This window comes from Callionymus lyra, chromosome 16 (assembly GCF_982586985.1).
Source record: "Callionymus lyra chromosome 16, fCalLyr1.hap1.1, whole genome shotgun sequence".
In the NCBI taxonomy this organism is placed as follows: Eukaryota; Metazoa; Chordata; class Actinopteri; order Syngnathiformes; family Callionymidae; genus Callionymus; species Callionymus lyra.
This window is the reverse complement of record NC_141833.1, coordinates 23,742,275-23,865,104: the sequence shown is the minus strand read 5'-3', so window position 1 is coordinate 23,865,104 and position 122,830 is coordinate 23,742,275. Positions and strand designations below refer to the sequence as shown.

At 38.7% G+C, this 122,830-nt stretch overlaps 9 protein-coding genes and 1 long non-coding RNA gene across 17 annotated transcripts; 9 read left to right on the top strand and 1 right to left on the bottom strand.

Annotated features, from left to right (window-relative positions):
- The first annotated feature begins 5,480 nt into the window (after window positions 1-5,480).
- On the top strand, window positions 5,481-14,548 carry LOC148064225 (outer dense fiber protein 2-like). 3 transcript variants are annotated; one of them, XM_087811376.1, is made up of 15 exons: window positions 5,481-5,757; window positions 7,457-7,553; window positions 7,617-7,748; window positions 7,859-7,933; window positions 8,000-8,071; window positions 8,131-8,247; window positions 8,307-8,492; window positions 8,925-9,034; window positions 10,174-10,309; window positions 10,375-10,485; window positions 10,545-10,649; window positions 12,984-13,084; window positions 13,166-13,322; window positions 13,373-13,498; window positions 14,294-14,548. In XM_087811376.1, the coding sequence occupies exons 1-15, from the start codon at window positions 5,663-5,665 to the stop codon at window positions 14,417-14,419; spliced, it is 1,746 nt and encodes a 581-aa protein (XP_087667502.1). In that variant the 5' UTR covers window positions 5,481-5,662; the 3' UTR covers window positions 14,420-14,548. The 3 variants fall into 3 exon arrangements, with proteins under 3 accessions (XP_087667502.1, XP_087667501.1, XP_087667503.1); XM_087811375.1 differs by lacking the exon at window positions 5,481-5,757 and adding an exon at window positions 6,303-6,799; XM_087811377.1 differs by lacking the exon at window positions 5,481-5,757 and adding an exon at window positions 6,657-6,729.
- A 546-nt stretch (window positions 14,549-15,094) lies between these two features.
- On the top strand, window positions 15,095-24,954 carry bcl10 (BCL10 immune signaling adaptor). Its single transcript, XM_087811378.1, has 3 exons — window positions 15,095-16,575; window positions 21,346-21,634; window positions 24,449-24,954. Exons 1-3 carry the CDS (start codon window positions 16,522-16,524, stop codon window positions 24,760-24,762), a joined length of 657 nt encoding a protein of 218 aa, XP_087667504.1. The 5' UTR covers window positions 15,095-16,521; the 3' UTR covers window positions 24,763-24,954.
- A 1,449-nt stretch (window positions 24,955-26,403) lies between these two features.
- Window positions 26,404-35,557, top strand: LOC148064223 (mucolipin-3-like). Of its 2 annotated transcripts, none has more exons than XM_087812016.1 (13): window positions 26,404-26,555; window positions 27,445-27,676; window positions 28,159-28,326; window positions 28,876-29,029; window positions 29,312-29,390; window positions 29,442-29,538; window positions 31,132-31,231; window positions 31,293-31,402; window positions 31,463-31,612; window positions 33,186-33,287; window positions 33,348-33,470; window positions 34,478-34,684; window positions 34,745-35,557. In XM_087812016.1, exons 1-13 carry the CDS (start codon window positions 26,536-26,538, stop codon window positions 34,898-34,900), a joined length of 1,698 nt encoding a protein of 565 aa, XP_087668142.1. In that variant the 5' UTR covers window positions 26,404-26,535; the 3' UTR covers window positions 34,901-35,557. The 2 variants fall into 2 exon arrangements, with proteins under 2 accessions (XP_087668142.1, XP_087668141.1); XM_087812015.1 differs by having other exon boundaries at window positions 31,290-31,402.
- A 99-nt stretch (window positions 35,558-35,656) lies between these two features.
- Window positions 35,657-49,102, top strand: ssx2ipa (synovial sarcoma, X breakpoint 2 interacting protein a). 2 transcript variants are annotated; one of them, XM_087812013.1, is made up of 14 exons: window positions 35,657-36,291; window positions 37,880-37,965; window positions 39,516-39,679; window positions 41,585-41,791; window positions 42,784-42,894; window positions 42,956-43,091; window positions 43,145-43,220; window positions 43,276-43,450; window positions 44,404-44,548; window positions 45,172-45,293; window positions 47,304-47,477; window positions 47,537-47,654; window positions 48,506-48,659; window positions 48,714-49,102. In XM_087812013.1, the coding sequence occupies exons 2-14, from the start codon at window positions 37,932-37,934 to the stop codon at window positions 48,850-48,852; spliced, it is 1,755 nt and encodes a 584-aa protein (XP_087668139.1). In that variant the 5' UTR covers window positions 35,657-36,291; window positions 37,880-37,931; the 3' UTR covers window positions 48,853-49,102. The 2 variants fall into 2 exon arrangements, with proteins under 2 accessions (XP_087668139.1, XP_087668140.1); XM_087812014.1 differs by lacking the exon at window positions 35,657-36,291 and adding an exon at window positions 36,353-36,536.
- A 198-nt stretch (window positions 49,103-49,300) lies between these two features.
- Window positions 49,301-52,630, top strand: LOC148064221 (guanine nucleotide-binding protein G(I)/G(S)/G(O) subunit gamma-5-like). Its single transcript, XM_087811436.1, has 3 exons — window positions 49,301-49,459; window positions 52,064-52,201; window positions 52,321-52,630. The coding sequence occupies exons 1-2, from the start codon at window positions 49,382-49,384 to the stop codon at window positions 52,187-52,189; spliced, it is 204 nt and encodes a 67-aa protein (XP_087667562.1). The 5' UTR covers window positions 49,301-49,381; the 3' UTR covers window positions 52,190-52,201; window positions 52,321-52,630.
- Window positions 52,631-53,353: 723 nt separating this feature from the next.
- fuz (fuzzy planar cell polarity protein) lies at window positions 53,354-55,316 on the top strand. The gene is made up of 2 exons (XM_087811105.1): window positions 53,354-53,495; window positions 53,748-55,316. Exon 2 carries the CDS (start codon window positions 53,751-53,753, stop codon window positions 55,032-55,034), a length of 1,284 nt encoding a protein of 427 aa, XP_087667231.1. The 5' UTR covers window positions 53,354-53,495; window positions 53,748-53,750; the 3' UTR covers window positions 55,035-55,316.
- gpt (glutamic--pyruvic transaminase) lies at window positions 53,407-70,760 on the top strand. Of its 3 annotated transcripts, none has more exons than XM_087811103.1 (12): window positions 53,407-53,495; window positions 57,258-57,435; window positions 64,569-64,658; window positions 64,716-64,824; window positions 65,321-65,454; window positions 65,527-65,770; window positions 66,869-66,948; window positions 67,014-67,150; window positions 67,374-67,548; window positions 68,345-68,500; window positions 69,983-70,095; window positions 70,147-70,757. In XM_087811103.1, the coding sequence occupies exons 2-12, from the start codon at window positions 57,316-57,318 to the stop codon at window positions 70,235-70,237; spliced, it is 1,449 nt and encodes a 482-aa protein (XP_087667229.1). In that variant the 5' UTR covers window positions 53,407-53,495; window positions 57,258-57,315; the 3' UTR covers window positions 70,238-70,757. The 3 variants fall into 3 exon arrangements, with proteins under 3 accessions (XP_087667229.1, XP_087667228.1, XP_087667227.1); XM_087811102.1 differs by lacking the exon at window positions 53,407-53,495 and adding an exon at window positions 56,649-56,987; XM_087811101.1 differs by lacking the exon at window positions 53,407-53,495 and having other exon boundaries at window positions 57,146-57,435; window positions 70,147-70,760.
- A 15,042-nt stretch (window positions 70,761-85,802) lies between these two features.
- Window positions 85,803-88,069, top strand: c1ql3b (complement component 1, q subcomponent-like 3b). The gene is made up of 2 exons (XM_087810719.1): window positions 85,803-86,521; window positions 87,286-88,069. Exons 1-2 carry the CDS (start codon window positions 85,916-85,918, stop codon window positions 87,463-87,465), a joined length of 786 nt encoding a protein of 261 aa, XP_087666845.1. The 5' UTR covers window positions 85,803-85,915; the 3' UTR covers window positions 87,466-88,069.
- A 4,942-nt stretch (window positions 88,070-93,011) lies between these two features.
- On the bottom strand, window positions 93,012-112,851 carry pter (phosphotriesterase related). 2 transcript variants are annotated; one of them, XM_087812017.1, is made up of 5 exons: window positions 112,789-112,851; window positions 96,940-97,377; window positions 95,255-95,520; window positions 95,055-95,195; window positions 93,012-93,602 (listed from the first exon to the last, which is right to left on the bottom strand). In XM_087812017.1, the coding sequence occupies exons 1-5, from the start codon at window positions 112,843-112,845 to the stop codon at window positions 93,392-93,394; spliced, it is 1,113 nt and encodes a 370-aa protein (XP_087668143.1). In that variant the 5' UTR covers window positions 112,846-112,851; the 3' UTR covers window positions 93,012-93,391. The 2 variants fall into 2 exon arrangements, with proteins under 2 accessions (XP_087668143.1, XP_087668144.1); XM_087812018.1 differs by lacking the exon at window positions 112,789-112,851 and adding an exon at window positions 110,661-110,679.
- A 24-nt stretch (window positions 112,852-112,875) lies between these two features.
- Window positions 112,876-115,912, top strand: LOC148064216 (uncharacterized). Its single transcript, XR_015713590.1, has 5 exons — window positions 112,876-112,947; window positions 114,456-114,528; window positions 114,964-115,080; window positions 115,142-115,220; window positions 115,827-115,912. It is a non-coding gene; the product is annotated as an uncharacterized LOC148064216 (long non-coding RNA).
- The last annotated feature ends 6,918 nt before the right edge of the window (window positions 115,913-122,830 follow it).

The following is a 122,830-nucleotide window of genomic DNA, read 5'->3' as shown; positions in this document are numbered from 1 at the left end:
ATGAATGAATAAAACACAGTAGATAATCATTCTAATGTAATAAAGTATGTCTACACGTCAACACTCATCACAGATGAATGAATGAATAAAACACAGTAGATAATCATTCTAATGTAATAAAGTATGTCTACAGGTCAACACTCATCACAGATGAATGAATGAATAAAACACAGTAGATAATCATTCTAATGTAATAAAGTACGTCTACAGGTCAACAATCATCACAGATGAATGAATGAATAAAACACAGTAGATAATCATTCTAATGTAATAAAGTATGTCTACAGGTCAACAATCATCACAGATGAATGAATGAATAAAACACAGTAGATAATCATTCTAATGTAATTAAGTACATCTACAGGTCAACACTCATCACAGATGAATGAATGAATAAAACACAGTAGATAAACATTCAAACGTAATAAAGTATGTCTACACGTCAACACTCATCACAGATGAATGAATGAATAAAACACAGTAGATAATCATTCAAACGTAATAAAGTATGTCTACACGTCAACACTCATCACAGATGAATGAATGAATAAAACACAGTAGATAATCATTCTAATGTAATAAAGTACGTCTACACGTCAACACTCATCACAGATGAATGAATGAATAAAACACAGTAGATAATCATTCTAATGTAATAAAATACGTCTACACGTCAACACTCATCACAGATGAATGAATGAATAAAACACAGTAGATAATCATTCTAATGTAATAAAGTATGTCTACACGTCAACACTCATCACAGATGAATGAATGAATAAAACACAGTAGATAATCATTCTAATGTAATAAAGTATGTCTACAGGTCAACAATCATCACAGATGAATGAATGAATAAAACACAGTAGATAATCATTCTAATGTAATAAAGTATGTCTACACGTCAACAATCATCACAGATGAATGAATGAATAAAACACAGTAGATAATCATTCTAATGTAATAAAGTACATCTACAGGTCAACACTCATCACAGATGAATGAATGAATAAAACACAGTAGATAATCATTCAAACGTAATAAAGTATGTCTACACGTCAACACTCATCACAGATGAATGAATGAATAAAACACAGTAGATAATCATTCAAATGTAATAAAGTATGTCTACACGTCAACACTCATCACAGATGAATGAATGAATAAAACACAGTAGATAATCATTCTAATGTAATAAAGTATGTCTACACGTCAACACTCATCACAGATGAATGAATGAATAAAACACAGTAGATAATCATTCTAATGTAATAAAGTATGTCTACACGTCAACACTCATCACAGATGAATGAATGAATAAAACACAGTAGATAATCATTCAAACGTTATAAAGTATGTCTACACGTCAACACTCATCACAGATGAATGAATGAATAAAACACAGTAGATAATCATTCAAATGTAATAAAGTATGTCTACACGTCAACACTCATCACAGATGAATGAATGAATAAAACACAGTAGATAATCATTCAAACGTAATAAAGTACGTCTACAGGTCAACACTCATCACAGATGAATGAATGAATAAAACACAGTAGATAATCATTCAAATGTAATAAAGTATGTCTACACGTCAACACTCATCACAGATGAATGAATGAATAAAACACAGTAGATAATCATTCAAACGTAATAAAGTACGTCTACAGGTCAACACTCATCACAGATGAATGAATGAATAAAACACAGTAGATAATCATTCTAATGTAATAAAGTACGTCTACACGTCAACACTCATCACAGATGAATGAATGAATAAAACACAGTAGATAATCATTCAAACATAATAAAGTATGTCTACAGGTCAACACTCATCACAGATGAATGAATGAATAAAACACAGTAGATAATCATTCTAATGTAATAAAGTACGTCTACAGGTCAACACTCATCACAGATGAATGAATGAATAAAACACAGTAGATAATCATTCTAATGTAATAAAGTATGTCTACACGTCAACACTCATCACAGATGAATGAATGAATAAAACACAGTAGATAATCATTCTAATGTAATAAAGTATGTCTACACGTCAACAATCATCACAGATGAATGAATGAATAAAACACAGTAGATAATCATTCTAATGTAATAAAGTACGTCTACAGGTCAACACTCATCACAGATGAATGAATGAATAAAACACAGTAGATAATCATTCTAATGTAATAAAGTACGTCTACAGGTCAACACTCAGGTGAATGAAGCGTGAAGAGGACGCTGATGTTCGTGACACATGAGCAGCTGACGACTCTCAGCACCAACAAGTCATCAAAACAAAGCTTAGTGACTCCATTGACGCTTAATTCCCGCCCGACGCCTCGTCAAAGCTTCTATTGAGCAGATCCTGAAATATGTCACATGGTCGCGTTCAACGCTCGTCAACGTTCGGCTGAAGCTGCAGTTTGACTTTTTCCCAGCATGACTCAGTGACTCAGTGATGGTTTGTAAACACGGAAGTTCAGACGACCAGGAAATAGTTTTTTTATTTACTTTTTGTCTTTTATTTGTTCCAACGTTTGGCCAGCATTATGCAAATAAAGGAGGCTGCACAAGCTGTGATTGGTCAAACAAGTGGATTGTTTTATTTAATTTATTTACACATTTTAATATGTTTTCAAATATATTTATACTTTTAGTTATTTATTATAAATGTATTTCTTTATAATCATGTGATTTATCATTCTTTATAAACAATTTTCTTATACTCACACGATACAAGGATACAATATATACAGATATATAGTGATAGTGTAGTAACAAGTATATATGTGTAGTATTGTCCAGTACTTGACTCTGGTGTTGTGATAGTGTAGTAACAAGTATATATGTGTAGTATTGTCCAGTACTTGACTCTGGTGTTGTGATAGTGTAGTAACAAGTATATATGTGTAGTATTGTTCAGTACTTGACTCTGGTGTTGTGATAGTGTAGTAACAAGTATATATGTGTAGTATTGTCCAGTACTTGACTCTGGTGTTGTGATAGTGTAGTAACAAGTATATATGTGTAGTATTGTCCAGTACTTGACTCTGGTGTTGTGATAGTGTAGTAACAAGTATATATGTGTAGTATTGTCCAGTACTTGACTCTGGTGTTGTGATAGTGTAGTAACAAGTATATATGTGTCGTATTGTCAAGTACTTGACTCTGGTGTTGTGATAGTGTAGTAACAAGTATATATGTGTAGTATTGTCCAGTACTTGACTCTGGTGTTGTGATAGCGTAGTAACAAGTATATATGTGTAGTATTGTCCAGTACTTGACTCTGGTGTTGTGATAGTGTAATAAAAAGTATATATGTGTAGTATTGTCCAGTACTTGACTCTGGTGTTGTGATAGTGTAGTAACAAGTATATATGTGTCGTATTGTCAAGTACTTGACTCTGGTGTTGTGATAGTGTAGTAACAAGTATATATGTGTAGTATTGTCCAGTCCTTGACTCTGGTGTGGTGTGGTGATAGTGTAGTAACAAGTATATATGTGTCGTATTGTCAAGTACTTGACTCTGGTGTTGTGATAGTGTAGTAACAAGTATATATGTGTAGTATTGTCCAGTACTTGACTCTGGTGTTGTGATAGCGTAGTAACAAGTATATATGTGTAGTATTGTCCAGTACTTGACTCTGGTGTTGTGATAGTGTAATAAAAAGTATATATGTGTAGTATTGTCCAGTACTTGACTCTGGTGTTGTGATAGTGTAGTAACAAGTATATATATGTAGTATTGTCCAGTACTTAACTCTGGTGTTGTGATGGTGTAGTAACAAGTATATATGTGTAGTATTGTCCAGTACTTGACTCTGGTGTTGTGATAGTGTAGTAACAAGTATACAGTATATGTGTAGTATTGTCCAGTACTTGACTACTTTCATATGTTTTAAAACCAAAATATGTCCAAACATCAGTTTTAAAAGCTGCTGGACTCACTGTATCCTCTCATCCTCAGTCATCATTCTTCCTTTAGCTGTGGAGGACGTAGCGACTGCTGCCATCTAGAGGCCGGAAGTTTAATTAATTTAATTAATAAGTTAATTTTTAATTGCAACACAAAAATTAACAAATGCTGTGAATATTAATTTAAAGTATCGTGAAAATAAAACAATATTCAAGTGTATAAATATTTTAAAGTGACCTAAAGACAACAACAGGTACTAATGACTTAAATGAGAAGATAAAGTTTAACTTTGAAAGTAAATAAAATGAACAAAAGCCACTAAAGTCGTCGAGAGTTTCCGCTGCAGGACAAACATTTGATCCGAGTCACATAATCTGTTTGTTGAGTCTGAGACGATCAGTGACAGATTTAAACTCACTCACTTATTGATGACGCGTGAATAAAACACTGGTCGAGAACACGATCTGATTGGTCGATGGTGTGATGGACAGGATTTGATTGGATGAGAATGAAAGTCATTTAAATGTGTTTTAATAACAACAAAATACACATTCAGGTGATGACGACTCACCTGGTGACGTCTGCAGGGGTCAGTGGATCCAGACCTTCTCTTCATGTGGACCAGATCTACTCCGAGTCTCTCCAGGATGAACCAGCTTGTCTCAAGTATAAACTCTCGCTACTTTTATCTGTGACTCAAGAACAAGATCAAGAGATAACAAGACAATAAAGATAATTTACCACCTTATCGTGTTCCTCCTCACGACCGCATGGGGCGCTGTTTACTATCCATACATTTGATGTATTTGAAGGAACTTGTTAATAAATAAAATCTGTAAGTAGGAAATGAAATCTTTGTTAATTTCCTTCTAAATTCAAGGTTGCATGTTTGTACCTCCTGGTAAGTATTTAACCAGTACTAGATAAATAATAGTCTTAGACAGGTGTTTTTAATATATATATATGTTAATATTTGTATTTTACCAGATATAATGCATGTTTTAATTATTTTCAAATATATAGATTTAATACATAAACAGGTTCCTTCAAAGTATATGAACTGCACGTTAGCTATTGATAAACAGCGCCACCGGGCGGTCGTATGCTGATAATGTGTTAAAATAAACTTTATTCTCTTTTGTTGTTAAAAAAAATATTTGGTCTCGATTTTAACACCTGAAATAAATACCTGTGGCCGCAAAAGTGACGAAAGCAGAAGAGAAAAATAACTATTTCGCCCTTGTTTTTATATTTTACTAAATATGTCCTTATAAATCTTAACTGTGAACAATATCATATATTATATAAATATTTTTTAATCGATTATTGAATCGTATGTAAAATGTTATCGTAAACTTCCTGTTTGTTTCTAGGATTTCCGCTCGTGTTCCATGTAAGCGTGACAGTGATTGGTCGATGTTCCCCGTGAAGCCAATCAAAAACCTCCATGTTGCCATGTGTGGTCACGTGATTCTGCTCCTTGACCAATGGACTGTTTTGTGTACTCAGAGCAGGAAATAGTTTGTAACTTTGAATTAAAACATCAACGTAAGTGTTTTATTTACTTATGTTTGGTTGGTAAATATTTTTATTTTTAAATATATAGCTGTGTCTTTGCAACAATGACGTCAGAGGCTTATTTGAGACGAGCTGTCACTCAGGTGTCACCTTAGCTTCCTTGACAACCACAAGAACCTTGAGATCCAAACATCCGTTGAAGACACAGAGAGACAAACATGTCTGCAGAAGAAAGTCTTGGTTTCACGAGAGAAACATTCGATGATTCAGGACGAGGTCAAAGTTCATTTCTGTACCTGGATCAGAGCTACAGGTGAGAAGGATTTATTCTCTTTATTGTTGGTCAATATTAACACTGTCTGCTGTGTGTCTGTTGTGTTGTGTTGTTAGCATAATAATAATAATAATTTGATTTATTTAGCACTTTTTAAACCGTAGTTACAAAGTGATTTACATAAAAACAAGCAACAGTTAAAAATGACACGATACATTAAAACAACACAGTAATAAAACAAGATAAAAAAAAATACACGTTAGATTCAGGGAAAATATTAGTAAATAAAATTATGAAACACTGAAAATCATGTCTCATAGCACGAAGGTTGCTGGTTCGATTCCAGGCCAAGGCAACCTTTCTGTGTGTAGTTAGTATGTTCTCCAAGTGTCGCGTGGGTTTACTCCTGACACTCCGGTTTTTTATATTCTGTAATGCAACAAATCTCTGTGTTGTTAAAAGTAAAAGATTCTGAAATGACTTTTTAGCTTAAATAACCACATATTTATCACACATGTTTAAACTTGATTTAAAAATACTTTTATTCCCAGAGTTGTAAACAAAACATTGTATATTTTTTGAAGTACAGGATAAAAGAATGAAGTAAGAAAACACGATGAGCGATAGAAAAACAATCAAAGCAACTCTTTTTTTTATTAACTAAATTATTATTTTGATGATCCACGTGAAGAAATATCTCCTCATAAACCAATGTTTATCGTAGCCTTCTGCTCTGTAGCTCCTCAATAACTATTCTAAATAAAAAACATCTTTATGTCTTTGAGTCTTTCATGGTCTTAGAAACATGACGTAACAAAGTCTAGTTAAAGACGCAACAAAGCTTCAGTGTCGCTGCTGTGATCCAGGAAAGCGAGTAGATTGATGGACGATCTGAGGAGAAAATGTCTGACGTGCTCAGAGACCACGAGCACGGAGGTCTCGCCGATCACGTCTCGGAGGTTCTGGACAGAACCAGGAAGACCCTGAGTAGCTACACGTCTCTGCTGCAGCGTAAGAGTTTCAACCTCGTCGTACAAGACGTGTTCGTCCACAGCAGGTTGTTGACGGTGCAGCGAGAACGGTAGTAACAGGATGTTTATTCACCTTTTATTCAAGAGAACTGAGGCGTGAAGGATTTTTTAAATACAACAAACATAACAAAATCCTGTTGAGTCTATTTTTAATATGAGTTGCTTTTTGTTTTTTTGGAACTAATTTAATTGAAACATCTGAATATCTTCAAAATGTCCAAAAAGTTTGTTGTTTTTTTACACAATGAGTTTTGATATAACAAATAAAAAATTAAATGTTCTAAATTCAATATTATATTCAAAATAATTCAATATATATTTTATATTAACATTGATTTAATTTTGTACCACCTTTGAACTTTTATAACTTCTACAAACATTTTTATATTGAATTTAAAAGTACGACAATTAAAAAGTATTAAATTTAGAAATTATATTTTTGGAACTTGAATATCAAAGTCCTCTATGTAAATATATTCATTTTTTAAGCTTTTTTTATATTTATATATATATATATATATAATTTATTAAATTAAAAAAAACTTCCTTATAATATTATGGAATATAAAACTTTATATATAAAAACATTTGCTGCTCATCAGTTGAGACGAGCTGCTTGTTGAGAACATTTAAAGTTGGTCAGATGTTTGTAAACGTTGGTGAAAACATACTAATAAAGTTGTAAAAACGACTGTTTGTCCTTCAAGTCCGATGATGACGGTCCTGACGGACGCCGAGGCGGCGGCGAACTCTGCAGCCGTTCAACTGGTTTCCTTCAAAGACGCGCTGGAGGAGAAACCTTCAGTAAGATTCCGTGGATCTGGTTCGTGACGTCGCTGAGGTTCACCTGGACTCGTGTCCATGCAGGAGAGAAGAGCTTCGGCGGCAGATCGTCAACATCTCAGCAGGCAGAGAGGCCTCCTGCTGGACAGGCTGGAGGACTTCAGGAGGATCAACAAGACCGTGAGGCAGAAGCTGAAGCAGCTGCGACACGCTGAGGTTCAACGAACGTCTTCTTTATGATGCAAACGTCGTGACTTGGATGTTGATGGATCTGAGTCAAGAGTCGAACCAGCTTTGATCTGTTTCTTCTCGTTTCTCGTGGACAGTCGTGTCGGGTGGAGGCCGACAAACACCTGGACGACCTCATGAGGAGGATCTCTCTGGCGGAGAATGAGAACCAGGTGAAGAAAAGCTCCAGCAGTCATCTTTCAACCAGTGAAATGTTCATCGATGCGTTTGTCTTCAAGCTGTTGAAGTCCAACCTGAGTGAGACGGAGAGAAGGATCGAGGAAGTGATGGACGAGCGGCAGGAAGAGAAGGTGACGATAAAGAGCATGTGATGAAGGGATGAGCTTGTGAGTGACTGTGGTGATGGCAGGAGAGCTTGAAGACGGTGGTGGACAGAGCCAGGACGGTGGAGGCGACTCAGTCTCACCTGCAGACTCAGGTGTGGAACAAAGAGGCTGAGAACGATCGTCTGAAGCTGCAGCTGCAGGTGATTCCAGACATCATTCATCGATCCCAGATCACGGTTCAAACTGCTTCTCCGTCCAGACTCTGCAGGGGACGGTGACGGAGCAGGAGACGCAGATCCGTCGCCTGAACGACGCCATCGAGAGCCTGAACGAAAGAGCCGAGCGCGACAAGGAGATCCTCAGGAGAGCCAGTCGAGCCCAGAGACAGCGAGCGGAGAGATTCGAGCTCGCCATTCACAAATGTTCGGCTCAACTCAGGAAAAAGGTTTGAAATGTTGCTTCAAATGTTAGTAAAATGACTGTTTTTCTTCCTGTTTGTTGTCTGATTATCACAATGAAATGAAGAATAAAGGAGGGAAATATCAAAGGAGCAGTTTATTAAGTTTAAAGTAAAAAAAAAGTAACAACAAAATGATTGTGACAAACTTGCCTAGCATGAGGCTAATGTCAATGGATATCCCCATTCATATGCTAGTTGATTAGCTTTTGCAGTTACCATAGTTTTCTTGGTACTTCCTTCTTCTTGTGCAAACATCGACTGATCTTCTCGTCCAGGATCAACCAGAGTTTGATCCATTTCAGCTAATGTAGCCTTTAAAAGATGTCTTTCTCTGAAGATGATTCTAGATCTTCTCTCGCTGGAGCCATGTTTTGATTCTGAACGCTTGAGCAAATGAACGATGTTTCTTCGTCTCAGGACGTCCAGCTGGCGAGTGTGTGTTCTGAGAGAGACGTCAGGAGGAAGATGAAGGAACAAACCTCTGAAGAGAAGCAACAGGTCGTGGCTCAAGTCGCTCGTCTGAAGAGGTGAAGATATTATTGGTGTTTTCTAGCTTCTGTTTATCTATTTCTGTGTAAACTCACCTTTGAAATGAACTTTAAAAATCTTGTTTATCGATTGACTTAATTTTTCTGAATGAAAAGCTTTAAAGTAGATTTATAGAAGCCGTGTAACAAATGACCGTCACTAAAATATTATTTGTTTCACAATACAGTTTTATATTATCTATATATATATATATATAGCACTTTATTAACGTTTAATATTGATGTATTTTAAGCATAGTTATTTTATATTTAATAATTGAATACTCTGTGTATGACATAAAATAATAATATATTTTTATTTACAACTAACGTGTTAATATTAACTGCATTTGTTCATTTGTTGTTGACTGAGGACGAGAGGATACAGTGAGTCCAGCAGCTTTTAAAGCTGATGTTTGGACATATTTTGGTTTGAAAACAAATGAAAGCAGTTACGACTGAGGACGAGAGGATACAGTGAGTCCAGCAGCTTTTAAAGCTGATGTTTGGACATATTTTGGTTTGAAAACAAATGAAAGCAGTTACGACTGAGGACGAGAGGATACAGTGAGTCCAGCAGCTTTTAAAGCTGATGTTTGGACATATTTTGGTTTGAAAACAAATGAAAGTAGTTACGACTGAGGACGAGAGGATACAGTGAGTCCAGCAGCTTTTAAAGCTGATGTTTGAACATATTTTGGTTTGAAAACAAATGAAAGCAGTTACGACTGAGGACGAGAGGATACAGTGAGTCCAGCAGCTTTTAAAGCTGATGTTTGAACATATTTTGGTTTGAAAACAAATGAAAGTAGTTACGACTGAGGACGAGAGGATACAGTGAGTCCAGCAGCTTTTAAAGCTGATGTTTGAACATATTTTGGTTTGAAAACAAATGAAAGTAGTTATGACTTTGTCAAGAGTTATTTGATCTTAAGATAAATGTTTCCATTAAAATTCAATGTCTTCAACTGGTGTTGACTTCATGTCGACCTGGTGTTGACTTATTGGTGACCTAATGGTGACCTAATGGTGACCTAATGGTGACCTGGTGTTGACCTTGTGTTGACCTAATGGTGACGTGGTGTTGACATGATGTTGATCGGTGTTGACCTTGCGTTGACCTCATGACACGTGTGTAGGGAGGTGGCCGAGCTGACCTCCAGGCTGCAGTGGGAGAAGGACGAGGTGACGGCAGCGAACGCTCTGGTGATGCACAGGATGGAGAAACTTGCAGCCGAGAACCGAGAACTTGGCGATGACAACGCGACTCTGAAGGTCGGTCGTGGAGAAGGACAATGACGACCTTGAAGGATCCCTGACGAGGTCACGTGTGTCCGCAGACGGCGGCGTGTGAACTGGAGCAGCAGCTGAGCGACCTTGAAGCTGCTCTGGTCCAGGAGAAGATGGAGTCCCAGGAGAGGAGGCGAGAGTCTGAGGAGCGTCGACGCCAGGTCTTCATCCACGAGGACCTTCTCTGAGCTTCTGTCCCTTGATCGTGGTCTTGTTGCAGGTGACGGAGCTGGAGGCGGAAGTCCACGACCTGAGGGTCAAGTTCTCGCGTCTGCAGGACGACGTTTCTGAAGCTCAGGGCGAGAAGAAGCTGAGAGTCGAGGAGGTGACTTTTATTTCTTTGCTTCTTCAGACCTGACATAACGTTATTATTATTATTATGCTTATTATTATTATTATTATTATTATTATTATTATTATTATTATTATTATTATTATTATTATTATTATTATTATTATTATTATTATTAATAATAATATAATTATTACCTGACCATGTACGGATGTGAATTTTTCTATCGAAATGTTAATTCATTTAAAATATTTAATTAAACTTTTTCTATATTTAAGCTTGAAACTGTTTTTATTGAATAAACAAATATATTTTACACAAATATTAAAAAACTAATTTTCTAAATTCACTATGTTTTAATTGTAGTTTTTTTAATTCAGTGTAAAAATGTTATAATAGTGTCACCAGAAGATACTATAGCATTTTTACAATTAATATGTTATAATTATATGTTAAAAAATACCAATATTGAATGAATTATAATAATAATATATAATAGTTATGAATTACATATATAATAAATAATAAAATACATAATGTTATTTATAAATTAAATATTGTAATCTTTCAATATAGAAATCATTCAATTAAATTTTTTTTAAGTTTTAAATGACGGATCAATAAGTAAATATTGACGATGAATCGACGTGTCTGGTGTCGACACAAACTCCTCAGACGAGGCGAGAGTCTGAGCAGCGAGTGAAGTCTCTGGTTCTGCTGCCGGAGAAGATCCGAGTCGTTGAGCAGGAAGTGTCTGAGACTCAGCAGAAGATCCGAGTCGTTGAGCAGGAAGTGTCTGAGACTCACCAGAAGATCCGAGTCGTTGAGCAGGAAGTGTCTGAGACTCAGCAGAAGATCCGAGTCGTCGAGCAGGAAGTGTCTGAGACTCACCAGAAGATCCGAGTCGTTGAGCAGGAAGTGTCTGAGACTCAGCAGAAGATCCGAGTCGTCGAGCAGGAAGTGTCTGAGACTCACCAGAAGATCCGAGTCGTTGAGCAGGAAGTGTCTGAGACTCACCAGAAGATCCGAGTCGTTGAGCAGGAAGTGTCTGAGACTCAGCAGAAGGTCCGAGTCGTTGAGCAGGAAGTGTCTGAGACTCAGCAGAAGGTCCGAGTCGTTGAGCAGGAAGTGTCTGAGACTCAGCAGAAGATCCGAGTCGTTGAGCAGGAAGTGTCTGAGACTCACCAGAAGATCCGAGTCGTTGAGCAGGAAGTGTCTGAGACTCAGCAGAAGATCCGAGTCGTTGAGCAGGAAGTGTCTGAGACTCACCAGAAGATCCGAGTCGTTGAGCAGGAAGTGTCTGAGACTCACCAGAAGATCCGAGTCGTTGAGCAGGAAGTGTCTGAGACTCAGCAGAAGGTCCGAGTCGTTGAGCAGGAAGTGTCTGAGACTCAGCAGAAGGTCCGAGTCGTTGAGCAGGAAGTGTCTGAGACTCAGCAGAAGATCCGAGTCGTTGAGCAGGAAGTGTCTGAGACTCACCAGAAGATCCGAGTCTCACGGAAGAAAAACTCTCGTTTGTCTCGATCCGTCGAGCAGCAGCGGCTGAAGGTTCGACGCCGGTTTGAAGTGACTTGAGTGAGTTTGAAGTGGAAGGAAGTGGAGCTGAAGACCCACTGCTTCATTATGAAGGGACACCCTGGAAAGATGTCCACGTGCACAAACATGTGGATAAAATTCTCTGCTGAAGAACATGTTTCAGTGGTTGAGTGTGGCTCGGGGGCCACATGTGGCCCTTCAAGTGTATTTGTTGCTTTTTTTTAAATATTTGAAATTTGAAAAACGTTTTTAAAATGAAAGATTTTTTTTACACATAGAGTTTGATTTTATAATTTCAATCATTCAAAAGATAATTTTCTAAATTCTATATTTTTTAATTGGTAGATTTTTTAATTCAATATTTAAAAACCGGAACTTTTGTCCTCACATGTTTTCTATTGAATTTGAGTTAGAAGATATATATATATATATATATATATATATAGTTCTGTGTTTAAAAAAAACTCAACAAATTCAATTTTTTTGAAGTTTTAGTTTTTGAAAATTCAATTCTTAAAAAAATTCAATCTTTAAATATACAAATTATTTTTAAAATATTTTTAATTAGTTATTAACGAAATTTCTCTATATAAATTCAATATTTGTTAATTTATACCTTTAATATGATTCACTAACATATTAATATTAAACATATAAATTATCTTTAAATAAAATGAATATTAACGATTTATTTACTTTTTCTTCACTTTCTTGTTGCCGTGTTTGTCTCTGTGTTGATCTTTAAAGTATTTTAACTGTATTGTTGTTGAAGTTAAACTAATAATAGTTAGTGAGTAACTAGTTGTGATGTCATCGATGATCGTGTCACAGATGGCGAGTCAGGTCAGAGTGATGATGTCATCAGAAGAGATGAAAGATCAAGTTCACGAGGTCAACCTGAAGCTGCAGGAACAAGTGTCCTCTCTGCAAGGGTGAGATGACCTCCGGGTGACCTCTAGGTGACCTCCGGGTGACCTCCGGGTGAGGCTGAAGACGTTCTGGTGTGACCTCAGGAGGATGGAGCTGCTGCAGCAGCAGAACCGCGAGCAGCTGAAGCATCTCTCGGCTCAGGAGGAGGCTCTGAGCTGCAAACATCTGGACCAGAGGTCCCGGGACTGTGTCTCGCTCCGGGCTCAGCTGGAGGCGGCTCTGCTGGACGTGACGCGACAGGTCAGGTCACGAGGTCAAGAGGTCGGCGGAGGTTACGATGTCATCTGCAGGTGGAGAAGGTGAGGGAGGAGGCCACGGCCAGAGAAGACGCTCTGCAGGTCCGAGTCCTGGAGCTGGAGGCGGAGAAGAGTCGACAGGAGGAGCAGCTCAGGACGTTGAGGAGCAGCAGGTCCTCGGTGAGCGACCTTGAACTTCTTTGAACATCTGATCATTCAATTATTTCTGGACTTTATTGAATCATTGAATCAACAAATTACTTCTTTTTTTTATAATAGATGAATATATTTTACACACAGAGTTTAATAATCAAATAAACTCAATATATTTTTATTTTTAATTCAATATATACATTTTCGATACTTTTTTTGAATAATTTAACAAGTTTTATATAAGGTTGAATTATTATTATTTTTTTTCTAAATCTTAGTATTTTAAATTCATTATGTAAATATAACCAGACATTACTAACGGAGCACCGAGCTACTGATCCAACTCTCAGCCAATCGTAAGGCAGGCAGATGATCATGTGACCACATAGAACCACATGATCCAGTAGCTCTGAGCTCTGTTGCTTTTGTCTGGTGAAACTATCACACAAACGTTTTTATATTGAATTGAAAAGGCTAAGAATTTAAAAACTTTAATTTTGAATTTTTGTTAATAGACGATCAAACTCTTTTAAAAGTTTAAAACTGTTAAAAATGTTTTTTATATTTTTTTAATTATTTAAAAAACAAAACAACTTCAACCTTTAAATACAGAAGTGATAGAAAGAATTGAAATAAATGGAAAAAACATTTAAAACTCGCTTTTCTTAAAAAAAACCGAATACTTAAAATGATCTTAAAACTGAATCATTTCAATAAAAACGGTGAAGTTTTTGAATTTAAATGTTAAATAATGAAATCTTTGTATGAACTGAACATGAAACATGAAGAGATTGTGAAACACGAGTGAAACATGTTCTTCAGAGCGACAGGCGTGTGCAGCTGCAGATGCAGGATCTTCAGTTGAGTCTTCAGAGATCGGAGAGCGACAGACGGAGCGTCCAGAACTTTGTGGATCTGCTGAAGAACTCCTTCCACACCATGACGTGAGCGACTGGTGCGACCAGGACCTGTCAGTCAGACCCGGACCTGTCGGTCAGACCAGGACCTGTCAGTCAGACCAGGACCTGTCGGTCAGACCAGGACCTGTCGGTCAGAACAGGACCTGTCAGTCAGACCAGGACCTGTCGGTCAGAACAGGACCTGTCAGTCAGACCAGGACCTGTCAGTCAGACCAGGACCTGTCGGTCAGACCAGGACCTGTCGGTCAGAACAGGACCTGTCAGTCAGACCAGGACCTAACAGTCAGACCAGGACCTGTCAGGCAGACCAGGACCTGTCAGTCAGACCAGGACCTGTCAGGCAGACCAGGACCTGTCAGGCAGACCCGGACCTGTCGGTCAGACCAGGACCTGTCAGTCAGACCAGGACCTGTCAGGCAGACCAGGACCTGTCAGGCAGACCCGGACCTGTCAGTCAGACCAGGACCTGTCGGTCAGACCAGGACCTGTCAGTCAGACCAGGACCTGTCAGTCAGACCAGGACCTGTCGGTCAGACCAGGACCTGGCGGTCAGACCAGGACCTGTCGGTCAGACCCGGACCTGTCGGTCAGACCCGGACCTGTCGGTCAGACCCGGACCTGTCGGTCAGACCCGGACCTGTCGGTCAGACCCGGACCTGTCAGGCAGACCCGGACCTGTCGGTCATGTTTGTTTTTAATTAAATTAAATGAAAGCGACTGTGACTTCACTGACTTGAACACAAACGTTTATATGAAGATTTAACACATTTATTATTTTTCTTTTCAATCTCGTTCCAATCAGTCACATGATCGTCTGCGTGTCTCGTGATTGGCTGAAAGTCTGACTCTATTATAGCAACATTTATATATTGAATTTAAATGATTACTATTTAAAAAATGTTTCATTTAGAAAATTTTAATTATTGGAATTAGAATATAAACTATGATTTTAAAAATAGAAAATAATTCCATGTTTTTAAAGAAATTATAAAACGAATAAAGAAATTATTGAAATGAACTATTGACATAAATAAAATAATGTAATGCTTTAAAAAAACTATCAAAAGTTTCATTATATGTAAAATGTTAAATTCTCTCGTTGACACTGATTTACGTCCAAAGTTCAATGTTTGTCTTTAAGTCTTTTTTTTCTTCTGTTCATCATTTTGTTCATAGAAATGAATCGCAATCATTTTTTTCGAAACTTTTCGAAACATAAAAAATACAAAACAGCTATTTTACAAAAACCGTTCCCTCGTCTCCTCCTGCCTTCATCCTCTTCTTCACCTCCCTCTTTTAAAGACTTGACAACAAAACTAATGGAACGAAATGATTGTATTTAAAAAAGTCTAAAAGACGAGAAGCAGGTTCTTTATCTTCTCAAAGGAATTAACGACGTTACGTATAATTTTCTGACATCAAACCGGGACGAATCCGACGTCACGTAGAAAAGTTGTCATAGTTTTCTTGTCACAGGAATATTCATGGTGTTGAAGTTGATCATATTTACAGAAGCTGCTGTAAAATGAAAGTATCTTAAAGTAAAACAAATATAATTATTATTTTACTACAGTAAAAAATCGAATTGCTGTTATTGACGCAAGAAATAATTTTGTGTTTGATTATTTTTTATTTAATGAGAGCGTTTTGTTTTTGTTTCGTCGTTTTAAGTGTGTTTTTCTCTCGAATAAAGATATTTACGCACAAATGTTACTCGACACGTGTTTCTGTTCTTCCGGTAAAACAGCACCATCTAGCGGTCACTGCTAAAGTTACACGATGAATGTAAATTATAAATGAAATTATTTTATAACGCAGAATATGTTAAATCAGTCAAAATACATGTATGATTAAAGTTCAGCTTCGTAGATTAAAAAAGTTACCAAGATCATTTTATTTAACGTTGAGTTGTGACGTCACAGGCAAGAATCAGGAAGTCCGGGTTTTTTTTTCTTCTTCTCGTAAAAACTGAAACTACGATCGAACTTTTCACCAGATTTAGAAGAAAAATCTAGTTTTTCAACATTTTCAATCGGTTCCTAAATGTAGTTTTTGTGTTTAAACTTCTTGAAAAGTTACTTTTGAGTTTTTTATTTGAGAGAAAGATTGTATCGATTAGTTTCGACGGAGATGATGGACGTGAATCAACTGACGGAGGAAGAGATGGCAGAAATAAAGAAGGACGTGAGTTTCAAAGAGTTTTTAATGTTAAAGTGTTTTTAATATTACAAGTGTTTTTAATCTTTAGAATCATTTGAATCATCTTCAGACCCGTAATATGGATTATAACGAGTGTAAAATACTATAATAATTCTCTAATACTAGCATTAGCAGGTAAATATGATTTGTCTCGTAAACTTTAACAGTGTTTTTATTAAGTATAAACTCAAATGTCTTTTGAACCTACTTTGATTTTAACAGCTAAGTTTATTTATCATCATTATTTAAAACTAAAATCTTAACCTTCAGTGATTCAATTCAATTCAATTCAATTTTATTTCAAGTGTCTCATCATAACAAAGTTATCTCAAGACACTTCAGTTGAAATAAGACTATAGTTGATTAAGGAAAAACAGATCAATTAAACAATGAGTAAATCACTGTACAGTGAGCTATGACGAGGAAAAACGTCCTTTTAGAAGAAACCTGGAGCAGAACCAGACTCATTGTTGACGGCCTCCTGCTGTGACCGGCTGGGAGGAAGGATGGGGGGGTAGACAGATGGATAAGGAGAGGAGTGAGGGAGGATACAGTGAGAGAATAGAGGAGAGTGTAGGAGAGTCCATGGAGGTGCTGGAGAGAACTCAGATCTATTGACGTGGTGAAGATCCTGGATCAGCAGCAGCTCTGGAGGTCCTCGGGCTCCTGAGAGAAATAAAAAGGTGTTTAAACGGGGGATGAATGTAATGCAGAAAAGAAGGATATACAGAGCTGGTGTCTAAAACTCCTGCAGCATTCTCAGCCTATAGCAGCTAAGATAAACAGTTAAGTTAGTTATAGCAGCTAAAGATAAACAGTTAAGTTAGTTATAGCAGCTAAAGATAAACAGTTAAGTTAGTTATAGCAGCTAAGATAAACAGTTAGGTTAGTTATAGCAGCTAAGATAAACAGTTAAGTTAGTTATAGCAGCTTAAGATAAACAGTTAAGTTAGTTATAGCAGCTAAGATAAACAGTTAGGTTAGTTATAGCAGCTAAAGATAAACAGTTAAGTTAGTTATAGCAGCTAAAGATAAACAGTTAAGTTAGTTATAGCAGCTAAAGATAAACAGTTAAGTTAGTTATAGCAGCTAAAGATAAACAGTTAAGTTAGTTATAGCAGCTAAAGATAAACAGTTAAGTTAGTTATAGCAGCTAAAGATAAACAGCTACGTTAGTTATAGCAGCTAAAGATAAACAGTTAAGTTAGTTATAGCAGCTAAAGATAAACAGTTAAGTTAGTTATAGCAGCTAAGATAAACAGTTAAGTTAGTTATAGCAGCTAAGATAAACAGTTAAGTTAGTTATAGCAGCTAAGATAAACAGTTAGGTTAGTTATAGCAGCTAAAGATAAACAGTTAAGTTAGTTATAGCAGCTAAGATAAACAGTTAAGTTAGTTATAGCAGCTAAGATAAACAGTAAAGTTAGTTATAGCAGCTAAGATAAACAGTTAGGTTAGTTATAGCAGCTAAAGATAAACAGTTAAGTTAGTTATAGCAGCTAAGATAAACAGTTAGGTTAGTTATAGCAGCTAAAGATAAACAGTTAAGTTAGTTATAGCAGCTAAGATAAACAGTTAAATTAGTTATAGCAGCTAAGATAAACAGTTAGGTTAGTTATAGCAGCTAATATAAACAGTTAGGTTAGTTATAGCAGCTAAGATAAACAGTTAGGTTAGTTATAGCAGCTAAAGATAAACAGTTAAGTTAGTTATAGCAGCTAAGATAAACAGTTAAGTTAGTTATAGCAGCTAAGATAAACAGTTAGGTTAGTTATAGCAGCTAAGATAAACAGTTAGGTTAGTTATAGCAGCTAAGATAAACAGTTAGGTTAGTTATAGCAGCTAAAGATAAACAGTTAAGTTAGTTATAGCAGCTAAGATAAACAGTTAGGTTAGTTATAGCAGCTAAAGATAAACAGTTAGGTTAGTTATAGCAGCTAAGATAAACAGTTAAGTTAGTTATAGCAGCTAAGATAAACAGTTAGGTTAGTTATAGCAGCTAAGATAAACAGTTAGGTTAGTTATAGCAGCTAAGATAAACAGTTAGGTTAGTTATAGCAGCTAAGATAAACAGTTAGGTTAGTTATAGCAGCTAAAGATAAACAGTTAAGTTAGTTATAGCAGCTAAAGATAAACAGTTAAGTTAGTTATAGCAGCTAAAGATAAACAGTTAAGTTAGTTATAGCAGCTAAGATAAACAGTTAAGTTAGTTATAGCAGCTAAGATAAACAGTTAAGTTAGTTATAGCAGTTAAGATAAACAGTTAGGTTAGTTATAGCAGCTAAGATAAACAGTTAGGTTAGTTATAGCAGCTAATATAAACAGTTAGGTTAGTTATAGCAGCTAAGATAAACAGTTAGGTTAGTTATAGCAGCTAAAGATAAACAGTTAAGTTAGTTATAGCAGCTAAGATAAACAGTTAAGTTAGTTATAGCAGCTAAGATAAACAGTTAGGTTAGTTATAGCAGCTAAGATAAACAGTTAGGTTAGTTATAGCAGCTAAGATAAACAGTTAGGTTAGTTATAGCAGCTAAAGATAAACAGTTAAGTTAGTTATAGCAGCTAAGATAAACAGTTAGGTTAGTTATAGCAGCTAAAGATAAACAGTTAGGTTAGTTATAGCAGCTAAGATAAACAGTTAAGTTAGTTATAGCAGCTAAGATAAACAGTTAGGTTAGTTATAGCAGCTAAGATAAACAGTTAGGTTAGTTATAGCAGCTAAGATAAACAGTTAGGTTAGTTATAGCAGCTAAGATAAACAGTTAGGTTAGTTATAGCAGCTAAAGATAAACAGTTAAGTTAGTTATAGCAGCTAAAGATAAACAGTTAAGTTAGTTATAGCAGCTAAAGATAAACAGTTAAGTTAGTTATAGCAGCTAAGATAAACAGTTAAGTTAGTTATAGCAGCTAAGATAAACAGTTAAGTTAGTTATAGCAGTTAAGATAAACAGTTAGGTTAGTTATAGCAGCTAAGATAAACAGTTAGGTTAGTTATAGCAGCTAATATAAACAGTTAGGTTAGTTATAGCAGCTAAGATAAACAGTTAGGTTAGTTATAGCAGCTAAAGATAAACAGTTAAGTTAGTTATAGCAGCTAAGATAAACAGTTAAGTTAGTTATAGCAGCTAAGATAAACAGTTAGGTTAGTTATAGCAGCTAAGATAAACAGTTAGGTTAGTTATAGCAGCTAAGATAAACAGTTAGGTTAGTTATAGCAGCTAAAGATAAACAGTTAAGTTAGTTATAGCAGCTAAGATAAACAGTTAGGTTAGTTATAGCAGCTAAAGATAAACAGTTAGGTTAGTTATAGCAGCTAAGATAAACAGTTAAGTTAGTTATAGCAGCTAAGATAAACAGTTAGGTTAGTTATAGCAGCTAAGATAAACAGTTAGGTTAGTTATAGCAGCTAAGATAAACAGTTAGGTTAGTTATAGCAGCTAAGATAAACAGTTAGGTTAGTTATAGCAGCTAAAGATAAACAGTTAAGTTAGTTATAGCAGCTAAAGATAAACAGTTAAGTTAGTTATAGCAGCTAAAGATAAACAGTTAAGTTAGTTATAGCAGCTAAGATAAACAGTTAAGTTAGTTATAGCAGCTAAGATAAACAGTTAAGTTAGTTATAGCAGTTAAGATAAACAGTTAGGTTAGTTATAGCAGCTAAGATAAACAGTTAAGTTAGTTATAGCAGCTAAAGATAAACAGTTAAGTTAGTTATAGCAGCTAAAGATAAACAGTTAAGTTAGTTATAGCAGCTAAAGATAAACAGTTAAGTTAGTTATAGCAGCTAAGATAAACAGTTAGGTTAGTTATAGCAGCTAAAGATAAACAGCTACGTTAGTTATAGCAGCTAAAGATAAACAGTTAAGTTAGTTATAGCAGCTAAGATAAACAGTTAAGTTAGTTATAGCAGCTAAAGATAAACAGCTACGTTAGTTATAGCAGCTAAAGATAAACAGTGAAGTTATTTATAGCAGCTAAAGATAAACAGTTAAGTTAGTTATAGCAGTTAAGTTAGTTATAGCAGCTTAAGATAAACAGTTAAGTTAGTTATAGCAGCTTAAGATAAACAGTAGGCAGTGACACTGCAGAAGGGCTTGAAAACCGAAGGCCCTGGCTCCAAATCTACATTTAGAGATTTGTGGTATAACTAATGGATCCGAGTTTAAGGATCGTAAGGTCCTAGAGGGTTGGTAAGTTTGGATTAGATCTTTAATGTATGTTGATGCTAGACCATGTAAGGCTTCATAGGTTAGGAGAAGGATTTTAAATTGTATCAAAATTCTACTGAAGCCAATGTAGTGAAGACAGTACAGGTGTGTTCGTGTCTCTTAGTCTTAGTCAGGACACGAGCTGCAGGTGAATGAGCTGAAGATCCTGAGAGACTTCTTAGAACATCCTGACAGAAGACAGTTACGATAGTCTGGAGGTTACAAAAGCATGGATGAGCTTCTCAGCATCTAAAGGAAGGAAGTGATGTTTGAAATGTTCCGAAGGTGGAAGTAAGCAGTCCGTGAGATTTGTTTTATGTGAGTTAAATGTCCTCTTCAAAGCAGACACTGATTCTTTACAGTGGTGCTCGTAGCAGGAGCAAGTCCATGATGTAAAGATCATGAGTTAATGATGGTCTGAGATGTTGAGGACCAACTAGTTAAACCTCAGTAGGAGGAAGTTTTTGGTCGTCCAGGACTTGATATCTGTGACACTAGACCCTCAGCATCTCCTCTTTCCAAACCTCCATCTTCGATCCACGTCCAGGTTCTGACCAGACTGCGTCCGTATCTCTGCGACAAGATCCGGGCCGACCGGCACCTGGACTTCCTGCGCTCGCGGCGGATCCTGACCCGGGACGACGCCGAGGAGATCAGCTGCAGGACCACGCAGACCAAGAGGACGGCCTGGATGCTGGACCTCCTGGCCGAGAACCCTCTGGGTCTGGACGCTCTGATCGACTCCATCCGAGAGATGCGCTCGCAGAACTTCATCATCGCCAAGATCACGGACGAGGTCCAGAAGGCCAAGAACGAGAAGCTGGAGTCGCTCAGAGGTGAGAAGGATAGTTAGTGACGTCGGGTTTTATTCTTGAAATGTTGTTTTTAAATCTATTATTTGTTGAAGTTTTAATTTGTTTGTTTTTTTAATAATTAAATTAAAATGTTGTTTTATTTTTTACAATGAAGTTTGATATTTTATCTCCAATGATTAAAAAAATAAATGTTCTTAATTCAATATTATTTTAAATTCATAGTACTTTAAATGTAATATAAATGTTATAATAGAGTCTCCAGACTAAAGCAACAGAGCTCAGAGCTACTGGATCGGTCATGTTATTGTCATGGTATTTAATGTTAGTTTTGAACAATTTACTTCAATTGTTTCTATATTGAAAGGTTGAATTTTCTTTTCTTTTATTAATTACATTTTTTAAATTCAAATATTTAAAAAAAATAATTGTTTTATTATGAATACAGTTTGATATTTAAATCCCAATAATTAAAAAATAAATTTTCTAAATTCAACATTTTTTTCATTCAAAGTCTTTTAAATTGAATCTAAATGTTGGTATAATAGTCACCAGACTAAACCAACAGAGCTCAGATCTACTGGATCTTGTGCTTCTTAATTATCACATGATTTTCTGCGCGTCACATGATTGGTTGAAAATCGAATCAAACTCTTTGTAAAAAGATAATAATAAAAAATCGACACAACAGATGATCATGTGACTGTTAAATCAGTAGCTCTGTGCTCTGTTGCTATTGTCTGGAGACTATTATACCAACGTTTGAATTTAAAATACTATGAATTTAAAAAATATTGACTATAGAACATATCATAATTTAAATATTGAAGTAAATTGTTCAAAACTAACATTAAATACAAAAATAAAACTATAATTATATCAAAACTGTTTTGATTAAAAAAACAACACGTCGATGAGATCCAGTAGATCTGAGCTCTGTTGCTTTTGTCTGGTGACTCTATTATACCAACGTTTGAATTTAAAATACAATGAATTTAAAAAATATTGACTCTAGAACATATTTTAATTTAAATATCAAATTATTAAAACAATTTATTTGAATTATTTGAATTTTAAAATTCAATCAATTAATAAAAAACAAATTCAATCTTTCAATATAGAATTTATTGAAGTAAATTGTTCAAAACTAACATTAAATACAAAAATAAAACTAGAATTATATCAAAACTGTTTTGATTAAAATATAGATGAGATCCAGTAGCTCTGAGCTCTGTTGCTTTTGTCTGGTGACTCTATTATACATACATTTATATATTGAATTAAAAATACTTTAAAAGTATTGAAATCAGAAAATGTATTTGAATATTATTTGAACTAAATATAAATAAATAATTAAATAAACACAAATTCAATCTTTCAATAGAAAATGTATTGAAGTAAATTGTTCAAAACTAACATTAAATACAAAAATAAAACTAGAATTATATCAAAACTGTTTCGATTAAAAAAACAACACGTCGATGAGATCCAGTAGCTCTGAGCTCTGTTGCTTTAGTCTGGTGACTCTATTATTCCAACGTTTGAATTTAAAATACAATGAATTTAAAAAATATTGACTCTAGAACATATTTTAATTTAAATATCAAACTATTAAAACAATTTACTTGAATTATTTGAATTTTAAAATTCAATCAATTAATAAAAAACCAATTCAATCTTTCAATATAGAATTTATTGAAGTAATTTTTTGTAAAACTAACATTAAATACAAAAATAAAACTAGAATTATATCAAAACTGTTTTGATTAAAAAATAGATGAGATCCAGTAGCTCTGAGCTCTGTTGCTTTTGTCTGGTGACTCTATTATACCAACATTTATATATTGAATTAAAAATACTTTAAAAGTATTGAAATCAGAAAATGTATTTGAATATTATTTGAACTAAATATAAATAAATAATTAAATAAACACAAATTCAATCTTTCAATAGAAAATGTATTGAAGTAAATTGTTCAAAACTAACATTAAATACAAAAATAAAACTATAATTATATCAAAACTGTTTTGATTAAAAAAACAACACGTCGATGAGATCCAGTAGCTCTGAGCTCTGTTGCTTTTGTCTGGTGACTCTATTATACCAACGTTTGAATTTAAAATACTATGAATTTAAAAAATATTGACTATAGAACATATTATAATTTAAATATCAAACTATTAAAACAATTTATTTGAATTATTTGAATTTTTAAAATTCACTCAATTAATAAAAAACAAATTCAATCTTTCAATATAGAATTTATTGAAGTAATTTTTTCTAAAACTAACATTAAATACAAAAATAAAACTATAATTATATCAAAACTGTTTTGATTAAAAAAACAACACGTCGATGAGATCCAGTAGCTCTGAGCTCTGTTGGTTTTGTCTGGTGACTCTATTATACCAACATTTATATATTGAATTAAAAATACTTTAAAAGTATTGAAATCAGAAAATGTATTTGAATATTATTTGAACTAAATATAAATAAATAATTAAATAAACACAAATTCAATCTTTCAATAGAAAATGTATTGAAGTAAATTGTTCAAAACTAACATTAAATACAAAAATAAAACTAGAATTATATCAAAACTGTTTCGATTAAAAAAACAACACGTCGATGAGATCCAGTAGCTCTGAGCTCTGTTGCTTTAGTCTGATACTATGACTTTAAAAGAATTGAAATCAGAAAATGTATTTGAATATTATTTGAATTAAATATAAATAAATAATTAAACAAAAAGAAATTCATTCTTTCAATATTGAAAGGATTGAATAAATGAAAGGTTTAAAAGGAGGACATTAACTCAAAGCTTCCTGATCTTCTCAGCCTTCAGCTGCTCGTCCAGCGTCCTCACGCCTCCCTCCCTGGACCTGAGCCGGACCTTCTCGCACGAGTCCACGCTGCTGTTCCACCCCGAGGGCGAGCAGAGTCTGTCGGGTCCCGACGCCGCCTCGCTCAAGACGCCGTCGCTCCACAGCCCGCCGTCCGTCACCTGCTCGTCCAGCCTCCCCAGGCCCGGCGACGCCGGCGCCCCGGTTCTGCCCGACGAGGGCGACCTGGACGTGGTGTCTTCGCCGGGAGAGTTCCAGCCTCTGCGCTCGCGCTCGCTCACGCCCACGCCGGCCGCCATCTTGAAGTGACTCGACCTCCGGACTCACAGATGACTTTATGAGAAGATGAGACTCGAGTCTCGGTCCAACACTGGACTCCTGAAGGTGCTTCATCTGGTCCTGGTCACTACAGAAGATCCAGTTCCTTCGACTTTCTTTTGACGTCTTCGTGTCTTTTGGTCTTCGTTGCAGATTCAAATAAAATAAACAACGTTGATGTTTTTTTGTTTATTTTACTGAATCACTTGAAAAGCAACATCGACTGAAGGAACGAAGGTGCTTCAGTGACCCTGGGAGGAGGTCCCGGGTCAGACCAGGATCACCTTGACTTTAGTCAAGCAGGGAAGAAATGAGTAGTTCAGTCTCCAGACCTGCAGGGGGCGTCCTTGGATTTTAAACGTCACTCATTTTCTGCCGCTTGTTCTTTTAAATTAAATAACTGGATAATAATCTTTCATACATAAATATAATACAAATATATACATATTGTTGTTCCTCAATGTAGCGCCACCTGCTGGACAACAAACAGTTATTTTAAATCGCTTTGATCAGAAACTACATTAAACTGATGTCAACGTCAAGATATGATTAAAAAATATATTTTTTTATATTAATTTATATACAAATTAGTACTTTTTTAAATGGCAACAAATCAAGACAATATTGTAAAACATATTTTGTTGTTTTTTTTTCCACTTTATTCATGTAGAACAGAAACAGGCGACCTCTGACCTCATGGTGCTCAATACCAGGAGGATATTTTCATCACATTTATTTTCTACTTTTGTGTTGTTTTCTTACGTTTTGTGCGACTCTTAGTCTAAATTGATTGTTTAACCGTCACTTCCTCGCGTCACAATATCATCAGAACATTGAATTAATTTAACATTTTAAATTAACTCATTTAATTAATTTAAATCATTTAATTCGATCATTTTCTATTTTGAAACGTTTATTTTATTCTTTATTTAATTTTAACATTTTCATAATGAATAAAAAATCACTTGCACACATAGAGTTTGATATTTTAATTGCACTAATTTAAAAAATACTAGATTTTTAGATTTTTAATCTTGTAAACTTTTAAATGTGTTGTTGTTGCTTCATCAGACAGAACCCAACGATCACCGAGCGACTCCATCATGATCTCGTCTATTATACGATTCATTTTTATATTGAATTGAAAAGACTAGAAATAAAAAAATAAAATGTAATTAGTGATAATTGGAATTGAAAAACGTAACTCTATGCCTGGGTTTACTCCGGACACTCCGGTTTCCTCCCACAGTCCAAAAACATACAGAGGTTGATTGAGAACTTGAGGGAAATTGTTTGAGGTATGAGTGTGTGTGTGAATGGTTGTCTGTCTTTGTGTGTCCTGAGACAGACTGGCGTCCTGTCCAGGGTGTCCCCTGCCTCTCGCCCTATGATACTGGGATAGACTCCAGTGACCCCGCGACCCCCACAAGGGATAAAGTGATAGAAAATGAAAGAATAAACTCTAGAAAAACATGTATTTAAAAATAGAAAAATGTTTTTAAAAAATGCAACTTTTCAAGATTGAAATCATTAAATTGAATTTGTGGTGAAATCAAATGAACAATCGTTCAAATAAATAATGTAATTATAATAATAGCAACAGTCATGTGACGCGTCTGGACGTCCTTTGATTTAAAGTTTGTTTCACTTCCTGTTTCCTCGTCAAACTCCAGATCCTCCAGAAAGTGCTGAACAGGTTCCTGTCGTGATGTCGGCGCCTGGAGACGTTTCCTGGAGCGACGGCTGATCGTGATCCGAGCCAGAATGTCTGGGGCGACGCTCAGGTGAGTTCTCAGGTGAGCTCAGGTGTTCAGGTGTTCAGGTGCTCAGGGTGTGACGCGTCAGTCGAGCAGGAGGTCGTCTGTCGACAGGTACACTTTCTATTCTCACCTTTTCTCAGATGAACTGCAGGTGTTTAGAGGAAAATAATGAAAACAACAGGATTTAAAAGGTTTATTTATTCATATATTGTTGTTTTTAATTCAAATATTGTTGTTTTTAATTCAAATATTGTTGTTTTTAATTCAAATGTTGTTGTTTTTAATTGATATATTGTTGTTTTTAAGGCAGATTATAATAAACTGTGGTTTAAAAGATTCTTTTGACTTAAATCTACATTTATTTCCTGTGATTCGTCGTGTTTGTCGTCATCAGAGGTCGAGGGTCTCGATCCTCAGGGTCACCGGAGGTCGTTCTTGTGAATGTTTTTGTTTCACTTTTATTGTTTCATTTTTGTATGAATTTCTGTGGTTTTACCGTGAATTTCTGTCTAGTTTTAGTTACAAATCTATTATTTATTTTAATTTAAATGTTTTTATTGAAGTTATTTTTTAATGAATCATTTGCATCTTTAACTTTATAATGAACGTTAGAGACACGAAGACACGAGGAGAAGATCTTTATTTATTAAACGTCCATAAAAGTCCATAACATTTAAAAGATTTATAAATAAAGGGTCAGACTATAGTTACCTAACATAACCACGGTTCTACGAATGGATGCAACCGTAAGCCCGGCTGAAGGGCCTCGTATCATGAAGGAGAACATCATGTCCCAGACCTTGGATCAATGATTCTGTTGGTTCTGGAAGGTTGTGTGTGCAGCGGTTCCGTGGGTCGAGGCAGCAGAACAGGTTCGATAAACATCAGAATAACTGGAATATTTCTCTGACAGAGTTATGGAGGAACCTGAGCTGCTGCTGCCTGCGAGGTCGGAGGAGGGGCTGGTCCAGGGTCACCTCGGGTGGAGGGTCTGCTCCCGCACCATGGACCCCAAGGTGGTGGAGAACTTCCGCCGGAAGCTCAAGTACTTCTTCATGAACCCGTGTCAGAAGTACAAGGCGCGAGGTCGCAAGCCGTGGAAGCTGATGCTGCAGATCCTGAAGATCGTCATCATCACGGCCCAGGTCCGTCCTTTGATGTTCCTCTGTGTTCCTCTGATGTTCCTCTGGTGTTCGTCTAGTGTTCCTCTGATGTTCGTCTGGTGTTCCTCTGATGTTCCTCTGAAGTTCCTCATGTGTTCCTCTGATGTTCCTCTGATGTTCGTCTAGTGTTCCTCTGATGTTCCTCTGGTGTTCCTCTGATGTTCCTCTGAAGTTCCTCATGTGTTCCTCTGATGTTCCTCTGATGTTCCTCTGGTGTTCCTCTGATGTTCCTCTGATGTTCCTCTGATGTTCGTCTGGTGTTCCTCTGTTGTTCATCTGGTGTTCCTCTGATTTTCCTCTGAAGTTCCTCTGGTGTTCCTCTGGTGTTCCTCTGATGTTCCTCTGATGTTCCTCTGATGTTTCTCTGGTTCTCTCTGATGTTCCTCTGATGTTCCTGTGATGTTCCTCTGATGTTCCTCTGATGTTCCTCTGATGTTCCTCCACTCACGCTCGTGCTCCTGCAGCTCGTGTCCTTCGGCCTGAGCAACGAGATGATGGTGACCTTCAAAGACGAGAGCCTGACGACCTTCAGACACTTGTTCCTCAAGGGATACAACGACCAACATCTGGGACACTATGCACTCTTCACCAAGAAGGACGTTTACGAGCACGTGGACTTTGTCATAAAAAGAGTATGTGTTTTTAAACTAAAGTGTGTGTGTGTGTGTGTGTGTGTGTTAAAGTGTTTTAACTTCCATCTGCAGTCTAAAGTTAGTGAATAGTCAAAATGGCCGACTGTAGACTCAGAACCTTTAGCTCATAAAAACATAAACAAACAAAACATGTCTTCAACCTTCAACAAAGTTCTCAATCTCTGAGCTCTGATTGGTTTTCAAGCCTCAGTTCAGGTTCTCAACTTTTCACCGTTTGATTGACAGATGTCACGAGTAACTTGAAGAGTGTTCATAGTTTTCTCCAGTGAAGATAGAGCTGAGCTAAAGCCCACTCCTGGCCACTGTTGCTAACTCTCATCCAGCATTTTTTAAACATTTATTCAATTATTTTCTACCAACGACACAAGGTCACAGGGGGAGGAGCCTGTCCCAGCTAGCCGGGGCGAGAGGCAGGGACTCCTGGAACCGTTCATGAATTAACGATAAAACATGATTCATTCGTCGGGAGATGTTTCCTGGTTAAGAAGCGTCGAACTCAAGGTCGTGACCTCCTGTCGTTTCTCACAGTTCATCGACCTTCACGGCGTTACCGTGGGCAACCTGGCGTACGAGCGCGTGGACGGCGAGATCACGCCGCTGTCGGTGTGTCAGGACTTCTACAGGAACATCAGTCTGGACCCGGGTCGAGAGACCTTCGCCGTCGACCCTCACGTGGACACAGGTGAGCACACTAGCACATCATTACCCAGCATGCACTGCAGGTCTGAGCCAAGTGTTACGTCATGTTTGGTATTGTTGGTGTTTAGTGTTGAAATACAATCTTTGAACCACTTTTTAAGATTTATTTTTCAACTTTTGAAATTATTTTTGTCAACAACTGTTTGTTTCTGATGTCGAACCTGAAATCCTCTTCTTGGAAACTGACTCATGGAACAAACCTGTCGTTTCTCGCCACTTCCCTGAAAAGCAGGAAGTTCTAAATAAAATGTTCTTCTTCCTACAGAATGTGTTTCTGTTCACCCGATGCAGACGATCGTCAACAGCAGTTTGATGGACCAGGTCTTCTCTCTGGACTTCAGGAGGTGAGAGAAGATCAGGTTTGTTGACGCAGACGTGAACGTTTCTGTTTCCAGGCTGTTGTCGCTGAAGATGAACCTGACGTTGAAAACCATCAACCTTCAAACCGTCCGACATCACGAGCTGCCGGATTGTTACGCCTTCCACGTCCTGGTGAGTCTCAGTTTCTATCACACGTGACCAAGAGTCCAAGATCTCACACGTGAATAACAGTTCATGATCTCACACGTGACCAAGAGTCCAAAATGTCACACACAACCAAGAGTCCAAGATCTCACACGTGAATAAGAGTTCATGATCTCACACGTGACCAAGAGTCCAAAATCTCACACAAGACCAAGAGTCCAAAATCTTACGCAAGACCAAGAGTCCAAAATCTTACGCAAGACAAAGCGTCCAAAATCTTACGCAAGACCAAGAGTCCAAAATCTCACACGTGAATAAGAGTTCATGATCTCACACATGACCAAGAGTCCAAAATCTCACACAAGACCAAGAGTCCAAGATCTCACACGTGAATAAGAGTCCAAGATCTCACACGTGAATAAGAGTCCAAGATCTCACACGTGAATAAGAGTCCAAGATCTCACACGTGAATAAGAGTTCATGATCTCACACATGACCAAGAGTCCAAGATCTCACAAGTGAATAAGAGTCCAAAATCTCACACGTGACCAAGAGTCCAAGATCTCACACGTGAATAAGAGTTCATGATCTCACACATAACCAAGAGTCCAAAATGTCACACAAGACCAAGAGTCCAAAATCTTACGCAAGACAAAGCGTCCAAAATCTTACGCAAGATCAAGAGTCCAAGATCTCACACATGACCAAGAGTCCAAAATCTAACACATGACCAAGAGTCCAAAATCTTACGCAAGACAAAAAGTCCAAAATCTTACGCAAGACCAAGAGTCCAAAATCTTACGCAAGACAAAGAGTCCAAAATCTTACGCAAGACCAAGAGTCCAAGATCTCACACAGGACCAAGAGTCCAAAATCTTACGCAAGACCAAGAGTCCAAGATCTCACACATGACCAAGAGTCCAAAATCTTACGCAAGACAAAGAGTCCAAAATCTGAAGCAAGACCAAGAGTCCAAGATCTCACACATGACCAAGAGTCCAAAATATAACACATGACCAAGAGTCCAAAATCTTATGCAAGACAAAAAGTCAAAAATCTTACGCAAGACCAAGAGTCCAAAATCTTACGCAAGACAAAAAGTCCAAAATATTACGCAAGACCAAGAGTCCAAAATCTTACGCAAGACAAAGAGTCCAAAATCTTACGCAAGACAAAAAGTCCAAAGTATTACGCAAGACCAAGAGTCCAAAATCTTACGCAAGACAAAGAGTCTAAAATCTTACGCAAGACCAAGAGTCCAAGATCTCACACATGACCAAGAGTCCAAAATCTAACACATGACCAAGAGTCCAAAATCTAACACATGACCAAGAGTCCAAAATCTAACACATGACCAAGAGTCCAAAATCTCACACATGAATAAGAGTCCATGATCTCATACAAAATGTTCAAAAAAGCAAAACGTCCATCAACTCTTGGAATACATGTAAGTAAAAGCGAGGGATCAGAAAACAAATGAAGGTCAAATCTCTAAAAACAACTAAAATAATCATCAAAACAATTCAAAGAATCTCAGTGATTATCAAAGATATGAAAGTTTTCGGTTCAATAATTCAATGTATTTCAAAGGATTTCAATAAAGAAGTTTTGTTTCTTCAGATCGTGTTCGACAACCGCGCTCACAGCGGGAAGATCAAGGTCGACGTGGAGAACGACGTGAGGATCTTCGAGTGCAAAGACTGGGACGTTGAGGGAACTTGTAAGTCTGACCTTGACCTGGAAGTCCGATGTCGCTGAAGGACGTTCTCGCCTCCCAGCAGGGAACAACGACTACCTGCTGCTGACCCTGGACTCGCTGGTCATCCTGGCCTGCGTCGCGTCTCTGGTCCTGTGCATGAGGTCCATCGTCGACGGCGTCCAGCTGCAGTTCGTGAGTGACGCCGCCGCCCCGTCCGACCCCGTGACCCCGTGACCCCGCGTGTTCCCGCAGGAGTTCAACATCTTCTTCCACGCCTACTACAACAAGCGCGTCAGCGTCGCCGACCGCCTGGAGTTCGTGAACGGCTGGTACATCCTGATCGTGGTCAGCGACGCGCTCGCCATCGGCGGCTCGGCCCTGAAAGTCGGGATCCAGACCAAGGTTTGGAGGTTCTAACCTTACGCAAGACAAAAAGTCCAAAATATTACGCAAGACAAAAAGTCCAAAATATTATGCAAGACCAAGAGTCCAAAATCTTACGCAAAACAAAGAGTCCAAAATCTTACGCAAGACCAAGAGTCCAAGATCTCACACATGACCAAGAGTCCAAAATATAACACATGACCAAGAGTCCAAAATCTAACACATGACCAAGAGTCCAAAATCTTACGCAAGACAAAGAGTCCAAAATCTTACGCAAGACCAAGAGTCCAAGATCTCACACATGACCAAGAGTCCAAAATCTAACACATGACCAAGAGTCCAAAATCTAACACATGACCAAGAGTCCAAAATCTTACGCAAGACAAAGAGTCCAAAATCTTACGCAAGACCAAGAGTCCAAGATCTCACACATGACCAAGAGTCCAAAATATAACACATGACCAAGAGTCCAAAATCTAACACATGACCAAGAGTCCAAAATCTTACGCAAGACAAAGAGTCCAAAATCTTACGCAAGACCAAGAGTCCAAGATCTCACACATGACCAAGAGTCCAAAATCTAACACATGACCAAGAGTCCAAAATCTAACACATGACCAAGAGTCCAAAATCTTACGCAAGACAAAGAGTCCAAAATCTTACGCAAGACCAAGAGTCCAAGATCTCACACATGACCAAGAGTCCAAAATATAACACATGACCAAGAGTCCAAAATCTAACACATGACCAAGAGTCCAAAATCTTACGCAAAACAAAGAGTCCAAAATCTTACGCAAGACCAAGAGTCCAAGATCTCACACATGACCAAGAGTCCAAAATCTAACACATGACCAAGAGTCCAAAATCTAACACATGACCAAGAGTCCAAAATCTTACGCAAGACAAAGAGTCCAAAATCTTACGCAAGACCAAGAGTCCAAGATCTCACACATGACCAAGAGTCCAAAATATAACACATGACCAAGAGTCCAAAATCTAACACATGACCAAGAGTCCAAAATCTTACGCAAGACAAAGAGTCCAAAATCTTACGCAAGACCAAGAGTCCAAGATCTCACACATGACCAAGAGTCCAAAATATAACACATGACCAAGAGTCCAAAATCTAACACATGACCAAGAGTCCAAAATCTTACGCAAGACAAAGAGTCCAAAATCTTACGCAAGACCAAGAGTCCAAGATCTCACACATGACCAAGAGTCCAAAATATAACACATGACCAAGAGTCCAAAATCTAACACATGACCAAGAGTCCAAAATCTTACGCAAGACAAAGAGTCCAAAATCTTACGCAAGACCAAGAGTCCAAGATCTCACACGGGACCAAGAGTCCAAAATCTTACGCAAGACAAAGAGTCCAAAATCTGAAGCAAGACCAAGAGTCCAAGATCTCACACATGACCAAGAGTCCAAAATATAACACATGACCAAGAGTCCAAAATCCTGATCGTGGTCAGCGACGCGCTCGCCATCGGCGGCTCGGCCCTGAAAGTCGGGATCCAGACCAAGGTTTGGAGGTTCTAACCCTCGTGGTTCCGACTCAATGATGGAGTCCTGGTTCCTCCACAGTTCCTGACCGACTACGACGTGTGCAGCATCCTGCTGGGAACGGCCACGCTGCTGGTGTGGGTCGGCGTGATCCGGTACTTGGGTTTCTTCAGGAAGTACAACGTGAGTTCTGTGGACGTGAAACCAGGAGCGACGGTTCGAGTGACGAGCGCCTGTTGCTAGATCTTGATCCTGACCCTGAGGGCGGCGCTGCCCAACGTGATGCGCTTCTGCTGCTGCGCCGCCATGATGTACCTCGGCTACTGTTTCTGCGGCTGGATCGTGCTCGGACCGTACCACGACAAGGTTCGCAACTTTATCGACTATTGTACGTCGACGACCTTCTGTGTTCACAGACTCATGTGTTTCTAGATGTGTTTTTTTATTTTTAATAATTAAATTTAGAAATTCCAATATTTTTCATTTTTACACATAGAGTTTGATATTTTAGTTACAATAATTACTAATTTTCCAAGTTCAATATTTACATTATTTGTAGTCTTTTTAATTCAATATAATACATGTGGGTGTAATAGAGTCACCAGACAAAACCAACAGAGCACAGAGTTACTCGACCGATCTATCGGCCAATCGTGTGACTCGTAGACGATCACATGACACGGAGAACCTCTGATTCTAAAGCGACGTTGAAGCTTCAGCTACGATGAGTAGTTTTACATCTTAGTGTCTGTGCTCGATTGCATTGGTCTGGTGAGGTCACACTATTACAGCGACATTTTATATTGAATTTAAAACGTTAAGAATTAAAAATAATGAATTCAGAACATTTGTTTTTTTCTATTGCAATTAGAATATCAAACTTTGAAGATATTTCAATTTTTAAATCTAATTATTCAAAGTAAAAACAAATTCAACATATTTATGTAATACTAATGAAATTAGATTTGATTTAAAGGTGCCTTGAAAACTCTTAAGGTCGCTTATAATGATAAATAAATACAATTATATAATAAAATCACTTAACAAATCACAAGATACAATAAAACGGCAACAAAATATTTTAATTAAATTATTTGAAAAATCTTTATGCTTTAATACAACAACAAAATTTCAATAAAAAAAATAAAATCAAAGTTTCTAAAGTTAGTGGAGAGTCAAAATGGCCGACCGTAGACTCAGGATTTCACCTTGAGCTCAGTATAAAAAAAGAGTCTTTAGATCAACAAGAACCTTCAGAGAAGTTCTCACTTCTTCTTGATTCTCTCTGTAAAACATCTGAATGTTTGTGGCGCCTGTTGCCGAGGTTGAGGCTGGACTCAGCAACAGGTTCAAGCGTCTCTGACTCGTTGCAGTTCAGGACTCTGGACAAAGTGACCGAGTGTCTTTTCTCGCTCATCAACGGCGACGACATGTTCGCCACGTTCCTGATGCTGCGCGACAAGAGCTACATGGTTTGGCTCTTCAGCCGCCTCTACCTCTACTCCTTCATCTCCATCTTCATCTACATGGTCCTCAGCCTCTTCATCGCCCTCATCACCGACACCTACGAGACCATCAAGGTGGGTCCCCCCCCGGCGTGACCTCTGACCTCCTCTGAACCGGCTCCACTTGTCTTCCAGCATCACCAGCAGGACCAGGTCCCGGCGTCGGAGCTGCAGGCCTTCATCTCCCAGTGCAGGGACGAGCCCGAGTCCGGACGGTACCTTCTGGACCAGGAACCCACGACCTGCTGCAGCTTCTGGAGCTGCTGCCTCTGCTGCAGAGGGAAGATGTAGAACTGGAGCCAGCAGGGGGCGCTAGAGCCTAGAGAATCAGATCAGCAACATTTTCTAGATTTGATTCTGTTTAACTCACTCATCGAGGTATGGACGTGAAGACTCGCCTGCCCCCTTTCCAGGGTGTCCCTGGATTAGTTTACGTGTCTAAGTGAAAGAAACGCAATATTTTAAAACACGTTTTTGATCATTTTATTTTAATTATGTGTAACTTAGACGTTGGGAATTAGTTTTATACATACGAATTTGATCCTACTGAAAAAAATATGTTTTCAGAATAAAATAAATAATAAATGAAAATCAAATGTAAAGGAACAAACACTCGCTGTAAATAGTAACGAGGTAATAAAATAAACATTTTATCAGGAGATTTGTACGTTTTGACTATAAACAGATTAAGAAAAACAAATATTTTACTGAACAAAAATAAAACGAATATACATTTATTGTTGGGTTTCGCTCATAAAAAGTAAAGGGATAAAAATATCTTTAAAATAAAAAACATGATTGTCTACTTGTTGTGTTTTTGTAAACAAATGCTGAGAGTTTAGGGACATTGAACTGTTTTTATATTTATATTTGATCAAACTAGTTGTTTTACTAAAGACTGTTTATATAAAACCAACATATTTATGTCAATAAAATAAATACAAATCAGACTCGATCTCCTCCTTCAAAACTAACAACATTAGTGTTATTATTTAAATTCATTCAAACACAGTCTCCAGTTCGTCATCCTACTTGTGACGCTTATATAACATGAAAATGATTCTATTCTATAATATATTATAAAATAATCTCATGTCACAGAGAAACCATCCATTCTGTGAAATGACTTTTAAACATGGTTTTAGTGTGTAAAAGTATTTGTACATCAATGTTTCAAAGTGACCTTTGCCCTTTGCTCAGAGAACTTCTTCTATGGAGTAAGAACTTGATAAACAATAATAAAAGTGAAGGATGCTTGAAGATTCATTGAACATTGATATTGTCTGACGGTTCTGCGCATGCTCAGAATCACATTTTAATTTTCTACTTTTATCTTTGATTTAAGATGTTTTTTTTCGCTCGTGCTCGCGCGCGTGCGTCTGACGCCCTCGAGCACAACAGCAGCCCGAAGGCAGGTCGATGGTTCGATTCCCGGCGAGGATTCCTTGAAAAACACCATCAGCTGCAGCTGCGGATTCTCACCGACGGCCGTGACGTCACCGCCGCCGCTGCACAACTGACGACACACACCGACACACACACACACACACCGACACACACACACACACCGACACACACACACACACCGACACACACACACACACACACCTCTGCTCCTGCTCCTGCTGGACGCGCTTCCTGCTCGTCTGTGGACAAGTTACCTTCAGGTTGAGTGACAGCAGGTGAGTCAGCCATGCTAACATGCTAACATGCTAACACCTGGAGCTTAACGCTGTGAAACGAGCGAAGATTTAATCTTGAAAAACTTGACGTCAACACTTTGATAAACACTCTCGGTTATCTCGTGAACTTCAATAGACAGTGACGTAAGAAGCCGAAAATGTTCTCGTGAGATTTTATTCGGTTTAAAAGTTACATAAGAAATTAAAGATCTAAATTCTACATGCGCACTACAACACGAGTTACGGTAACCACTCGTTCTCGTTAAAAAATATTTAAACAAAAATGTAAATGTTTTATATTTTAATGGTGGTTGTAGTTACTTTACATTTTTTGACAGTTTATTTTAAGGCTTTTACTGTAAAAGATAAGAGTGTGAGCAGCTGCGAGTTCAAGATAAAAGTTATTTATCGGTGTTTGGTTGTAGAAGTTATTTTTCTTATTATATATTATTGTTTGTTTGTATAAGTTATTTTCTTATGTTATATTATTGTTTGATTGTAGAAGTTGTTTTTCTTATTCAATATTTTATTATTTGGTTGTAGAAGTTATTTTCCTTATTATATATTATTATTATATTTTGACACAGACTGTATTTTCCTATTATTATTATTATGTAAACAACGTGTGTAGTTTGAAGTTGTTTAAGTTGTATTTAATGTCACAGTTACTAGTTTCTGAGCAGTTTTGTGTTGAAGATAAAATAGTTTGACTGTGAAATACTTGAAACATGACTTGACAAGTATCTAATACTTTGATGAACCACAACAGAAGCTCACGGAATATTATCTGATTCAAATATCTGGTTCTGTCTCTGATCCCGTCTCTGGTTCTGTCTCTGATCCTGTCTCTGATCCTGTCTCTGATCCTGTCTCTGGTTCTGTCTCTGGTTCTGTCTCTGATCCTGTCTCTGATCCTGTCTCTGATCCTGTCTCTGGTTCTGTCTCTGGTTCTGTCTCTGGTTCTGTCTCTGATCCCGTCTCTGATCCTGTCTCTGGTTCTGTCTCTGATCCTGTTTCTGGTTCTGTCTCTGGTTCTGTCTCTGGTTCTGTCTCTGATCCCGTCTCTGATCCTGTCTCTGGTTCTGTCTCTGATCCTGTTTCTGGTTCTGTCTCTGATCCTGTCTCTGGTTCTGTCTCTGGTTCTGTCTCTGATCCTGTCTCTGGTTCTGTCTCTGGTTCTGTCTCTGGTTCTGTCTCTGATCCTGTCTCTGGTTCTGTCTCTGGTTCTGTCTCTGGTTCTGTCTCTGATCCTGTCTCTGGTTCTGTCTCTGGTTCTGTCTCTGGTTCTGTCTCTGATCCCGTCTCTGATCCCGTCTCTGGTTCTGTCTCTGGTTCTGTCTCTGGTTCCGTGTCTCGTCTCAAGAGAACCTTCTGACCTGCACCAACATGTGGGTCAGTCTGGATCTGGTAGAACCGGTTTCACATGATCCGAAGTTTTTTTTTTTCCTCTAAAATCTGATCAATCCCATAATCTCGGGGGATGATCCGACAACCCTGTGATTCAGAACCCATGTCCCGGCAGGAGGTCCGAGCCTCGATCTCGCCCATATTAATCCCCCGTGAGATAATCTGTGGTCGTCTGACGCAGGATCTGCTGCGGCGCCTGATGCTGATCCGTCTCTGGAGCTGATGCTGCCGACATGAGCGAGTGGTGGAGCAACGAGACCTCCTTGGGTGAGTCTGATCACGCTGGTCCACTTTGAATCTGTCAGAATAGAACAACCTTTTCATAAACTGACCCACATTTCTGTCCTGGAACACCGGCCTAGTTGTCTTCTCCTCTGAGCCTCGGGGATGATGATGATCTGGTTTCTTCCAGGACACCATGAGATCTCCAGTGTCTCTCACATGTCTTCTTCTCTGAGATGATGTTGATCTGGTTTCTTCCAGGACACTATGAGATCTCCAGTGTCTCTCACATGTCTTCTCCTCTGAGATGATGCTCACCTTGTTTCTTCCAGGACACTATGAGATCTCCAGTGTCTCTCACATGTCTTCTCCTCTGAGATGATGCTCACCTTGTTTCTTCCAGGACACTATGAGATCTCCAGTATCTCTCACATGTCTTCTTCTCTGAGATGATGTTGATCTGGTTTCTTGCAGGACACTATGAGATCTCCAGTGTCTCTCACATGTCTTCTTCTCTGAGATGATGTTGATCTGGTTTCTTCCAGGACACCATGAGATCTCCAGTATCTCTCACATGTCTTCTCCTCTGAGATGATGCTCACCTTGTTTCTTCCAGGACACCATGAGATCTCCAGTATCTCTCACATGTCTTCTCCTCTGAGATGATGTCGATCTGGTTTCTTGCAGGACACTATGAGATCTCCAGTGTCTCTCACATGTCTTCTTCTCTGAGATGATGTTGATCTGGTTTCTTCCAGGACACTATGAGATCTCCAGTATCTCTCACATGTCTTCTCCTCTGAGATGATGTCGATCTGGTTTCTTGCAGGACACTATGAGATCTCCAGTATCTCTCACATGTCTTCTTCTCTGAGATGATGTCGATCTGGTTTCTTGCAGGACACTATGAGATCTCCAGTGTCTCTCACATGTCTTCTTCTCTGAGATGATGTTGATCTGGTTTCTTCCAGGACACTATGAGATCTCCAGTGTCTCTCACATGTCTTCTTCTCTGAGATGATGTTCACCTTGTTTCTTCCAGGACACTGTGAGATCTCCAGTATCTCTCACTTGTCTTCTCCTCTGAGGCTCTGAGATGATGTTCACCTCGTTTCTTCCAGGACACTATGAGATCTCCAGTATCTCTCACCTGTCTTCTTCTCTGAGGCTCTGAGATGATGTTCACCTCGTTTCTTCCAGGACACTATGAGATCTCCAGTATCTCTCACTTGTCTTCTCCTCTGAGGCTCTGAGATGATGTTCACCTCGTTTCTTCCAGGACACTATGAGATCTCCAGTATCTCTCACTTGTCTTCTCCTCTGAGGCTCTGAGATGATGTTCACCTCGTTTCTTCCAGGACACTATGAGATCTCCAGTATCTCTCACCTGTCTTCTCCTCTGAGGCTCTGAGATGATGTTCACCTTGTTTCTTCCAGGACACTATGAGATCTCCAGTATCTCTCACATGTCTTCTCCTCTGAGGCTCTGAGATGATGTTCACCTCGTTTCTTCCAGGACACTATGAGATCTCCAGTATCTCTCACCTGTCTTCTCCTCTGAGGCTCTGAGATGATGTTCACCTCGTTTCTTCCAGGACACTATGAGATCTCCAGTATCTCTCACATGTCGCCCTCGAGACAGAACAACATGGCGTCCCTGCAGCCTCTGGCGCCGCCGCCGGCCAAGAACTCGTACAACGTGGTCACCGTCTTCTGCACCGACGAGAACATCCCGTCGTGCGTCGCCTACATCAACCAGGTGAGGAAGAAGAAGAACATCTGGTTCACGTGATTTTAAACTTAACTTTAAACTCTAATAAAACAAACGACAACACACAGAAAAAAGGTAAATACAAACAAAAGGAACAAAACAACGTAAATAGAATTGAAGTAAATATGAAAAATACACGAATGGCATAAACTGGGATTGAACAACTTCTCAGGCCACGAGTCAAAGTTATTCAATTAAACATGTTTCTATATAACGGGACACAAGCTCTGTGTACTTGACATACTTTATATTTCAAATTTCACAAAACTTGTGTAGCAGTTGTTTTTAGTTGTTTTTTTTTTTAAATTAAATTTCATTTTTGTGCCGTTTACTATTATTGATTTTCGTAGTCTCAGAAAAACGCATAGAATCCGATCAATGTTCTTTCAAAATCCAGATAATGTAGTGACTTTTCAAACGCCTGCCCGATGCTGGTGAATATAAAAAGTATTTTAGTCTCTTTGAAGTAAACGGTTTCAGTTTATTGACCCGAGGTTTGATTCCTGGATGAGATGTTTCTCCATGGAAATGATTAGAAGAAATAATGGCTCAAACTCTGCCATCGTTGACTGTAAAAAGGTTCATTTCATCCTCGTGCAGATGTTTAATAGTCTGTATATTTGTATTTTGGATGAACATCGATCGGATTCTTCGTGTTTCTCTGGAAGTGCGAACGATCAGTAAAACGACACAATCTAACTGTTTAGTGAAAGAAAACCCCTTTATTTACTTTATTTAAAAACCTGCTACACATATTAAAATAAGCGTTTTCTGATTTGTGTTTTTAATACACGATAGGAAAGAAAGAACACGAACCACGTGAAACTAATCTGTTGAATTTTTCTTTAATTAAAGTCACAATTTCATGAACCATGTGACGAACAAAAGTAATGAGATGAAAACTGGACTCGGAAATGATGGATGGATGGATGGATAGAGGAATAGATGTGTGGATGGATGGATAGATGATGGATGGATGGATAGATGGATGATGGATGGATGGATTGATAGATGGATAGAGGAATAGATTGATGGATGGATAGATGATGGATGGATGGATGGATAGATGATGGATGATGGATAGATGATGGATGGATGATGGATGGATGATGGATGGATGGATGGATGGATAGATGATTGATGGATGGATGGATGGATAGATAATGGATGGATTGATGGATGGATAGATAATGGATGGATTGATGGATGGATAGATAATGGATGGATTGATGGATGGATAGATAATGGATGGATGGATAGATAATGGATGGATTGATGGATGGATAGATAATGGATGGATTGATAGATGGATAGAGGAATGGATTGATGGATGGATGGAGTGATGGGTGGATGGAGTGATGGATGGATTGATAGATGATGAATGGATGGATGATTGATAGATGATGGAAGAATAGATGGATAGAATGATGGATGGATGGAAGAATAGATGGATAGATGATTGATGGATGGATTGATACATGGATGGATGGATGGAAGAATAGATGGATTGATACATGGATGGATGGATGGAAGAATAGATGGATTGATAGAAGAATAGATGGATGGATTGATACATGGATGGATGGATGGAAGAATAGATGGATTGATAGAAGAATAGATGGATGGATTGATACATGGATGGATGGATGGAAGAATAGATGGATTGATAGAAGAATAGATGGATGGATTGATACATGGATGGATGGATGGAAGAATAGATGGATTGATAGAAGAATAGATGGATGGATTGATACATGGATGGATGGATGGAAGAATAGATGGATTGATAGAAGAATAGATGGATGGATTGATACATGGATGGATGGATGGAAGAATAGATGGATTGATAGAAGAATAGATGAACAATGTTACCCTCCCATCATTCCTCCACAGGAGCTGGGGTCTCTAGGTCTCCCCAGCAGCATCCAGTCCAGCGCTCCAGGCTCCCCCGGCGTGAACACAGTGCCGGCTCTCAACGCCATGTTCGAGCTGCTGAAGATCCACCGGCGGGACCTGGTGGCTCTGGAGGACCTGGAGAGGGAACACCTGAGGAAGACCAGCACCCTGGAGCACCTGCAGATGAGCAAGTCCAGACTCAAGGTACCAGCACCAGAAGAACTGGACGAGACCCCTTTGACTCTGGGATGTTGAAACATCCTTGAACTTTAAATCAACTTTATCAACCGCCAGATAAAATAGTTTGAGTGATAAACTGAAGCTACAGTTAATATAGTTTAATTTAATACATAAAAACAACACATTAAAGACTCATTTATGAAATGGTTTGATTGAATCTACAATAATTAATCCACTTTTCACTTCAGAAATATTACTAATAATTAAATATCTAATATTCATATATAATTATTAGATCACCAGAAGGTCAGGTTTGATTTTGAAATGTCGTTGAAATAATAATATTGTCAAACAATCGATGACTTCAAACGGTCAAAAATAATGTAAATAAAACAGATGTTTGTTCATATAATTTTAAGGAACATAAGTTAACAAGCCTCAAGTCTTTGATCATATCTCTAAAATAAACACGTTAAAACTTTTTTTTTACACAATAAATGCTGATTCAATAAAAAATGTACAAGTTTTTAATATATCGGAATTAAATAAAACCTTTTTGTTTTAAGCTTTAAATTATTTTATTTTCATAATTAATTTCTATCTTTAAAAGGTTGTTTTTAAAAAATAGTTTTTTAAATAATAAAAAAAAATGCATATTTTAATTAAAAAATACATTTGTTTAATTTGTTTTGAATATAAAAAAGCTATGAATGAAAAACGTTTTTAATAGAAAAAATACATTTTGTCCTTTTAAACTGAACTGAAACATTTATTTATTCAATAAAAAATTACTTTTCAATTAACAAATTATTTAATGAATGTATTTGTTAAAAAGAAAAATTAAACTTTTCAAAAAATAATTAATTTTAATAATTCAGTGCTTACAAAAACATTTAAATAAAAGAAGTTTAAAACTGTAAAAAGTTGAATTTAATCTTGTGGATAAACTTCCATGTTTGAAAAGTTATTGTAACTTGAGTTGAAACGGAGATAAAGGTCCATCTTCTCTGATCCAGGACCAGCTGGAACTGTCCATGCGCGAGAAGTCTGGTCTTCACGAGACGGAGCGGCAGCTGCAGCTGAAGATCAAGACGCTGCAGAGATGCCTGAAGACGGAGAAGGACGAGGTAACGACGGCAGATCTTCTTCTCGCGCTCCTGACCCTGAAGACCCACGAACCTCCAACAGGTCCAGAAGCTCCAGAGCATCATCTCCAGCCGAGCCTCTCAGTGCAGCCACGACGCCAAGAGACGAGAGAAGGAGTTCTCCAAACTCAAGGAGCGTCTGAGTCAACTTCTGATCGACAGGAAGGACAAACGCCTCGGTGAGAGCCTCCCTGCACCTGTCAATCAATCAGATCTTCATCTTCTGCTCCAGCCATAGACGTGCTCAACTGTGTGGGTCGAGCCGACAGCAAGCGAAGCCAGTGGAAAACCAGCAAAGCTGCCGTCAGGTACTTCCTGCTCGTGGCCTCCTGATGATGGAGTTTGACTCTGGATCTTCTGCAGCCACGAGGACCACATGTACAAGTGCATTCTGGGAGACTACGAGGAGCGACAGCGCTCGCTGGTGCTGGAGAACGTGGAGCTGAAGAAGGTTCTGCAGCTGATGAGGAAAGAGATGAATCTCATCCTCAGTCCACGACCGTCATCCAACAAACCTGCAGGAGCCAATCATGAGCAGGTGGAGTGTGTGACGAGTGTGTGTGACGAGTGTGTGTGACGAGTGTGTGTGACGAGTGTGTGTGCGACGAGTGTGTGTGCGACGAGTGTGTGTGCGACGAGTGTGTGTGCGACGAGTGTGTGTGCGACGAGTGTGTGTGCGACGAGTGTGTGTGCGACGAGTGTGTGTGCGACGAGTGTGTGGGACGAGTGTGTGGGACGAGTGTGTGGGACGAGTGTGTGGGACGAGTGTGTGGGACGAGTGTGTGGGACGAGTGTGTGTGTGACGAGTGTGTGTGTGACGAGTGTGTGTGTGACGAGTGTGTGTGTGACGAGTGTGTGTGGGACGAGTGTGTGTGGGACGAGTGTGTGTGGGACGAGTGTGTGTGGGACGAGTGTGTGTGTGACGAGTGTGGGGGGGGGGAACGAGTGTGTATTTTTTTTGAATAATTTATTCTGTTATTTCTCTATCAAAAGGTTGAATTTGTTTTTATTTCAGTAATTTAGTTAAAAAAAATGTCCTTCTATGTCTCATGATTGGCTGAAAGTTTGATCAGTAGCTCTGAGCTCTGTTGGTTTAGTCTGGAGACTCTATTATAACAACATTTATATATTGAATTTAAAAAGACTACAAATTAAAATATATTGAATTTATTTTCAAATTATAGAAATTTGATATTAAAAAGCTAAATTAATTAACTTAAAAAAAAATTATAAAAAAAAATATTTGAATTTTCTAAAGTTAAATTTATTAACTAAATGTGTTATTTATTTTGATTTTATATACTTCATCTTGTTTTTGGTTTAGGTCTTTTGACATGTTGGATCCTGTTCAGGCTTAAAATACATGTGAAAGATATTCTTAATTATGTCAATATATATTCTTTATTTATTTATAAATGTCATTTCAGTTTCTACACATTTAAATTCACTGCTGTTGTTGTTGACGACAAACAAAGTCTTCTCTGCTCTCAGGTGGATTCAGACGGTGAGGAGACGTCTGACGACACCAGAGAGATGCTGGACAAGAGCTGTGAACAAGCTCGAGAACAACTGACCAACAGCATCAGGCAGCAGTGGAGGAAGTTGAGGAACCATGTGGAGCAACTGGACAGTCAAGGTCAGTCGCTGTAGAGTGATATCTAGTGATAGTGTAGTAACAAGTATATATGTGTAGTATTGTCCAGTACTTGACTCTGGTGTTGTGATAGTGTAGTAACAAGTATATATGTGTAGTATTGTCCAGTACTTGACTGTGGTGTTGTGATAGTGTAGTAACAAGTATATATGTGTAGTATTGTCCAGTACTTGACTCTGGTGTTGTGATAGTGTAGTAACAAGTATATATGTGTAGTATTGTCCAGTACTTGACTCTGGTGTTGTAGTATTTACAGACTACATGACACTTGACGAAGTCGTAACTGCTTTCATTTGTTTTCAAACCAAAATATGTCCAAACATCAACTTTAAAAGCTGCTGGACTCACTGTATCCTCTCGTCCTCAGTCATCATTCTTCCTTTAGCTGTGGAGAACGTAACGACTGCTGCCATCTAGAGGCTGGAAGTTAAATTGCTACACCAAAATGAACAAACGCTGTGAATCCTTTCGTGTTAATCAAAAATAAATCGATACTTTGTCGATGATATTGATCAATGAAAAAAACAATATACTAGTGAATCAATATTTCCTGACACTGTTTCCACTGAAACGTACTTTTGTTTGTTTTCCTCAAACGTCTGCAGCTCAGAATCCTGTGGACAAAGACGTGATTCCGAGAGAGACTCACGAGGAGGAGATGGACCGGATGAGGCGAGAAGTTCAACAATGTAGAGCCTTCATCGACGCTCAGCAGCAGCTCCTGCAGGTCTGAAGACAAACATCTGATCACATGACGTCTCTGATCACGTGACGTCTCTGATCGCGTGACGTCTCTGATCGCGTGACGTCTCTGATCGCGTGACGTCTCTGATCGCGTGACGTCTCTGATCGCGTGACGTCTCTGATCGCGTGACGTCTCTGATCGCGTGACGTCTCTGATCGCGTGACGTCTCTGATCGCGAGACGTCTCTGATCGCGAGACGTCTCTGATCACGTGACGTCTCTGATCACGTGACGTCTCTGATCACGTGACGTCTCTAAACACGTGACGTCTCTAAACACGTGACGTCTCTAAACACGTGACGTCTCTAAACATGTGACGTCTCTGATCACGTGACGTCTCTAAACACGTGACGTCTCTAAACACGTGACGTCTCTAAACACGTGACGTCTCTAAACACGTGACGTCTCTGATCGCGTGACGTCTCTAAACACGTGACGTCTCTAAACACGTGACGTCTCTAAACATGTGACGTCTCTGATCGCGTGACGTCTCTGATCGCGTGACGTCTCTAAACACGTGACGTCTCTGATCACGTGACGTCTCTGATCACGTGACGTCTCTAAACACGTGACGTCTCTAAACACGTGACGTCTCTAAACACGTGACGTCTCTGATCGCGTGACGTCTCTAAACACGTGACGTCTCTAAACACGTGACGTCTCTAAACATGTGACGTCTCTGATCGCGTGACGTCTCTGATCGCGTGACGTCTCTAAACACGTGACGTCTCTGATCACGTGACGTCTCTGATCGCGAGACGTCTCTAAACACGTGACGTCTCTGATCGCGTGACGTCTCTGATCGCGTGACGTCTCTGATCGCGTGACGTCTCTGATCGCGAGACGTCTCTAAACACGTGACGTCTCTGATCACGTGACGTCTCTGATCGCGTGACGTCTCTGATCGCGTGACGTCTCTGATCGCGTGACGTCTCTGATCGCGTGACGTCTCTAAACACGTGACGTCTCTGATCGCGTGACGTCTCTAAACACGTGACGTCTCTGATCGCGTGACGTCTCTGATCGCGTGACGTCTCTGATCGCGTGACGTCTCTGATCGCGTGACGTCTCTAAACACGTGACGTCTCTAAACACGTGACGTCTCTAAACATGTGACGTCTCTAAACACGTGACGTCTCTAAACATGTGACGTCTCTAAACACGTGACGTCTCTAAACACGTGACGTCTCTAAACACGTGACGTCTCTAAACACGTGACGTCTCTAAACACGTGACGTCTCTAAACACGTGACGTCTCTAAACACGTGACGTCTCTAAACACGTGACGTCTCTAAACATGTGACGTCTCTGATCGCGTGACGTCTCTAAACACGTGACGTCTCTAAACACGTGACGTCTCTAAACACGTGACGTCTCTGATCACGTGACGTCTCTGATCGCGTGACGTCTCTAAACACGTGACGTCTCTAAACACGTGACGTCTCTGATCGCGTGACGTCTCTGATCGCGTGACGTCTCTGATCGCGTGACGTCTCTGATCGCGTGACGTCTCTAAACACGTGACGTCTCTAAACACGTGACGTCTCTAAACATGTGACGTCTCTAAACACGTGACGTCTCTAAACACGTGACGTCTCTGATCGCGTGACGTCTCTGATCGCGTGACGTCTCTGATCGCGTGACGTCTCTAAACACGTGACGTCTCTAAACACGTGACGTCTCTAAACACGTGACGTCTCTGATCGCGTGACGTCTCTGATCGCGTGACGTCTCGGATCGCGTGACGTCTCTAAACACGTGACGTCTCTAAACACGTGACGTCTCTGATCGCGTGACGTCTCTGATCGCGTGACGTCTCTAAACACGTGACGTCTCTAAACACGTGACGTCTCTAAACACGTGACGTCTCTAAACACGTGACGTCTCTAAACACGTGACGTCTCTAAACACGTGACGTCTCTAAACACGTGACGTCTCTAAACACGTGACGTCTCTAAACACGTGACGTCTCTAAAAATGTCGCTCGTTGCAGCAACAACTCAACGCCTCCTTCGACGACGACACGGCGTCGCTGCTCAACGGCTGCTACACCCTGGAGGAGAAGGAGCGACTGAAGGAGGAGTGGAGGCTCTTCGAGGAGCAGAAGAGGAACTTCGAGAGGGAGAGGAAGAACTTCACCGACGCCGCCATCCGACTGGGCCGAGAGGTGATGATGAAGAAGCGTCTGTCGTTCCACGTGTCGTCATCGACGCTCTTGTCTCGCAGAAGAAGGCGTTCGAAGAGGATCGAGCCTCGTGGCTGAAGAACCAGTTCCTCAACATGACGCCGTTCTCGGAGCGCAGGAGGTGCTCGCTGGTGGACGGACACAGTGCCTCCTCCATCAGTGCGTCTGGAGACCTTCATTTAACATGTTTAACTACTTCATATATAATAATTAATGTGTTTATTGAACGGATGAATTGGTCTTTCTTTAATAATATAATTTAAAAAGTCAATGTTCTAAATTCAACATTTTAATTCATAGTCTTTTTAAATTAAATACACAAATGTTTGTATAACTGTGACCAGAAAATATCAACGGTACTGAACTTGATTAAACTTCCAATGCAATAACAATTATATTTAAAAAATATATAAATTGAGTTTACAACTGATTTTTAAAAAGTATGTGAGGAAAAAAATCTAATTGTGGAAATATTACATTTTTTCAATGTTTCAATATAGAAATGATTGAATTAAGTTGTTAAAAATGTATGAATTAAGGCTAAAAACAACCATTTTTAAAAATGTCAAAGAATCAAAAGTTTCCAAATTTGAAAAGTAAATGTTTTAAATTCAATATTTTCATTTATAGTCTTTTAAATTAAATATACAAATGTTGTCATTAGATGATATCAGGAGAATTTAATGACTTGATTAAACTTAGCAATTAAAAAATATAATGAGTTTAGAACTAATTTTTAAAAAGAATGTGAGGAAAATAAATCTATTGAGAATATACCTGTATTTAATTTTTAACGTTTCAATATATAAATGATTGAATTAAATTGTTAAATTAATACATTAAAATGCTAAAAAATACAATTTTTAGATTTAAAAATGTCAAAGAATCTAAAGTTTCCACATTTGAAAAGTAAAATTCAAACATATTCTGAAGACGCTGATGTACGAACATATTTCTGATCATTTGATATAAAAGATTCAATAGATTTCTAGTAACGGTTTCATTCGTAGAGAGCGAGCCGGAGATCAGGACGTCGTCTAAAAAACCAGCTCCGGGCAGATCCTCGACCTTCTCGTCGTTCTCGACTCCCAAAGTTCCTCGGACGACCGTCGCTCCGTCCACGGCGGAACTTTACCGCACGCTGCGCCTGATCCCGGACGGAAGGTACGGAGGTTTGGACGGACGGTGAGAAGAACCTGCCTCACGTGTGACCTTCAGCTCCTCCAGGAACATCAGCCGCTGGCAGGAGAGCAGCAGCACCGACGACGAGTCCACCAGAGCCAAGTCCATGAAGCGACACCTGTGCAGCGACCTGAGCATCTTCACTCTGGGAGAAGATGAAACCGGACTCGCCTGAGGAACGTCCGGGAACTTGATCAGAACTCTTGTGTTCGCACACACTCCACTCAACATGCACTTTATCCATGTTTTTTACGTCTCATTTTCTTGACTATCGTGTACTAATGTCTACAGTCGTGTCTTTGGAAGACTTTACTGTCAATCTATGAGTTTTTAAAGTGACCACTAATATATTTTAGTTCATCCAAAGTGAAACAAACTGTTTTTCACTGATTAAAGGCACAATAAAGTTGTTTTTTTTCAAGTTACTTGTTCTGTTAAAATTGTTTTTTCTTTTTATAGTTTAAGTTTAAGTTTAAGTTTCGCGCTGACAAGAACAACGTTTCTGCCTCAGTAAAAAATATTCTTATTATATATCAAGTAACTGAAGACTAGTATTTACAGTCTGAATACCGACCTCTGGTGTTTTGCATCCGGTAGCTCACCGGAAGCGGAAGTGTGTCCGTCCTCCTCACATCCGGGCTAGCATCACGCAGAAGGAACTCTCCGCCGCCCATCGTCTCCTTTACTTCCACAAACCTTCTAAAATGTCGGGATCCAACCTGGTGGCGATGAAGAAGGCGGTGCAGCAGCTGCGCTTCGAGGCGAGCATCAACCGAGTGAAGGCGAGTCTCGTGGTTCGATCTCGGGGGACATTTGAACCGTTACTCGCCGATGCTAACACCGTTAGCTCGAGGCTGCTAGCGTCGCGTAAAGTTCGCCGTTCACGGACCAAACACTGGGGCGTAGCTGTTAAATATCACCGTTTCTTAAATACTTTCTTAACTAAAACTTCATATTCATTTTATATACTTGATATAAAGCAGCGATTTGACCACGAAAGTCAAGAATAGTTTGTACTTTTTTGCTCGTTTGTTCTCAAGCTCGAACTATTGTTTTCCGTTGAACTATTGAACTTGATTTGTGTATATTAAGCACTTTTTATAGGATAAACATTCAACAAATGCATTATTCGATAAATATGATCGAGTTTCTTTAATTATTACTTTGTTTTAAGGTATTTATTGGTTTTTAAATATTTACACAAAAGTAGTGAACAGCTGTGTCTCGACTGCGAACTCTATTAACTAATTTTTGCAAGTGTAATATTATATATATATATTTATACTATAATAGTGAATCATCTAAATGTGTCTTTTTGTGGTGCAAACAAGAGATAACGGTTCTGGTTGATTTTAGAGAAGGACCGATAAGGTTGTTTTTTTTTTTTCAGGGCCGATACCGATTCTTAGTAGTCAAGGAGGCCGATATTCATTTGCAGTAAAAGTTAATATATTGGCATCAATTTTTGAGTAATACTTAACTTTGTTTAAATGGCTTTAACCATATTTTTATTAAACGTCAACATCATTTTTTTTTTTAAATAACAAACAAAAAGTGCCGTTTTCTCAGCGTCTGCTGCATTCAAATGAATGTCAGTGAATATTAAATAAATAAATAAAGCTTTCGAAGTTTTATAAAGTAAATAAAAACAAAGCGCTGAGAACTGATTGTGAAATCATTGTAGAATCAAATAGTAAACCCAGTTGAGGACCAGATTGTGGTGCAAAAACCCTCAACCTCATTTCTAAAAAGTGACACAAATTTAGCGACTTTTTCAGATCATCAGGGGAACGTTTTTTAAATTGATCTCTTATCGGCCGTCGGTTAATCAATAAGGCCGATGATCGGTCCGGCCGATACATATAGTAAGTAAGTAATCTGTATTTGTATAGCGCTTTTCCAGACCAGGGTCACAAAGCGCTTAAACAATCAAAACAATACTTAATAAAGTATATACTTTAAAGATCAAGATAATACTGAGAACAACACAGGAGTTCCAGAAAATCAAGGAAAAGCCTGAACAAATAAAAACATCTTAAGATGTTTCTTGAAGGAGTCAGTAGATCATCAAACACAGATGTTTCTTGAAGGAGTCAGTAGATCATCAAACACAGATGTTTCTTGAAGGAGTCAGTAGATCATCAAACACAGATGTTTCTTGAAGGAGTCAGTAGATCATCAAACACAGATGTTTCTTGAAGGAGTCAGTAGATCATCAAACACAGATGTTTCTTGAAGGAGTCAGTAGATCATCAAACACAGATGTTTCTTGAAGGAGTCAGTAGATCATCAAACACAGATGTTTCTTAAAGGAGTCAGTAGATCATCAAACACAGAGATGTTTCTTGAAGGAGTCAGTAGATCATCAAACACAGATGTTTCTTGAAGGAGTCAGTAGATCATCAAACACAGATGTTTCTTGAAGGAGTCAGTAGATCATCAAACACACATATTTCTTGAAAGAGTCAGTAGATCATCAAACACAGATGTTTCTTGAAGGAGTCAGTAGATCATCAAACACAGATGTTTCTTGAAGGAGTCAGTAGATCATCAAACACACATATTTCTTGAAAGAGTCAGTAGATCATCAAACACAGATGTTTCTTGAAGGAGTCAGTAGATCATCAAACACAGATGTTTCTTGAAGGAGTCAGTAGATCATCAAACACAGATGTTTCTTGAAGGAGTCAGTAGATCATCAAACACACATGTTTCTTGAAGGAGTCAGTAGATCATCAAACACACATGTTTCTTGAAGGAGTCAGTAGATCATCAAACACACATGTTTCTTGAAGGAGTCAGTAGATCATCAAACACACATGTTTCTTGAAGGAGTCAGTAGATCATCAAACACAGATGTTTCTTGAAGGAGTCAGTAGATCATCAAACACACATGTTTCTTGAAGGAGTCAGTAGATCATCAAACACACATGTTTCTTGAAAGAGTCAGTAGATCATCAAACACAGATGTTTCTTGAAGGAGTCAGTAGATCATCAAACACAGATGTTTCTTGAAGGAGTCAGTAGATCATCAAACACAGATGTTTCTTGAAGGAGTCAGTAGATCATCAAACACAGATGTTTCTTAAAGGAGTCAGTAGATCATCAAGTGCAAAGAGAGAGAAGATCGTTCCAAAGCTTAGGAGCCTGTAAGGATTTCTCTCCTCTGGTCCTGAGCCGTGTGCGTGGAACCATAAGTAGATTCTGATCCACAGACCTCAGAGCCCGAGCTGGGGTGTAAGGCTGGATCAGATCATCATAGTATAATTTGTAGGTGTATTCTAGGTTAGGTAGAACGTTATTGATCCCTCAGGAGGTCTCCTTCGTCTTAATATTATTATTATTCTGCATCTTTGTCTTCAATGTTCTGTGTCTGCGTCCATCAGGTGTCTCAGGCGGCTGCAGATCTCCAGCAGTTCTGCATGCAGAACGCCATGCAAGACCCTCTGCTCACCGGGGTGTCCTCCAGCACCAACCCCTTCAGACCACAGAAAGTCTGCTCCTTCTTGTGATGCCACTCATCGGTGAGAGCTTCATATTGTTTCCACCCGCAGCGTGACTCGCATTCTCAGAGGCGCGTGATCCGTGTTTTTAACTGGTTCACGGCGCATCGGTCACGGTTTGTTCTCGTCTCGCTCCACAGACCGACATCTCGATGCTACAGGGAAAAGTTGACCTCAACACTGCTCCTCATGCCAAGCCATTAAACTGCCAGCGTCTTCTGGGCCAGAGAAGATCTTTTTTTCCACCACAGTTGACATGAGAAGGCAGTTTTATTTTTCATGGCACAGTGTGATTTTTATTTTCCAGTCAATTCTTGTGCCTTTTCTATTCTATTTTAGTCATCACACTTTTGGACTTTTTTGTATTTAATGATTCAAAGTGTTCTTTGTTACTCTAATCACGTGAGTGTGAATTGAACAGTTTTTGCTAATAAACTAACCGGCAACAAATGGACTCTGTTTTTTTTTTTGTTCATTGTAATTTGATCTATTTTATAAAACATGAGGGAATAAAACTTGTCTAAAAGATTTTCTTTGATGAATATAATCTGATAAATGCTAAAGATCCGTCAGAACTTTTACCAAATCGACACATTCTTCTCTTAAAGGTTCGATTAGCAGTTGGTTAATGGGTTTCCTTTTGAACCTCATTTAACAGATCTTTACTGAATCACAGGTCGTTTTAATTAATTCAATTTCATGTATTTTATTTTATTCATTATGTCTAATTGTCATTTTTATTTATCTCTTTAGTTTATTCATTTTATTTTGTAGCTCCTCCGCAAACCCCGGTGTTTCTGAATTTTAAAAATATTTGACAGATCTTTCCTGAATTACAGGTTTATTTGTATTTGATTGACAACATGTCAAGGGTCTCGCACCAGGTTCCTCATCAGTGTTAACAACTTCTACACATTAGTTTAACTGACATTTCAACATATTCATCATTTCAAGCAGCTGCTCCTCATTGATTCTTTTAATATTATCGAAGACACTATAAAAAACAACTTTTACTGTATATTACGCAGTTTTTTAATAAATTCTTTACATTTTATTTTGAAATACTATCTCTAAACCCGGGAAGTGGGTCAAATCTCACGCGACATCTCGCGAGATCTTTAGCACCGGCGCGGAAGTCTCACCGAACAAGCGCCAAACAAATGAAAACAATGTGGAGACGAGACAAGTGTCCAGATGTCCTCCGAGGTTGACCCGCGGGAGGAGGTCACACCCGCCCGCTGGTTCACCGGCGCAATGAAGTCCCTTTCCCCGCCGACAGAGGAATGAATCATGGGAGCGCGTTGCTGTGAGAACGGTAACTCTCGAGCTTAGCATTAGCATGGGCTAGCTAGTTAGCATGCTAAGCTATGCTTCTTTTCACTATTAAAACGAAACTAAACGTGTGTTTGTGTGTATTTAAGTCGAGTTAGTGTAACTCGGATGTTATTTGTGTTGTTTTATTTGAATTTCATGATGAGAAATAACAAAATGCTCCTATGAAGGTTCGTTTGCTACTTGTTAGCCTGTGGGTTGTTACCATAGTAACCGGCTCGATGATCTACTGCAGCTCATGATGCTCCAGGACGGGTCCGTGCAGCTCGTCTGCCTCACAGCCAGCAGTGGGGTTCCTCTGTTCACCCGAGGGGCCTCCAGGCAGCTGCCCTTCTCCGTCATCGGCTCCCTGAACGGCGTGCACATGTTCGGGGGAGGTCAGGGGGCGTCGCTGTCGTCCTGCGAGACCCGGGGCGGGGGTCAGGTGGTGTGGAGGGTCTTCCACGACAGCCTGATGCTCATGGCGGTGAGCGGAGGATCCAGTGAGGACCGGCCCGGCGGCTGCCGGGACGACGACGACGGCGTCCGTCTGGAGCGCCTCCTGGAGGACGCGTGGAGCTGCATGGTCCTGGTCCTCGGTCGGGACGAGCTGGCCAACGTCAGGAACGTGGAGCGGCTCAAGAGGGACCTGAGGTCCTGCTTCGGCCTCATCGATCAGCTGCTGGAGGACAAGCACGAGGGCGTCCTGGGTCACGTGACCCGCTGCGCCGACACCCTGCTGCCCCCGAACCCCGCCCTCCTGCAGGAGGCGCTGCGAGGATTCGCCGCCGCCGCCGACAGCGAGTTCGGCTGCCTGCTGGTCCGCGGGCGCATCGCCGCCGCCACGGACAAGTGGTGGCGTCTGGACCCGCAGGAAGTGGTTCTTCTCTCCGCCGTGATCCGCTCGCTGTCGTGCGGCGGGTCCGACTCGTGCGACTACCCCGTCTTCCTGCCGCGGGGGAGCCCCACCGTCGCCCACCGCCTGCTGCGCTTCCAGCTGCTCCCCGGGGTCGACGTGTGCGTGCTGTGCGGGCCCACGCCCTCCCTGTCCCGGGCGGAGGGCGAGCTGGTCGGGCGCTTCTGGGGCCCCCTGGTGGAGACCCTGCGAGACTGCCTCGCCGTGGGGGCGCGATGCCTCCCCGCGTCCGTGTCGCTGCGCCCCGATGTCCTCGCCCTGCTGCTCATCAACCGCGACACGCGGCGCTCGCTCTCTTGCGTCGCGACCTTCGCCCCCTCGGACCCCGCCCCCCCGACCAGACCCCGCTGCTGGGAGCTCCTGAAGCGGTTCTACGTCTTCTGCACGACGAGGTACTTCGGGCCGGAGGAGCCCGCCTCGGAGGGGGGGGTCTCAGAGGGGTTCTCGCGGGGGTTCACGCACGCGCCGCAGCAGTGCTACCTGGTGACGCACGAGTGCAAGAGCTTCGCGCTGCAGACGCCACAACACCAGCTCTTCCTGCTCTGTCCACTGACGGTGCCGACCTTCGCCCTGCGCTCGGTGGCGACGCAGACGCTGACGGACGTGTCCGCGGCCGCCGGCTCCTGACTACCTCAGCTGTCAATCATCCACGGTCGTGACGGGACATCAGAGTGAAACTTTACATCTGAAATAATGACGACTTTTTATACCTAGTTGATCTATTTTTGTACCTGGAGGATGATTTGAAACAAGATTCTTGAAGAATGACTTTAATAAAGTGAATCAAAGACTCGACTGTTGACCTTTGATGTGTTTTGATGAACTTTGATGCAAAACTAAGTGTAAATATCATCTGTACTGTTGAGTAAAGAGCTTCTGAAGAACCTTGAATTAAATAATGAAGCGTCATTCGAGTCGATACATGTAGAGAATTGTTTGATCGTGATCGATGTTTTTCTGCAGAAGGTGAAGACGTTCAATATTTGACAAAGTCAATGATACGTTTCTTAACTTGACCTTTGACCTCCGTCTAGTCTGTGCAACATGGAGTCGTTGGAGCGAAGATTGTGACGCAATTCTGAAAGTTTCTTTAACCATTAATCACCAGGTTTATCTCGCTATCGTTATCTGAACACGTCGAGTGAGATGATTGACAGTTACTGTGTTTTTATCCTTTAGTTTGCCTTTTCTGTGTAGTTTTGTAAACTTTTATTAGTCAAATATTGCAGTTTTACATTAGCTTTGTTTCAAAAAAAATAGTTTTTGTCATTTTATTGTAAATTTAATTAAAAAAAATATGACGCCTTGTGTAAAAAAGACAAATTAAAAGAGGCTTAGTGACAAAACTACAACAATCATGCTTTGCTTTTCCAGATATAATAATAATAATAATAATCTCTATAAGTATATATTTTAATGTAGCTGTTCCTGTTCCAACATATGACAATAGTATTCCTCATTAGATAAACTAAATAATAAACGATAAGGGACATCTTTTAATATAAAACTTTTACTCCATTGTTGAACCAAAATATATATATTTAATTTTGCTGCCATTTTAAAACGGTTTAATATAGTTTAGTTGATGAGGATTGAAAAGAAAAATACATTAAACGATTAAACTGGTTTAGTTTATTGAATTAAGTAAAAGGATGAATATATGTTATTGGTGATTCATTGATGAGAAGATACTTCAGTTAAGAAATACCTTTGGTCACTAAAATTTAAATGAAATAGAGGAAGTATGTTTTTTTTTTTAGTGGTTGTTGTAATATTGAGTTTTCCAGCTCATTGAAACAAGTATCGTCACTTCCTTGTTGTGTAAATGACGTCACGACTTAACCTGACGCCCAGTCTTCGTTATTGTAAGATTTAACTTGAGAATAAATGTGATTTAAACTATTATATTATTATTATTATTTAAATATTTCTGCTGACTTGAAGCTCGTTGATTTATTGAGTCACTATAGTCATATTAAATTATATTAAAACACACTTTTTTAACGATGACCTGAAGTTCAGCCACAACTTTAATGTGATTTAAACACAATTAAACCGGATGTTTGTTGAAGTTTATTCGTGAACCTCTTCCTTCAAGTCACGTGTCTCTCACCTGTCGGTGTCATTCTGACCCGACACCGTATCTGACCCCGACACCAACCCGAGCGGAACCGAGTGGACCCGATGTCGTCTGTTAAACATTATGTGTGGACCGGTGTGTTCAGAGACATGTTTGGACATTTGGACCTGGTGTGTGTGGACCTGGTGTGTGTGGACCTGGTGTGTGTGGACCTGGTGTGTGTGGACCTGGTGTGTGTGGACCTGCTGTGTTTGGACCTGGTGTGTGTGGACCTGGTGTGTTTGGACCTGGTGTGTGTGGACCTGGTGTGTGTGGACCTGGTGTGTGTGGACCTGGTGTGTGTGGACCTGCTGTGTTTGGACCTGCTGTGTTTGGACCTGGTGTGTGTGGACCTGGTGCTGGAACAGGAGCTCGTGTTTTCAGCGCCTCATTGTTCGCGGGACAAAGGCAGGTGTCGCTGGAAGCTGCGTCCGAACCGAGCCGTGATTGACAGCTGGACGGTGCGTTCGATGACACAAACACAGAGGGGGGTCATGGGTGAGGGAGGGAGGGTTGAACCCCTAAAGTGTCCAGTTAAAACTGTGCCGCCCCGTTATCAGCCGAGGGTCCAAAGGTCCGCCGAGACTCTCTGACGAGCTTCATCTGTGACGACATCGAACCAGAACCATGTCAGCCGCGCGGATGTTCCGGAGCCTCGTGCTCCGCGGGCGCAGCTCCTCCGGATACTCGTCACTCACCTGTGCGCCTCTGTGCTCCACCTGTCCCGCCAGAACCCTGTCCAGCCTGAGCGTCCCGAGACCAGGCGTCCCGAGGGAGAGGACCAGCGAGATGTCCCGGTCCAAGGTTCTGACCCTGGACTCCATGAACCCCGCCGTCAAGATGGTGGAGTACGCGGTGAGGGGTCCCATCGTGCAGCGCGCGCTGGAGCTGGAGCGAGAGCTGGCGCAGGTACGTCACCTGTCTCACACCTGTCTCACCTGTCTCAGGTGTCTCACACCTGCTTCACACCTGCTTCACATCTGTCTCACCGCTGTCTCACACCTGTCTCACCTGTCTCAGCTGTCTCACACCTGCTTCACACCTGCTTCACATCTGTCTCACACCTGTCTCACCGCTGTCTCACACCTGTCTCACCTGTCTCAGCTGTCTCACACCTGCTTCACACCTGCTTCACATCTGTCTCACACCTGTCTCACCGCTGTCTCACACCTGTCTCACCGCTGTCTCACACCTGCTTCACACCTGCTTCACATCTGTCTCACCGCTGTCTCACACCTGTCTCACCTGTCTCAGCTGTCTCACACCTGCTTCACACCTGCTTCACATCTGTCTCACACCTGTCTCACCGCTGTCTCACACCTGTCTCACCGCTGTCTCACACCTGTCTCACCTGTCTCAGCTGTCTCACACCTGCTTCACACCTGCTTCACATCTGTCTCACACCTGTCTCACCGCTGTCTCACACCTGTCTCACCTGTCTCAGCTGTCTCACACCTGCTTCACACCTGCTTCACATCTGTCTCACACCTGCTTCACATCTGTCTCACACCTGCTTCACACCTGTCTTACACCTGCTTCACACCTGCTTCACATCTGTCTCACACCTGTCTCACACCTGCTTCACACCTGTCTCACCTTCAGACCATCATGAATGATCGCAAGTGTTTATTGAGTGAATATAAAGTGAACAAATATATAAAACAAGCACAAAAGTACTTGTTTAAAACGTGATAATATCAAACGAAAATGTACTAATAATAATACAGTATTAATTATTTGTGTATTAAGATTGTTCTTCTGTTGTTTCTATCATTTCTACTTTTATTATGTGTTAAAAGTAAAAGTACTGCTCGTGGTGATTCGTCCATAACTATATTTCTATAATATAATTATCCGTAAAAATAACCTTCATTTAAAAAAAGTCTTAGTTTCACGATGTAGCAGAAACGTTTTCTCAGTTGTTACACAAAATAAACAGAATAATAAAGTTAATTAATGAAGTTTATTTTGACTTCATTGATGGAAAGAAAGTGATGTTTGAACACATGTGTTGTTAAAAGACTTCATTGATTGTTGAAATTGAATTGTTAGAAATTAATATTGTCACATGTTCATATTTATCATTTTTTATTATAATTTTCTCAAGCAATTTGTGTTGATCTATTATTTTTTATCATAATTTTATTATAAATATAGTTGTTAAATCACTTTTGTTCAGCGTCTCAAACTTACTCTGTGATGTTTCTTTCATAAGTTTAATATAATCATCTTTTATGTAAACTTGTCTAATATTTCAAACTTAATCACCTTTGATTGTCGTTTCTGTTGTGAATTCTTGTCGTTAACTTTATAAATATTATTTTTACTAATGTTTCTCAAACTCACTCTATTACAAGTAAACGTTACTTGAGTAGAAAACGTTAATATTTAGTCAAACACGAGTAAATGAAACATAATTCATGGAACATTATCTCAGCGACTGTCAAAGTCTGCGTCTGATAATCTTGTGTCAAAATGTTATCATTTCTGTTCTGATGTTAATGACTAACCTGACCTTTGACCTCACTAACCTGTCAATCATGAAGCTCGTCTGCTGGGTGAAGTCCAAGAGAAGAAGAAACATTTATTTAAGCTGATCCAGTCAGGAAGTGTTTGGATGTTTAAATAGTTTGTTACTAAGTTAAGTGTTTGGATGTTTAAATCATTTGTTACTAAGTTAAGTGTTTGGATGTTTAAATAGTTTGTTACTAAGTTAAGTGTTTGGATGTTTAAATCATTTGTTACTAAGTTAAGTGTTTGGATGTTTAAATAATTTGTTACTAAGTTAAGTGTTTGGATGTTTAAATAGTTTGTTACTAAGTTAAGTGTTTGGATGTTTAAATAGTTTGTTACTAAGTTAAGTGTTTGGATGTTTAAATCATTTGTTACTAAGTTAAGTGTTTGGATGTTTAAATAGTTTGTTACTAAGTTAAGTGTTTGGATGTTTAAATCATTTGTTACTAAGTTAAGTGTTTGGATGTTTAAATAATTTGTTACTAAGTTAAGTGTTTGGATGTTTAAATAGTTTGTTACTAAGTTAAGTGTTTGGATGTTTAAATCGTTTGTTACTAAGTTAAGTGTTTGGATGTTTAAATAGTTTGTTACTAAGTTAAGTGTTTGGATGTTTAAATAGTTTGTTACTAAGTTAAGTGTTTGGATGTTTAAATCATTTGTTACTAAGTTAAGTGTTTGGATGTTTAAATAGTTTGTTACTAAGTTAAGTGTTTGGATGTTTAAATAGTTTGTTACTAAGTTAAGTGTTTGGATGTTTAAATAGTTTGTTACTAAGTTAAGTGTTTGGATGTTTAAATAGTTTGTTACTAAGTTAAGTGTTTGGATGTTTAAATAGTTTGTTACTAAGTTAAGTGTTTGGATGTTTAAATAGTTTGTTACTAAGTTAAGTGTTTGGATGTTTAAATAGTTTGTTACTAAGTTAAGTGTTTGGATGTTTAAATAGTTTGTTACTAAGTTAAGTGTTTGGATGTTTAAATCGTTTGTTACTAAGTTAAGTGTTTGGATGTTTAAATAGTTTGTTACTAAGTTAAGTGTTTGGATGTTTAAATCAACGCTGAGGTTAATCTGTGACTTAAAGTGATCACAGATGTCGTCGTGAAAACGTATATTTGTTTGTTTTGATGACTCGTGATGGTCGTGAAAGTTCAGTCGGTTCTGATCAACTCTTTGAATAATAATCTTTGTTATTAATTATATTAATGTCTGTGATTCAGTTCAAGCTCTTGAGGATCAGTTTTTAATCTTCATCCAGAGACTTGTTTATCAACATCTGTTGCTGCTGTGAAGCAGAAATTAACACCTAAACTTCTGAGCCTGAGAAACCTGGGTGTTGTATTTGACAGTTCATACTAAACTCTGCAGCCAGAATTCTGAGCCGCTCTAGTAGAAGAACTCACATTTCTCCTTCAAACTCTTCACTGGTTTCTTTCAGGATCATTTTAAAATTCTGGTTCTTACTTTCAGTTCTATTCATGGTCAGACTTCAGCTTAAGTCGCTTTTATTTGAGCTTTTCTTTGAGCTTTTCTTTGATTCTCTGAGACTCTTGTGTTTGTCTCAGTTTTATCTTGATCTTTAAAGTATATATTTTATTGAATATTGTTTTGATTGTTTAAGTTCTTTGTGACCCTGGTCTGGAAAATACTCTATAAATATAAAGTACTTACATGACCTTACGATGTGTTTGACTTCACACGTGAATGTTTCAAGGCTGCAGAATCTGACACCTTAACGCAGAAACCTTAATATAACTGGACTCCGGTTTCCTCCCACAGTCCAAATACATACAGAGGTTGATTGAGAACTTTGGGGACATTTTCTGTAGGTATGAGTGTGTGTGTGAATGGTTGTCTGTCTTTGTGTGTCCTGAGACAGACTGGCGTCCTGTCCAGGGTGTCCCCTGCCTCTCGCCCTATGACACTGGGATAGACTCCAGTGACCCCGTGACCCCCATAAGGGATAAAGCGATAGAAAATGAATGAATGAAAATCTGACACCTTAAGGCAGAAACCTTGATATAACTGGACTCAACAGAGCCCCAGTAACCTCGTGACCTCGAAGAGGGTCTGGACTCCACGGAGGTCAGACCCGGTTCCTGACCCTCGGTGACGCCGTAAGATGATTCTTCACGTCTAAATGCGTCGCCGGTAAACAGAGGTCACATGATCAGTGGATCATCTCTGACACGTTAGACGAGGCAGCAGGTTGTTTTCTGTCTCGGGGTCACCAAAGGTCAAGTCCTGTGCTCACTGGGTCAGAGGTCAAACAGGTTTTTATGATGTGGTCTTTGAAACCTTTGATGTATTTTTAGTTCTTTAGTGTTTGAGAGACTTGTGTGTGTGTTGTGTTCACGGACACACACACAAGTGTGTTCACGGACACACACCCACAAGTGTGTTCACGGACACACACCCACAAGTGTGTTCACGGACACACACCCACAAGTGTGTTCACGGACACACAACGACAAGTGTGTTCACGGACACACACAAGTGTGTTCACGGACACACACACACAAGTGTGTTCACGGACACACACCCACAAGTGTGTTCACGGACACACACCCACAAGTGTGTTCACGGACACACACACACACAAGTGTGTTCGCGGTCACACACCGACAAGTGTGTTCACGGACACACACACACACAAGTGTGTTCGCGGTCACACACCGACAAGTGTGTTCACGGACACACACCGACAAGTGTGTTGTGTTCACGGACACACACCGAGAAGTGTGTTGTGTTCACGGACACACACACACACAAGTGTGTTCACGGACACACACCGACAAGTGTGTTCACGGACACACACCGACAAGTGTGTTGTGTTCACGGACACACACCGAGAAGTGTGTTGTGTTCACGGACACACACACCGACAAGTGTGTTCACGGACACACACACCGACAAGTGTGTTCACGGACACACACCTACAAGTGTGTTGTGTTCACGGACACACACCGACAAGTGTGTTGTGTTCACGGACACACACCGACAAGTGTGTTGTCAGCGGGTGTGTTGTGTTCACAGACACACACCAAGAAGTGTGTTGTGTTTCATTTGATTTGATCAGTTAATTAATTTTATAAACGTGTTCCATCTTAAATATATATTTATAAAATATATATTTGTGTGTATATATATATATATATACAGTATATATATATAGATATATATATATCTATATATATATATATATAGATATATATATATTTATATGATGAACTTGATTCTGTCTGACGTTGAACAAAAGCACTTTTAAATGAAATATAATATGTTTATTGTTGTTTCTCTTGTGTTGTTGTTGTTGTTGTCGTCATGTACGACATCATTGACTGAAGGTTTTATTCAAGACTTTATTAAGACTTTAAACAGTGATTTGTTCGTCTTGATCTTAATCAACTGTTGTCAGGAGCAGAAGTCGTGCGAGAACCAGACCTACTTTCTAAGCACTCTGATGACATGTTGTCGAGCGCCGGCGCTTCTTTCATCCGTCGCACAATAGCCGTCGTCAACGGCAACGGGGAGACCTGTCACTCATCGGCAGGAAGTGCTCGACGACCACTGTGTCGTCTTTGTGTCGCTAACGAGCAGGAATTCTTGTGATGGTTGTTATCACGAGAGTGTGCGTCGCTCGTGTGAGTCTCTGCTCGCCGAGGTGCTCTGGGGTCTCAGGAGACACGTGATTGGACGAGACGCCTCTCTGCGTCGTCCAATGAGAGTGTCGTGTTTCCAGAAGGTTTGGAACACATGCTTTGATTTGTGTTCACGGACACACACCGACAAGTGTGTTCACGGACACACACCGACAAGTGTGTTGTGTTCACGGACACACACCGACAAGTGTGTTCACGGACACACACCGACAAGTGTGTTGTGTTCACGGACACACACCGACAAGTGTGTTGTGTTCACGGACACACACCGACAAGTGTGTTGTGTTCACGGACACACACCGACAAGTGTGTTGTGTTCACGGACACACACCGACAAGTGTGTTCACGGACACACACCGACAAGTGTGTTGTGTTCACGGACACACACCGACAAGTGTGTTGTGTTCACGGACACACACCGACAAGTGTGTTCACGGACACACACCCACAAGTGTGTTGTGTTCACGGACACACACCGACAAGTGTGTTCACGGACACACACCGACAAGTGTGTTGTGTTCACGGACACACACCGACAAGTGTGTTGTGTTCACGGACACACACCGACAAGTGTGTTGTGTTCACGGACACACACCGACAAGTGTGTTGTGTTCACGGACACACACCGACAAGTGTGTTCACGGACACACACCGACAAGTGTGTTGTGTTCACGGACACACACCGACAAGTGTGTTGTGTTCACGGACACACACCGACAAGTGTGTTGTGTTCACGGACACACACCGACAAGTGTGTTGTGTTCACGGACACACACCGACAAGTGTGTTGTGTTCACGGACACACACCGACAAGTGTGTTGGGTTCACGGACACACACCGAAAAGTGTGTTGTCAGCGGGTGTGTGTTGTGTTCACAGACACACTAACAAGTGTGTTGTGTTCACAGACACACTAACAAGTGTGTTGTCAGCGGGTGTGTGTTGTGTTCACGGACACACTAACAAGTGTGTTGTGTTCACGGACACCCACTGACAAGTGTGTTGTCAGCGGGTGTGTGTTGTCAGCGGGTGTGTGTTGTCAGCGGGTGTGTGTGTCAGCAGGTGTGTGTGTCAGCGGGTGTGTGTTGTGTCAGCTGCTGCACTCGAGGTTACGTTGAGAACTAGAGTTGAAGGTTTATTTATTTATAGGAGGTTTGAAAAAAATATACGTAAACATTGGGACTTGCAATATTTTTCATTAAAATAATAAAGCACTGTATTGAATATTATTATTTAAAATATATATTATTTAGGTTTTCAGATCGTATTATATCATCGTTATTTTATATTTAAATAATAATGTGTGTATAAAATATTATTTGATTAAAATAAAACTTTTTTTTTTACAATAAACATGCACTTATTCTCACCATACTTGTTCCTGAGGACGAGAGGATACATTGAACTCCAGCAGCTTTTAAAATGATCTTAAGCCCCGCCCACTTAAAACACTTTGTTTTTCTGGAGATGAAATCCTGTTGCCCATAACCGCACCCACTCTGCTGTGATTGGTCAAGCATGGAGGTTTGTCGCCGCGTCTAGTTGATTTATTAACGATCGCAGGGATGTTTTTCAACTCAAAAGTCATGTTTAATGTTTGTTTTGGATAAATATTTGGCTTAAATCGTCCCTAAATCAGTGTAATTACTGTTGTTTTCTTTTGGTTTTTCAATATGGATTGATTGTAAAGTTTGAAATTCAATTTCAAATGGTATTTAAAAATCATTGCTTAACAAATGAATGATCTTCACTGTGAGACGAATAAAAAATATATTTATTCTAAAGATCCTTCATAGAAAAACAACTGTTGACGTAACATTTGATACATAATAATAATAATAATAATAATAAACAGTTTGTTTCCGTCCTTCAGGGAGTGAAAAAACCTTTTTCCGAGGTCATCAAAGCCAACATCGGGGACGCGCACGCCATGGGCCAGCAGCCAATCACCTTCTTCCGTCAGGTGAGACCCTCTGAGATCATGTGCTGAAGGTCAGGTCATGACCCTCCTGTCTTGAAGGTCCTGGCTCTCTGCTCGTACCCGGAGCTGCTCAACGACGACTCGTTCCCCGAAGACGCTAAAAACCGAGCGCGACGGATCCTGCAGTCGTGCGGCGGGAACAGCATGGGTGGGTTTGACCTTCGACCTTTGCACACCAGTGGATTTTGAACATTGAAGTCGTTTTACTGAAATGTTTCTAAGATTTAAATTATTATGTTTAATGATTAAATTCAATTATTTCTGTATTGAAGGGTTTAATTTGTTTTTATTGAATAACTGTAATAAAAAAATGAATATTTCCAATTAAATGTTATTTATACATAGTTCAATATTGTTATTACAATAATAGTTTTTCCCCCTAAATTCTATATATTTTATTTCATAGTCTTTTAAATTCAATATATAAATGTTGGTATAATAATCTCACCAGACAAAACCAACAGAGCCCAGAGCTACTGATCAAACTTTCAGCCAATCATGCGACACAATAACGATCATGTGACGACGCATCAATCTATCACGATGGAAACATTCATTTTTTATTCAATTACTTAAAAAAGAAAATAACAAAACCTTTCAAAACATCCATGTTCCGGGGCTGATCATGTGACCCGGTCCCTCAGGGGCCTACAGTGCCAGTCAGGGTCTGGACTCGGTCCGGCAGGACGTGGCCCGCTACATCGAGCGCCGCGACGGAGGCGTCCACTCCAGCCCCGACGACATCTACCTGACGACGGGCGCCAGCGACGGTATCGTGGTATGAAGCCGGGTCGGCGCCGGGACCGGGACCGGGACCAGGACCGGACCTGACTGTGTCTGGTGTCCTCAGACGATGCTGAAGCTGCTGGTGTGCGGCGAGGGTCGCGGGCGCAGCGGCGTCATGATCTCCGTCCCTCAGTACCCGCTGTACTCGGCGGCTCTGGCCGAACTGGCCGCCGTGCAGGTGAACTACTACCTGAACGAGGACAGGTGCTGGAGTCTGGACATCCCGGAGCTGCAGCGAGCTCTGGACGAGGCCAGGACTCACTGCAACCCTCGAGCTCTGTGCATCATCAACCCCGGGAACCCCACGGGTGAGACTCTCACATCAAACCTGCGTCAACGTCAACAATGTTTTCATGTAATCGAAGCTTCTCACCGTCGCGTACACAGTTACACTTTATCCAACCACTAGAGGGAGCTGTCTCCAATCCAACACCTCGTAACATTCAAGCCCTTCCAGTAGCTATCAGACAACAATGTGAAGACTCACTTCAAATATACAATAATATCCAACATAACTGAAGTCTACTACGAAGCCTCACATCCATGTACATGTACATAGTATTACTCAATGAGGCTAGTATTCCGGCACGAGGGTTTGTAGTATAACTCTATGAGTCTTTGTAGTATTACTCTGTGAGTCTCTGTAGTATTACTCCTCAAGTCTATTTAGTATTACTCCTCAAGTCTCTGTAGTATTTCTCTGTGAGTCTTCTTAGTATTACTCTGCGAGTCTATGTAGTATTACTTCTCAAGTCTATTTAGTATTACTCCTCAAGTCTCTGTAGTATTTCTCTGTGAGTCTTCTTAGTATTACTCTGCGAGTCTATGTAGTATTACTTCTCAAGTCTATTTAGTATTACTCCTCAAGTCTCTGTAGTATTTCTCTGTGAGTCTTCTTAGTATTACTCTGCGAGTCTATGTAGTATTACTTCTCAAGTCTCTGTAGTATTTCTTTGTGAGTCTCTTTAGTATTTATCAGTTAGTCTTTGTAGTATTACTCCTTGACTCTCTGTAGTATTACTCCTTGACTCTCTGTAGTATTACTCATTGACTCTCTGTAGTATTACTTCATGACTATCTCTAGTATTACTCCTTGGCTCTCTGTAGTATTACCTTAACTTGACTCTCTGTAGTAACTCCTTGAGTAACTCCTTAACTCTCTGTAGTATTACTTCTTGACTCTCTGTAGTATTACTCCTTAACTCTCTGTAGTATTACTCCTTAACTCTCTGTTGTATTACTCCTTAACTCTCTGTAGTATTACTCCTTGACTCTCTCTCTTGTAGTATAACACATGTATTCGTTGAGGCTCTCACTTTTATCGATTATTGATCATTAAAACCCTTCATAACTCGTGCATTACTACAGTTGACCACTAGATGGCGACATAAACCCTTGTGTTGCAGGTCAGGTCCAGAGTCGCGAGTGCATCGAGGAGGTCATCAGGTTCGCAGCCAAGGAGCGTCTCTTCCTGATGGCGGACGAGGTCCTCTCTACCCACAATGCAACAGCGTCCAACAGCAGCCCTGAGCGTCTGCTCCTCCTCCTCAGGTGTACCAGGACAACGTGTACGCCGAGGGTTGTCAGTTCCACTCCTTCAAGAAGGTTCTGTTCGAGATGGGCCCGGAGTTCTCCGGCGCCGTGGAGCTGGCCTCCTTCCACTCCACCTCCAAGTGCTACATGGGCGAGTGAGTGGTTCTGCTGTGATGTCACCTGAGCCTCACCTGAGCCTCGCGCTCACCTGAGCCTCACCTGAGCCTCGCGCTCACCTGAGCCTCACCTGAGCCTCACCTGAGCCTCGCGCTCACCTGAGCCTCACCTGAGCCTCACCTGAGCCTCACCTGAGCCTCGCGCTCACCTGAGCCTCACCTGAGCCTCACCTGAGCCTCGCGCTCACCTGGGTCTGCACAGGTGCGGCTTCCGCGGCGGCTACATGGAGGTGGTCAACATGGACGCCGAGGTGAAGGCTCAGCTCTCCAAGCTGGTGTCGGTCCGACTGTGTCCGCCGGTGCCGGGTCAGGCTCTGATGGACCTGGTGGTGAACCCGCCTCAGCCCGGAGAACCTTCGTACCAGAACTTCATGAAGGTTTGGAACTAGAGCTGCAGACTATAAACATGGATCAGTAGAAATGTGGTTTAAAGTTGAAAATATATATATTTTAGATAAAACTTATGTGAAATATATATATTTTGTATAAGTTTTATATGAGGTTGAATTTGTTTTTGTTTTTCTAAATCTTTTCAAGTCTTTTAAATTCAATATATAAATGTTGGTATAATAGTCTCACCAGACATTACTAAACGAGCACCGAGCTACTGGATCAAACTTTCAGCCAATCACGAGACACACAGGCGATCATGTGACGATGTTCAAAAACACGATCCAGTAGCTCTGAGCTCTGTTGGTTTTGTCTGGTGACCATTATATCAATTTTATATTATATTTAAAAGACAATGAATTATAAAATATTTAATTTAGAAAATGTATTTTTTATTTATTATAATAATATTAAACTCTACGTATAAAAAAATAATCTATTAAGTAAATATTGAATTAATGCATAGAAATCTAACTTTTAATGAAGAAATGATTGAAACAAATGATTTAAAATATAAATAATTCTTAAAGAACAAGTTTCAACGTTTAAATGTTAAATATTTTCTTCCATATTCGTCTTCAAACGTCTGTTTTTCTCGTTTATTTGTTGAGTTTTATTCAAGAAACATTGGTTTGTCCCACGTTATTGAACGCACCACAAGCGTGTTTATTTGTGATCAACATTGAATCACACGATCAATTACGACCGGCAGCCATGTTTGTTGTTAGCATCACGTGCTAACTTGCTAGCCCTGAGGAAGAGATGCATTGTGGGTCTCTGCAGGAGAGGACGGCGACCTTGACCTCTCTGGCAGAAAAGGCCAAACTGACGGAGCAGGTTCTGAACACGGTGCCGGGCATCAGGTGTAACCCGGTCCAGGGAGCCATGTACTCGTTTCCTCGCATGTCCATCCCTGAGCGAGCGGTTCTGGAGGCTCAGGTCAGTGTTTGTGTTTGTTTATGTCACTCAACCACATGTAAACAAGGTATGAACACACAATCAAAGCTTTAGTGACGACACAAACTGTTGCACAAACCAGAGAAAACACCAGAAGACAATACACACAAATCACTCGCAAACACACAAATGTTTACACACCAAAACAAACTTGAGCTAAATCAATTTATTTCTGTTTGAAAAAATACACACACACTTACAAATATACACACACATACGTACTTACACACACACCCACAGACACCTGGACAGACACACACATACTCACACACCCAAACACTTACACAGACACACACACACACATACAAAGACAGACACATGCACAGGCAGACATACACACTCACGTAAATGAGCTGAAAACAAACACAATGAACAAAACACTCACAAACACAAATGAACTAAAAACAGTCACAAATGAACTAAACACAAATGAAGTAAACACAGACACAAATGAATTCAACACAGACACAATGAACTAAACACAAATTAACTAAACACTTACAAAGACAAATAAACTAAACACAAGCACAAATGAACTAAACACAAACAAAAATGAACTAAACACAAATTAACTAAAAACAAACACAAATGAAGTAAACTGAAACACAATGAACAAAACACAAACACAAATGAACTAAACACCTGCAAACACAAATGAACTAAACACTGACACAAATTAACTAAACACAAATGTTGTAAACACAGTCACAAATGAACTAAACACAAATGAACTAAACACAAATTATGTAAACACAGACACAAATTAAATAAACACAGACACCAATGAACTAAACACAAATGAACTAAACACAAATTATGCAAACACAGACACAAATGAACTAAACACAGACATAAATGAACTAAACACAGACATAAATTAACTAAACACAAACACAAATGAACTAAACACAAATTATGTAAACGGAGACAAAAATGAAATAAACACAGACACAATGAACTAAACACAGACACAGATTAATTAAACACAGATGATGTAAACACAGACAAAAAATGAAATAAACACAGACACAAATTAATTAAATACAAACACAAATGAACTAAACACAAATTATGTAAACACAGACACAAATGAAGTAAACACAAACACAAATGAAGTAAACACAGACACAAATGAACTAAACACAAACACAAATGAACTAAACACAAACACAAATGAACTAAACACAGACACAAATGAACTAAACACAAACACAAATGAACTAAACACAAACACAAATGAAGTAAACACAGACACAAATGAACTAAACACAAACACAAATGAACTTAACACAAACACAAATGAACTAAACACAGACACAAATGAACTAAACACAAACACAAATGAACTAAACACAAACACAAATGAAGTAAACACAGACACAAATGAACTAAACACAAACACAAATGAACTTAACACAAACACAAATGAACTAAACACAAGACCTGGGCGATGCTGTGCTGCAGGTCAAGGGTCAACAGCCCGACATGTTCTACTGCATGAGGATGTTGGAAGAAACCGGGATCTGTCTCGTTCCTGGAAGTGGTTTCGGTCAAAAAGACGGAAGTTTTCACTTCAGGTGAGTCTCGTTGAACGAGTGAAGAACCAGATCCTCAAGTTCTCTCTCCAGGATGACCATCTTACCTCCTGCTGACAAGCTGAAGATCCTCCTCAACAAGGTCAAGGACTTCCACCAGAAGTTCACGCAGCAGTTTTCATGACTGGTTTGAACGAGGAACCTGCAGGTTTTTAATGAGTCCTGATGGTCTTTAGGGAGGAGGAGTGGAGGTGGAGGGATTAAAAAAATAGATGGATGGATGGAATAATAGATGGATGGTATAATAAATGGATATAAGGTTGGATGGATGTATAGATGGATGAATGGATGAATGAATACATGGATGATAGAAGGTTAGATGGATGGATACATGGATGGATGGATGGATGGATGGGTGGATGGATGGATGGATGGATGGATGTATAAATGGATGGATGGATGGATGAATAGATGGATGGATGGATGGATGAATAGATGGGTGGATGTATAAATGGATGGATGAATAGATGGATGGATGGGTGGATGTATAAATGGATGGATGGGTGGATGAATAGATGGATGGATGGGTGGATGTATAAATGGATGGATGGATGGATGAATAGATGGGTGGATGTATAAATGGATGGATGGGTGGATGAATAGATGGATGGATGGGTGGATGTATAAATGGATGGATGGATGGTTGGATGGATGAATAGATGGATGGATGGGTGGATGTATAGATGGATGGATGGGTGGATGGATAGATGAATAGATGGGTGGATGGATGGATGGATGAATAGATGGATGGTTGGATGGATGGATGGATGGATGGATGAATAGATGGATGTATAAATGGATGGATGGATGGATGGATAAATAGATGGATAAATAGATGAATAAATGGATGGATGGATGAAAAAGTTCCAACAAATTAATTAAAGATTTTATTCCTGCATTAAAAACTTCTGTGATTTCAAATGTTTTATAGATTTTTTATTTATATCGTATTGTTGTCGAATGAAGACGAATAAAATAAAATGAAATTATTCAAATGAACGAGAGTCGAAGAAGTTTTTGTTCAAATCATGAAAACAAAATCAGTTTTTGGTTCTTGAACTGAAACATAATCACATGTCAAGCACTAAAGAAGCGCAGCCCTCTGCCAAGCAGCTTCTAGAAACAACTACACAAAATAAAGATAAATATTTAACATTTCAAATGAACAAAAATGAATCTTTATTTAAACGTGTGTTTTTATATTTACATTCATTTAAAAACACATTTTCTAAATTAGATTTTTGTACATTTTTAGTTTTTTCAATTCAATATAAATTAATACAAATAATACAATTCAATTGAAAACCTTGTTTATAAATGTTAAAAAATAAAATAATTCAAGTTTTCAAAATAAAAGTATTGAATTCAATGATTTAAAAGAAAATGATTAAATTCTTTAAAAACGATCAATATTTCCTGAAAAATATTTTAACTTTTTCTTTTTACGAAAAGACGAAATCTTTCATTCACAGGCGCCTCCACTTCCTGTCTGGTGGCAGCGCAGGATTCAAAATGGCCGACGGTCCTTCTGTCTCATTATGTCTAAATCAAAAATCTCTCGTGAGTTCGTTCGCTCAGGGTCGTCTCTCTCCGGCCTGTGATTGGTCGGGAGGTCGTTAGTGGAGGTGCAGGTGACGAGCGACTCGCACCTGTCATGTGACCTGTCATGTGACCTGTCATGTGACTCGTCATGTTCCTGAAGATAATTGGCTCAAAGATCTGAATCTTTTCCTCCAGGTTTGAAGTTCAAGACGATTCATTATGAGCGACTCGTCCTTGATCTTCCCTCACGCTGTCCAGCTGTCAATCAATCACAGGCCGAGTGTGAGTCTGACGAGGTTTAGAAATACACTTGCAAACACACAAAAAACACAAATTATCTATCATTTGCAAACACACACAAAAAAACAAATGAACTAAACACTTGCAACTACACAAAAACACAAACGAAAAAAACACTTGGAAACACACACAAAAAACATGAACTCAACACTAGGAATTACACGCAAATGAACACACACCAACACAAATAAAGTTAACACTTGCAAACACACCCAAAAAACAAATGAACTCACAACTTGAAAAGACACATTTAAGTAAAAGTAAAGGTAATACTTGCAAACACACACAATAAATAATAAAACTAAACACTTGGAAACAAAAAAATGTACTGAAAACTTGCAAACACAAATAGAAACACAAATTAACTCAACACTAGCAACTACACAAAAACACAAACAAACAAAACACTTGGAAACATACACAAAAAACATTACCTCAACACTAGAAATTACACACAAATAAACTTAACACTTGAAAAGACACACATTAAAGTAAAGTAAAGTTAAGATAATACTTGCAAACACACACAATAATAAATGTACTAAACACTTAACACAAAAAGACTAAACACTAAACACAAGACACAAATTGATCTCTTGCAAACACAAATTAACATGACACTTGCAAACACACAAAAACACAAAAGAATTAAACACTTTCAAACAAACACAAAAACAAATCAACTTGACACTTGAAAACAAACATAAACACAAATGAACTAAACACTTGTAAAAACAAACACACAAGCGAACTTCACAACAGTCACGATATGTTCACATGATTGTTCGCTTCAACTCTTCTTCGTCTACTGTGTGATGAACTCAGTGCTGCCTCCTGCTGGTGGACGGAGCTCATTACATGTTTCAAAGAGGTAAGGATCATGAAAATGTTCATCTGTCGTTCATTTACTCGTCTTTTAATCACGTGTTTCGTTCCAGGTGTGAGGACAGGAGGCGACCTCTGACCTCAGGTGACCCCCCCGACATGAAGGCGTGGCGAGAGGCGAGCGGAGCGAGGGAGGACCCGAGGATGGGGCGATCAATCTTGTTCTGATCATGTTTCTGTGGCTCGCTCTCTCTCTCAGGGTGATTAATCAATCCCAGAGCGACGCATCGATCGGCGTCGCGCCGCCGCTGATATGTTTACGCTCCTCGATTGTGTTTGTCACTACGACGCTCGCCGCCGCTCCGTCTCCCGCGGCCGCGTCTGACACTTCGCCCTCGGAGGCGTCGCCGCGTCATCGATCACATCTGCAGGATCAATAGATCCCGAGTCTAATCCCTTTGTTCTCGTCCAGGAGTTGGATCACGACTTTCTGCTATACTCCACCTGTCAATCATCCTTCTCACCTTCTACATCCTCCACCTGTCAATCATCCTTCTCACCTTCTACATCCTCCACCTGTCAATCATCTCATCCTCAGCTTCTACATACTCCACCTGTCAATCATCCTTCTCACCTTCAACATCCTCCACCTGTCAATCATCCTTCTCACCTTCTACATCCTCCACCTGTCAATCATCTCATCCTCAGCTTCTACATCCTCCACCTGTCAATCATCCTTCACACCTTCTACATCCTCCACCTGTCAATCATCCTTCTCACCTTCAACATCCTCCACCTGTCAATCATCTCATCCTCAGCTTCTACATACTCCACCTGTCAATCATCCTTCACACCTTCTACATCCTCCACCTGTCAATCACCCTTCTCACCTTCTACATCCTCCACCTGTCAATCATCTCATCCTCAGCTTCTACATCCTCCACCTGTCAATCATCCTTCTCACCTTCTACATCCTCCACCTGTCAATCATCCTTCTCACCTTCTACATCCTCCACCTGTCAATCATCTCATCCTCAGCTTCTACATCCTCCACCTGTCAATCATCCTTCTCACCTTCTACATCCTCCACCTGTCAATCATCTCATCCTCAGCTTCTACATCCTCCACCTGTCAATCATCCTTCTCACCTTCTACATACTCCACCTGTCAATCATCCTTCACACCTTCTACATACTCCACCTGTCAATCATCCTTCACACCTTCTACATCCTCCACCTGTCAATCATCCTTCTCACCTTCTACATCCTCCACCTGTCAATCATCTCATCCTCAGCTTCTACATCCTCCACCTGTCAATCATCCTTCTCACCTTCTACATCCTCCACCTGTCAATCATCTCATCCTCAGCTTCTACATCCTCCACCTGTCAATCATCCTTCTCACCTTCTACATCCTCCACCTGTCAATTATCTCATCCTTCTCACCTTCTAATTCTCCACCTGTCAATCATCTCATCCTTATCACCTTCTATATTCTCCAGCTGTCAATCATCTCATCCTTCTCACTTCACATTCTCCACCTGTCAATCATCTCATCCTCAGCTTCTACATCCTCCACCTGTCAATCATCTCATCCTTCTCACCTTCTATATTCTCCAGCTGTCAATCATCTCATCCTTCTCACTTCACATTCTCCACCTGTCAATCATCTCATCCTCAGCTTCTACATCCTCCACCTGTCAATCATCTCATCCTCAGCTTCTACATCCTCCACCTGTCAATCATCTCATCCTTCTCACTTCTACATCCTCCACCTGTCAATCATCTCATCCTTCTCACTTCTACATCCTCCACCTGTCAATCATCCTTCTCACCTTCTACATTCTCCACCTGTCAATCATCTCATCCTTCTCACTTCTACATTCTCCACCTGTCAATCATCTCATCCTTCACACCTTCTAAATCCTCCACCTGTCAATCATCTCATCCTTCACACCTTCTACATCCTCCACCTGTCAATCATCTCATCCTTCTCACCTTCTACATTCTCCACCTGTCAATCATCTCATCCTTCTCACTTCTACATCCTCCACCTGTCAATCATCTCATCCTTCTCACTTCTACATTCTCCACCTGTCAATCATCTCATCCTTCTCACTTCTACATTCTCCACCTGTCAATCATCTCATCCTTCTCACTTCTACTACATATTTTTATATTGAATTAAAATGCTACAAATTAAGAAATATAAAATGTAGAACATCTATTTATTTATTTTTGTAATCAGAACATGAAACGTGTAAAAATATATATATATATTTTCAAACTATTTGATTAATAAAATATTTATAAATGTCAAACGTTCAATAAAGAACTGATTTAATTCAAATCTAAACAATTCTAAATAAACAACAACATTGTTGAATTCATTCAACATTGTGATGAAACTTTATATAATAGGACTTCATTGTTTCCAAGCCCACCTTGCTCTCGCCCCGGATGACTGGGACGCAGGAGCAGCTTCTCGTGGGCGTCAGCGACACCTTCTGTGGCCCCTGCTGGGCCCCCGTGGAGCCTCTCCTGCGACCTTTAGACGAACAAACGCTTCATGAAGACGAGTTGATCACAAACTGTGTAGAAATATATATTTATCACGGATTCAATTAATTAAGCTAGAACTAGAACTAGAGCTAGAACTAGAGCTAGAGCTAGAGCTAGAACTAGAACTAGAGCTAGAGCTAGAGCTAGAGCTAGAACTAGAGCTAGAGCTAGAGCTAGAACTAGAGCTAGAGCTAGAACTAGAGCTAGAGCTAGAACAAGAGCTAGAGCTAGAGCTAGAGCTAGAACTAGAGCTAGAGCTAGAGCTAGAGCTAGAACAAGAGCTAGGGCTAGAACAAGAGCTAGAACAAGAGCTAGAGCTAGAGATAGAGCTAGAGCTAGAACTAGAACTAGAGCTAGAGCTAGAGCTAGAACTAGAACTAGAGCTAGAACTAGAGCTAGAGCTAGAGTTAGAGTTAGAACTAGAGCTAGAACTAGAGCTAGAGCTAGAACTAGAGCTAGAACTAGAGCTAGAACTAGAACTAGAACTAGAGCTAGAACTAGAGCTAGAGCTAGAGCTAGAGCTAGAACTAGAGCTAGAGCTAGAGCTAGAACTAGAGCTAGAGCTAGAGCTAGAACTAGAGCTAGAGCTAGAACTAGAGCTAGAGCTAGAACAAGAGCTAGAGCTAGAGCTAGAGCTAGAACTAGAGCTAGAGCTAGAGCTAGAACAAGAGCTAGGGCTAGAACAAGAGCTAGAACAAGAGCTAGAGCTAGAGATAGAGCTAGAGCTAGAACTAGAACTAGAGCTAGAGCTAGAGCTAGAACTAGAACTAGAGCTAGAACTAGAGCTAGAGCTAGAGTTAGAGTTAGAACTAGAGCTAGAACTAGAGCTAGAGCTAGAACTAGAGCTAGAACTAGAGCTAGAACTAGAACTAGAACTAGAGCTAGAACTAGAGCTAGAGCTAGAGCTAGAACTAGAACTAGAACTACAGCTAGAGCTAGAACTAGAGCTAGAGCTAGAACTAGAACTAGAGCTAGAGCTAGAACTAGAACTAGAGCTAGAGCAAGAACAAGAGCTAGAGCTAGAGCTAGAGCAAGAGCTAGAGCTAGAACAAGAGCTAGGGCTAGAACAAGAGCTAGAGCTAGAGCTAGAACTAGAGCTAGAGTTAGAGTTAGAACTAGAGCTAGAACTAGAGCTAGAGCTAGAGCTAGAACTAGAGCTAGAGCTAGAACAAGAGCTACAACTAGAACAAGAGCTAGAGCTAGAGCTAGAACAAGATATAGAGCTAGAGCTAGAACAAGAGCTAGAGCTAGAGCTAGAACAAGAGCTAGAGCTAGAGCTAGAACAAGAGCTGGAGCTAGAGCTAGAACTAGAGCTAGAGCTAGAACTAGAACAAGAGCTAGAACTAGAGCTAGAGCTAGAACAAGAGCTAGAGCTAGAACTAGAACAAGAGCTGGAGCTAGAGCTAGAACTAGAGCTAGAACAAGAGCTAGAGCTAGAGCTAGAGCAAGAGCTAGAGCTAGAACAAGAGCTAGAACAAGAGCTAGAACAAGAGCTAGAGCTAGAGCTAGAACAAGAGCTAGAGCTAGAGCTAGAACAAGAGCTGGAGCTAGAGCTAGAACTACAGCTAGAACAAGAGCTAGAGCTAGAGCAAGAGCTAGAGCTAGAACAAGAGCTAGAACAAGAGCTAGAACAAGAGCTAGAGCTAGAGCTAGAACAAGAGCTAGAACAAGAGCTAGAGCAAGAGCTAGAGCTAGAACAAGAGCTAGAACAAGAGCTAGAGCAAGAGCTAGAGCTAGAGCTAGAGCTAGAGCTAGAACAAGAGCTAGACCTAGAGCTAGAACAAGAGCTAGAGCTAGAGCTAGAGCAAGAGCTAGAGCAAGAGCTAGAGCTAGAGCTAGAGCAAGAGCAAGAGCTAGAGCTAGAACTAGCATCAGCTAACAAACAAACATGGAGTTTATTAGCAGCTTACATGAAGAAAACTTTATTAAACACAACCTTGTTTAGTTAATTTCCTGTTTCTTCAAACTTATTCTGATTCACTGACTTGAAAATCTTTGTGCAAATAAATGAGTTAAAATAGGAAAGTGAGTAAGTAAGTGAAAAAAGAAACCCTGTAGCAAACTAGTGCTAGCATCGGCTAACAAACTAACACAGATCCCACTTACTAACTTTATAACAATTTCAATAAAGTTTTACCTTACCTTACCTTACCTTATATTTATAGTACACATGAACCTTAAAATATTTATAATCTTTGGAATTTTTCTGATCATTTCTCTTTTATTATTATTATTATTATTAAGTTATACTGTCAAAGGAATATTTGAACTTAAACTTAAACTTCAATTTCACATGAAGGTTAGTTTCTTTCTGCAAACACACACACATATTCACAGCTTTTGTTCATCTTTGTGTTGAAATTTAACTCCCGGCCTCTAGATGGCAGCAGTCATTACGTCCTCCTAAATCCTGGCGACTGAGGACAAGAGGATACAGTCGACTCCAGCAGCTTTTAAAAGGTGATGTTTGGACATATTTTGTCTTTCACTTCTAGCGCTACCGTAAGCTAACGTAAGCTAATGTTAGCTAACGTTAGCTAGTGTTGGCTAATGTTAGCTAGTGTTGGCTAATGTTAGCGAGCGTTGGCTAATGTTAGCGAGCGAACTATTGTAATTCAGTTCAGTTCTCCGGATGTTTTCCGTTGCTGTCAGTCTCGCGCCTGATTATCCTCGCGAGTCACGCGTCCGTCACGTCGTCGACATGTAAACGAGTCGTTGGAGTCGAACTCATGTTTCATTCACGGACAGACGCGTGTCCAGATGTCAGACGTCGTCCTGACGGACCAATCACGGCGCAGCTGTCAGAGGCATCAGAGTTCGGATCCATCACTCGCTCGTTCTCCGACAGATTTTGGGTTTTTTTTCGACGCGAGTTGAGTCACGAAACAAAAGCGCCAAGTGAGGGATGTTGAGTCATCGCAGTATGTTCTCTACTTTCCTGCTTCTGTCTCCACAGAACACGTGCTTCGTGAAGACAAACGTCTGTTGGCGTCTATGGAGGCTCATGAGGGACAAAACTCAAAGACAATAATCGTTAAAAAAAAATTCCTTTTGACGCAAACTTATGATCAAACTGTGTTTTTATTCATTTTGTCGCTTGTTCGTCTCCATAGATCCACAGGTTTGATCTGGAAATATCAAGAACATGATTTGAAAAGGTAAGAAAGTGTTTTTATGATTTGAAAATAAGTTTTGTCACAGAGGGTCAACGTGACCCGGTTGTGTTACTGTTGTCGTGCTTGTGTTTTTGTAATTGTTTTGAGTTCAGGTGTGTTTTCTGTGGTTCTTAAGGCTCAACTACTTTAGAGAAATATTCATTTAATTTAAGTAAAAGAGCATTGCTGTGTCTCAAATCGCATTAGTATACTAGAACTTAGTGTGCATCAGGATAGTGTACTAACTAGTAACTAATCCTCCACAGATAGTATGTCTCAAATCAAATTCTGCTGCTACACACTAACAGGAAATGACGCGACAGCTTCTTCTTCTACTACTATTTAACGATGGTTGCAACCAGCTGTTTGAACGCTATCGCCACCTGCTGGCAGCACGTTTTGCAAGTTTAGAAGAAGAAATAAAGAAAAAATATGAGAATCGAAATATTCACGAGATATTTAAGCTGGTATCAGCAGCGAAGACGTGTTTATCCTTCTACTGCTGCTGAAAATACACCTGTAAGTATATGAATATAAATGAATATATATATATATATATATATATATGATGTAACTTCCGTTTAAAACGTCACTAAGATGGAGCTGTTTAGAGTGGTTAGTGTCCATCGAACCATACTCAGTTTTGTGGGAGCACTAAATTTCACATACTAAGAATTGAGACGCACTTACGCACTAAAAATACTAACTTTGAGTACACTAGCATGCGATTTGAGACACAGCACAGATTTCCAGCGAAGCAGCTTCACTTCCTGGTTAGAATCATGATGTCACTTCCTTGTTAGACTCATGATGTCACTTCCTGGTTAGAATCATGATGTCACTTCCTTGTAAGACTCATGATGTCACTTCCTGGTTAGAATCATGATGTCACTTCCTGGTTAGAATCATGATGTCACTTCCTTGTTAGACTCATGATGTCACTTCCTGGCTAGAATCATGATGTCACTTCCTGGCTAGAATCATGATGTCACTTCCTGGTTAGAATCATGATGTCACTTCCTGGTTAGAATCATGATGTCACTTCCTGGTTAGAATCATGATGTCACTTCCTGGTTAGAATCATGATGTCACTTCCTGGTTAGAATCATGATGTCACTTCCTTGTTAGACTCATGATGTCGCTTCCTGGCTAGAATCATGATGTCACTTCCTGGTTAGAATCATGATGTCACTTCCTTGTTAGACTCATGATGTCACGTCCTGGCTAGAATCATGATGTCACTTCCTGGTTAGAATCATGATGTCACTTCCTGGTTAGAATCATGATGTCACTTCCTGGTTAAAATCACTTCCTGGTTAGAATCATGATGTCACTTCCTGGTTAGAATCATCATGTCACTTCCTGGCTAGAATCATGATGTCACTTCCTGGCTAGAATCATGATGTCACTTCCTTGTTAGAATCATGATGTCACTTCCTGGTTAGAATCATGATGTCACTTCCTGGTTAGAATCATGATGTCACTTCCTGGTTAGAATCATGATGTCACTTCCTGGTTAGAATCATGATGTCACTTCCTTGTTAGACTCATGATGTCACTTCCTGGCTAGAATCATGATGTCACTTCCTTGTTAGACTCATGATGTCACTTCCTGGCTAGAATCATGATGTCACTTCCTGGTTAGAATCATGATGTCACTCCCTTGTTAGACTCATGATGTCACTTCCTGGCTAGAATCATGATGTCACTTCCTTGTTAGACTCATGATGTCACTTCCTGGCTAGAATCATGATGTCACTTCCTGGTTAGAATCATGATGTCACTCCCTTGTTAGACTCATGATGTCACTTCCTGGCTAGAATCATGATGTCACTTCCTGGTTAGAATCATGATGTCATTTCCTGGTGGGAATCATGATGTCACTTCCTGGTTAGAATCATGATGTCACTTCCTGGTTTGAATCATGATGTCACTTCCTGGTTAGAATCATGATGTCACTTCCTGGTTAGAATCATGATATCACTTCCTGGTTAGAATCATGATGTCACTTCCTGGCTAGAATCACGATGTCACTTCCTGGTTAGAATCACGATGTCACTTCCTGGTTTGAATCATGATGTCACTTCCTGGTTAGAATCATGATGTCACTTCCTGGTTTGAATCATGATGTCACTTCCTGGTTAGATCATGATGTCACTTCCTGGTTAGAATCACGATGTCACTTCCTGGCTAGAATCACGATGCCACTTCCTGGCTAGAATCATGATGTCACTTCCTGGTTTGAATCATGATGTCACTCCGGAACTGAAGCTAAACTTAGCTTAGCCCGTGGCTAACGATGCTAGCTGCTGTTTTTCTGCAGTGAATTTTTGGTGAACATTGACGATAAGAAACGAAACTTGGAAAACATGAAATGTTTTGTTAAATCAAGTATATTTTGTGAGGAAATAAAAACGATATAAACATAGATCTAAGTCTGAAGGTTCGTGTGAATGAAGGTCGTGTTTTATTTCACGTGAATTGAATGATTAAGAAGAAGTTTTTCAGAAAAGACTCAAAAGAAACACGTGTTAAATCACTTGTTGAAGCGACAAAAGCTCCGACTGGATGTTTTTCTCTAAAAAGCTGCGACTTGTTGAAATAATCACAGCGTTGATGTCGAGACACTTAGACGAACACGAGAGTTTGTCCTCGAACCTGAAAGAATCTTTTATTTCTCTTCCACTGAAGCACAAAGAAGGAAGAGGCCAAAACATTACGACCAGCGACAACAGCTGTTAATGGCAAGAAACGAAAGTAAACATTGAAAACATTTATGAAGACAAAATATCAACAGAAACAAATGGAAAATGATGAAAAGATAATAAAAAATGCATTAATATTTATTTTTATTTACACAAAACAAACTGTCAAAAACGGAAAAGTTCATAATAATTGTTGGTAAAAGTAGAATAATTTAATTTAGTTTAATTTAATTTATATAAAGATATAAATAAATAAAACAGTAAAATTGAAATTAATAACAGTGATAATTATTTTAGAGCAAAATAAATAAAACTGTAGATTCATTTTAAAACATTAGTTTAAATATAATCATTTAGTATAAATATTTCTTTAAAATATCACTTAAATATTTCCTAGATTTATAAATAAATGATTTATTCAAACACAGTATTGAAAAATGAATCAATATTTATATTATTTTTGCTGTGAAACTGAAAGTTGATCCAACTTATGTATAAAAATAATAAAAATATATATTTTCCTCGTCTTGTTGTTTATTGTTTCTCAAGTTAACTTTTTACTATTTAACTTGTTTTTTTTATTTCCATATTTTCCTAAACATATATTTAAATAAATACAGGGATAGATGTATTTAAAAAAAATAAAAAACAACCACAATAATACAAATATATAAACATATTTATTGTTCATACAATAATATATATTTTATTATTGATTTTTAATTAAAAATCATAGGTTGGATCAGACTTTGAAGCAGAAAAAGCAAACGATGGCAGATCAACCCGACGAGGATGAAGTCATGAAGTCCATCAATGATGTTAACATAAGTTGCATCAACTTTCAGCTGCAGGACTGTTTGGACTCGAGTCTTCATTCAGAACCAGAACCAGACTCTGGTCCTCAGCAGGAATCAAAGCTTCATCACTCAACGTTCACAAACAAAACTTTAATCTCAGGAATCGATCTCAGGTCTGAGGAGCAGGAGACGGTGGGAGAATCCTGCTGCCATGGTTGATGAAGATCCTGATGAAGATCCAGCTGAAGAGCCTGATGAAGATCCTGCTGTGATGGTTGATGAAGATCCTGATGAAGATCCTGCTGTGATGGTTGATGAAGATCCTGATGAAGATCCTGCTTTGATGGTTGATGAAGATCCTGATGAAGATCCTGATTAAGATCCTGATGAAGATCCTGCTGTCATGGTTGATGAAGATCCTGGTGAAGATCCTGATGAAGATCCTGCTGTGATTGTTGATGAAGATCCTGATGAAGATCCTGATTAAGATCCTGATGAAGATCCTGATGAAGATCCTGATGAAGATCCTGATGAAGATCCTGCTGTCATGGTTGATGAAGATCCTGATGAAGATCCAGCTGAAGTGCCTGATGAAGATCCTGATGAAGATCCTGATGAAGATCCTGCTGAGATGGTTGATGAAGATCCTGATGAAGATCCTGCTGTCATGGTTGATGAAGATCCTGATGAAGATCCTGTGATGGTTGATGAAGATCCTGATGAAGATCCGGCTGTGATGGTGGATGAAGATCCTGATGAAGATCCTGATGAAGATCCTGATGATGATCCTGATGAAGATCCTGATGAAGATCCTGCTGTGATGGTTGATGAAGATCCTGATGAAGATCCTGATGAAGATCCTGCTTTGATGGTTGATGAAGATCCTGCTGTGATGGTTGATGAAGATCCTGATGAAGATCCTGATGAAGATCCTGCTGTCATGGTTGATGAAGATCCTGATGAAGATCCTGATGAAGATCCTGATTAAGATCCTGATGAAGATCCTGCTGTCATGGTTGATGAAGATCCTGATGAAGATCCTGATGAAGATCCTGCTGTCATGGTTGATGAAGATCCTGCTGTCATGGTTGATGAAGATCCTGATGAAGATCCCGATGAAGATCCTGCTGTCATGGTTGATGAAGATCCTGATGAAGATCCTGCTGTCATGGTTGATGAAGATCCTGATGAAGATCCTGCTGTCATGGTTGATGAAGATCCTGATGAAGATCCTGATTAAGATCCTGATGAAGATCCTGATGAAGATCCTGCTGTCATGGTTGATGAAGATCCTGTGATGGTTGATGAAGATCCTGATTAAGATCCTGATGGAGATCCTGATGAAGATCCTGATGAAGATCCTGCTGTCATGGTTGATGAAGATCCTGTGATGGTTGATGAAGATCCTGATGAAGATCCTGATTAAGATCCTGATGGAGATCCTGATGAAGATCCTGCTGTCATGGTTGATGAAGATCCTGTGATGGTTGATGAAGATCCTGATGAAGATCCTGATTAAGATCCTGATGGAGATCCTGATGAAGATCCTGATGAAGATCCTGATGGAGATCCTGATGAAGATCCTGATGAAGATCCTGATGAAGATCCTGCTGTCATGGTTTATGAAGATCCTGTGATGGTTGATGAAGATCCTGTGATGGTTGATGAAGATCCTGATGAAGATCCTGATTAAGATCCTGATGGAGATCCTGATGAAGATCCTGCTGTCATGGTTGATGAAGATCCTGTGATGGTTGATGAAGATCCTGATGAAGATCCTGATTAAGATCCTGATGGAGATCCTGATGAAGATCTTGATGAAGATCCTGATGGAGATCCTGATGAAGATCCTGATGAAGATCCTGATGAAGATCCTGCTGTCATGGTTGATGAAGATCCTGTGATGGTTGATGAAGATCGTGATTAAGATCCTGATGGAGATCCTGATGAAGATCCTGATGAAGATCCTGGTGGAGATCCTGATGAAGATCCTGATGAAGATCCTGCTGTCATGGTTTATGAAGATCCTGTGATGGTTGATGAAGATCCTGTGATGGTTGATGAAGATCCTGATGAAGATCCTGATTAAGATCCTGATGGAGATCCTGATGAAGATCCTGCTGTCATGGTTGATGAAGATCCTGTGATGGTTGATGAAGATCCTGATTAAGATCCTGATTAAGATCCTGATGGAGATCCTGATGAAGATCCTGATGAAGATCCTGATGGAGATCCTGATGAAGATCCTGATGAAGATCCTGATGAAGATCCTGCTGTCATGGTTGATGAAGATCCTGTGATGGTTGATGAAGATCGTGATAAAGATCCTGATGAAGATCCTGCACTTGTCACGTCCTCCATGATGACGTTTCATCGTAACGTTGACGAGTTCCTTAGATAATGAATGAATTTCAAAATAAAATGACAGATTTGATGAAGTTTCTTTTATTCTTTTCACGTTGATTTGTCGCAGCAACAAAAACAGATTAAACACAAACACACATTATTTTAAAACACACACAAGTTCAAAAAATATACGTATATATAAAAGTAATAAACACAAGTACGTGTACACACAACACAGAAGTACAGAACTATACGAACAAATAAAAAGGTCTAAAATACTTGTTGTTCTTGATGAAAGCAGGAAGAAAAAAAGTATAAAAAGTATTTTATTGTTTAGTCTCATTATTAACTTCAAAGGCGACTTCAGTACAACAGAAAAAAACTCTTAAACCTCTGATGTCATCAAAACGTGATGATGTCACACTCATTTTTATTGCTATTCTTTTTAAGTTCATGTTCTTAATAAACCAGTAATGAAGGTCTTTGTTTGCTTTAATGTTCATTTAACAGGTTGTTTACAATAAAGTTAATTAAAAATACATTAAAAAAAACAAGCATTTAGACCTGCAATGCATGCTGGGACACCGGGACACACTCACGCCCCCTTCTGGCCAAAGCCAGGTTTACTTTAGTTTTCGTAAAACATGGAATAAAAATAATAATAAAACATTTCATGGACAAAACTACACAACAATATATTTAGAAAGAAAGTTCTTTAATAAAAAAGTACTCTGAGAGCGCAAACCTCTGTCAAGATGATCTGAAACTTACAAACTGTGTTTTTTTATCAATATGTTTGTCAAATACAAGAGATTTAATCCATTTTTTAAAACATTATTATTAATAATTAAGCTAAAGAAGCATCAGGTTGAAGTTTTCAAACATGTTTTTAAAACACAACAATAATCCCGATCATTGTTTCATAAATACTTTCATGATGGTTTTCTTGTTTCCACATAAGCAGGTAAGTTTTCTTTGAATGTTTTCATCCGTTTTTGAGATATTTGGCAGAAAACTTGACAAAACAAAACTCAAAAATGGATGAAAAGATTTGAACGAATGACAAACATATTTAAAGTCAATTAAAGGACAAATACAATCAATTATTTCAACATTTATTTCTGATTCAAAGACAGAAAAACATATATATATGTTAATATATATTTTGAAGATTCCACTCAAAAGAGTTGATTTTGTGGATAAAAGAAGAGAATTTTCTCCAATAATTCTTCTCTCAAAGTTGGACTCGAGCAGAAACTCTGGCGCGAGAAGAAGGTTCGTTGCATCAGTTCGATCGTTGAGGGAATCGAACCTTCATCCATCATCTCCTCCCTCGCACGCGCGCGCACCTGACGCGCATCCTCATGGCGTCTGCGCGCGCGCCTACTTAAGGGTCTCGCGCGCCTCCGGCTCTCATTCCACCCGCGACCTCCTGGTCCTCCTCTGGTCCTCCTGGTCCTCCTCTGGTCCTCCTGGTCCTCCTGGTCCTCCTCGACCTCCCTTAGGTCCTGCTCAAGGTCAGGCTGGACGCGCACGCGCTCCCCAGCAGCGCGCGAGCCCGCGGAGCGCAGATGATCGCGACCGGCGTGTGTGGGGTCGCGCTGGTCCTGGTCCTGGTGGTCCTGATCCCGGTCATGGTCAACTCCGCCGGGACCCCCGCGCGCTACGAGATGCTGGGCTCGTGCCAGATGGTGTGCGACTCGCGCGGCGCGGAGGCGACAGCCGCGGCCAAGGAGACCCTGAAGGAGAACCGCCTGGTCCAGTCGCTGCCCACCTTCATCCAGGGTCCTCCGGGGGAACCGGGTCGCGTCGGGAGGGCGGGTCCGCGGGGTCCGGCGGGTGAGCCGGGACCCCCAGGACCCCCGGGACGTCCCGGAGAGCGAGGCGCGCCCGGGCCCGCGGGCCCGCCGGGACTGAACGAACCCGCCGGAGCCATCAGCGCCGCGACCTACAACACGGTTCCGAGGATCGCCTTCTACGCGGGCCTGAAGAAGCAGCACGAGGGCTACGAGGTGCTGAAGTTCGACGACGTGGTCACGAACCTGGGGAACCACTACGACCCCGCGAGCGGGAAGTTCACGTGTTCGATCCCCGGGATTTACTTCTTCATCTACCACGTGTTGATGCGCGGCGGCGACGGAACCAGCATGTGGGCCGACCTGTGCAAGAACAACCAGGTGAGAGGAAGTCATGAAGGAACTCAATGGATTTATGACGTCACAACACATGTAGAGAAGAGTTATTATGTTTGAAATTAAATGACAAGAAAACATTTTTTCTTCTCTTCAGATACATTTTATTTATGATTTAAATGTAGCTTCACAAAGTTACTTTTAAATACGAGCTAAAATACATTTAAAATGAAATAAATCAACGTATTTATGACGTCACAACAAATGTCGAGGAAACAAAACGTGGTTCATTTATTCCAAGAGAAGATTTATTTATGTTTTATAATAAATGACAATCAAATGATTTGATAAATGTAGCTTCGAGCTAAAATACATTTAAAATAAAAAGTTTAATTTCAAAGAATTATTTAAATGAATCTCAATCCTTTCATTTCACTTAACTGGATAAAAACAGTCAATTTAATGAAACCAAACTTTTATTTATCACTTTAATAAGTTTAAAAAAAGTAAATAAAACGAATATATTTTGAGTTTCTGTCGATCATGAGTCAAAACAAACAAACAAACATCAACATCTTTGTGTCGATAAACAAAAGTTAACGTTTGATTTTTATTAATTCACGTTTCAATTTGATATAAAATATTGATTTATGACATTTAATTGAAACTTATTCTCAAATAATCCATTAAAAACGTGACATAATCAATTCAAAGATTCTCTCGTGAGCCTGCTTGAGACCTCGGCTCCTGCGAGTGTTTGATTGACGTGTCTGCGGCGCTGACCACGACGACCCTCCTCACCTGCGCAGGTGCGCGCGAGCGCCATCGCCCAGGACGCCGACCAGAACTACGACTACGCCAGCAACAGTGTGGTGCTGCACCTGGAGCCTGGAGACGAGATCTTCATCAAGCTGGACGGAGGGAAGGCTCACGGAGGGAACAACAACAAGTACAGCACCTTCTCCGGCTTCATGCTGTACGCCGACTGAGACTCTGGTCGCCTTCGTCCTTGATCCTCTTCATCATCTTCATCCTCTTCATCCTCTTCATCATCTTCATCATCTTCATCCTCTTCATCATCTTCATCACCTTCATCATCATCTTCACCTTCTCCGGCTTCATGCTGTACGCCGACTGAGACTCTGGTCGCCTCCGTCCTTGATCCTCTTCATCATCTTCATCCTCTTCATCGTCTTCATCATCTTCATCATCTTCATCATCATCATCATCATCATCACCTTAATCACCTTAATCATCATCTTCATCATCATCACCTTCATCATCATCTTCACCTTCTCCGGCTTCATGCTGTACGCCGACTGAGACTCTGGTCGCCTTCGTCCTTGATCCTCTTCATCATCTTCATCCTCTTCATCGTCTTCATCATCATCATCACCTTCATCACCTTCATCATCATCTTCACCTTCTCCGGCTTCATGCTGTACACGCAACGAGACTCTGTCACCTTCGTCTTCCTCATCCTCTTCATCATCATCGTCTTCATCATCATCTTCATCTTCATCATCTCCATCATCTTCATCATCTTCATCCCCTTCATCATCATCTTCACCTTCTCCGGCTTCATGCTGTACACGGACTGAGACTGTCACCTTCGTCTTCGTCGTCTTCATCATCATCTTCATCATCATCTTCATCATCATCACCTTCGTTGTCTTCACCTTCACCTTCTCTGGCTTCATGCTGTACGCCGACTGACAATCTGGTCGCCTTCGTCTTGATCGTCCTTCATCCTCTTCATCATCATCATCATCATCATCATCATCATCATCATCATCATCATCATCTTCATCATCATCATCATCATCATCTTCATCCTTATCATCATCATCATAATCATCATCTTCATCATCATCATCATCATCATCATCATCATCATCATCTTCATCTTCATCATCATGATCTTCATCTTCATCTTCATCATCATCATCTTCATCTTCATCTTCATCATCATGAGCTCCTGGACATCTGAGCAGTTTCTCGACCAAACGTTTGTCATCATGGAAGGTTTATGTAAACCTTCAGGCTCCTGTGTTGTCGATAAAGGTTGATTCAAAGACGACACTTGTCCGTCATGTCCTGAGGTCACCTTAACTTAACTTAAATTAACTTAACTTGTCACTTAAGGCAAAAGTCTGTTTTTAATTCTGTTGTTTTCGTCTTTAAAGTCCGAACATTTACTTCCATAAAAAAGGTTGAAATTAAACTACATTTAAATTATTATTATTATTTTTCAATTAGGTTGAAACTGAAGTAGGAAAAACCTTAAATACAAATATCATTTAAAATATATATATATATTTCAACTAGTTTAATTGAATAATTTCTAGATTAAAATATTGATCAGCTCAACATTTTGAATATTTTTCTAATTTAATACTTTCTTTAAACATAGAGTTTGGTTTATTAATTCCATTAATTAGAAATTCTAATTTTTTTATTCAATATTTTTAAAGTCAAAGTATATTTAATTCAATATATAAATGTTGGTATAATAGAGTCTCCAGACTAAACCAACAGAGCTCAGAGCTACTGGATCGTTTGCTTCTGCGTCGTCACATGATCGTTTTACTGTCACGTGTTTGGCTGAAAGTTTGATCCAGTAGCTCTGAGCTCTGTTGGTTTAGTCTGGAGACTCTATTATACCAACATTTATATATTGAATTAAAAATACTTTTTACTTTATAAAATCAGTAAAAATGTTTTTAACTATTTTGAAAATATTTGAAGTTTTTCAAGACCTAACGATGACATCATCGCTCTCGTGTGCATCATCGACTCGTCCGTGACTTTTATTTTGGACAAAAGTCTGTTGATTCTGGAACACGCTAGCGCGGTCGTCGTGGCGACAGCCGGTGTCGGCAGCAGGCGTGAGTCAGAGGAGCTGGACGACGACACGCCAGCAGCCTGAGGCTCTCGCCGACCAATCAGAAGTGAGCGATGTCATCAGAGGACACCTGTCCCCAGGTGAGGACGTCCAGTCAGTGATGTCATCAGAGGACACCTGTCCCCAGGTGAGGACGTCCAGTCAGTGATGTCATCAGAGGACACCTGTCCCCAGGTGAGGACGTCCGTCAGTCCAGGACGACCGATCGAACCCTGAAGACAGATCATAAACATTATGACCGTCAGAGATAATATTTGAAACATTGTGATCATGATTGTGTAACGTTTGTGTCTCAATAAACTTTCAGGGACAAAAACACACTCTTTTCCTTTCAACTTCCAGATTTGACCCTGTGACCTTTGACCCCACCAGAGACATACGCAGAAGCTAAATTTGTCTCCAGAATTATTCTGACTCTGGTGTGTGTTTGTGTGTTTGTGTTAGTGTGTGTTTGTGTATGTTTGTGTTAGTGTTTGGCTTTCTGTTAGTGTGTTTGTGTGTCTCTGTGTTATTTTGTCCCTGTGTTAGAGTGTGTTTGTGTCAGTGTGTCTCTGTGTTAGTGTGTTTGTGTTAGTGTGTCTCTGTGTTAGTGTGTTTGTGTTAGTGTGTCTCTGTGTTAGTGTGTTTGTGTTAGTGTGTCTCTGTGTTAGTGTGTTTGTGTCAGTGTGTCTCTGTGTTAGTGTGTTTGTGTTAGTGTGTCTCTCTGTTAGTGTGTTTGTGTTAGTGTGTCTCTGTGTTAGTGTATTTGTGTTAGTGTGTCTCTGTGTTAGTGTGTCTCTGTGTTAGTGTGTTTGTGTTAGTGTGTCTCTGTGTTAGTGTGTTTGTGTTAGTGTGTCTCTGTGTCAGTGTGTCTCTGTGTTAGTGTGTTTGTGTTAGTGTGTCTCTGTGTTAGTGTGTTTGTGTTAGTGTGTCTCTGTGTTAGTGTGTTTGTGTTAGTGTGTCTCTGTGTTAGTGTGTTTGTGTTAGTGTGTCTCTGTGTTAGTGTGTTTGTGTTAGTGTGTCTCTGTGTAAGTGTGTTTGTGTTAGCGTGTCTCTGTGTTAGTGTGTTTGTGTTAGTGTGTCTCTGTGTTAGTGTGTGTTTGTGTCAGTGTGTCTCTGTGTTAGTGTGTTTGTGTTAGTGTGTCTCTGTGTTAGTGTGTTTGTGTTAGTGTGTCTCTGTGTTAGTGTGTTTGTGTGAGCGTCTCTGGAAGTCACTAAACTTGAGGTGCACAGACTTCACCTCAGGGATCTGTTGACTTCTTACAATGAGATGGTGGAAACTGCTAGATCTGATTACATCAGAAAACTGGTAGCAGCAAATAAGAAAAACCCCAAAGTGTTGTTTGACACGATTAATTCTCTTGTGTCTCCTGCTCCTCAAATCACGTCTTCTGTGACATCAATGCATTGTTGAGATTTTTCATTGACAAAATTAAATTGATCAAAGAGAAAATCTCTCCCCTTTTGTTTGGAACCCCTACTGTCTCTGAGCCCCTCTCCTCCTCTTGGTCCTCCTTCACTGCTGTATATTTGGGTGATATTTCATCACTAGTGAACAAGATGAAACCCTCCTCTTGCTCAGATGACGTCCTTCCTTGTAGGCTTTTTATCAAAGTATTTGATGTAATTGGCCCTTGGGTTACCAATATGGTGAACCTCTCCCTTTCCACAGGGGTTTTTCCCAATGCATTTAAACATGTCATTGTGGAGCCTCTGCTCAAAAAAACAGGCTTAGACCCAACTGACCTCAGTAATTTCAGAACTATTTCTAAGCTCCCTTTCTTGTCCAAGATCTTGGAGAAGGTGGTGTCTGAGCAGCTGTTCCTGGATCAGAGCGACATCCATGAGAAGTTTCAGTCTGGCTTCAGTAAACATCACTCTACGGAGACAGCTTTACTGAAAGTGTCCAGTGACATCATGATGTTCTGGTTCTCTTGGATCTGTCCTCAGCCTTTGACACAGTTGATCACCAGATCCTGCTGAGAAGACTGAGGGATGAAGACTGTCTGGGTCTGTGTTAGAATGGTTCTCATCTTACCTTTCTGGGCGCAGTTTTAGTGTATCTGCCAATCAAATGAGGTCTGAATCGGCAGATCTGTTGTGTGGAGTCCCTCAAGGTTCTGTTCTGGGTCCTTTATTGTTTCCCCTCGGTAAAATCATTCAGAGATTTCATGATGTTTCTTATCACATTTTTACTGATGACATCCAGCTCTACTGCTCTTTTGATCCAACTGAGCCCCTGAGGCTGAACTTAGTCAATTGTTTGCTAGAAATCAAACAATGAGTGAAAACACTTTGAAGCTAAATGTGGACAAAACTGAAACTCTGGTGATTTCTCCTGAACACGGTTCAGGACCAGAGGAGAGAAATCCAAGCTTTGGAACCATCTCTGTGTTTGATGATCTACTGACTCCTTCAAGAAACATCTGTGTTTGATGATCTACTGACTCCTTCAAGAAACATCTGTGTTTGATGATCTACTGACTCCTTCAAGAAACATCTGTGTTTGATGATCTACTGACTCCTTCAAGAAACATCTGTGTTTGATGATCTACTGACTCCTTCAAGAAACATCTGTGTTTGATGATCTACTGACTCCTTCAAGAAACATCTGTGTTTGATGATCTACTGACTCCTTCAAGAAACATCTGTGTTTGATGATCTACTGACTCCTTCAAGAAACATCTGTGTTTGATGATCTACTGACTCCTTCAATCGCGGGACTAATAAGGGATTCTAAAAAAAAAAAAAAAAAAAAAAAAAAAAAGAAACATCTGTGTTTGATGATCTACTGACTCCTTCAAGAAACATCTGTGTTTGATGATCTACTGACTCCTTCAAGAAACATCTCTGTGTTTGATGATCTACTGACTCCTTTAAGAAACATCTTAAGATGTTTCTATTGATTTTCTGGAACTCCTGTGTTGTTATCAGTTTTATCTTGATCCTTAAAATATATACTTTATTGAATATCGTTCTGATTGTTTAAGCGCTTCGTGACCCTGGTCTGGAAAAGCACTATATAAATAAAAATTACTTACTTACTTACTTACTTAGTGTGTCTCTGTGTAAGTGGGTTTGTGTTAGTGTGTCTCTGTGTTAGTGTGTTTTTGTGTTAGTGTGTCTCTGTGTAAGTGTGTTTTTGTGTTAGTGTGTCTCTGTGTTAGTGTGTTTTTGTGTTAGTGTGTCTCTGTGTTAGTGTGTTTTTGTGTTAGTTTCTCTGTGTAAGTGGGTTTGTGTTAGTGTGTCTCTGTGTTAGTGTGTTTTTGTGTTAGCGTGTCTCTGTGTAAGTGTGTTTTTGTGTTAGTGTGTCTCTGTGTAAGTGTGTTTTTGTGTTAGTGTGTCTCTGTGTTAGTGTGTTTTTGTGTCTCTGTGATGGTGTGTTTTTGTGTTAGTGTCTCTGTGTAAGTGGGTTTGTGTTAGTGTGTCTCTGTGTTAGTGTGTTAGTGTGTTTTTGTGTTAGTGTGTTTTTGTGTTAGTGTGTTTTTGTGTTAGTGTGTCTCTGTGTAAGTGGGTTTGTGTTAGTGTGTGTTTGCATAAGTGTGTTTGTAGTGTGCTTTTAGATTAGACTTTTATATGTTATGGGTGTTTTTGTGTGTGTTTATTTTAGTGTGTGTGTGTCTTCAAGCTGATCTAGTGACTCCAGAAGCATCAAGATCAGCTGATTTTCTTTTTTCATTTATTTATACTTAAGAAAAGTCACTGATGTTCATGTTTGTGTGACTTTGAAAACACTCTTGACCTCCTTGGCAGGATTAATACAAGGTATTGATTTCAGTTCAGTCACACGTTGTTTCTTCACAATTAAGTTCATGTTTTAATTCCTATAACATCAACCTCGTCAAGGTCACGGTGCAGGTGGTCATAATGTTACGGCTGATGGTTGAGCAACAGATGTTTATTTACATTCGTCGATCAGAGCTTGAATCAACAGAAGAAGAAAATGTTGCAGTTCATGATCGTTTGCTTTGGTCTGGGATCAGTTCAAGGTCGTCTTGGAAGGTCGCGGCTCCGTGAAGGTCACTTGAAGGTCACTTGAAGGTCAGCCAGCGCCGGGGGTTGTGGACCAGGATCTTGTCCACCTGCTGCTGAGTGAAGCCTCGGCGCAGCATCTTCGGCACGATGTTGTTGAGGATGTGAGAGAAGCCGTGACCTCCGAACTTACTGAGGCGGTTCTTGGTGTGGATGTCGTGAGAGACGACGACCTTGTCCTCGTGACCTTCCTGCACCAGGAAGGTCAGACTGAGGAGGAAGAGATGAGTTTGAGGACGCAGCAGAAACATGGTCGCACAACCACACACGCGCACACACACACACATACACACAAGCATTCATACACACTTAGAAACACACAATAATAACAATTGAATTGAGAGGTTGTTAAAGTGATTGTTATGAAGGATTTAAAGGTGAAGGTCACATGATGTGTTAACGTTATTAGTTCATTTATTATTAGTTCAACATAACTAGTTAATTTATTATTAGTTAATTTATTATTAGTTAATTTATTATTAGTTCATTCAGTATTAGTTCAACATAACTAGTTAATTTATTATTAGTTAATTTATTATTAGTTCAGTTATTATTAGTTCATTCAGTATTAGTTCAACATAACTAGTTAATTTATTATTAGTTAATTTATTATTAGTTCATTCAGTATTAGTTCAACATAACTAGTTAATTTATTATTAGTTAATTTATTAAGTAAGTAAGTAAGTAAGTAAGTAATATTTATTGATATAGCGCTTTTCGAGACCAGGGTATTATTAGTTAATTTATTATTAGTTCATTCAGTATTAGTTCATTTATTATGAGTTAATTTATTATTATTTAAACATTATAAGTTAGTTTATTATTGGTTCATTTATTATTAGTTCATTTATTATTAATTCAACATAACTAGTTCATTTATTATTAGTTCATTTATTATTGGTTCATTTATTATTAGTTAAATTATTATTAGTTCATTTATTATAAGTTCATTTATTATTAATTCAACATAACTAATTCATTTATTATTAGTTCATCATTATAAGTTAATTTATTATTAGTTAATTTACTGTTGGTTGAGTTATTATTGGTTAATTTATTATTAGTTCATTTATTATTAGTTCATTTATTATTAGTTCATTTATTATTGGTTCATATATTATTAGTTTATTTATTATTGGTTCATTTATTATTAGTTCATTTATTATTGGTTCATTTATTATTAGTTCATTTATTATTGGTTCATTTATTATTGGTTCATTTATTATTAGTTCATTTATTATTGGTTAATTTATTATGAGTTCATTTATTATTGGTTCATTTATTATTAGTTCATTTATTATTGGTTCATTTATTATTAGTTCATTTATTATTGGTTCATTTATTATTAGTTCATTTATTATTGGTTCATTTATTATTAGTTCATTTATTATTGGTTCATTTATTATTAGTTCATTTATTATTAGTTCATTTATTATTAGTTCATTTATTATTAGTTCATTTATTATTGGTTCATTTATTATTAGTTCATTTATTATTGGTTCATTTATTATTAGTTCATTTATTATTGGTTCATTTATTATTAGTTCATTTATTATTAGTTCATTTATTATTGGTTCATTTATTATTAGTTCATTTATTATTAGTTCATTTATTATTAGTTCATTTATTATTGGTTCCTCATTATTAGTTGATAGTTCGTACGCTCTGATCCTCTGACTGTCACTCGGCATGTCGACCTTCAGGTCATACGGATAATTCAACATCTCGGTTCCAAACAGGTCGTATTCCAGGAAACTGCCGAGTCCAGCGAACTCCAGAAGCTCCGCCTCCTCGAATATAGTCCTGAGACCAGAACCAATTAGAACCATCCTGTGTCACCTGTCCAGGTGAGACACACTCACCTGTCCAGGTGAGACATGACGGTCTTGCTGATGTCCCCGCCCGCCTCCTGGAGGATCCGGACCACCTCGGCCGGAGCCGCCGGGTTCCTGCCGGGGTGGATGATGACGGGACATCCCAGCTGAGCCTGAGCGTGAGCCGTGGCCTTCAGAACCCGGGTCTCGCTCTCCGTGATGGGCCAGCTGGTACCGATCTCCCCGATCACTCCACAGCGGACCTCGGTCCCGTCAGCGCCGTCAAGAACCTCAGAGACGATGACGTCCGTCAGCTGTGGGTGTTACACACGAGGTCACCACTGGAGGGCAGCAGAGCCAGCAACACACGTCACCCTTCGACTGCTTTAGTCTCACACATAAACACACAACAACACACACAAAACAAATCACACAACAATCAAACACATAAAACAAACTCTTTCACAAAGACAACAAATTAACATCAAACAACAATTACATACAACACTGACACGCAAACACATACAGAAAACAGAAAACGAACACATACATATACTAACACAACACAAATAAACACACTTACACACGCACAGTAACACAGCGAAGAAACACATGCACTCTAACACACAAACACTCCCACACACGTCCACAAAACAAACATGACAACTAACACATTTGCTCAAACACACACACTAACTGACACATAAAATACAAACACACACTGACACACATGCAGAAGCAACACACACACCCTCCTACACACACACATACAAAAAGACACAACAAACACACACTAATACATTTGCAAAAACAACAAACAAACACACACACTAACTGACAGACATAACATACAAACACACACTGATACCAATGCAGAAATAACAAACACACCCTCATATACAAGCATTAACCAACACACACAACAAACAAACACACACTTACACACATGCAGAAGCTACAAACACACCCTCTTACACACACACACACACATACTAAAAGTCACAACAAACACACACTAATGCAAGTGCAAAAACAACAAACACACACCCTTATACACAACAAACAAACCCACACAGACACAAATGCACAAACGATAACAACCCTCTCACACACTACAACTTGACAAGATTACTAACGATGACAATAGAAACAATAATAATATTATTAATAATAATGAACAATAATAATATTATTAATAATAATGAACAATAATAATATTATTAATAATAATCAATAATAATAATATTAATAATAATAATATTAACAATCATAATAATGAACAATAATAATATTATTATTAATAATAATGGACAATAATTATATTATTATTAATAATAATGAACAATAATATTATTAATAATAATAATCAATAATAATAATAATAATAATAAACAATAATAATATTAATAATAATAATCAATAATAATAACAATAATTATATTATTATTAATAATAATGAACAATAATATTATTATTATTAATAATAATAATCAATAATAATAATATTATTATTAATAATAATGAACAATCATATTATTAATAATAATAATGTACAATAATAATATTAATAATAATAATAATGAACAATAGTAATATTAATAATAATAATAAATAATAATAATATTACTAATAATAATAATGAACAATAATAATATTATTATTAATAATAATGAACAATAATATTAATAATAATGTTCAATAATAATAATAATATTAATAATAATAACAATAACCTTCTCAACGCTGGATCTCTTGGTCTCCTCACTGTGGGTCGCGTCCACGTAATAACCCGCTCCCGCCACCAGGTGGACTCCGGTCTCTTGACTGAGCTTCTTGAGGGTCTTGAGGTCTCGGTCGAGGCCGGTGGTCGTGTTCTCCACGATGGTTCCGCCTCCGGCCCGCCGGTACTGGAGCAGCTCGTCCCTGACGGCGCCGGTCTCCTGCTGCAGCAGCAGGTTCTGGTGGCAGGCGTACGGGTTCTGCTGCAGCCAGTGACGGTTCTGCAGCTGGAACGGGTTCTCCGGCACCGCCGGGTCCCCGGGGCCCGGAGGGAAGTAGCAGCACTCGAAGGTCATGGTCAGGTGCTCGTGGGTCATGGTGCGGCCCAGCTGCTCCGGGTCCAGAAGACCCAGAACCGTCTGGACTTTTCCACTGAGCTGCGACATGTTGTCCTGAGAAAATACAACAATAACACATGTGTGTGAGATTTATGTGCGTTTGTGTGTGTGTGTAGTTTAGTGTTTGTGTGTGTAGTTTAGTGTTTATGTGCGTAGTTTAGTGTTTGTGTGCGTAGTTTAGTGTTTGTGTGCGTAGTTTAGTGTCTGTGTGTGGTAGTTTAGTGTTTGTGTGCGTAGTTTAGTGTATGTGTGTGTAGTTTAGTGTTTGTGTGTGTAGTTTAGTGTTTATGTGCGTAGTTTAGTGTTTGTGTGTGTAGTTTAGTGTTTGTGTGTGTAGTTTAGTGTTTGTGTGCGTAGTTTAGTGTTTGTGTGTGTAGTTTAGTGTTTGTGTGCGTAGTTTAGTGTTTATGTGTGTAGTTTAGTGTGTGAGTGTAGTTTAGTGTGTGTGTGTAGTTTAGTGTTTGTGTGTGTAGTTTAGTGTTTGTGTGTGTAGTTTAGTGTTTGTGTGTGTAGTTTAGTGTTTGTGTGCGTAGTTTAGTGTTTATGTGTGTAGTTTAGTGTGTGTGTGTGTAGTTTAGTGTTTGTGTGTGTAGTTTAGTGTTTGTGTGTGTAGTTTAGTGTTTGTGTGCGTAGTTTAGTGTATGTGTGTGTAGTTTAGTGTTTGTGTGTGTAGTTTAGTGTTTGTGTGTGTAGTTTAGTGTCTGTGTATATAGTCTAGTGTTTGTGTGTGTAGTTAAGTGTTTGTGTGTGTAGTTTAGTGTTTGTGTGTGTAGTTTAGTGTTTGTGTGTGTAGTTTAGTGTCTGTGTGTGTAGTTTAGTGTTTGTGTGTGTAGTTTAGTGTCTGTGTGTGTAGTTTAGTGTTTGTGTGTGTAGTTTAGTGTTTGTGTGTGTAGTTTAGTGTTTGTGTGTGTAGTTTAGTGTCTGTGTGTGTATTTGAGTGTCTGTGTGTGTAGTTTAGTGTTTGTATGTATTTTAGTGTCTGTGTGTGTAGTTTAGTGTTTGTGTGTGTAGTTTAGTGTCTGTGTGTGTAGTTTAGTGTTTGTGTATGTAGTTTAGTGTCTGTGTGTGTAGTTTAGTGTCTGTGTGTGTATTTGAGTGTCTGTGTGTGTAGTTTAGTGTTTGTATGTATTTTAGTGTCTGTGTGTGTAGTTTAGTGTTTGTGTGTGTAGTTTAGTGTCTGTGTGTGTAGTTTAGTGTCTGTGTGTGTAGTTTAGCGTTTGTGTATGTAGTTTAGTGTTTGTGTGTGTAGTTTAGTGTCTGTGTGTGTAGTTTAGTGTTTATGTGCGTAGTTTAGTGTCTGTGTGTGTAGTTTAGTGTTTGTGTGTGTAGTTTAGTGTCTGTGTATATAGTCTAGTGTTTGTGTGTGTAGTTAAGTGTTTGTGTGTGTAGTTTAGTGTTTGTGTGTGTAGTTTAGTGTTTGTGTGTGTAGTTTAGTGTCTGTGTGTGTAGTTTAGTGTTTGTGTGTGTAGTTTAGTGTCTGTGTGTGTAGTTTAGTGTTTGTGTGTGTAGTTTAGTGTTTGTGTGTGTAGTTTAGTGTCTGTGTGTGTAGTTTAGTGTTTGTGTGTGTAGTTTAGTGTCTGTGTATATAGTCTAGTGTTTGTATGTGTAGTTAAGTGTTTGTGTGTGTAGTTTAGTGTTTGTGTGTGTAGTTTAGTGTTTGTGTGTGTAGTTAAGTGTCTGTAGTTTAGTGTTTGTGTGTGTAGTTTAGTGTTTGTGTGTGTAGTTTAGTGTCTGTGTGTGTATTTGAGTGTCTGTGTGTGTAGTTTAGTGTTTGTATGTATTTTAGTGTCTGTGTGTGTAGTTTAGTGTTTGTGTGTGTAGTTTAGTGTCTGTGTGTGTAGTTTAGTGTTTGTGTATGTAGTTTAGTGTCTGTGTGTGTAGTTTAGTGTTTGTGTGTGTAGTTTAGTGTCTGTGTGTGTAGTTTAGTGTTTGTGTGTGTAGTTTAGTGTCTGTGTGTGTAGTTTAGTGTTTGTGTGTGTAGTTTAGTGTTTGTGTGTGTAGTTTAGTGTTTGTGTGTGTAGTTTAGTGTCTGTGTGTGTATTTGAGTGTCTGTGTGTGTAGTTTAGTGTTTGTATGTATTTTAGTGTCTGTGTGTGTAGTTTAGTGTTTGTGTGTGTAGTTTAGTGTCTGTGTGTGTAGTTTAGTGTTTGTGTATGTAGTTTAGTGTCTGTGTGTGTAGTTTAGTGTCTGTGTGTGTATTTGAGTGTCTGTGTGTGTAGTTTAGTGTTTGTATGTATTTTAGTGTCTGTGTGTGTAGTTTAGTGTTTGTGTGTGTAGTTTAGTGTCTGTGTGTGTAGTTTAGTGTTTGTGTATGTAGTTTAGTGTCTGTGTGTGTAGTTTAGTGTTTGTGTGTGTAGTTTAGTGTCTGTGTGTGTAGTTTAGTGTTTGTGTATGTAGTTTAGTGTTTGTGTGTGTAGTTTAGTGTCTGTGTGTGTAGTTTAGTGTTTATGTGCGTAGTTTAGTGTCTGTGTGTGTAGTTTAGTGTTTGTGTGTGTAGTTTAGTGTCTGTGTATATAGTCTAGTGTTTGTGTGTGTAGTTAAGTGTTTGTGTGTGTAGTTTAGTGTTTGTGTGTGTAGTTTAGTGTTTGTGTGTGTAGTTTAGTGTCTGTGTGTGTAGTTTAGTGTTTGTGTGTGTAGTTTAGTGTCTGTGTGTGTAGTTTAGTGTTTGTGTGTGTAGTTTAGTGTCTGTGTGTGTAGTTTAGTGTTTGTGTGTGTAGTTTAGTGTTTGTGTGTGTAGTTTAGTGTCTGTGTGTGTAGTTTAGTGTTTGTGTGTGTAGTTTAGTGTCTGTGTATATAGTCTAGTGTTTGTATGTGTAGTTAAGTGTTTGTGTGTGTAGTTTAGTGTTTGTGTGTGTAGTTTAGTGTTTGTGTGTGTAGTTAAGTGTCTGTAGTTTAGTGTCTGTGTGTGTAGTTTAGTGTTTGTGTGTGTAGTTTAGTGTCTGTGTATATAGTCTAGTGTTTGTGTGTGTAGTTAAGTGTTTGTGTGTGTAGTTTAGTGTTTGTGTGTGTAGTTTAGTGTCTGTGTGTGTATTTGAGTGTCTGTGTGTGTAGTTTAGTGTTTGTATGTATTTTAGTGTCTGTGTGTGTAGTTTAGTGTTTGTGTGTGTAGTTTAGTGTCTGTGTGTGTAGTTTAGTGTTTGTGTATGTATTTTAGTGTCTGTGTGTGTAGTTTAGTGTCTGTGTGTGTATTTGAGTGTCTGTGTGTGTAGTTTAGTGTTTGTATAAATTTAGTGTCTGTGTGTGCAGTTTAGTGTTTGTGTGTGTAGTTTAGTGTCTGTGTGTGTAGTTTAGTGTTTGTGTATGTAGTTTAGTGTCTGTGTGTGTAGTTTAGTGTTTGTGTATGTAGTTTAGTGTCTGTGTGTGTAGTTTAGTGTCTGTGTGTGTAGTTTAGTGTCTGTGTGTGTAGTTTAGTGTTTATGTGCGTAGTTTAGTGTATGTGTGTGTAGTTTAGTGTTTGTGTGTGTAGTTTAGTGTCTGTGTATATAGTCTAGTGTTTGTGTGTGTAGTTAAGTGTTTGTGTGTGTAGTTTAGTGTTTGTGTGTGTAGTTTAGTGTTTGTGTGTGTAGTTTAGTGTCTGTGTGTGTAGTTTAGTGTTTGTGTGTGTAGTTTAGTGTTTGTGTGTGTAGTTTAGTGTTTGTGTGTGTAGTTTAGTGTCTGTGTGTGTATTTGAGTGTCTGTGTGTGTAGTTTAGTGTTTGTATGTATTTTAGTGTCTGTGTGTGTAGTTTAGTGTTTGTGTGTGTAGTTTAGTGTCTGTGTGTGTAGTTTAGTGTTTGTGTATGTAGTTTAGTGTCTGTGTGTGTAGTTTAGTGTCTGTGTGTGTATTTGAGTGTCTGTGTGTGTAGTTTAGTGTTTGTATGTATTTTAGTGTCTGTGTGTGTAGTTTAGTGTTTCTGTGTGTAGTTTAGTGTCTGTGTGTGTAGTTTAGTGTTTGTGTATGTAGTTTAGTGTCTGTGTGTGTAGTTTAGTGTTTGTGTGTGTAGTTTAGTGTCTGTGTGTGTAGTTTAGTGTTTGTGTATGTAGTTTAGTGTTTGTGTGTGTAGTTTAGTGTCTGTGTGTGTAGTTTAGTGTTTATGTGTGTAGTTTAGTGTCTGTGTGTGTAGTTTAGTGTTTGTGTATGTAGTTTAGTGTCTGTGTGTGTAGTTTAGTGTTTGTGTGTGTAGTTTAGTGTCTGTGTGTGTAGTTTAGTGTTTGTGTATGTAGTTTAGTGTTTGTGTGTGTAGTTTAGTGTCTGTGTGTGTAGTTTAGTGTTTATGTGCGTAGTTTAGTGTCTGTGTGTGTAGTTTAGTGTTTGTGTGTGTAGTTTAGTGTCTGTGTATATAGTCTAGTGTTTGTGTGTGTAGTTAAGTGTTTGTGTGTGTAGTTTAGTGTTTGTGTGTGTAGTTTAGTGTTTGTGTGTGTAGTTTAGTGTCTGTGTGTGTAGTTTAGTGTTTGTGTGTGTAGTTTAGTGTCTGTGTGTGTAGTTTAGTGTTTGTGTGTGTAGTTTAGTGTTTGTGTGTGTAGTTTAGTGTCTGTGTGTGTAGTTTAGTGTCTGTGTGTGTAGTTTAGTGTTTGTGTGTGTAGTTTAGTGTTTGTGTGTGTAGTTTAGTGTCTGTGTGTGTAGTTTAGTGTTTGTGTGTGTAGTTTAGTGTCTGTGTATATAGTCTAGTGTTTGTATGTGTAGTTAAGTGTTTGTGTGTGTAGTTTAGTGTTTGTGTGTGTAGTTTAGTGTTTGTGTGTGTAGTTTAGTGTCTGTAGTTTAGTGTCTGTGTGTGTAGTTTAGTGTTTGTGTGTGTAGTTTAGTGTCTGTGTGTTTAGTTTAGTGTATGTGTGTGTAGTTTAGTGTTTGTGTGTGTAGTTTAGTGTCTGTGTATATAGTCTAGTGTTTGTGTGTGTAGTTAAGTGTTTGTGTGTGTAGTTTAGTGTTTGTGTGTGTAGTTTAGTGTTTGTGTGTGTAGTTTAGTGTCTGTGTGTGTAGTTTAGTGTTTGTGTGTGTAGTTTAGTGTTTGTGTGTGTAGTTTAGTGTTTGTGTGTGTAGTTTAGTGTCTGTGTGTGTATTTGAGTGTCTGTGTGTGTAGTTTAGTGTTTGTATGTATTTTAGTGTCTGTGTGTGTAGTTTAGTGTTTGTGTGTGTAGTTTAGTGTCTGTGTGTGTAGTTTAGTGTTTGTGTATGTAGTTTAGTGTCTGTGTGTGTAGTTTAGTGTCTGTGTGTGTATTTGAGTGTCTGTGTGTGTAGTTTAGTGTTTGTATGTATTTTAGTGTCTGTGTGTGTAGTTTAGTGTTTGTGTGTGTAGTTTAGTGTCTGTGTGTGTAGTTTAGTGTTTGTGTACGTAGTTTAGTGTCTGTGTGTGTAGTTTAGTGTTTGTGTGTGTAGTTTAGTGTCTGTGTGTGTAGTTTAGTGTTTGTGTATGTAGTTTAGTGTTTGTGTGTGTAGTTTAGTGTCTGTGTGTGTAGTTTAGTGTTTATGTGCGTAGTTTAGTGTCTGTGTGTGTAGTTTAGTGTTTGTGTGTGTAGTTTAGTGTCTGTGTATATAGTCTAGTGTTTGTGTGTGTAGTTAAGTGTTTGTGTGTGTAGTTTAGTGTTTGTGTGTGTAGTTTAGTGTTTGTGTGTGTAGTTTAGTGTCTGTGTGTGTAGTTTAGTGTTTGTGTGTGTAGTTTAGTGTCTGTGTGTGTAGTTTAGTGTTTGTGTGTGTAGTTTAGTGTCTGTGTGTGTAGTTTAGTGTTTGTGTGTGTAGTTTAGTGTTTGTGTATGTAGTTTAGTGTCTGTAGTTTAGTGTCTGTGTGTGTATTTGAGTGTCTGTGTGTAGTTTAGTGTCTGTGTGTGTAGTTTAGTGTTTATGTGCGTAGTTTAGTGTATGTGTGTGTAGTTTAGTGTTTGTGTGTGTAGTTTAGTGTCTGTGTATATAGTCTAGTGTTTGTGTGTGTAGTTAAGTGTTTGTGTGTGTAGTTTAGTGTTTGTGTGTGTAGTTTAGTGTTTGTGTGTGTAGTTTAGTGTCTGTGTGTGTAGTTTAGTGTTTGTGTGTGTAGTTTAGTGTTTGTGTGTGTAGTTTAGTGTTTGTGTGTGTAGTTTAGTGTCTGTGTGTGTATTTGAGTGTCTGTGTGTGTAGTTTAGTGTTTGTATGTATTTTAGTGTCTGTGTGTGTAGTTTAGTGTTTGTGTGTGTAGTTTAGTGTCTGTGTGTGTAGTTTAGTGTTTGTGTATGTAGTTTAGTGTCTGTGTGTGTAGTTTAGTGTCTGTGTGTGTATTTGAGTGTCTGTGTGTGTAGTTTAGTGTTTGTATGTATTTTAGTGTCTGTGTGTGTAGTTTAGTGTTTGTGTGTGTAGTTTAGTGTCTGTGTGTGCAGTTTAGTGTTTGTGTATGTAGTTTAGTGTCTGTGTGTGTAGTTTAGTGTTTGTGTGTGTAGTTTAGTGTCTGTGTGTGTAGTTTAGTGTTTGTGTATGTAGTTTAGTGTTTGTGTGTGTAGTTTAGTGTCTGTGTGTGTAGTTTAGTGTTTATGTGCGTAGTTTAGTGTTTATGTGCGTAGTTTAGTGTCTGTGTGTGTAGTTTAGTGTTTGTGTGTGTAGTTTAGTGTCTGTGTATATAGTCTAGTGTTTGTGTGTGTAGTTAAGTGTTTGTGTGTGTAGTTTAGTGTTTGTGTGTGTAGTTTAGTGTTTGTGTGTGTAGTTTAGTGTCTGTGTGTGTAGTTTAGTGTTTGTGTGTGTAGTTTAGTGTCTGTGTGTGTAGTTTAGTGTCTGTGTGTGTAGTTTAGTGTTTGTGTGTGTAGTTTAGTGTTTGTGTGTGTAGTTTAGTGTCTGTGTGTGTAGTTTAGTGTTTGTGTGTGTAGTTTAGTGTCTGTGTATATAGTCTAGTGTTTGTATGTGTAGTTAAGTGTTTGTGTGTGTAGTTTAGTGTTTGTGTGTGTAGTTTAGTGTTTGTGTGTGTAGTTTAGTGTCTGTAGTTTAGTGTCTGTGTGTGTAGTTTAGTGTTTGTGTGTGTAGTTTAGTGTCTGTGTGTGTAGTTTAGTGTTTGTGTGTGTAGTTTAGTGTCTGTGTATATAGTCTAGTGTTTGTGTGTGTAGTTAAGTGTTTGTGTGTGTAGTTTAGTGTTTGTGTGTGTAGTTTAGTGTCTGTGTGTGTATTTGAGTGTCTGTGTGTGTAGTTTAGTGTTTGTATGTATTTTAGTGTCTGTGTGTGTAGTTTAGTGTTTGTGTGTGTAGTTTAGTGTCTGTGTGTGTAGTTTAGTGTTTGTGTATGTAGTTTAGTGTCTGTGTGTGTAGTTTAGTGTCTGTGTGTGTATTTGAGTGTCTGTGTGTGTAGTTTAGTGTTTGTATGTATTTAGTGTATGTGTGTGCAGTTTAGTGTTTGTGTGTGTAGTTTAGTGTCTGTGTGTGTAGTTTAGTGTTTGTGTATGTAGTTTAGTGTCTGTGTGTGTAGTTTAGTGTTTGTGTGTGTAGTTTAGTGTCTGTGTGTGTAGTTTAGTGTCTGTGTGTGTAGTTTAGTGTTTATGTGCGTAGTTTAGTGTATGTGTGTGTAGTTTAGTGTTTGTGTGTGTAGTTTAGTGTCTGTGTATATAGTCTAGTGTTTGTGTGTGTAATTAAGTGTTTGTGTGTGTAGTTTAGTGTTTGTGTGTGTAGTTTAGTGTTTGTGTGTGTAGTTTAGTGTCTGTGTGTGTAGTTTAGTGTTTGTGTGTGTAGTTTAGTGTCTGTGTGTGTAGTTTAGTGTTTGTGTGTGTAGTTTAGTGTTTGTATGTGTAGTTTAGTGTCTGTGTGTGTAGTTTAGTGTTTGTGTGTGTAGTTTAGTGTCTGTGTATATAGTCTAGTGTTTGTGTGTGTAGTTAAGTGTTTGTGTGTGTAGTTTAGTGTTTGTGTGTGTAGTTTAGTGTTTGTGTGTGTAGTTTAGTGTCTGTAGTTTAGTGTCTGTAGTTTAGTGTCTGTGTGTGTAGTTTAGTGTTTGTGTGTGTAGTTTAGTGTCTGTGTGTGTAGTTTAGTGTTTGTGTGTGTAGTTTAGTGTTTGTGTGTGTAGTTTAGTGTTTGTGTGTGTAGTTTAGTGTCTGTGTATATAGTCTAGTGTTTGTGTGTGTAGTTAAGTGTTTGTGTGTGTAGTTTAGTGTTTGTGTGTGTAGTTTAGTGTCTGTGTGTGTATTTGAGTGTCTGTGTGTGTAGTTTAGTGTTTGTATGTATTTTAGTGTCTGTGTGTGTAGTTTAGTGTTTGTGTGTGTAGTTTAGTGTCTGTGTGTGTAGTTTAGTGTTTGTGTATGTAGTTTAGTGTTTGTGTGTGTAGTTTAGTGTCTGTGTGTGTAGTTTAGTGTTTATGTGCGTAGTTTAGTGTTTATGTGCGTAGTTTAGTGTCTGTGTGTGTATTTGAGTGTCTGTGTGTGTAGTTTAGTGTTTGTATGTATTTTAGTGTTTGTGTATGTAGTTTAGTGTCTGTGTGTGTAGTTTAGTGTTTGTGTGTGTAGTTTAGTGTCTGTGTGTGTAGTTTAGTGTTTGTGTATGTAGTTTAGTGTTTGTGTGTGTAGTTTAGTGTCTGTGTGTGTAGTTTAGTGTTTATGTGCGTAGTTTAGTGTTTATGTGCGTAGTTTAGTGTCTGTGTGTGTAGTTTAGTGTTTGTGTGTGTAGTTTAGTGTCTGTGTATATAGTCTAGTGTTTGTGTGTGTAGTTAAGTGTTTGTGTGTGTAGTTTAGTGTTTGTGTGTGTAGTTTAGTGTTTGTGTGTGTAGTTTAGTGTCTGTGTGTGTAGTTTAGTGTTTGTGTGTGTAGTTTAGTGTCTGTGTGTGTAGTTTAGTGTCTGTGTGTGTAGTTTAGTGTTTGTGTGTGTAGTTTAGTGTTTGTGTGTGTAGTTTAGTGTCTGTGTGTGTAGTTTAGTGTTTGTGTGTGTAGTTTAGTGTCTGTGTATATAGTCTAGTGTTTGTATGTGTAGTTAAGTGTTTGTGTGTGTAGTTTAGTGTTTGTGTGTGTAGTTTAGTGTTTGTGTGTGTAGTTTAGTGTCTGTAGTTTAGTGTCTGTGTGTGTAGTTTAGTGTTTGTGTGTGTAGTTTAGTGTCTGTGTGTGTAGTTTAGTGTTTGTGTGTGTAGTTTAGTGTCTGTGTATATAGTCTAGTGTTTGTGTGTGTAGTTAAGTGTTTGTGTGTGTAGTTTAGTGTTTGTGTGTGTAGTTTAGTGTCTGTGTGTGTATTTGAGTGTCTGTGTGTGTAGTTTAGTGTTTGTATGTATTTTAGTGTCTGTGTGTGTAGTTTAGTGTTTGTGTGTGTAGTTTAGTGTCTGTGTGTGTAGTTTAGTGTTTGTGTATGTAGTTTAGTGTCTGTGTGTGTAGTTTAGTGTCTGTGTGTGTATTTGAGTGTCTGTGTGTGTAGTTTAGTGTTTGTATGTATTTAGTGTATGTGTGTGCAGTTTAGTGTTTGTGTGTGTAGTTTAGTGTCTGTGTGTGTAGTTTAGTGTTTGTGTATGTAGTTTAGTGTCTGTGTGTGTAGTTTAGTGTTTGTGTGTGTAGTTTAGTGTCTGTGTGTGTAGTTTAGTGTCTGTGTGTGTAGTTTAGTGTTTATGTGCGTAGTTTAGTGTATGTGTGTGTAGTTTAGTGTTTGTGTGTGTAGTTTAGTGTCTGTGTATATAGTCTAGTGTTTGTGTGTGTAATTAAGTGTTTGTGTGTGTAGTTTAGTGTTTGTGTGTGTAGTTTAGTGTTTGTGTGTGTAGTTTAGTGTCTGTGTGTGTAGTTTAGTGTTTGTGTGTGTAGTTTAGTGTCTGTGTGTGTAGTTTAGTGTTTGTGTGTGTAGTTTAGTGTTTGTGTGTGTAGTTTAGTGTCTGTGTGTGTAGTTTAGTGTTTGTGTGTGTAGTTTAGTGTCTGTGTATATAGTCTAGTGTTTGTGTGTGTAGTTAAGTGTTTGTGTGTGTAGTTTAGTGTTTGTGTGTGTAGTTTAGTGTTTGTGTGTGTAGTTTAGTGTCTGTAGTTTAGTGTCTGTAGTTTAGTGTCTGTGTGTGTAGTTTAGTGTTTGTGTGTGTAGTTTAGTGTCTGTGTGTGTAGTTTAGTGTTTGTGTGTGTAGTTTAGTGTTTGTGTGTGTAGTTTAGTGTTTGTGTGTGTAGTTTAGTGTCTGTGTATATAGTCTAGTGTTTGTGTGTGTAGTTAAGTGTTTGTGTGTGTAGTTTAGTGTTTGTGTGTGTAGTTTAGTGTCTGTGTGTGTATTTGAGTGTCTGTGTGTGTAGTTTAGTGTTTGTATGTATTTTAGTGTCTGTGTGTGTAGTTTAGTGTTTGTGTGTGTAGTTTAGTGTCTGTGTGTGTAGTTTAGTGTTTGTGTATGTAGTTTAGTGTCTGTGTGTGTAGTTTAGTGTCTGTGTGTGTATTTGAGTGTCTGTGAGTGTAGTTTAGTGTTTGTAAGTATTTTAGTGTATGTGTGTGTAGTTTAGTGTTTGTGTGTGTAGTTTAGTGTCTGTGTGTGTAGTTTAGTGTTTGTGTATGTAGTTTAGTGTCTGTGTGTGTAGTTTAGTGTTTGTGTGTGTAGTTTAGTGTCTGTGTGTGTAGTTTAGTGTTTGTGTATGTAGTTTAGTGTCTGTGTGTGTAGTTTAGTGTTTGTGTGTGTGTGTAGTTTAGTGTTTGTGTGTGTAGTTTAGTGTCTGTGTGTGTAGTTTAGTGTTTGTGTGTGTAGTTTAGTGTCTGTGTATATAGTCTAGTGTTTGTGTGTGTAGTTAAGTGTTTGTGTGTGTAGTTTAGTGTTTGTGTGTGTAGTTTAGTGTTTGTGTGTGTAGTTTAGTGTCTGTAGTTTAGTGTCTGTAGTTTAGTGTCTGTGTGTGTAGTTTAGTGTTTGTGTGTGTAGTTTAGTGTCTGTGTGTGTGTGTAGTTTAGTGTTTGTGTGTGTAGTTTAGTGTTTGTGTGTGTAGTTTAGTGTCTGTGTATATAGTCTAGTGTTTGTGTGTGTAGTTAAGTGTTTGTGTGTGTAGTTTAGTGTTTGTAGTTTAGTGTCCGTGTGTGTATTTGAGTGTCTGTGTGTGTAGTTTAGTGTTTGTATGTATTTTAGTGTCTGTGTGTGTAGTTTAGTGTTTGTGTGTGTAGTTTAGTGTCTGTGTGTGTAGTTTAGTGTTTGTGTATGTAGTTTAGTGTCTGTGTGTGTAGTTTAGTGTCTGTGTGTGTATTTGAGTGTCTGTGTGTGTAGTTTAGTGTTTGTAAGTATTTTAGTGTATGTGTGTGTAGTTTAGTGTTTGTGTGTGTAGTTTAGTGTCTGTGTGTGTAGTTTAGTGTTTGTGTATGTAGTTTAGTGTCTGTGTGTGTAGTTTAGTGTTTGTGTGTGTAGTTTAGTGTCTGTGTGTGTAGTTTAGTGTTTGTGTATGTAGTTTAGTGTCTGTGTGTGTATTTTAGTGTCTGTGTGTGTAGTTTGGTGTCTGTGTGTGTAGTTTAGTGTTTATGTGCGTAGTTTAGTGTATGTGTGTGTAGTTTAGTGTTTGTGTGTGTAGTTTAGTGTCTGTGTATATAGTCTAGTGTTTGTGTGTGTAGTTAAGTGTTTGTGTGTGTAGTTTAGTGTTTGTGTGTGTAGTTTAGTGTTTGTGTGTGTAGTTTAGTGTCTGTGTGTGTAGTTTAGTGTTTGTGTGTGTAGTTTAGTGTCTGTGTGTATAGTTTAGTGTTTGTGTGTGTAGTTTAGTGTTTGTGTGTGTAGTTTAGTGTCTGTGTATATAGTCTAGTGTTTGTGTGTGTAGTTAAGTGTTTGTGTGTGTAGTTTAGTGTTTGTGTGTGTAGTTTAGTGTCTGTGTGTGTATTTGAGTGTCTGTGTGTGTAGTTTAGTGTTTGTATGTATTTTAGTGTCTGTGTGTGTAGTTTAGTGTTTGTGTGTGTAGTTTAGTGTCTGTGTGTGTAGTTTAGTGTTTGTGTATGTAGTTTAGTGTCTGTGTGTGTAGTTTAGTGTCTGTGTGTGTATTTGAGTGTCTGTGTGTGTAGTTTAGTGTTTGTAAGTATTTTAGTGTATGTGTGTGTAGTTTAGTGTTTGTGTGTGTAGTTTAGTGTCTGTGTGTGTAGTTTAGTGTTTGTGTATGTAGTTTAGTGTCTGTGTGTGTAGTTTAGTGTTTGTGTGTGTAGTTTAGTGTCTGTGTGTGTAGTTTAGTGTTTGTGTATGTAGTTTAGTGTCTGTGTGTGTAGTTTAGTGTCTGTGTGTGTAGTTTGGTGTCTGTGTGTGTAGTTTAGTGTTTATGTGCGTAGTTTAGTGTATGTGTGTGTAGTTTAGTGTTTGTGTGTGTAATTTAGTGTCTGTGTATATAGTCTAGTGTTTGTGTGTGTAGTTAAGTGTTTGTGTGTGTAGTTTAGTGTTTGTGTGTGTAGTTTAGTGTTTGTGTGTGTAGTTTAGTGTCTGTGTGTGTAGTTTAGTGTTTGTGTGTGTAGTTTAGTGTCTGTGTGTATAGTTTAGTGTTTGTGTGTGTAGTTTAGTGTTTGTGTGTGTAGTTTAGTGTTTGTGTGTGTAGTTTAGTGTCTGTGTGTGTAGTTTAGTGTTTGTGTGTGTATTTTGGGGTTGTGTGTATAGTTTGTTTGTTTGTGTAGTTCAGTGTTTGTGTGTGTAGTTGAGTGTTTGTGTGTAATACACCAACACACATAAACATTGTGGTTGTTTGCGTGTGTCTGTTTGTGGGTCTGAGTGATTTATGTAGTTTAGCGTTTGTGCATATTTTTTGCTTAATGTTGATGTTTGTGTGTATGTGTTGTTTAGTTTTCGTGTGTATGTGTGAGTTGTTTAGTCTCCGTGTGTGTGAGTTGTTTAGTGTTTGTTTGTGTGTTTGTGTTCATGCATTTGTTTGTGCATGTTTATGTGTGTGGTTTCATACAAGTCGATTGTGTGTGTTTGTGTTTGTGTATGTATTGTTTAGTGTTTGTGTGTATATGTGTGAATTCTTTAGTTTTTCTAGGTGCGAGTCTGTGTGTGTTGTTCAGTATTGGTTTGTGTGTTTGTGTTCATGCGTTTGTTCTTGCATGTTTTGGTGTGTTGTTGTTGTGTGCGTGTGTGTGTGTGTGTGTGGGGGGGGGGGGGGTGTGTGTGTGTGTGTGTTACCTTGAGTTGCGTCAATGTTTCATTCAAGTGTGTGTGTGTGTGTGTTGTGCACTAACATTCATTGACCAGTAAAGCTTCACAACAGAAGGGTGACCTTTGAACTTTAAACCGCACACGAGTGAAAACATGTAAAATAATCTGAAATGTTTTATTTTATTTATTTAAATACGAAAATAAAAACATGCACCAAAAGTCAATCGTGCAACGATGATCGAAAAAGGACTTTCTAATCGATTTATGAGATAAACGACTCTTTTGATCTGATCAGCAATAACTTAATCGATCGATACATGTTATCGATCAGGACTTGAAGGTTTTAAATAGATTTAAACCTCAGTTTGTGTTGAAATAACGAAGACAAAACTCACCGACTTAAGCCAACGCGCAGCGAGAACTGTTAGATCTCGCGAGACACTACGGGATTCTCGTAGAAGCAAAATAATTATAATATTATATTTTAACTTCTCTTTAATGGATGTTGTGTGCATTAAAGATTGACATTTGCTTGGACACACTTTTAAAAAACGTTCTGTTGAAAAGAGGGACAATAAAGTTCCAGTCACGCTGACAAATAAACGTTAAATAATAACATACATCTAATTAATTAATTAATTAAACTAAATACCGACACGTTTTTAACTAAGAACGTAAATAAAAGTTGGTTCTCCCTATAAATCACGTGTCGTGACGTCACAGCAGGGTTCCTCGTCTTCTTCTTCGTTCACGGGACTCGTTAGTGATAAAGATAAAGTCATTAATTAAGTTATTAATATTTTAAAGCCTCCATGTTTCAGGAAGAATCGTTTAAGGTAGTTTTAAACGTGACGTCACGTGACATGGGTGGGTTTTTTTACGAAAAAAAAAGATCTTAAATAATGAATTGTTATTTTTAACCGATTTTATTTCACATTTTATATTTTAATCAATGGTTAGCGATTTAAGAAGAAGATAAACAATTTATTTACATTTTTAATAAATATATTAGCTTTATTAAAACTGCTCTGCCGCCCTCTACAGGCCACAGGCCGCACCTGCATTCTTATCCAGAGACCAGGCGACAGAAATAAAGACGAACTTCTTTTCTTCATCCCCGCGCGCGCACGCACGCACACGCACACTCACACACTCAAACACTCACACACACTCAAACACTCACACACACACACACACACTCAAACACTCACACACACACTCACACACGTACTCAAACACACACACTTACACGTCTCTCTCACACACACGTACTCAAACACACACACACACATACCTACACGTCTCACACACACGTACTCACACACACACACACACACTCACACACATACATGCACACGCTCACACATTTACTCAAACACACACTCACACACAAACACACACACTCACCCCCTCACACGCTCAAACATTTACTCAAACACACACTCACACACAAACACACACACTCACCCCCTCACACATTTACTCAAACACACACTCACACACAAACACACACACTCACCCCCTCACACATTTACTCAAACACACACTCACACACACACTCACACACATACATGCACACGCTCACACATTTACTCAAACACACACTCACACACAAACACACACACTCACCCCCTCACACGCTCACACATTTACTCAAAAACACACTCACACACACACACTCAAACACACACTCAAACACACACACACTCACACATTCACACACACACGCATACACAAACACACACACTCACACATTCACACACTCACGCATACACAAACACACACACACTCACACATTCACACACTCACGCATACACAAACACACACACTCACACATTCACACACACACGCATACACAAACACACACACTCACCCCCTCACACACTCACGCATACACAAACACACACACTCACACATTCACACACACACTCACACACAAACACACACACGCTCACACATTTACTCAAACACACACTCACACACACACACACACACACGCATACACAAACACACACACAGGTGTAAACAACTCGTGACGGACTCTTGAGAGTCACGTGACAACAGAGTCTGAGGTTAAATTGAAATGCGGTCACTCTGAAGAAAATGACGTCACGGTTGATTAACGTCGACGCGCTTTGATTACGTGACAAAGAAGCGTCAATTAGTGACGCGATCATGTGACGACACGACTTCACACACACAACTCAAGTTAAGTTAAGTTTAAGTGTTTGTTTCTGTTTTATATTCGCATCAAATGTTGGTTTTATATCGTGATCTTGACTTTAAAAACTAAAGAAATCATGAAGTGTGTTTCACTAAAGTGTGTTTATTTGAAGTGTGTGTAATTGAAGTGTGTTTAATTGGAGTGTGTTTAATTGAAGTGTGTAATTGAATTGTGTGACACACAACAACTGTCACACAAATCAGTTTCCACGCAGACCATGAGTTGACACTCTGGCGTCTATAAAGAGGAACGTCTCGTCTCTGACCCTCATAGGAAGGTAGAACTTTATTGATCCTCACCATCATTCGTCTCTGATCCTCACCATCATAAGGTAGAACTTTATTGATCCTCATCATGTCTGTGAAGATTCTGCTGCTCGTCTCTGCTCTGCTCGTCACTTCCTCCTTCTTCACCTGCGGACTTCCTGTGGACACGCGCGCCGCCTGCAAGATCGTCTGGTGAGTCAAATATATCTTAATATTTATGGTTAAAATATATCTTAATATTTATGGTTAAAAATGTCAAATATATCTTAATATTTATGGTTAAAATATATCTTCAATATTTATGGTTAAAAATGTCAAATATATCTTAATATTTATGGTTAAAATATCAAATATATCTTAATATTTATGGTTAAAAATATCAAATATATCTTAATATTTATGGTTAAATATATCTTCAATATTTATGGTTAAAAATGTCAAATATATCTTAATATATATGGTTAAAATATCAAATATATCTTAATATTTATGGTTAAAATATCAAATATATCTTAATATTTATGGTTAAAATATATCTTCAATATTTATGGTTAAAAATGTCAAATATATCTTTAGTATTTATGGTTTAAATATATCAAATATATCTTTAATATTTATGGTTAAAATATCAAATATATCTTAATATTTATGGTTAAAATATCAAATATATCTTTAGTATTTATGGTTTAAATATATCAAATATATCTTTAATATTTATGGTTAAAATATCAAATATATCTTTAATATTTATGGGTAAAAATATCCTGAATATGTGGTTAAATATATCAAATACATCTTCAATATATACAGTTGTGACCCTAGTCTAGAAAACACTGTATAAATATAAATTACTTACTTACTTACTTAAATATATCAAATATATCTTTTAATATTTTGTGGTTAAAAAAATCCTGAATATGTGGTTAAATATATCAAATATATCTTCAATATATAGTTTAATAAATATATATATATATATGATATATAATATAATATATTATATTGTATATTTTATATATATATAAAATATACAATATAATATATTATATAATGTTAATATATAGTTAAATAAAATAGCTTTGTGACCCTGGTCTGGAAAAGCGCTATACAAATAAAAAATGACTTACTTACTTACTTACTTAAATACATCTTCAATAAATAGGGTTAAATATATCAAATATATCTTCAATAAATAGAGTTAAATATATCAAATATATCTTCAATATATAGTTAAATACATCTTCAATAAATAGAGTTAAATATATCAAATATATCTTCAATATATAGTTAAATACATCTTCAATATATAGTGAAATACATCTTCAATAAATAGAGTTAAATATATCAAATATATCCTTAATATATAGTTAAATACATCTTCAATAAATAGAGTTAAATATATCAAATATATCTTCAATATATAGTTAAATACATCTTCAATAAATAGAGTTAAATATATCAAATATATCTTCAATATTCTTCACATAATTGTGTTCAAGAAAATTTCTGTTCTACAAAACTTGTGTTGTTTGAAGTGAAGAATTGATAAAGAATAAAAACATATTTTAAATGTTGTTTTAATTCAAATAAACAATGTAATGTTGACATATTTCTGGTTAAATAAACATAAAAAGTAACCTTTTAAATTGTGATTGTCTTTGAAGTGTAACTTTGAATGACACGTCAATAATGATTGACAGGTTGGTGGGGATCCCCTGCAGTGAAGCCACCGTCGCCGTGGTGACGCAGCTGAAGGCCATGGGTTCATACAAGGTGAAGATTGAACTCTGATGGTCTTGATTGAGATGAATTTACTTTTACATGTTTTTATTCAAATGTTATTTTCTTTCATTTCAAGATGTATTTTTCAGGCTTTTATTGACGGTCAATGTTTGTATTTTATTCATTTTACTGATGAGAAAAGAATAAAAACATCGAAAATTTACACCAAAAATAAAAAATATTTTCTGAACAAAAGGATTATAGTAATAAAAAATTAAATATTGCTAGAATGATGTCTTTAAAAATGTTAAATTATAATATAAATTAAATATATTGGCTGAAAAAACAATGTTGTAATAGAAAATAAAAAGTATTGGGTTAAAATGAAGAATATTTTTAAATTAAAAAAGATAAAACAGAAACAATGGAAGATTCTGTGTCACATGTTCCACCGAGAGCGACCTCTGACCTCTGACCCGTGTCCAGCTGGGCGCCATGACCCCTGCCCTGATCCAGGCCAACCACACCTCAGAGCTGACTTACCTGGAGAGCGTCAACTTCACCATGATCCCCACGAGTCTGGACGCCGGCTGCAGGATCCAGGTGAGATCTCACCTGTGATGAACCTCCTTCTTCTTCATCTGACCCCGTCTTCGCTCGCCAGGGTTCGTCCGTGTCTCAGTCCTGGTTCAGCCCGTTCGACAACGGAACCAACTACTGCAACCTCCAGTCCGTGATCAAAGGTACGACCCGGAGAATCACCTCGTGATCCGGATTATAATCTCACCCTCGTGATCCGGATTATAATCTCAGCCTCGTGATCCGGATTATAATCTCAGCCTCGTGATCCGGATTATAATCTCACCCTCGTGATCCGGATTATAATCTCACCCTCGTGATCCGGATTATAATCTCAGCCTCGTGATCCGGATTATAATCTCACCCTCGTGATCCGGATTATAATCTCAGCCTCGTGATCCGGATTATAATCTCAGCCTCGTGATCCAGATTATAATCTCAGCCTCGTGATCCAGATTATAATCTCAGCCTCGTGATCCGGATTATAATCTCAGCCTCGTGATCCGGATTATAATCTCACCCTCGTGATCCGGATTATAATCTCACCCTCGTGATCCGGATTATAATCTCAGCCTCGTGATCCGGATTATAATCTCAGCCTCGTGATCCGGATTATAATCTCACCCTCGTGATCCGGATTATAATCTCAGCATCGTGATCCGGATTATAATCTCACCCTCGTGATCCGGATTATAATCTCACCCTCGTGATCCGGATTATAATCTCACCCTCGTGATCCGGATTATAATCTCACCCTCATGTCTCTGCAGGAAGTGGACTCGCCACGACCCCCGGATACGTGGAGTTCACCAACGAGTGGCTTTGTCTGGGATACTCTGTGTCTCCCTGCACCTGAACGTGAAATAAAGTCTTCCACGCTGACGCTGTTTTTGTAACGTAGACACTAGAGCAGGCGTGGGCTGCTGGACCTCCTTTAGGGGCCGCGTTATAAAGTGTGACTGTAAGGGGCCGTCAAGATGGAAGAAAACGGAGCCAGAATATGATGAGAAAAACTTAACACACAAGTTAAAAAAAAACTAATATATAAATACAATACAAATAACAAAAATAAAAAACGAAATATCTTGAATTGTAACTGCTGTAAATTCGTTATACTTCTTATTTGTATTTTTTTTTTAATATTAAAAATGTCAATATTCACTCAAATGTTAAATATATTTCTGTATTAAATATATAATATAAAAATATATAGAACAAATAAATAAATTATATAAAATAAAAAATAAACGTTTTTTTTAAAGAAATTAAATCTAATTATTTTGAAGAAAATTCTCACAAAAAGGCCAAAAAGAGGATAAAAGTCTCAAAAAACTATCAAAAGGTTATATTTAAAGTCCAATTAATAATTATTAATAAAATAAATACCAACCCAGTGCGGTTCAGATTAAGTCGATAATTAATATTTTCCAGGGATTTTTCTGCATCAACGAGAGTGAATTTAAAATGATTTATTTTCTCGTCATGTTTGATTCTTGTGAGTCTTGTCGTTAAACACGTGACAATAAGTGTGTTGTTGTCATCACAGCCACGAGCTTTGATGCCATGAAATCATTGATTTTATCGATGTTACTTTTATTCACCGTCGCTGATGTGTGACGTCACGGAAGATCTTTCCACCAATTAAAAGTCTCACATGTCATGACGTCATCTTCCGACAGAGGGCGCGACAACACACGTGTATCTTTGCCAAAGAAAAGTAGAAATAAATAAATATATTCTACTAAGAAAAACATTGGCTCAGAAATGATTAAGGATATTAATTATATAATAAAAATGTAAGATATTGTGTGAAAAGCTAAAGTTAAAATAGGAAACTAGAACTTTATTGATGATATAAGTATAATTATATATAAGTATCGACAACATTTGACAACAATTTGACTTTAATTAAATCCTGGTCAGACTTTATCTCACAAGGATCCAAAACATTTGAGCTCAAATAAATATAAATCAATTAAACTTTCAAGTGTTGATGGTGTTGAAGTAAATCAGTGTCAGAATATTCCTTCATTTAATACTGAAAACGTTGAACTATGTTAGGTAGAACTTTATTGATCCTATTTAAATGATGTTTCTTTGAAGTTATAAAATATGATTGATTAATTGAATTCAATAATTAAAAGATACTTACGTTTTTTTTTAAACGATTAAAACGTTTTATTTTCAAATGAATGTTATTTTTACACTTATCGCTACACAAAAATACAAAAATAAACGTTTTAAATTCAATATGTTTTCATGTTTGGATTAATTAGAATTAAAACGTTAAACTATGTGTAAATAAATAAGTTAACTAACTAATGTGTTAACATTAACACAACCCTGTAATGTTCAACTAAACATGTTAATTCAGAGAACACACTTCTCACAAAAAGTTAGTTGAACACTTTTTTAATCATCAAATGAGGCTTGAGATTTGTGTACATTTATCATGAGTGTGTAACAACACATGAGTGTAACAACACATGAGTGTAACAACACATGAGTGTAACAACACATGAGTGTAACAACACATGAGTGTAACAACACATGAGTGTAACAACACATCAGTGTAACAACACATGAGTGTAACAACACATGAGTGTAACAACACATGAGTGTAACAACACATCAGTGTAACAACACATGAGTGTAACAACACATCAGTGTAACAACACATCAGTGTAACAACACATGAGTGTAACAACACATCAGTGTAACAACACATCAGTGTAACAACACATGAGTGTAACAACACATGAGTGTAACAACACATGAGTGTAACAACACATGAGTGTAACAACACATGAGTGTAACAACACATCAGTGTAACAACACATGAGTGTAACAACACATGAGTGTAACAACACATGAGTGTAACAACACATCAGTGTAACAACACATCAGTGTAACAACACATCAGTGTAACAACACATGAGTGTAACAACACATGAGTGTAACAACACATCAGTGTAACAACACATGAGTGTAACAACACATCAGTGTAACAACACATGAGTGTAACAACACATCAGTGTAACAACACATCAGTGTAACAACACATGAGTGTAACAACACATGAGTGTAACAACACATGAGTGTAACAACACATCAGTGTAACAACACATGAGTGTAACAACACATGAGTGTAACAACACATGAGTGTAACAACACATGAGTGTAACAACACATGAGTGTAACAACACATGAGTGTAACAACACATGAGTGTAACAACTAATGAGTGTAACAACACATCAGTGTAACAACACATCAGTGTAACAACACATCAGTGTAACAACACATGAGTGTAACAACACATCAGTGTTACAACACATAAGTGTAACAACACATGAGTGTAACAACACATGAGTGTAACAACACATGAGTGTAACAACACATGAGTGTAACAACACATCAGTGTAACAACACATCAGTGTAACAACACATCAGTGTAACAACACATCAGTGTAACAACACATCAGTGTAACAACACATGGGTGTAACAACACATCAGTGTAACAACACATCAGTGTAACAACACATCAGTGTAACAACACATGAGTGTAACAACACATCAGTGTAACAACACATCAGTGTAACAACACATGAGTGTAACAACACATCAGTGTAACAACTAATGAGTGTAACAACACATCAGTGTAACAACACATCAGTGTTACAACAGATCAGTGTAACAACACATGAGTGTAACAACACATCAGTGTAACAACTAATGAGTGTAACAACACATCAGTGTAACAACACATCAGTGTAACAACACATCAGTGTAACAACACATGAGTGTAACAACACATGAGTGTAACAACACATCAGTGTAACAACACATCAGTGTAACAACACATCAGTGTAACAACACATGCGTGTAACAACACATGAGTGTAACAACACATGAGTGTAACAACACATAAGTGTAACAACATATGAGTGTAACAACACATGAGTGTAACAACACATGAGTGTAACAACACATCAGTGTAACAACACATCAGTGTAACAACACATGAGTGTAACAACACATCAGTGTTACAACACATCAGTGTTACAACACATGAGTGTAACAACACATGAGTGTAACAACACATCAGTGTTACAACACATGAGTGTAACAACACATCAGTGTAACAACTAATGAGTGTAACAACACATCAGTGTAACAACACATCAGTGTTACAACAGATCAGTGTAACAACACATGAGTGTAACAACACATCAGTGTAACAACTAATGAGTGTAACAACACATCAGTGTAACAACACATCAGTGTAACAACACATCAGTGTAACAACACATGAGTGTAACAACACATGAGTGTAACAACACATCAGTGTAACAACACATCAGTGTAACAACACATCAGTGTAACAACACATGCGTGTAACAACACATGAGTGTAACAACACATGAGTGTAACAACACATAAGTGTAACAACATATGAGTGTAACAACACATGAGTGTAACAACACATGAGTGTAACAACACATCAGTGTAACAACACATCAGTGTAACAACACATGAGTGTAACAACACATCAGTGTTACAACACATCAGTGTTACAACACATGAGTGTAACAACACATGAGTGTAACAACACATCAGTGTTACAACACATGAGTGTAACAACACATGAGTGTAACAACACATCAGTGTTACAACACATGAGTGTAACAACACATCAGTGTTACAACACATGAGTGTAACAACACATGAGTGTAACAACACATCAGTGTTACAACACATGAGTGTAACAACACATCAGTGTTACAACACATGAGTGTAACAACACATGAGTGTAACAACACATCAGTGTAACAACACATCAGTGTAACAACACATGAGTGTAACAACACATGAGTGTAACAACACATGAGTGTAACAACACATCAGTGTAACAACACATCAGTGTAACAACACATCAGTGTAACAACACATGAGTGTAACAACACATCAGTGTTACAACACATAAGTGTAACAACACATCAGTGTAACAACACATGAGTGTAACAACACATGAGTGTAACAACACATGAGTGTAACAACACATCAGTGTAACAACACATCAGTGTAACAACACATCAGTGTAACAACACATGAGTGTAACAACACATCAGTGTAACAACACATGGGTGTAACAACACATCAGTGTAACAACACATCAGTGTAACAACACATCAGTGTTACAACACATCAGTGTAACAACACATCAGTGTAACAACACATCAGTGTAACAACACATGAGTGTAACAACACATCAGTGTAACAACACATCAGTGTAACAACACATGAGTGTAACAACACATCAGTGTAACAACACATGAGTGTAACAACACATCAGTGTAACAACACATGAGTGTAACAACACATCAGTGTAACAACACATCAGTGTAACAACACATCAGTGTAACAACACATGAGTGTAACAACACATGAGTGTAACAACTAATGAGTGTAACAACACATCAGTGTAACAACACATCAGTGTAACAACACATCAGTGTAACAACACATCAGTGTAACAACACATCAGTGTAACAACACATCAGTGTAACAACACATCAGTGTAACAACACATGAGTGTAACAACACATGAGTGTAACAACACATCAGTGTAACAACACATCAGTGTAACAACACATGAGTGTAACAACACATCAGTGTAACAACTAATGAGTGTAACAACACATCAGTGTAACAACACATCAGTGTTACAACAGATCAGTGTAACAACACATGAGTGTAACAACACATCAGTGTAACAACTAATGAGTGTAACAACACATCAGTGTAACAACACATCAGTGTAACAACACATCAGTGTAACAACACATGAGTGTAACAACACATCAGTGTAACAACACATCAGTGTAACAACACATGAGTGTAACAACACATCAGTGTAACAACTAATGAGTGTAACAACACATCAGTGTAACAACACATCAGTGTTACAACAGATCAGTGTAACAACACATCAGTGTAACAACAGATCAGTGTAACAACACATCAGTGTTACAACACATCAGTGTAACAACACATCAGTGTAACAACACATCAGTGTTACAACAGATCAGTGTAACAACACATCAGTGTAACAACACATCAGTGTAACAACACATCAGTGTTACAACAGATCAGTGTAACAACACATCAGTGTAACAACACATCAGTGTAACAACACATCAGTGTAACAACACATCAGTGTAACAACACATCAGTGTAACAACACATCAGTGTAACAACAGATCAGTGTAACAACACATCAGTGTAACAACACATCAGTGTAACAACACATCAGTGTAACGACACATCAGTGTAACGACACATCAGTGTAACAACACATCAGTGTAACAACACATCAGTGTAACAACACATCAGTGTAACAACACATCAGTGTAACAACACATCAGTGTAACAACACATCAGTGTAACAACACATCAGTGTAACAACACATCAGTGTAACAACACATCAGTGTAACAACACATCAGTGTTACAACACATCAGTGTAACAACACATCAGTGTAACAACACATCAGTGTAACAACACATCAGTGTAACAACACATGAGTGTAACAACACATCAGTGTAACAACACATCAGTGTAACAACACATGAGTGTAACAACACATGAGTGTAACAACACATGAGTGTAACAACACATCAGTGTAACAACACATCAGTGTAACAACACATCAGTGTAACAACACATCAGTGTAACAACACAGCAGCGTAACAACACATCAGTGTTACAACACATCAGTGTAACAACACATCAGTGTAACAACACATCAGTGTAACAAAACATGAGTGTAACAACACATCAGTGTAACAACACATCAGTGTTACAACACATCAGTGTAACAACACATCAGTGTAACAACACATGAGTGTAACAACACATCAGTGTAACAACACATGAGTGTAACAACACATCAGTGTAACAACACATGAGTGTAACAACACATCAGTGTAACAACACATGCGTGTAACAACACATGAGTGTAACAACACATGAGTGTAACAACACATCAGTGTAACAACACATGAGTGTAACAACACATCAGTGTAACAACACATCAGTGTAACAACACATCAGTGTAACAACACATGAGTGTAACAACACATCAGTGTAACAACACATCAGTGTAACAACACATCAGTGTTACAACACATCAGTGTAACAACACATCAGTGTTACAACACATCAGTGTAACAACACATCAGTGTAACAACACATCAGTGTAACAACACATGAGTGTAACAACACATGAGTGTAACAACACATCAGTGTAACAACACATCAGTGTTACAACACATCAGTGTAACAACACATCAGTGTTACAACACATCAGTGTAACAACACATCAGTGTAACAACACATCAGTGTAACAACACATCAGTGTAACAACACATCAGTGTAACAACACATGAGTGTAACAACACATCAGTGTAACAACACATCAGTGTAACAACACATCAGTGTAACAACACATCAGTGTAACAACACATCAGTGTAACAACACATCAGTGTAACAACACATCAGTGTAACAACACATCAGTGTAACAACACATCAGTGTAACAACACATCAGTGTAACAACACATCAGTGTTACAACACATCAGTGTTACAACACATCAGTGTAACAACACATGAGTGTTACAACACATCAGTGTAACAACACATCAGTGTAACAACACATCAGTGTAACAACACATCAGTGTAACAACACATGAGTGTAACAACACATGAGTGT

Coding starts and splice junctions, on each gene's coding strand:
- LOC148064225 (XM_087811375.1), top strand. CDS start 6,621: ATGTCTGACGTGCTCAGAGACCACGAGCACGGAGGTCTCGCCGATCAC. Junction 7,749..7,858: donor AGCAGCTGCGACACGCTGAG/GTTCAACGAACG, acceptor TCTCGTGGACAG/TCGTGTCGGGTGGAGGCCGA. Junction 7,934..7,999: donor TGGCGGAGAATGAGAACCAG/GTGAAGAAAAGC, acceptor TTTGTCTTCAAG/CTGTTGAAGTCCAACCTGAG.
- bcl10 (XM_087811378.1), top strand. CDS start 16,522: ATGATGGACGTGAATCAACTGACGGAGGAAGAGATGGCAGAAATAAAG. Junction 16,576..21,345: donor TGGCAGAAATAAAGAAGGAC/GTGAGTTTCAAA, acceptor ATCCACGTCCAG/GTTCTGACCAGACTGCGTCC. Junction 21,635..24,448: donor GAAGCTGGAGTCGCTCAGAG/GTGAGAAGGATA, acceptor TGATCTTCTCAG/CCTTCAGCTGCTCGTCCAGC.
- LOC148064223 (XM_087812015.1), top strand. CDS start 26,536: ATGTCTGGGGCGACGCTCAG. Junction 27,677..28,158: donor TCGTCATCATCACGGCCCAG/GTCCGTCCTTTG, acceptor GTGCTCCTGCAG/CTCGTGTCCTTCGGCCTGAG. Junction 33,471..34,477: donor TCGGACCGTACCACGACAAG/GTTCGCAACTTT, acceptor GACTCGTTGCAG/TTCAGGACTCTGGACAAAGT.
- ssx2ipa (XM_087812013.1), top strand. CDS start 37,932: ATGAGCGAGTGGTGGAGCAACGAGACCTCCTTGG. Junction 43,092..43,144: donor CAGGAAGGACAAACGCCTCG/GTGAGAGCCTCC, acceptor CTTCTGCTCCAG/CCATAGACGTGCTCAACTGT. Junction 47,478..47,536: donor CCATCCGACTGGGCCGAGAG/GTGATGATGAAG, acceptor CTTGTCTCGCAG/AAGAAGGCGTTCGAAGAGGA.
- LOC148064221 (XM_087811436.1), top strand. CDS start 49,382: ATGTCGGGATCCAACCTGGTGGCGATGAAGAAGGCGGTGCAGCAGCTG. Junction 49,460..52,063: donor CGAGCATCAACCGAGTGAAG/GCGAGTCTCGTG, acceptor TGCGTCCATCAG/GTGTCTCAGGCGGCTGCAGA.
- fuz (XM_087811105.1), top strand. CDS start 53,751: ATGATGCTCCAGGACGGGTCCGTGCAGCTCGTCTGCCTCACAGCCAGC.
- gpt (XM_087811101.1), top strand. CDS start 57,154: ATGTCAGCCGCGCGGATGTTCCGGAGCCTCGTGCTCCGCGGGCGCAGC. Junction 57,436..64,568: donor TGGAGCGAGAGCTGGCGCAG/GTACGTCACCTG, acceptor TCCGTCCTTCAG/GGAGTGAAAAAACCTTTTTC. Junction 66,949..67,013: donor TCTTCCTGATGGCGGACGAG/GTCCTCTCTACC, acceptor CCTCCTCCTCAG/GTGTACCAGGACAACGTGTA.
- c1ql3b (XM_087810719.1), top strand. CDS start 85,916: ATGATCGCGACCGGCGTGTGTGGGGTCGCGCTGGTCCTGGTCCTGGTG. Junction 86,522..87,285: donor ACCTGTGCAAGAACAACCAG/GTGAGAGGAAGT, acceptor TCACCTGCGCAG/GTGCGCGCGAGCGCCATCGC.
- pter (XM_087812017.1), bottom strand. CDS start 112,845: ATGATGAGGATCAATAAAGTTCTACCTTATGATGGTGAGGATCAGAGA. Junction 95,521..96,939: donor AGAGATCCAGCGTTGAGAAG/GTTATTGTTATT, acceptor TAACACCCACAG/CTGACGGACGTCATCGTCTC. Junction 95,196..95,254: donor GTCATGTCTCACCTGGACAG/GTGAGTGTGTCT, acceptor TTCTGGTCTCAG/GACTATATTCGAGGAGGCGG.